Source organism: Salarias fasciatus (assembly GCF_902148845.1).
Source record: "Salarias fasciatus chromosome 7 unlocalized genomic scaffold, fSalaFa1.1 super_scaffold_4, whole genome shotgun sequence".
NCBI classification, from domain to species: Eukaryota; Metazoa; Chordata; class Actinopteri; order Blenniiformes; family Blenniidae; genus Salarias; species Salarias fasciatus.
Window position 1 is genome coordinate 38289 of NW_021941229.1, and position 144179 is coordinate 182467.

Genomic DNA, 144179 nt, shown 5'->3' on the forward strand with positions numbered 1-144179 from the left:
CGATATTTTTTTTCTGCTCTGGCAGAGTTAGCGCAGCCTCTCTGTCAGACCTCACCTCACTTCAGTGCTCAGACGCTCGTTAACGCGCTCTGCGCCGCTCCCTCCTCCCTCTGCTCTTCACTGCCATGTCAGAGCAGCTAGAGAGAGAGAGAGAGAGAGAGAGAGAGGGGAAAAGCGATGGTGGAGGATAAAGATGCGCTGTGTGGACTTATTTCACAGCTTCAGACAAAGACACTGCATCATGTGTGCATGAAGGTGATTGGCTGCTGCGGTAACACCACCAATCTGCACAAACTTTTAAAAACAGCGTAAACGGAGCAGAGCCCGACACAGACAAGAGGTCTCTGCCTGAGGTTTCCAACAGAAGCCTCCAGAACATCCAGGGAGTGTTGTAGAGAAGCCAAGTTAAGATCTTGGTATTTCCAGCATAATTTGACGCTGCTTTTCAATTGGTGGTCAACGATGTCATTTTAGCAGTGATTAAACTATTTTCATATATTTAGTCAATTCAAATAAATCCTGATTGTGTTAATGGAACTAAAAAACTATAATATATATCAATGGACCGTCCAACGGACTGTCCTCAACATAGTCCTAGGCTTTACTTCTTATTGTCTCATGCTAGCTGTTGCCAAAGCTGTCCGTCCCTGGGAGAGGGATCCCTCCATACTGTGGTTCTCCCCAAGATTTCTTCTTTTCCCACTGGGTTTTTGGAGTTTTTTCTTGCCGGATGTGAGGGTCGAAGGCGGTGGTTGCTTCGTTCTGTCTCGTTACTGTAAATATTGACATATTACCATTATGCTTATTCACTGTTTTTACTTTTACCGACCAATGTAACATCTTGAAGAGTGTTTCTTTCATCTTTGGAGTGAACGAAACGCTTACAACGCTTTCAACGCATGCGGTGGCAGCAAGTCCGAGCAGCGCTAGTGTTTTTTTGTGTTTTTGTGTTTTTGGTGGTTGTTCTGTTTTGGAATGTGCTGGTACAAGTACTCGAGGGATGAGCTCCTTGAGCTGAGGCGCACATCGAGGGGAATCAAGCATCCGATCTCGCGCGAGATCAAGAAGCCCTTCCGAGGATGCCGAGCCGGCGCTAAGCTAAAAGCTAAAAGGTGGAGGTACAAGCCCTTTGTGCCATCTATTATAATGGGTAACGTAAACTCTATGCCCAACAAGCGCGATGAGCTGGAAGCCCTGATGAAGTGCGGGAGTGCTTACCGGGAAGCTTCGTTATGTCTGCTCACGGAGACCTGGATGAATGAGACCCTGCCGGACTCCGCTGTTAGCATCCCCGGCTTCACACTCGTTCGAGCGGACAGAGCGGCGGAATCCTGCGGGAAAGCGAGGGGTGGTGGACTTGCCGCGCTGGTCAACAACAAGTGGTGCCATCCCGGTCACATCACGGTGAAAGATAAAATCTGTACCCGTGATGTTGAGCTCCTGGCGGTCGGATTAAGATCATATTATCTCCCGAGGGAGATTCACCTGGTCGCCGCCATTATTGTTTACATCCCGCCGCGTGCGGACGCGACGTCAGTGTGTGACGTCATCCAGGAGGCGGTGTCCAGGATCCAGTCCTCACATCCAGAGGCGCTCATCATTATTTCAGGGGACTTCAACCATGTTGATGTGAGCCCTCATTTAGGCGGCTTCACTCAATATGTGCAGTGTCCAACCAGACATAACAACACTCTGGACCTGTGTTATGTGAATGTAAGATCTGCTTACTCTGTCGTGCCTCTGCCTCCCCTTGGAAAGTCCGACCACAATCTCATACACCTCAGACCATCATACAAACCATCTGTGATGAGACTGCCTACGGTCAGGAGGTCTTTTAGGCAGTGGACCCCTGAGACAACAGCCAGGCTGAGGGACTGTTTTGAATCCACAGATTGGAATCTGCTTGTGGGTTCAGACATGGACAATGACATCAATGAGAGCGTGGTCTGTGTCACAGACTACATAAATTTCTGCACGGATGTAGTAGTGCCCCTGAGAACCGTGCGCTGCTTCCCAAACAACAAGCCGTGGATCAGAAGTGACACAAAACATCTGCTGAACTGTAAAAAGGAGGCTTTTAAGTCTGGTGACCGGCAGAGAATGAGGACTGCTCAACATAACCTGAGGAGGGCCATGAGACGGGCCAGGAGGGAGTACAAAGCAGGACTCGAGAGGAAGCTGCAGGATAAGAGCTCCCGAGAGGTCTGGAAGGGCATGAGAACCATTACTGGTTTCAAGGAGAAGGGATGTGTAGCTCCTGGTGATGTGGACATGGCGGACGAGTTCAACCGTTTTTACAACCGGTTTGACTCTGTACAAACGCACGCACACACTAACGGATGTCCACCCGGCGGCCACTCCACCTCTGCGGCTGTGACCTGCTCCTCCTCACCACCCAGCGGCTGCTCCACCTCTGCTGCTGTGACCTGCTCCTCCTCACCATCCAGCGGCTGCTCCACCTCTGCTGCTGTGACCTGCTCCTCCTCACCATCCAGCGGCTGCTCCACCTCTGCTGCTGTGACCTGCTCCTCCTCACCATCCAGCGGCTGCTCCACCTCTGCTGCTGTGACCTGCTCCACCTCACCATCCAGCGGCTGCTCCACCTCTGCGGCTGTGACCTGCTCCTCTTCTCCACCCGGGAGCGGCTCCACCTCTGCTGCTGTGACCTGCTCCTCCTCACCACCCAGCGGCTGCTCCACCTCTGCTGACGCGCCGGCCTTCACTGTGGAGGAGGTGCGTGTGGAGCTGAGGAGGCTCCATGGACAGAAAGCTGCAGGGCCTGATGGGATATCACCACGGCTGCTGAAGGAGTGTGCGTCAGAGCTGGCTGTGCCTCTCCAAACCATCTTCAATCGGAGTCTTCAGACTGGACGTGTCCCTGCGTTGTGGAAGACCTCATGCCTTGTCCCAGTGCCCAAGGTGGCAAGGCCTGCAGGGATGAAGGACTACAGACCAGTGGCCCTAACATCCGTGGTAATGAAGACTTTTGAGAGGCTGCTGCTCCGTCTGCTCAAACCTCAAGTGGAGGGGGGGCTGGACCCCCTTCAGTTCGCCTATCAGGACAGCATGGGAGTGGACGATGCGGTCTTGTTTATGGTCCATCAGGCGCTCTCCTTTCTGGAGGGAGCTGGAGGCTATGTGAGGTTGATGTTTTTCGACTTTACAAGCGCCTTTGACACCATCCAGCCTCAGCTACTGAAGGGGAAGCTTGAGAGGATGGGAGTGGATCCTCTCTTTGTTCGCTGGATCCACAACTACCTGACTCTGAGGTCACAATATGTCCGGCTCGGGGGGTGTGTATCTGGGACCCTGATGAGCAACACTGGTGCACCGCAGGGGACTGTACTATCCCCCTTTCTCTTCACACTGTACACTGCTGACTTTGCTCACAGATCTGCTGCGTGTCATGTGCAGAAGTATTCAGATGACACTGCGATTGTGGAATGTGTGAAGGGTAGGGATGAAAAGGAGTCCAGGGAGCTCATCGCGGGATTCACCACCTGGAGCAGGGACAATGGTCTTATTCTGAACTCCTCTAAGACGAAGGAGTTGATCATTGACTTTGGCAGGAAGCCTCTCATCAACCTGTCATCATCAACGGAGAGAGTATTGAGGTTGTTCACACCTACAGATACTTGGGTGTGCACCTTGACCACAAACTGGACTGGTCGGAGCAGGCTCGGGCCCTGTATAAGAAAGGACAGAGCAGGCTGTTTTTCCTGAGGAGACTTAAATCCTTTGACGTGTGTGGTGACATGCTGTACATTTTCTACCAGTCTGTTGTGGCAAGTGCTGTTTTCTTTGGGGTTGTCTGTTGGGGCGGCAGTATGACAAAAAGAGACAGCAATCGGCTGGACAGACTGATCAGGAGGTGTGGGTCTGTGATGGGGAGGAAGGTGGACTCTGTTGGAGCAGTCCTGGAGAGGAGGATGGGGGCTCTAATGCAGAGTATCTTGAGGAACTCCAAACATCCACTGCACGACACAGTTGCAGCTCAAAAAAGTGAGCGGAGTAACAGGCTCCTGTCATTGCGCCGCAGAACTGAGCGCTTCAAGAGGTCGTTCATCCCCTCAGCAATCAGGCTGTATAACAGATGTGCCTGAGCCAAACCAAGTACAATCCGAGCACTTGTATTTATTGTACTGTTATTTATTTGCATGTGTATGATCTGTGTGCTGCTGGACACTGGAATTTCTCCCTTGGGAGATTAATAAAGTTTTTATCTATCTATCTATCTATCTATCTTGAAGCCCTCTGAGGCAACTGTTGTTGTGATACTGGGCTATACAAAAATAAATTGATTGATTGATTGATTGATCAAAGGTGGTGGTGAATGACAGCCAGCTATAGAGATATCTAAAACATGGAGATATTTGTAACTACAATTCTGCCTAGGCGAAATGTAATTAAAGATATCTTGAATGACAGTTTTGACTAGACGAAATGACGTTGCAGATATCCATAATGTCGTGCAATTTCTCCTCCCACTTTCAGGCGGAAAGCGGTGAAATGCTGATTTGAACCAAATGTGTAGCGTGGCACGAGGCGAAGTTGCACTCCACTACACGTTTAACTTGAATTTCTTTTATTTTGGTTCTGTAAAGAGCAAAAATATGTATTTTAACACCACAGTTGATACATTCAGGGCTTCCGTGTGGGTTCCCGTTTTCGGAGTGTAGACGCGTGAGACTATCCCTATACCCGAACACACCGTGTAGCGAACGCGCCATCGACTGGTCAGAGTTAGACACTGCTTTATATAACAACAGTTCTTAATCCACTAACGGCTCTAAATACCACAAATGCGACTCACAGAGAAACCTCGGTTTCCCACGGCCGGTACATTTGTGTAAATGAGCGTTCGTAGCTCATCTAAGCAGGCTATAAGCGCATTTTTTGTGTCCGGTGACAGCAAATGTTCAATTTGTTCTGCATTACTTTGACAGCTTTGGACAGCACGACGCTCTCTCTCCCTGCAGACGCCCTGACTGAGGGCTCGTTCTACTCTGTGGCATTTTTGTACAACATTGTTTAATACTGCCGCCATGGAAAAGCTTCATTTGCATAAGCTTCCTGTTTTTTCTGACGGGGTTGGGAAGTTACGCATTTCTGGATATCTAAAATAGAGCAACGTCATTCCGACACATCATAGTGACGTTTAAAATATCTTTAACTTACATTTCGCCTAGTGGAAACTGAATTACGGATATCTGTAATTGTCATTTAGGATATGTGATGCGTTTCATGACATTTCAGTGACGTCATTAGAGATATCTAAATCTCAGTTTCGACTAGACGAAACTGAGATTTAGATCAGTCCTTTCGGATAGTCAAAACTACATTGTAGATATCTTTAATGAAAATTCCGGATATCCAAAATTCATTACGCCTAGTCAGAATGGAGTTGTGGATATCCGCAGTCTTAGTTCTGGATAGTGCAATCTAGGCATTAAATGTTAAAACAGCTTGCCATAGGCACACAGGGTGTGGTCTCACAGCGGTTTCAGGTGGACTGAACAGATTATCCGGTACAAGTCATCGCCCGTGCATGACTAGAATAGTCCAGACTGACAATAGTGAACTTTTGTGCTGTTGTGGGATGCGGGCAGACCACGATGTGCATCATGTTTTTTTTTTTCTTTTTCGGATACCCGCTGTTTTCACGCACCAAGGAGAGCAGACTCGACAAGTCTTACAAAGAAAACGGCTGGCTGGCTAACGAGGATTTCAAGAGCTGATGTGCAGGAATCAAGCATAAAGAACATGAGAGTCTGTGATCTCCCGTTTGTATCGGGTAAGATCAGCGTTATTACTTGATGATTTTATGCAGCATTTGGTCAGAATTGCTTTTGTGGGAACCCTGTGCTCTGCACTGTGGCGCAACCGAACTTATATTAGACTGCTGTCTAAAATTATAGCATACGTTTCGTTGCTGGAGTTAGAATTGACTATTACTGAGGGTTAGTGCTGCTTTTAGAAACAATTTCAAATCAGAGCAACTGATACTTGAGAGCAGCCACACCAGGGGGCCTCAAGTAAATGTGCCCCAAATAACAAAACAACTTCCAATGTATAATATACATTGTTTGGTATTGTAAGGATAGAGTTCAGCATTTCTTAATCTTCAAGGTTTAGAGTAATTCTGTGAGCATGTGTGGATGTGTATAGAATACTATAGCCTTGATTTATCTCACCATGGAGAAATTTACCATTACAGAGGCTCAAAGAACACACAGGGGAAAAACAGTCAGGAAATGTGTAAATAAGGAATAAGAAAAAATAATGGTGCAAATCTTAATAAGAATATTAATAGGATAATATAATAATAATATAGATCTAAAAAGAGGAAAGACCTAACTTTAAATACAACATAAATCTAAAATATAACAGGAGCTATAATACATATACTGATATGTACAGGATGTTTTAGTGCAACAGAATGTGTGTTTGATGAAGTGACTATGATTTATTATGGGAGTTAAAAAGTGACCATGATTGCAAGACGGTATGTCCAGGGTTATTGCTCATATTCTATACGGTAGAGTATATATGTAAATTGTAGTTAATGTAATGATCTGTTTGTGACACAGATATTTTTTTAAATGTCTTTTTTTAATCTTCCCACTCCAGGACATCCATCAGACCTGTTTCCCCCAGACACAACTGACTGGTTGCCATTAGTGGATCTGGGCCACAACCAGGTCCCAGCACCACCTCCAGGAGCCCAGACCCGTGATGAACGTGCTGGAAGCTGCAACACGAGGAGGAAAGATTTACAAGCTGCTGAGACTTTAGTGGCTTTCCAGAACATGTCATGAAGTGACTGTGACCAGTGGATGTGAACCAGTGGAGGAGCAGACCGACATGCTGCAGCCAGAAGAGGACGAAGACAAACTTGTGCACCTGTGCTGCACTGACAAACATCAGTGACACCGTTGTGCCTTTTGACTGAACTGTAAATGTTTCTGTGCAGTATTAAAGAACAGCTGGATTCTTTTTAATGAAAACTTAGGACTTCATTAGGACTTTGCTTTTTACGTTTTGTCATAACATGTTTCTCGTGACTTGTATTTGAACTGCCAAATAAATATATGCCCTTCCGTTTAGTTGGTTACCAATTGAATGATAAACAAAGAAACAATTCCGCTCGAGAACAGCTTTATTTGTTATCAGCATGCCTGCAGATCCACGGGTAATTAAGAGGTAAGAACCTATTACATTAGACACATATATTGTAGGTTCCTGAATAATGAAGCCCAAGCTTAACGCTCCTATCTCCTCCTGAAATCCACACATGAAATACAAAAACCTCCACAGAATCCTCTCGATTCACTTAAACTGTTAAACTTCAAAGTCATGTGACAAAAACATCATGTCTAGAGAAAAAAATAAAATAGCAAAGGTAATATCCAGAGATATAAAGGAAAAGAGAAAGAGAGGTAAAAAAAAAACCTGGCTCCACTCCACTTGCCCAGCTGTCTGATGCAGGACAGCCACACCCAAAACGAAACTTTTTTTTTAACAGGCAATTAAATATGCAAACTTCCAGAAAACCTCAGTTTACTCCATAACATCCAACAAACCTCATCCATATGGATTTTTAACCTTAACTTATTTATACACATATTTTCAAAAGTAATTAACCACAACATGAACTGTACCTAATCATCTGTGAATATTTTAACCTGGAATTACAGGTTAAATGCTTATTTGTGTTTGAGTCAAGTCAAGTCAAAGTTTATTTATATAGCACATTTACGAGCGGCATAGCCGTGCCAAAGTGCTTCACACAAGTGCAGAGAATAAAAGCAATCAAAAAACGGTGAAAAGACATTAAAACACATCTGAAACTCGAACACCAAGGAAAGACCTCGCTGAAGGCCAAGGCAAAGAGGAGGGTCTTCAACAGTGATTTAAAAATTCCCACAGACTCGGCTGCGCGGATATGGGGGGGAAGGGAGTTCCACAGCCTCGGGGCAGGAACAGAAAAGGCTCTGTCCCCCCTGGCTTTTAACCTGGTCCTGGGAATGAAGAGGAGGCATTGGTCAGCCGACCGTAACGCTCTGGAAGAGTTGAGGGGGCGGAGAAGATCGGTCAGGTAGGGTGGGGCAAGGTGGTGAAGAGATTTAAAGACTGTTAAAAGAATTTTGAAATCAATGCGGTAGCGGATGGGGAGCCAGTGGAGTGAAGCGAGAACCGGGGTGATATGAGCGTGTTTTTTGGTGGAGGTGAGGAGTCGGGCGGCGGAGTTCTGGACGAGCTGCAGGCGGTGGAGTTGGGCTTTATCAATACCGGTTCAATCAATCAATCAATCAATTTATTTTTGTATAGCCCAGTATCACAACAACAGTTGCCTCAGAGGGCTTCAAGATGTTACATTACATACGGTTGAGATGTGAAGTGATTATTTAAATAATCACTTAACATCTAAAACACAAATAAGCATTTAAATATGAAATGGCAATTTTCAAATTGATAAACTCAAACTGTATTTAAGCTCCTACATATGTTGGTGTGGATTTTGTCACAATCACTTCAGAAAATGTAAAAAGTTTCAGCAAGCTGAGTAGACATCAAAACACACCTCCAGCATTTATATAAAAACAAACAAGAAAAGGCCAGATAACTTCAAAATAACACATACAGATCAATTACTACCACAACTTGAGTCACATGTCACATCAGACTTCAGTAACAACTAGCAGGTGTAAAGCCACTGAGGAGCTGTAATGTCATGAGCTGCTTTTAACGACAATTTTTCCTGCTACTTCTGCATTCTGGACAGAACCCAGAACCCCGCACACCCTTTGGGGCTTCCTTGATGTTCACACAGCCTAAATGGAACTGCTGCATTTTGCAGTTTTCGTTGTCACAGCGTACAGACGGTTCAGCGAGTAGACCAGGTAATTAACAATGTGGAAGTAGCTGATAGCAGCCCATTTATCCTCGTTCCGGGTAAATTCCGTGCTTGCGATCAAGTATGGGTCAATAGTCAATCCCCTTGCACTTTTCGCGATACAGAATCCTGGTTGTTTTTGCTCAAAAGTCCCCAGTAATTCGCCACCGTCTCATGTGTTTATAACTCCAGCTGTGTCCGAAATCACTCACTCATTCCCTATTCCCTACTCACTACATAGGGAATAGTATGTAGTGGACTATATAGTGGACTATATAGTGAACAGTTTAGGACACTACTTCGCCGTACAGTTAATTACGTCATTAGTGTCACACAATTCTAACGTGCCACGACTGCAGTGCATTATGGGATGTATTGCTTCCTCTAGTGACCATCGGCTGTCCACTAGATTTCACGGTGAGTTGTGGGATACATTGAGTGCACTATGTAGTAGGGGTGTAACGGTACACAAAAGCCACGGTACGGTACGTACCTCGGTGTAAGGGTCACGGTTCGGTACGTTTTTCGGTACAGTGGGGAAAAAGTAAAAAAAGCTCACAAATGCACCAGAACATTTTTCCCAAGCTTTCCCACGCGACACATTATTGGCCCAGTTTATATGGTGTTTTTTCAATCCGATTGTAAACAATAGTATTAAACGCCAGTGTATTCATGTACAGCATACAAAACATCCACGATGAATCCCCGTTTACAAGGACCCTGTGACATGCCCACAAAGTCTCACGAGGAACTTGCAGGTCTTCCTCTCTGCAGCAGCAGTCCTCAGCGCTAAGCAGAGAGTTTTTATCTGCTGATATCTGTTCAAATAATGTCCCAAAATCTCCATGATATGCTGCTGAAGGAGCGGCTGCTCCCCTGACCGCAGCACCGCAGTGCGGAGCAGCACGTCTCGGTGTGAGCTCTGCGCCGCATGCCGATGTTTCGAATTAACTGGTGCCCATGTTAACTTGTGACCAATAATGACTGAAATATCTAGTCGTTCTGACGAACGTCGGTTATCGACAGTTACAGTGAGTGTATACGTTTAAAGTCTTTTGTGAGTCTTACTTTAACAACTGCTGTAATCAGCATGTGTTTACACAGACCTCCGCTGTCATTCGTTAACACGGGAACCAGTTAATCCATAACACCAGCCGGCGATCGCTCGTATTCTGCTATGGAGCTCTTTATACAACTAGCTGCTGCGTGATTTGGTTCCATCTCGCCTCTCTAATGTTTTTTATGTCGGGGTTTTGTATTAAAAAAGTGTTTTTCCACCACCGTGGCGTTCTCTGCTGGTTTTTTGACTGTGCTGCTTCCTGTTTACTGGCACGTCACACGTCACTCCGTATGAGGGAACGCACGAGGAACAAATACTCTCCCGTTTAATCCGCTCCGCCACACGCTGCAGCTCTCATTCCGCTTGGACTTTCTTCTTTGTTTGTTCATGTTTGGACCTACTTGTTCTACTTCTTCTTCTTCTGTGATAATGGTGGTTGCCGGCAGCTTTTAGGCTCATTACCGCCATCTAAGGTTGGAATTTTTTTTTTTTTACTCACCGGTGTATTCGTCGTGTGATTGTGTGTGCCGAACCGTGACCCCCGTACCGTCACACCGTTACACTCCTACTATGTAGGGAACATCGATGCTCACTAGGCTTTCGGACACCCCTACAAAATGGCGTATTCCCTATATAGTGCACTATATAGGGAATAGGGGGTGATTTCGGACACAGCCTCCGTGTATGCCCTCCAACATGGCGCCCGAAACTGTTGCCCAGCAACCGATGACATCATTAGGAACACCCTATTGGCTGAAGTACGCTGTCAGTCAAAGTCCACAGGGGGAGAGGTGGAATTTTCAGTGAAACCGAGCGTTTTCTCTTCTGGGTTTCAGAATTTGGCCCCATAAAATCTTTTATTTCACACAAAATGACTTTTCCTTAGCGCCAAAAATAAACTATTACTATGTTAATGCCTTTACTAGAGTTTGGACTAGCTAAAAATGCATGATACAGCCCCCTGGTCAATAGGGGGCGCTGGGGCACTGCCCTCATCAGTCTATAGTCAGTCTGTACAATCAGTATACACAATTTTCAGAAAATATAAAACTTTGAGTGTATAATTTCTATGTATAATATACGTGTAAAATATTGTATTTTACATGCATAGGTTGAGAAAACGTAACGGAGCAACACAAAAACAGAATCCACAGATCCTGTGGATGTCCAAGAACGCATGATCATTAACCACATTGCTAAAAAGCACAAATGGTAACAAAACAAAAAATGATAAAATAACCAGCTCTCACCTTTAGTAGAGCTGGAGTCTCCTCTTTTTTTGTATTTTCTGTTGTTTTTTAAGCACATAATATACTGAAAACTTTATTTTTTTTTAATGAAATACTGTACTTTGACTGAGGGGGCGGGGGAGTCTGTGTGAGGGGGCAACGCAAACTGACCCCGGCTCTCCCTTGACGCCGGGGCCGGGGTCAGTTTGCAAAAGTCCAACTTTATTATTAAATACACATACCATGTTTTTCGCACTATAAAGCACACCCTCAATTAACGTTTTTTTTTTTTTTTTTTTTTTACTTTTTTCATATATAGGATTCATCAGACAACCCAGTCTCAAGGCAATTCATGCTCTGAGTCAGGTAAATTAATTTATTGAATCCTGTCCAGGAGCAGCGCTTTGCACAGTTTTTTGTGTCCCACGCCTCTCTTTTTAAACTAATACATTTCAATGAGAGTCGCCTGGCCACGCCCCCCTCACATTAAACGATGCATATACTATTGCTTCTTTTATTCAGACGCTCAGATAATAGCTACCTTTACTATTATTGCCCTGTTCACACTGGAGGTAACTTTAAAGATGTGTGCAGCCACACTGCTGAACAGGAACATTCTAGAAACATCGCGATAGTGTCCAGTCCAGTATAAAAGGGGAGAAAAAAACTATCCACGTTCTGTATGAGCGGAATACATATTGGTGATCTAGGTGGTTCCATTCTCAGTGGACATGTGTTCAATAGTGAGTAAAGTGTCATATCAAAGCCAGTTTGAGGACGCTTCTCTGCACGGACATGCAGCGCAGCGCGGCCGCTCCCAGTGCCGCGGCGGGCGCAGTCCAACAGTTTATGGGCGGCCCATATTATGGGCGGCCGATGTGATCAAAAATACGGCGTCAGAGACGGCGTTCAAAGCGGTGTAAATATGGGCAGACGCCGTACGGCGAACGCCGTCACGTGACCAGGCGGCGTCAAACCAGACGCCTGCATTATAATTTTATTCTAATGTTCTCCACCCCTGAAGCTTGGTCAGCCAGTACAATTTATTTATTTTTACCCAATCAGTGGAAACCTGGGGAGACTGAAGCAGCTGCAGGACGAGCGCGATCTCTGGCTGTGGCTCCAGGACAGGAAGGAATATGGACTTCACAACCACAACGTAATACTTGTGTTTCATTATGCTTATGCTGTTTTGTTCATTTCTGATCAACATTGTTCGTTTATCATCATTATTCTTTAACAATCAATTTAATTTGCCGAAAAACATGTATTTTGTCTTTTTTCTCACTACATTTTGGATGTGCATTTGGATCATATAATGTGTGCTTCTTTAAGTGATACAGTAAAAATATTAATGGAATATAAAAGTACTATAATTTAAAAAAAAAAGTTATTACTTTTTTAAATTACAGTGCACAAAATGTAATCGTTTGGATTACAAAGTCGATCTTCCAGTCCCAGTTGCTATTACTGTTGACGCCCACTAGATGGCAGCAAACAACATTTAACCACAGAGGTGTCTGCTCATCGCTGTGGTTCAATGTTTCATTGCTTGATCTTATTCATGTCTTGGGATTCGATGTAATTGTAAAGTACGTTGGAGCACCTTACTTATGAATTGTGCTCTATTAAATAAACCACCTGCTTCCATCTCTGTCTCTCTGTCATGCACAGAGGTCAAGTGCACTTTTTGTCTTGGTTGAGCTGATCTATAATTGTTTTTATGCCTTTTCTGTAAAGAACTTACAAACTTCAGCAGTCAGAAAGGTCAGATTTTTGGTGCTCATGTAAATATAACACGTGCTTGATAATTCAATGAACAACTCATCTCACAAGCTATAATTTCCAAATAAAAAAAACGGGAAATGGAAAATCAGATTCAAGAATGCATTTTATTATTGAAAATATAGATTTATTTCAAAAATAAATTGAACTGTTGTAAGTTGTCATCACATTACAAACAGTACGTGGCAAGTAGAAGGTTCTAGATCTAATACGAAATAGGAAAAAAAAAAAAAAAAAACATTCAACTAAAATACATCCCTTCACAAGGCCCTCAGTCTTTCACAAACTGGGTGGCCTTGTTACCAGCCACATTTCCCTGACAGCAATTGTTCCCCAACAGGTGCCAGGCACGTGCACAACAGTTCATGCCTCCACAAACTAGCGTTAATATGTTTGTTCAGTGTACAAAAACGTTCAGTAAAAGAATGCATGCATAGAATTTTGAAATCATCTGGAGGCCCATAAAAAACACCTGGCTGGCTGGATTATTATTACCTCCGCCAAGGAGGTTATGTAATCACGTCGGTTTGTTGGTTGGTTTGTTAGCAACATTACGGAAAAAGTTATGGACGGATTGCAATGAAACTTTGTGGAAAGGTGGGTCTTGGGCTAACTTAGAATCCATTAAATTTTGGTGTTTGGTGATGATCCGGATCACTGTTTGGATCCAGGAATTTTTTTATTGTTGTTGGTGACTGATTTGAGCTGTGGCGGTGGTCTGCGCTCTCTGAGTGCCAAACTAGTTGCCTATTTTCATCAGGGCAAAGACTCAAGGAAGGACAGCAGATTACGAAGCACAGTAACACCATGCTGCCTTCTGAACCCACTGAGGGGGTTAAACTGAGCTCTCACCTGTGCCATCACTACATCATCTACCAGATAATGAACATCAGGCACATGGACTCTGTCCTGCCAATCCAACACCTGGGCCACATCCTCCCTCTCATCGTCGTCGTTCCCACCTGCAGCAGCACCTGCATCAACATCTGCTTGGGATTCAGGTCGACTCGGAGCAACGACTGGATCCACGGTGCCCACAGGACCACTTCCTCCAAAAAGTTCCTGCATAGCAGTAGAAGGCCTCCTGTGTTGTTCAAGACAACCACGAACAAACATCTGCAGTGGACTCAAGTATCTCTCAGTCCGTAATCCATGGTTGTTCCACCGATCAGCAAAGTCCAGCAGATCTCGGTCGATTCTTGGCAGATGGTAGTGAAGAGCCCAAATGTTCATGTCACTGTCCGGATCAATCAGGCCTTCCTGTTCCAGAGAGCGGAACAAGGTGTAGTAGACGTTGGTAAGTCCGTGCCAAAGATCACCCCAGAGTCTTTCTATCCGCTGATTGTGAACACTTCGGCCTTGTATCGCACTGCCTCTGTTTGCACCTCTGAAAATGTTCATAATCAAGGCCACTGCCTGGTTCTCGCCTCCTCGGTCGGTCCTGACCCTTGATGGAACTCCATACCGGGAAACAGCATTAATGAAGCAGTCCAGAACAGTGGTGCTTCGGTTGTTTGAGGAAGCCTGAAGGAAGACAACAAGTCGACTGTATCCATCTATTGCCCCATGGATGACAATCCTCCACCTGTAAAACAAATTACATTTAAATTTAGTATCACAGATGTAATTTAATAAAGTAAATATTTTCATTATTTTTGCATATTTAAAGGCACACCATGTAAAATTTTGGAGTACAATTTTTCCTTAAATAAAACAACTTTCCAATGTCAAAACAGAAAATTTAATTTCTGCAGTAAGATATCAAAGTACGCATTTGGGGAAGGAGACTGCCTATTTATAGCTCATATTTGGCTGTCCTGTGCCATGATCTCCATGGAAACGAGTATGCGATGTACCCACTCCCAGTAAAGTTCCAGTCAGGTCTGAGGATAAGGCGTTCAAATGTTCATGTTATTGAGATGTGTTTAGTCATTTAATAATTACAGCTAGTACCATGTTTGTAACATTTTGTTCTGCCTCTGAGTTTTATGAGTGTTTATATGTTAAAGTGGGGTTTTCCTCTGGCGCTCACAACCCCCATTCACACTCACAGGATAAGATAAGCAGAACTGTGTTATTGTAATTCTTTAGTTGGGATCGCCCCAGCTGCAAAGAAAAACTTTGTTCACCACTGTTCTTGGCGCTTTCGCTTGGGGAGACCAGTGCGTGCTGTTACCTTGATGTGATCTGCATTTATTTCATTAAATATGTGGAAAAGATTTCAGACTCAATGGTATTTTTTCATTTTAGTATGATGATATTACAAAAGCATAACGTTAATGTTTTACATATTTTTCATATATAATGAATGATGACTGTTGTGACTATCATATTTATTAGTTGAAAGGTTATGTGGTGTGCCTTTAAATTTGTCTTTGAAAATTTAATCTTTTTCATTTGGACACCATAAAGTGTAAAAATGCGGATAAATGGATATATGTTTTATTTGCTTATAACTTATTTAAATATCAAACAATTGTAATGATTTTATTCTTATAGAAGGTTTTCTGGTTTCTTATGATGTTGGCTGTGTATTATTTTAGAGAAGTTATGTGTATTTCAATAAATATAAACATTGTTGTATATCCATGTTTCTATTACACTAGTACACATATGTTGAGTGCTACAACATTTCTCAATGGTAATCAATATGAAATAAAAACTGGACTATGAATTTAAACAATAAATAATTTTTAAGTCCATTATTGTGTAAGAAGTCTCTCCTTCCAGACGTCAATTTGAGGTATAAACTTACCACATCAAATGTGTGCTTTGCATGCTCCTTATAAATGTATTAGTGGCAAGTCCAACTTGACATTGTGCAATTTTTCTGTAAATTCCAAAGTACCTTATTAGCTTATGGTTCCCATCCAGGTGCCACAGTGAATTGGGTCCTGCAACTTGGTAGGCACGTCGCTCTGGCCTTCTGCACATGGCTCATAGTGCCGCACCAGCTGGGTTGGTCCGAATCATGCTGTCTCTGACCCTGCGTCGCTGGATACGAAGCCCCCTGGCTCGCAAAGCTGCCCTGATGAAATTTGGACCCACTTGGTCATTGCCAGCAACCACTTCCTGCACCAACTCATCCAGGTCATGGTCGGTCATGTCCGTGAATCTGGATCTTGTCATGTTCAATTGTCTGAAGGATAATACAAAATTCCACATGAACAGACTTGTTAGACATATCTGGAAAAAACCCCACCGATCACAAATGTCATACTCCTTAGATAGCATGCCATGCTCCCACGTAGGGCCAAGTATCGATTCAAATTTCAAGATTCGATTCCGATTCTCAGAATCTACAATCAATCGTCTTTGTTTGATTAGATTCAATACGATTTGTCTTATTAAAAAAACAATAAGCATTTATACCAGAGAAGTGTCACGCTGCCCTTACTAATATGCCTGACAGAGCTAGAAAGTTCACACAAACATGCATCTTCCTGTGTTTGATTGATGAAAACACTGTCAACACTACTCACATGAGATATTTTGTCACACAAGAAGACATGACTAAAAGATGTATTGAAAGAATCACTTCCAGGTTTTATTCATCGATTTTCGAGCTGTTCAGGGGATCGAATCACCGATTGTTTTAAACCCAGCCCTACTCCCAGGATACAACCTTGATTTTCCAATTTTAATAATTTTATCATGCCAATTTACCTTAAACGTCTCACCACTGTCGGCACAGAGACATTCAAAATCTCAGCCATGGAATGCACTGTGAAGCCACATCTCCTTAAAAAGGAGAGCTGTTCTGGACTGATGACATAGTGTGGTCGACCTCTTCCATCACTTGGAGCCTGTGGTGCTTGGTAGCTCTGACCACCTGGAAAGAAATTTATAACACTTAATTTACATTATAGTGATGTGAATTATGAAAGTGGAGGTTCGTACATTTTAACAAACACACATGCCATGTACAGTGTTGGGCAAGTAACTCTGGAAAAGTTTGACTACAGCTTCACAGCTGACCAAGGAGCCTCAGTCCTGCATCAGTTTCAATTAATCAATTAGTCTCAATTAATAAATTTAAGCAAAATTCCCAGAAATAGTGATGTTTTTGGTCATGAAAAAGTAACTATAGTCCAGCTATGTAAACAACTATAATGAAATTATTCAATTTTCAAAAGTAAAGTGTTACATAACTTATTTACCAACAAGTAATATGATTACAAGTAGGACATTGACTACTAAGCCATTACTGCCCAACACTGCCCCATCCAGCAAGTTCATTGCAAGGTCTCTATCAATGAGGGACACCCACCTTGCTGTCTTGGCGGATGTGCCATCCTGACCTCATCAATGTATTCACTCAAGTCTCTGAGAATAGCGTCTGCATTTGTTGGTGTCAACATTCTCCCTCTGGCCCACATCAGGCTTCTCTGCACAGTTTCCAATCTGAAACACAAAAAAAATTATAACTATGAACACAGGTAATGCATCTTCACCGGTTGACCTTTTCTGAAACAGCCCGGTTTCCATGTTTCCCACCAAGATTTCACTGTTTAAAGGCAGGAAGTTAGGACAAATCCAGGCTATTGCCGAGCACGGTGCGCCGCCATTTTGCTTTTGTTACTGGCGCATGGTCAGACTTGACCTAGTTCCAAGCAACGATCACTTTTAAAGTATACAGTTCTTAAGGCTTGTGGTATCTTCCTCAGTACTCGTTTCATTACACTTTCAAACACAAAGCAAATGTTTTTATCTGTGCACGATCTTACAGCATATACAGGTTCCTATAGCTTTTTAGCCACTGGCTAACTTTTGGTGCTCTAGATAAATAGTTTTCAATTAGCTTACCGAGTAAGTATCTGCTGGACTGCTTCTGGAGAAGGTTCGTACATGAGAAGTCGGCGTGTACAATCATTTACCACGAATTGGCAACGATTGATAAGCGCTTGCAGAGTAGCTTGTAGCGGCATCTTGAACAACAAAAAAAGTGTGTCCTCTGACGTCATTTAAGGGGCGGTGTTATGATTCCTTTTTATTAAAAATATTAATGTGAATGGAATGTAAAATTATTAATACAAAGAACAAAATAAATCATATAAATAAAACATCAACATTTTATTGTGCGATAATATTATTATGGACAAACAGATGATTGGTTACGCTACACGTGTCAGATTGCATTGCATCTCATAGGTCAATTTTTGGCGCAAAATAAAGCCCGCTTTTTATTGAATATCCACCCTCTTTTTGGTAATTTCTTCATTTCCAATGGCGGGATTGGACAGATTTACACGGAGGATTACATCGCTGCGAGATAGGATAAACAGTCGTTTTCAGGAAATTCTACAGCAGAATACAGAAGACACTGTTGTAGAAGGGTAAGTTATATGTTCTTGTTTTAAAATGTCATCTGTCTTTCTTTATAAAGCAATATTTCCATGTCTGCGCTGGGAAAAGTAATCATTGACAAATAAACTTTCTATTAATCTTTAATGTTTTTATCTTATCTTACAAAAATGAAGAAAATTGCAAGTCCAAATGATGGTACTGGTTATTAATATAAAAACAATTTGGTCGTGCTCCCCTTCGATTACTCCTCGAACCTTACAGATTATTTCTTGGATCCCAAATAGAGTGCAGAAATAAAGCTTCATCACCAGACCTTGCCATCCTCACTCCCAGGCTCTTGGTCAGTCAGTCACCAGTTTCTGTGGGCTCCTCCAGTTATGATTAAAGATGATCAAAAGCTGCATAAACCATTTTACAAGCAAGGTTATATGCATTCATAGTACTTTTTCATATGAGTATCATATGTAAGGAAGCAAGTACTCAAATAAAACGTAAGAATTACCACAATAGATAAAGCTATCATCAGCTTCCTAAGCTGTATTTAATAATATAATGTCATAATAATATAATAAAGTAACTCTTTGAACAGAAGAGTGCAGCATTAAGCTTTTCTAGTGTACAGCCTTCCTACAGGTCAGTTTAACAGTAGCTTTCCTATACAGTATTTCACCATATTCTCATCATCATCGTCCCACCGGCATACATCAGCCCTGTTATTGCTGTTTTCCTTATCGTTACTGTTATTATTATTTAATTTTGTTTTGATTAGTTGATAATGTAATCTATTAACCTAGGCTTCTTTTCAGTTTAACTCGGCTTTTAACTTGTTTTAGTCTGGTATAGAAATTACCTTGTTTTCTGATGTATATATAGGTGATTCTTTAAAAATGTTGGGGTTTATGGAAGAGGGTTTTTCTGAAGGCAAGATCTGATCTACCATCTATTGTATTAATTATTTGTATCTACATCATTATATTAACATTTTAATGTACTTTTTTATTCTGATTGGAGGCTCAACATGTTTCGGACTGGAGGTGGTGGACCAATCCCGAGGCAGAGGGCCACTCCCAGAGAAAGACAGGTCACTTACAGAGTTGCTGTTTTGAGTAATCCCCACCTTACTCGTTTGACAACACCTGCAGGTATGTCAAGTTTATCAAATGTTATTAAAAATCAACAGTATACATTTTGGATCACATTTAAGGTCTTTTTCTCCATCACAGATGCAACTCCGAGTCAAAGCATGACATTCCAACTGAACATGTCTTCTGAAGCCTTCAAACAGGCTATAAAGACAAATGTATCTGGATGTCCAGAAAACTTCGACCTTTGTCGGGTCAATGGTGCCCGTGAAATCATCCCCATTAGTGAGAGTTCCCCGGCCGAGCTGCATTCCAGCAGGATTCTGAACAGGAGTGCCTTATATTTACTGCCAAAGGTTTGTATCCTGTCCATTTAGTGTCTCTTTTGTAACTTTTCCTGTTCCGCTGTCTGTGTTGGCAAGCTTGATGCAAACTGCCACACTTGTGTTTTCTGATTATCGCCGGCACCCAAATATCGGTTGATCTCTACTCTGTACATAAGGTCCTCCACAATACTTTCAAAGTAACTGATACTTTTTTTTTAAGAGCACCTCTCCAAACTCCCAGCCTCCTCCACTACTACCACAGACCAGCCAGCTCGCTGTCGCCCAACCCCAAACTGCACCTCCGCCAAACGGATCTCCTACAACTGGATCTCCTCCACCTGCTCCACCTGCTCCAGAAGAACGAGCTCCATCTTCCACCACTCAGCTCGCTCAGCCACAGCCTCCAATTGACAATCAGCTTTCCAGGTAAGTATTTCTGAATTGGGTGCTGTAAACAAGACATATGGAAAGTTAATATGCAATATTCTGTTCAACCTTTAGGTCATCTGATGTAGCTGATTGCCTGGAAGCATTACGGAACCAGATTCGTTGGGAGGCGCCCTCAGCAAACCAAATCAATGCAATTCGTGGGGAGGAGTTTGATTGTTCCCTTCGGGCCTTTAGAAGGGCAGCATTCGACCCCACTTCAAAAATTGATGTGGTGTTTGTTGACACTGACGGGAATGGCGAGGGTGCAGTGGATGCTGGGGGGCCCACCAGAGAATTTTCCCGCCTCCTAATTGCTGCAATGGAGAATTGCAGTATATTTGAAGGGCCAGAAGGCTGTAAATCACTGGCGCTGGATGTTGTTTGTAAGTACATATTCAGATATAACAAATTTTGGTTTATACTACTTTTTCTTAAATTGTATATCTCAATGCAGCCCTACACAGAAATGCTTACCGGCAGGCTGGCCGCATGGTGGCTGTGTGCCTTCTTCAAGGCGGGGTGTCACCCCATTTCTTTTCCAAGCGGCTGTACCAGCAAGTAGCTGGGGTGCCAGAGGATCCGGGGGCCATTGGAGAGGTGTGGGATTTCACCCTTCGTGGGAAGTTGGAGCAAGTAAGTTCTTTTATTTTTAATTCATTTTCATTATTTGTAGATATTGTTTGATTTTAATATATTTGATTAGTCCAAGGACAAGAAGTCAATGTGTTGTATGATTGTGACTTTTTAGATTGGACAAGCAGACACTCTGGAGGGGCTACGGCAAGCCATCGCTGAAGCTGCTGATGAGTTGGCTCCAATGGGATGTCTGAAAAACGTCACTGCAGTAGAGGACAAAAATGAGCTTGTGCAGGCTGTGGTAGACTTCTACTGCAGTGGACGTCTGCAGGCTGCTCTTCAGCAGTGAGTATGCAGTTTCTGCTAAACAAAATATGTTCCTTCCAGAGGTGGGTAGTACTTAGTTACATTTAGCTAAGTACATGTACTGAAGTAATTACTTTATGTTTCCCCCAATAACATTAAACATCCTCGACATCAGTGTTTCTCAACCGTTTTGGACCGGGACCCCAGCACAACAATTGCTCATGAACCCCATAGGGGTCCCAGCCCCTGGGTTGACAAACACTGCTCAACATGACACTGTGTCAGCTCAGAGGGGTAACCATAGCAACAGGCTCCTTTCAATGTGAGACAGACTGAACAGTTCAAAAACTCATCCATCCCCTCAGCTATTAGGCTGTACAGCAGCTGTTTGAACTGAACTGAGCGACCTGTGTGCTTTATTACTATAGTCAGTAACTATGTATTATATCTATCTCTCTATCTACTCTGTTTTTTCTATCAATCTATATCTATTCTATCTACTTTATTCTGTCTATTCTATTAATCTGTTATATCAATCTATTCTATCTACTCTATCTATTCTATCAATCTATATCTGTCTGTCTATCTATCCATCTTCTCTGTCTATCTTCTCTGTCTGTCTATCTATTCTATATCTGTCGATCTTTCTATCAATTGGAGAGAATAGGGAGGCACTGAAGAGGAACAGAGTGGTGTTGCTTTGCTCCTGAACTTCACTGTAATATTAAACTTCATTATAATAAAGCAAATGTACTTTTGACAAAAATTAGTTACTAGTTGGACAGTAAGGGCCAATCCCAATTCTACCCCTTACCCCTACCCCTTAGCCCTTAGCCCTACCCCTATCACTCTCCTACCCCTTTTAGAATAGGGCTGAGGGGAAGGGCTATCTTTGCAGCACTATGAATTGGGATACCCCTCGGCCCTTTAAGCCCCGCCGTGCTCCTATAACAACAAAAAATTATGGATATTAGAAATGATAGAAATTACATTAGAAATTACTTTTATTTTTTAATAATGGTATTATTATTTACCTTATATTTCTTTTTGAGGTTCTCCCACTTTTTTGAAGCTTGCTGGGCTGTAACTTCCCCTTCCAAGCCATTTTCTTTTATGAATTTCCTAAAGTAATACAGATATATTTATATAAACACATTTTATTACTGACATATTATAGCTTAGACGAATAATATAATTTACTCCCAATGTGTTTTGGCGCTGTATTTTGATTTCAAAAACTTTTCTTCCTTTTTAACCTCTAAACCAGGGGTCCTCAAATACAAATCTTGAAGGTCCACATTTGCTTTTTATATACAAGCATGGGTCCAGACTTCAGCGCCCTGTGGGAGAGGGGGGGGGGGGGGGGGGGGGGGGGGGGGGCGATACCGAGGACTGCCGAGCAGTGCGGTGCGACGGAGCGTGCTGGATTACACCACGCGCAGAGCGGCGCGGTGCAGAACGGTGCTCACACGGAACATGGAGCGTTTAAAGAAAGATTTTTTTTCTTTTCCATACATTTGCCCTGGGTCCGCAGCGAGGTGTGCCGCGGTCCGGTCGTGGACCGCGGTCCGCTAATTGAGGAACCCGGCTCTAAACTGAATCAGCAGTCGGGTTTCATCGGGGGTCCCTGTGTCTAACATATTACGTTAAAAACATGATAAAGGATGACGTTAATTCAGTGATTAGTGCTCTAAAGAAGTTACAAATTCACGATTGGAAACAGAGCTGCGCAGCGCTAAAACGTTAATCCATGACTGGGACACTGTCACGCGAGTTTATCTATAAATTCAGTGAAGCAAATACACTTTTTATAGCTTTTTAAATAGTATACAGAAAGCAATCTTACATTTGTGCGACTCCGTGGTGGGTGCCATGTTGTTTTTTTCTGGCCAATGTGAAACTCCGCCTACCCCTATAGAGAATAGGGAGCATCGATGCAGACTTCGCTGAAAGGGGTGAAATAGCCCTTCCCCTTACCCCTACCCCTATTCAAAAAGGAGAATTGGGATAGCCCTTAAGCCTCGTGAACGCGCATATCATAGGGGTAGGGGTAAGGGGTAGGGGTAAGGGGTAGAATTGGGATTGGCCCTAAGTAAACTTTAAAGGTTGTATAGAGGATTTTCCACAGAGGGAGAAATCCAGTGACTGTTAGTCCTTTTTGAAATGCTGCGCATGCGTGACCCACACCCCCTCCTCCTCTCACTCTCCGGACTTTTTCATACAAGTCTTGTTTTAAGATTAAACATACATTTTCGCCAAATGGCAGCACGTTGTAGCTATGATTAAGAAATATTGTCTCAAGTCTACAGGTGAAAAGGTGTTGATTGCGGCAGCAGAGCTTAGCATGGGGGGAGTGGGGTGGAGCGCATGGGGGAGTGTTGTGCCGACAACAGGAGGGGGGGGTACGTAAAGTGCGTAGGAGCATGACAGTTACGCTAAAAATGTAGAGAGGTTGATTGACACGTTAGAGAACCAATGGATAACGAGGCTACCTCGTTATTGATTGGCTAAAGTAATGTTGATTTTACAACCTCCAGAGTTGATTAATTTTTATTTTATTTTTTGTGATCATGATAAAAACAAGGCTGCTACAGCTTAGTAACACCATTTTTTAGCTTTAATTCATTTTTGTTAGTAATAAAGATCTTCTATACAACCTTTAAAGTGGCACAAGCTTCAAGTGAAAGAAGAAATAAAATAACGTTGCACCTACTTCAGTAAATACATTTCTTTGCTTGACCTACCTCTGGTTCCTACCTTAGGGTTTTTTTTTGTTTGTTTTTTTTCTCCAAATGTGTTATGTCAGTGAAATGTCTTTTATTTTCCAGGTTTCGGGAGGGTCTGTCAACACTGGGCCTTCTGGAGGAGGTCATGCTGAACCCTGAGGGTTTTCAGAAAATCTTCCTCCAAGATGAAACACCACTTACGGCTCAATGCTGACCACCCTGTTTACGCCCGTCCTGAGCCCTCCTGGCTCAAATAGGCGAAGGGCAGAAACCAGAGCGGTGGCCTTCTGGCGAGACTGGCTGCTGGAGGTTGAAGGTAGGTACAGGTAAATTTCCTTCCATTTTTACATATTTTGTAAGTGTAAATTGATATTTTTCCCCATCTATGCACAGGAGGAGAAGCTCCAGTATCACTCGCTGATGTCCTCATTTTTGCAACGGGACTGAAGAAAATCCCAGCTGTGGGGTTCATCCCGCAGCCTGAGCTGCATTTTCTCCCGAACGACACCTCATCACACCTCCCGAAGGCCAACACCTGCAGCTTGACAATCCAAATTCCACTTGGCCTTAATTTTGAGGACTTCAAGGAACAAATGAACTTCGGGATTGGAGGAGCAGAGCAGTTTGGGGAGGCATGAACCGCAGTGTGTTTCACATACTTTTTTTGTTTCTCTTTTGGTTTTTTTTGGTTGTTTTATTTTTTTTTTTGGTTAATTTGGGGTTTTGGTGTGCCTGAGTAGGTGGTTTTTGAGCACTCAGACAACCTGATGGAAAAAGTAAATAACTTTTGAGTGCATGGCTCGATGTCATTTATTTACCATATCAGCTCTTTCACATTATATATTTTTCTGTTTTCATAAATAAGAGACTTAAGTTCAGTAAGCAGAGACATGGAAAAGATTCAGCCAAAAAGGCAAAAGCACTTGTACATTGGCAAGATAGAAACATTGAATTGAAAGTCCTTTATTTGTCCCACAGGGGGAAATTTTAGAGTTACAGCAGCACAACATAGAAAAGAATTGTGAATAATTACAAAGCCCAACCATACATAGAAAAGTTAAATATAGTTTGAATATAAATTTTGGATCGACATAATTAAATAACAGATATAAACAGACCGAAATAATTAAATATTAAACATAATTAAATACTAATTTAAGACAAATGTAAATAAGTACCATATAAGAATTAAATATAATTTACATATAGATCTGAGACATAAATAAATAACATACATTAGCAGATACAAATGAGATATAATTAAGATATGTTTAACACAGACACATGCATACTATGAGAATAAAAGATATAATTAAAATATACATAAGAGACACATGTACAATATATTAGAAAAATGTAAGAAAAAAATATATACACAGGAGTTTCAAACACTAAATGGGTGATGGATGATTGCACATGATAAACATTAAGGTGCAGATTATCTTGACATACATGAGAGTGTGTGTTTTGTCTAGTTGGAGCAGCGCTGGTTGCTGGTTGTAGAGTCTGATGGCAGCAGGGAAGAAGGACCTGCGGTAACCCACCTTCACACACCTGGGGTGACGCAGTCTGTCACTCACACAGCTCTCCAGGGCCCTCTGGGTGTCCTGCGTGGGGTGGGAAACCCTGTCCAGTAGGGATCTCCCACCACCCCCACTGGGTCCAGGGGACACCCCAGGACAGAGCCGACCTTCTTGATCACCCGATCAAGCTTCCTCCTGTCAGCAGCTGAGATGCTGCTGGCCCAGCAGACCACTCCATAGAAAATGCCTGAGGCCACCACAAAGAAAGTCTTCAGGAGTGGCCCTTGCACCCCAAAAGACCTCAGCCTCCTGAGCAGATAGAGTCTGCTCTGGCTCTTCTTGTAGACAGCCTTGCTGTGGTGTGACCAGTCCAGCTAATTGCTGAGGTGAGACTCCACTCGGTCAATGTCCCTGCCCTGGATGTTCACCAGTGTTGGGGATTTGTGAAGGCGCCTGCGGAAATCCACCACCAACTCTTTGGTCTTTCCAGAGTTGATTTGGAGGGAGTTCTGCTGACACCAGTCCACAAAGTTCTGGATCAGTCCTCTGTACTCCTGATCATCATCATTTGAGATGACGCCAATGATAGCAGAGTCATCAGAGAACTTCCACAGGTGACAGCTGGCTGAGTTGTACATGAAATCTATCATGTACAGGGTGAACAGGAAAGGAGCCAAACTGTTCCCTGTGGGGCTCCTGTGCTGCAGAACACCATGTCAGACTCACAGTCCCGGGGCCTCACAAACTGTGGTCTGTTTGTGAGATAGTCCAGGATCCAGCCCAAGAGGTGGTGATCCACCCCTGTAACCTCCAGCTTGTCCCTCAGGAGAGCCGGCTGGATCGTGCTGAAAAGGCTGGAGAAATCAACGAACATGATCCTCACAGTGCTTCAGGCTGCTACAGGTGGGACAGAGCTGTCAGGAAAAATCAGGAGGGAAAAATGTCAGGTTCAAAGACACTTAAAACACTAAATAATCCAAACAGTGAACACACGGAGACGAGAGTTAGGTTTTGGCTGCTTCTGCAGAAGGGGGGGGCGCAATGTTCGCTCACACCACGCTGTGGCAACTCACAAACTGCCTCCCGACCCCCTTCTGGTGTCTTCAGCTTTTATTGGGTTGGAAGAGCAAGCATAGACATGGGTGAGCGTGGGCGTATCCGCCCGTTGACATTTCTTAATATGGTAAAGGTAAAAACATTTCAGCGACACTCGAGAGTCTGGGCTGTCGGGTCCACATCCTCCTGAAGTAAGGTTCACTTCTGTTCACACCTTGAGGACAGGCTCTGCTTCTTCTGCAAACAGGACCTACCAAACGTATTTCTGCAAAACAGGTGTCTAGACAACATATTTTGAGAACTGAGTATGGCGAGACTTTCCACGCGCTGTGCAAGCTTTCTGCACAGTTACAAAACACATTTGCATGATTCAATTATGCAAGCAAGTTAAACAATACTTTACAAAAAATCAGCACTGCTTTGCATTAAGTTATGATAAAATAAAATTAACTTGTTCATCTGATTACAAATGTATCTGTTAATCTAACAAATGCTTTAATTTTGAATGAGCTTACAATGATAACTTTATATAAAGTAAACAACTCCCCAAGTTCACTTTTTCATTATCTTGCCTTTTTTGTGGTTGAGTGAACTTATTCATTATTGATTTGCCTACACACACACACACACTATGCATTCTACTGCTGTCCTTTCTACTGAAACTTTAAAATGTTTCCTTACAACAGTGCCCCGTTTTTTTTTTATTTGGAAATTATAGCTTGTGAGATGAGTTGTTAATTGAATTATCAAGCACGTGTTATATTTACATGAGCACCAAAAATCTGACCTTTCTGACTGCTGAAGTTTGTAAGTTCTTTACAGAAAAGGCATAAAAACAATTATAGATCAGCTCAACCAAGACAAAAAGTGCACTTGACCTCTGTGCATGACAGAGAGACAGAGATGGAAGCAGGTGGTTTATTTAATAGAGCACAATTCATAAGTAAGGTGCTCCAACGTACTTTACAATTACATCGAATCCCAAGACATGAATAAGATCAAGCAATGAAACATTGAACCACAGCGATGAGCAGACACCTCTGTGGTTAAATGTTGTTTGCTGCCATCTAGTGGGCGTCAACAGTAATAGCAACTGGGACTGGAAGATCGACTTTGTAATCCAAACGATTACATTTTGTGCACTGTAATTTAAAAAAGTAATAACTTTTTTTTTTTAATTATAGTACTTTTATATTCCATTAATATTTTTACTGTATCACTTAAAGAAGCACACATTATATGATCCAAATGCACATCCAAAATGTAGTGAGAAAAAAGACAAAATACATGTTTTCGGCAAATTAAATTGATTGTTAAAGAATAATGATGATAAACGAACAATGTTGATCAGAAATGAACAAAACAGCATAAGCATAATGCAACACAAGTATTACGTTGTGGTTGTGAAGTCCATATTCCTTCCTGTCCTGGAGCCACAGCCAGAGATCGCGCTCGTCCTGCAGCTGCTTCAGTCTCCCCAGGTTTCCACTGATTGGGTAAAAATAAATAAATTGTACTGGCTGACCAAACTTCAGGGGTGGAGAACATTAGAATAAAATTATAATGCAGCCGCCCATAATAGTTCGGACTGACAACCGGGTGGTTTTTATTACCGTATTTTCCACAAAAAAGGCGCACTGTTGGTTTTTGAGAAAATTTGAGGCTTTTAGGTGCCTTATAGTGCGGAACATACGGTATATGAAAAAAATTTAAATGCTCTCTGGGGGCTGGATCAAATGTGGAGGCGGGCCGCGGGCCGTAGTTTGGGGACCAATGCTGTAAAGTCTCTACAAGTGCAGGGTAAGAATAAATGAGTGCAATAAGTGACGGCTGCAATAAGTTTCATTTGTTCATTCTCCCAGACTGAAGGAACAGATATTTTATATGATCTGTTGAGGCATCTGCTTTATAGGATATCTTTGTTGCTAGATTTTTTTTTAATTTACAAAGATACAAACTAGTAACTGGTAATTTTCCTGATTTTTCAGTCAAAGCTCCATGTTTAATCATTTCTGAAGGCAGCTTTGTTTACAAAAACTTTGTTATCTGTCATATTTATTGGTTGTGTTTGGTTTTCATTCATTGTTAATGAGACTGAGAATCCATTCTGTTAATTATTTTTATTTAGTGGTTTAAATTGTCTTCCATTTCTTGGATACAATGTTATTTAGAAGTGAAAGTTTATTGATTTTGATAAGATGTTCTTGCATTATTATGGCATATTATATTAGTTGAAAATGGTCTCAAAATAACGTTGCTATTTAGTTCAATATTATCACTTATTGCAATAATTTCTGAGACAATAAACTGCACAGAAAATTTTGATATTACTGTATGTGTAAATAAGCTAATTACAAGGCAACTGGATTTCCCCAAGGGGACAAAGTTATTTTTTTCTGTCTATCTGGTTCTATAATCAATGTGTAATTGTTGCAAAGACCAATACAGTGAACAATGTGCCTGTGGATATGGCAGGTACATACATATGATTATATACATACTCAGTTTTTCTTTCCTCCTAACTCTGTAACTGCATGGACATTAAAGTGGCTAGGTTTGCAGCATCAACTTGCCTCCAAGGTAATTTGCCCCCCCCCCCCCCCCCCCCCCCCCCCCCCCACCCCCCCCCCCCCCCCCCCCCCCCCCCCCCCCCCCCCCCCCCCCCCAAAAAAAAAAAAAAAAAAAAAAAAAAAAAAGAAAGAAAGAAAGAATTTGTCACCAGCCGCCACTGACAGGCATGCAGCCCTTCACTCTTCAGGACTCGATGTGAAAATAACCTCGACCTACGGAGGGCAGCATTATGCAACGGCTTCCCTGCGTCCAGCCTGCCGGATCCCTAGTAGAAGAAGAAGCTGTGTCAGCTGTGAATGCACGGCCTCGTCTGAAGTCGGCTGCTCTGCAATCGCTGTTTTCAATGATTTGTGAGCCGACTGGTGACAAAATGCACGGCTAATCTGTGGACATGTCTGTACATTATATGTACCCGGAAGTCTGGATTGTTCTGCTGCTTATGTTTAGCTGTAGGCTGTCAACCTTTTAGTCGGGCGCGCTTGTTAGCCGCGTTAGCTCGGTTAGCTCCGTTAGCTGTCAGTTCGTTGTTTTTTTTTTCTCTCTGTCTTGAAAAAGCGTCACTTTCTTTCAAATCACATGAGTGTGTCTTTGGTCGTCATCCGTCTGGAATTAGCCGAGCAGTCTCCCTCTCCTCAGGATTTTCAATACTCCGCTAGTGAGTTATTTGTCTTTTATAATTACCTGACAAAAGTTGGCCGGGGGGCTAAATGCTAACTAGTAAACTGTCTTTCCTGATTAATTTTATTCCTTTGTTTCATAATGATCTAGAAAATGACAGGATTGATCGTGACGATCAGCGTTTATGGATTTAACTGTCCTTAAAAGTGTGTAATCAGCAGAAATAGGTTAATATTTAAGGGTTTTTATAATTGTTTGAACTTGGTAAAAAATGTTATGAAACATACTCATACCAAATAGAACTTATAGAACATTAGCATTGTATGTAAAATCCTCAGTTCAAAGGTAAAATTTGGAGTTTGGAATCAGGCTTCTCCTGATTTAATAAGTATCCTACAACAATTAAGCACAAAACCTTAAAACTGGCTTGTTTCAAGTTAAACTGCAAAAAAAAAAAAAAAAAAAAAAAGAAGTACTAATTCAGGGTGAAAAATACAATTCTGAGTTTTGAATCAGAATTTGGAGAAAAATTTGAATTCAGTGGAAAAAATACATGTAAACAAATCTGAATTTAAACATAGAATTACAAGAAATATACTTAAATTTCTTAATGTAGAGTTCAGTTTGTATATAAATAATCAGAATTCAGGTTTACTTGAGTTTTATATTAATTTTGTTCGTTGTAGCACTCATGCTGAAATTTAAACTGGAATGAGGGAGCCAACCATAAATCCATTTCAGACAGGAAGTCGTCGGATGAAACATAAATATCTGCAGTTTTGAGTTGAAGTTATTTGTGGTTATCATTTTAAAGGATCGGTTTGATTATTAAGAGTGTGTCCTTACAGTTTCTTATATGTGTGCAGTTGAAGGCATGTCCGAGGAGGAGCTGCAGGACAAAGCTTTGGGTTTAGCCAAACATGCACTGAGTGGAAAGTCAGAGCTGGAGAGAGTAGCCGTGCTGCACCAGCACATCGGCAGCAGAGCCATGGGGGATATGGTGATTGAGACGTTTGAACCCAGTCCAGGTAAGAAACATCTGCACAGGGAAGTGTCTCCTGATAGAATGGAAGGCTCCAGAATCAAGTGATATATTCAACTTGCAGTGCCTGGAAACATCCAACTCATTATAGTTCAGTTAGTCTTTGTACATGTTAGAGCTTGAAGCTGCTGACTGTCTCCTGCAGATAAAGGAGGAGGTGAGGAGCAGAGCAAAGCAGGAGCTGAGGCTTCTCGGGGAACGACAGGTTCTCTTCAGGAGGTGACAGCTTCTCAGGACAAAGAAGGCGCTCCGGGCACCGTTCCAGACTCTCCATCCAAACAGCTACCCGATCAGATCTCCTTCTTCAGTGGAAACCCGTCCGTGGAGATCATCCATGGCATCATGCACCTCTATAAGACCAAGTGAGGGGGGGGGTTCTTATGTTCTTGTGGTTTTTCTTTTGTCTGCTCTATAAACCATCTCTGAGGTTCAACTGAGATAATGAGGCTCTCTGTCAGTAAAATTAGTCTCTGTTAAAGGATAAGTACCGTTTTAGGAGGGGCGTTACAATGTCCCGTCTGCTAACAGTATACAGATGTCCGCCGCTCGATTTTGGATCTAAATTTCTCCCGAAGCACTGTTCAGATCAGAAAATCCTTCTGAGTGAGGATATTGTTCTACTTCATTCTATAAACAACGTGAAAGCTGTTTAAACCGAACTTATCCTTTAACACATCAACGCAAGTGAAAACACAAAACATCAGTTCTGTTTTGGGGTCCAGTTGCATGACTGCGGTGCTTGGCGCCACTGAAAACGCACATTTTTGGAAATTGCTTCTAAGGTGGAACAGCTGGAAAAAATACAAATTTTCTGAAACTCTGCTGCTGATCACTGCAGCTGTAGTGAAAAGTTCCTCTACATGTACTCAGTAGCATGTTTTGTGTGTGTTTGCGCGCGCTTGTTTCATTACAAAAACAAGCAACAGCACCAGCTTGTGGCCCAACATGCTGAACTACATTGTTTTCAGTGTTTCTGCTGATGGGCATCATTTCTCAAATGTTGCTTTGTAAGCATGAAACTTTTCTGAAATGAAAACACACTTTCTTGAACGTTGTGTAGACAAACCTGAGTGAGACTCTGTTGTCTCCCAGTAAAATGACGTCTCTAACTGAAGACGTGCGGCGCAGTGCAATGGTCTGCATCCTCACCGTCCCAGCCACCATGACCAGCCACGACCTGATGAAACTGATGGCGCCATTCAACGATGTGATGGAGCACATGAAGATCATCAGGGACTCCACGCCCAACCAGTACATGGTTCTGATCAAGTTCTGCACGCAGGTTGGTCTTCCAGGAACCCAACAAAAGAAAAAGACCTTTTGATTTGAACTTTTTTTAAGCTTTTTAATCAAATCAAGATGCAGTTTCAGTCTTACATATTATCCTACTTTTCAGTTTCAATTCCTATTAATTAATTTATAAGCTTACTATTTTTTATTTACTTAGTTAAAGTTAGCTCTTTTTAAAATTATATTAGATAATTATTATACATGTTTTTCTTGATCGTTTTCCTTTTTTGTGACTTGTCAGTTTTATTTTACAGTTATTTTTTTCTCATTTTGGTTTTTCAAATTGGTCATTTTTAAAAATATTTTATATTGCATATGTTTTTATCTTTGATTTTATTAATATAATCATTGACTTCGAAGTTATTCATATATAGTTTGGAAGTTTTTTTAAGCTATAGAATATAATTTGTTTTTCATAGCACGGAGCAGTATTAGTATTTTTCTTATCAAAAATATTTACTATTGGTGTTATTGCTATTATTCAAGGCATTTTATATTTATCTCAATTAAATATATTTTCTTTTTTTGTTTTTTGTTTTTTTTCTGGCTCCTTATCCATCTTCAATAATATTTTAGTTTTCTGTAATTTTTTATTTTTTGGATGTGGTCAAAGAAGTATTTATAAAAAGGTAATTTAAAGCTTCACGCATCATTGGTCTTGACCGAGCTGACCCGCTGGCCCGCGACTGACAATATCCTCTAGGGGTGTAACGATAACCGATTTTGGATCGGTTATCTTTTTGTAACATAAAAGATCCGAGTGGATCGGACCACGGAGCCGAGATCGGTTCAGATGCATTAAGAACGGTCCGATGGCCCGGATTTATGCCCGCGCATCAGTTTTTTAAATTCCAGTACATGTTGTGCCCAGTATGTATACATAAACGCTGCCTCCGGCGCAAAACGGCGTCTCACGTCGCCGCCATGTTACTGCTTTATCTCTGATCTGAAAAGAGCCTGATTGTGACTGTGGAACCTGAACGCCTCACAGCTGAGCGACCGTCACCTGCTGCATCCGAGAGCAACACGATGGTCACTGAACAACAAGATGTAGATAAAACAACAACAGAACAGTAAACAGCCACGCTAAACCCAAAAGTTAAACCTACCAGAACAATGTTTCCCTCCTTCTCTCCAAGCCGCCGCTACGCCGCTCACATACTTCCTCTCAGAACTGAACTGTCCGTCAACAACACCTTTACCGTTCTGTCTCGAGTTTAAATCTTCTTTCCACCGTCTCAGAAGCTGAGATGCGTCCCGTCGACTGATGTTGAAGCATGAAGGAATCGTTCAAATCCAGCTAGTTCGTCGGTGGCTAACAGTTAAGCTAACCTCTGACTGCAACGTTTCGCAGCAGGACGCTTTTACGAAGTGTCCCTGAACGCAGCACGGCGCTGCACAGCCCCGCAGGTCGTTCACTGAATCGGAGGGTTTCAGGTGTTTCACAGGTGATGAAGGCGGTTCAGGAGGAGCTGGTCCTGACAGGGTCATCGATGGCGTTACTGCCTCTGTGAAGCAGCTGCCTCCCATTCTTAAAATCATCTGGTCGGCCAGATATGATTGTTCGCGGGCCACTTTTTATTTATTTATATTTATCATTATTTTATTTATTTATATTTATATGTTGTTTTTATTTATTTATATAAATTATGTTTATTTTATTTTGTAATAATTTATTTTTTTTTATGTATTTTTTTATACCTTAGTTTTTTTCATTGGGGTTGTATTTTAAGTACAGGCAGAGTTTGAAGTTGTTGAAATTACTGTCGTTGAAGTCTGTTTTGGTTTACTCTGAATACAAAAAAATAAACAAAAGCTGTTTTGAAGTTTAATTTCTGTTTTTCTCTCTTAGTTACAGAGTGCCTGACAGTTACATTAAATTGTCAATTTGTATCGGATCGAATTGGGTCGACTCGAATCGCTAAATATTTTTTATGAATCACCCTTGAATCGAATCGTAGCCTGTGAATCGAGATCGAATCGAACCGTTTTGTGGGTCAAAGATTCACACCTCTAATATCCTCATACCTTGCTAACAGCTAAAATGAGGTTTAAAAGCTTTTAAAAGTCACTGACTCTCAATTTGACAGCTGAGCTGAATTATGCAATCACGAGGCAGACATGCAGCTTGAGTGTGAGGGAGCAGGAAAAAACATGTCTCTTTGAGAGAAAACAGCTCCCTGATCCATTCATTTTGGCAAAATATAAGAAAAACTATCATTTCTGATGGGAAAAAATGGTCTTTCAGTCTGTGTGGTTTTCAAAGCAGTCAGACTGATAGTTTAGACCGTAGAGCACTCAGCTTTTGGAGAAACTCCACATTTTCTCTCGTCAGACTCCATTATAATTAACAACAAGAATTTTTATAAGACAGCAGAGGCCACACCTTTTCTCTAATCAAATTATCCCTACATACGTTACATGTTGTTCAGAAGGACCTTCTGATGCGTCACATGTGCTCAGTTTGTTGATATGAGTCACAGCTTAGCCACACTCACTGCTTGTTTGAGGTGCTGGGAAAAAGGCAATTTTTTTTTTCCATTGTGAGTTTTTTTCCCCATTATAGTGGATGGGGGCAGGAGTATGACAGGATTTTGGACTTCGAACTTTAGTGCCTAATGCAATCCACACCGTGTAGCTTATTACAAAGTTGTTCTATATTTTTATTCAACAGGTTCTCCTCTGTCTTTTTGTGGTAGTTTCAAATCTCTACGATAGACACACATGTTTTCACATGGACTGAACTTGAGCGAAAACCTTATTTTGAAAGGCAAATTGCCGGTTTCCTGTTCGTTATAGGCGAAAAAGTTCCCGGGGAATGTTTGTTGGTCTCGATAATACATTGGTGTCATCTCTCTCCGACATTCCTAAGAGGCATGGTGCCTGTTTTTGTCTGTTTTTGCAGACATAGGTGGTGCTAGAGAGCACATTTGGGCAGCATAAGGGTTTATTTTTACATTTTATGAAATATTTCTCCAGTCTTGATGTGTGTGCCACACTCGGTGAGCTTCTTAGCATGTTCATGGGGTCAAATTTGCATTTAAACGTGCATTTTGCACATCAAAGTCCTGATTTAAAATAACAATAGGAACCTTGCACACTGCTGAGACCCAGACCCCAGTGCTTCAAATTAGTTCTGCAGTCCATATAAAAAATGAGTGTTTTTTTTCCCCCATCCCCCACCTTCCTTTTGTAGAGCGTCAAGCAGTTGGCCACTGCACTCCTTGTTTGGCAACCTTGGGAACTCACATAACCAGGAACCAGGAAGTAGATTTAGTTGAGCCCCGCCTCATGAAGTTGTTCCTCATTACCTCTCAGTTTGGAGGGAGAAAAATTTGCTGATGGAGAAGAAGACGGATTGTTTAAAGGTGCCAAATGGGAAAGCTTTTAATTATTTTTGCAGTAAATTTCTTATTGCAACCTTTAAAGATCAATTCTTTACTGAGTTTGACTTGTTTTTCTTTGTTTTGTTTTTTTTTTAGCTGCTCTCTAAATAAAATTCAGCTTTGTTTCTCTGGTGTCTTTCTCTTCTGATGAGCCTGAACTGGTTTGTGTTGGTTTCCAGGCGGACGCTGACAGTTTCTACACGGCGTGTAACGGCCGTCAGTTCAACTCCATCGAGGAGGCGGTGTGCCAGCTGGTGTACGTGGAGCGAGCTGAGGTCATCAGGTCCCAGGAGGTAATGAGGAGGAGGAGGAGGAGGAGGATCAAATGAGCCCCTCCCCCCTCCTCACATCACTTCCTTTCTCCTGCAGGGAGCCAGCCTGCCAGTCATGGAGCTGACAGAACTTCCCAAGTGCACGGTCTGTCTTGAGCGGATGGACGAATCGGTCAACGGGATCCTCACCACGCTTTGTAACCACAGCTTCCACAGTCAGTGTCTGCAGCGCTGGGAGGATGCCTCGTGAGTCAGTCCACACCTCTCTAGTTTCATCCGATGTAATTTACGCTGCATTCTACTGTCCTGACAACAATGTCATCACACAGTTGCTCTTTAGTCCTCGTTTACATGATGATTCAAGTGTAAGCACATCCTTTTTATGATTTTGTTGCAGAAAAGTTTTGTGTTTTGAAAATGACATTCCTTCAAATGAAATGGTGGAACAGAAAATGACGCAGTTTCCATGCAGTGCCATGAGATGGCGCTGTTTTTTTTTTTGTTATTGTTTTTTTTTTTTTATTAAACCAGACGTGCAGCAGAGAACACTAAAAATGAACCTTGCATGCACAGTGACAGAGTTTGAGAAAAGCTGTGATTTTCTGTTTCTTTGGATTCGGAACATTTTCAGTGAGTTTTTCTCAGTGGTTCTGAGCTCTGTTCTCTTGTGGACAGGCCTCCAAAATACTACGAAAGGTCTGTGTGTTCGCTTTAAACCGTCACGTAAAAGGAACCTCAAGGGAACCTTTTTTTTCACAAAATACCAAAAGTTTTGGTATTAAAACTTTATAAATACCAAAAGGTTACAAAAACAGCTTAAAAGGAGGATTTAAAAAACAATTATATTGAAAGTTGGTGTGACCTTGGAAAAAGAAGCAGTAGTTCTCACTCACTGTATTTTTAACAATTTTAAAGGACCTATATCATGCAAAATCCAATTTTTTTAGGGTTTTCAGCATGCCCCAAAGTTGAATTCCCTTTCAAACCACCCCCAAAATGTTATTTCCTTTCATCCACGCATGTCTGAGTAATCTCTTTCAGTCTGCTGCTCTCTACAGCAGCCCCTCCCTTCGGGTAGAAAGCAGCTCGTTTGAAACTCTTCAAACCTAAGTACATCACAAAGTTGAACTCCTCCCACCACTCTTCTCCCACCCCACCCACGCACAGACAACACGCCACTCTCCTCTGACCAGCAGCAGCTGATTCACATTTTCCACTGAGGAGACCCCCCCCCCCCCCGCAGGCCCTCGGCAATCAGTGTTGCCGCCTTTTGTAACTCAGATTACGGATATAAACTTTAACCATCGTCTGAAAGCAACAATCAAGCAGGAGCAAGAGTCTGAAGGGTCTGCGCTTGGTGAGTTTCTAACAGAAAAAGACGTTTCCGCGTGTCCTTTGCGTGTAGAGAAGCCAAAGCTAAAGAGCTAAAGCTAACCCTTAGAGACGCGAACATAGCTCTGATTGGTTGAAGTACGCTGTCAGTCAAAGTCCACAGGGGGAGAGGCAGGATTTTCAGTGAAACTGAGCGTTTTCTCTCCCGGGTTTCAGAATTAACCTCCAAAAATCCTTTATTTCACACAAAATGACTTTTCCTTAGCGCCAAAAATAAACTATTACCATGTTAATGCCAATAATGGGGTTTGGACGAGCTAAAAAAGCAGGATACAGATCCTTTAAAGATAGAAATTCTAGATGTTGTTAATGATGAAGGATTTTTTTAGTTTCTTAAACAATCACACATGAAAACACAACAGTGGAGGATGAGGTGGGTTCATTTCCCAGCATGCACTGTAATTTCTAACCATAAGTCTAAAAGAACAATTATGTGATGGGTAAAACTAAGTCATATTTAGTTGAAATTTTCAGAACTGTGCGTTTAACGGTCTGTAAGTTTAACACAGAAATGTGTCAGTTTTACATTATATATTGCTACTAGCTGAATCCAAACTGGATCACATCTGTAATGTTAAAGGGGCTGTATCCTGCTTTTTTAGCTCGTCCAAACCCTAGAAATGCCATTAACATGGTAATAGTTTATTTTTGGCGCTAAGGAAAAGTCATTTTGTGTGAAATAAAGGATTTTCTGGGGCTAATTCTGAAACCCGGAAGAGAAAACGCTCAGTTTCACTGAAAATCCCGCCTCTCCCCCTGTGGACTTTGACTGACAGCTACTTCAACCAATCAGCACTTCAAAACAAATACGCTAGCTAGCTTTAGCTCTTTAGCTCAAGCTTCTCTACACGCAAAAACGTCTTTTCCTGTGAGAAACTCACCAAGCGCAGACCCTCCAGACCCTCCAGACCCTCCAGACCCTCCAGACCCTCCAGACCCTCCAGACCCTTCAGACCCTTCAGACCCTCCAGACCCTCCAGACCCTTCAGACCCTTCAGACTCTTGCTCTTGCTTGACTGTTGCTTTCAGACGATGGTCAAAGTTTATCCTCGAAATCGGAGTTACAAAAAGCAGCAACGCTGATTGCTGAGGGCCTGTGGGGGGGGGGGCTCAGGGGAGCCGTCTTCACAGTGTGACGTGAACGTGGGAAAACAGTGTTTTCACGGGTGCGGGAGGGGCTGCCTCTCTGAGCAGCACAAACACTCGGAAAGCTTAAACAAACGCTTTGGGGGTGTTTTCGGTGAGTACATGACTATATAACAAGATTAAAACACAAAAAGTGAATTTTGCATGATACAGCCCCTTTAAAGAAAACTACAAGAAAGCAGAGAAACAGAGGTTCGTTCACTTTGTTCTACAGTACGTCCGTTTAATTGCAGACAAGATTCTTCAGCCCATCACATATTTCTTATTCTTTTATTTCAGCAGTTTCGCTGATAGAAAATCCGATTCCTGAAAGAGTTGTGCAGTTTCTCTCTGTGTCCTGGTGTTACTCTAGGCTTACGGTTGTGTGTTGCTGTGACACCTGACTTCATTTTATTTCCAGCTGTCCAGTTTGCCGCTACTGCCAAACCCCGGAGCCGGTGGAGGAGAACAAATGCTTTGAGTGCGGCGTGCAGGAGGTAACCGAAGGCTACTTCTCTTCATATTTTTCATCTTTTCTCCTGAACCTTCCCGTCAAGTGTTTTTCTCCTTGGTGGTCCATCTGCAGAACCTGTGGATCTGTCTGATCTGCGGACACATCGGCTGTGGTCGCTATGTCAGCCGCCACGCCTACAAGCACTTTGAGGAAACTCAGCATACATACGCCATGCAGCTCACCAACCACCGTGTCTGGGACTATGCAGGAGGTATGTGGAGACTGCTGGGTTTCTCCTGGATCACACTCTGTGTTATGGGCTCCAGATGGAATGAAGGGAGTCAAGAGGAAAAAGTCATCTGTAAGACAAAACCTAACAGCTGCTCCATAGCTAGATTGATCAACGACAAAAGTTGTTTAGTTGTCCCAATTTGTGTAGGGACACTGGAGAGACTGCGTCTTGTTCATCTTCCTGTTTGCATGTCAACATTTTCAAGTGAGAACAGAAAACCTTTGCAGCATTTTGGGGTCTGTTTACTCAACGACAATGCTTGGAACAGGTGAAAATGCTCAGACACTGTCTCTGCTGTAGTAGACAGTCCTTCTGCACGCGCTCAGTAGTTGTATCAGTGTTTTCCTGCAAAGTGTCATGACACTTATGACCTGATGAGTCCGGGTTGGTCCTGAACAGTCCAGGTAGGCCCTGAACAGTCCGGGTTGGTCCTGAACAGTCCGGGCTGGTCCTGAACAGTCCGGGTTGGTCCTGAACAGTCCGGGCTGGTCCTGAACAGTCCGGGTTGGTCCTGAACAGTCAGGGTTGGTCCTGAACAGTCCGGGTTGGTCCTGATGAATCGGGGTTGGTCCTGAACAGTTCGGGCTGGTCCTGAACAGTCCGGGTTGGTCCTGAACAGTCCGGGTTGGTCCTGATGAATCGGGGTTGGTCCTGAACAGTTCGGGCTGGTCCTGAACAGTCCGGGTTGGTCCTGAACAGTCCAGGTAGGCCCTGAACAGTCCGGGTTGGTCCTGAACAGTCCGGGCTGGTCCTGAACAGTCCGGGTTGGTCCTGAACAGTCCGGGCTGGTCCTGAACAGTCCGGGTTGGTCCTGAACAGTCAGGGTTGGTCCTGAACAGTCCGGGTTGGTCCTGATGAATCGGGGTTGGTCCTGAACAGTTCGGGCTGGTCCTGAACAGTCCGGGCTGGTCCTGAACAGTCCAGGTTGGTCCTGAACAGTCGGGGTTGGTCCTGATGAGTCCAGGTTGGTCCTGAACAGTCGGGGTTGGTCCTGAACAGTCGGGGTTGGTCCTGATGAGTCCAGGTTGGTCCTGATGAGTCCGGGTTTGTCCTGAACAGTAGGGCTGGTCCTGAACAGTCCGGGTTGGTCCTGAACAGTCCGGGTTGGTCCTGAACAGTTCGGGCTGGTCCTGAACAGTCGGGGTTGGTCCTGATGAGTCCAGGTTGGTCCTGATGAGTCCAGGTTGGTCCTGATGAGTCCGGGTTGGTCCTGAACAGTTGGGGTTGGTCCTGCGGAGTCCAGGTTGGTCCTGAACAGTCCGGGTTGGTCCTGAACAGTTCGGGCTGGTCCTGAACAGTCGGGGTTGGTCCTGATGAGTCCGGGTTGGTCCTGAACAGTTGGGGTTGGTCCTGCGGAGTCCAGGTTGGTCCTGATGAGTCCAGGTTGGTCCTGAACTGTCCGGGTTGGTCCTGATGAGTCCAGGTTCGTCCTGAACAGTCCGGGTTGGTCCTGATGAGTCCAGGTTGGTCCTGAACAGTCCGGGTTGGTCCTGATGAGTCCAGGTTGGTCCTGATGAGTCCGGGTTGGTCCTGAACAGTTCGGGCTGGTCCTGAACAGTCGGGGTTGCTCCTGATGAGTCCGGGTTGGTCCTGAACAGTTCGGGCTGGTCCTGAACAGTCGGGGTTGGTCCTGATGAGTCCAGATTGGTCCTGAGCAGTTCGGGCTGGTCCTGAACAGTCAGGGTTGGTCCTGATGAGTCCGGGTTTGTCCTGAACAGTAGGGCTGGTCCTGAACAGTCCGGGTTGGTCCTGAACAGTTCGGGCTGGTCCTGAACAGTCGGGGTTGGTCCTGATGAGTCCAGGTTGGTCCTGAACAGTCCGGGTTGGTCCTGATGAGTCCAGGTTGGTCCTGAACCGTCCGGGTTGGTCCTGATGAGTCCAGGTTGGTCCTGATGAGTCCGGGTTGGTCCTGAACAGTTCGGGCTGGTCCTGAACAGTCGGGGTTGGTCCTGATGAGTCCAGGTTGGTCCTGAGCAGTTCGGGCTGGTCCTGAACAGTCGGGGTTGGTCCTGATAAGTCCAGGTTGGTCCTGAACAGTTCGGGCTGGTCCTGAACAGCCAGGGTTGGTCCTGATGAGTCCAGGTTGGTCCTGAACAGTCCGGGTTGGTCCTGATGAGTCCAGGTTGGTCCTGAACAGTTCGGGCTGGTCCTGAACAGTCAGGGTTGGTCCTGATGAGTCCAGGTTGGTCCTGAACAGTCCGGGTTGGTCCTGATGAGTCCAGGTTGGTCCTGAACAGTTCGGGCTGGTCCTGAACAGTCAGGGTTGGTCCTGATGAGTCCAGGTTGGTCCTGAACAGTCCGGGTTGGTGTCCAGCCTCTCTGTTGTGTGTCCACTCAGCAGGCAGCATGTTTGAATGTAGGCAACTTGTGAACGGCTACGCGGCCGGTAATGACGACGCAGGTATGAGACGTCATTACCCGACGGTAAACATCGTCTGTCACTCTCTGTCAGTTGCTCCTCAGCAGCTCTGCTCAGCCCAAAGTGATGCCCAGAGTCTTGGTTCTGTGTATTCCAGCTTGGAGAACGTTCTCCTCCTGAGCAGCTTCGTCCGAAATGCTCCTCTCCTGTTCTGGAGAGGAGCGACTGAACATCATCAGGAGACCAGCGCTGTGTGGCGCCAGCAGAAAAAAAAGAGTTAAAATGACCAGTGTGTGTAAAGCAACACCGCTAATGAACCGTTAAACATGGCGGTTTGTCCAGAGTGACAGTCGTCACTGCCAATCAGCAGAGGGCATTGTTGTAACTCCTCCCTGTGGAACCTGTACCGGAGCGCCTGGAACCTCAACAGAGGAGAAACCAGAAGTGGTCCAGGTTGAGCACGGGTCTTTGGGTTCTGTCCACAACTTTAGTCAGTGGAAACACACAACAGCCCGACCCGTACCGTGAAGGCACCGTGGAAACGAGGCTTAAACCTGCAGCAGTAGAAGTCAGAAAGTGGTACAGGGCAACCTAAAAAAGAAGTTTTTTGATCTAGGACTTGCAAGTTGTTGAGAGACTGTATTTGTTTACAGGTGACTATTGGATTGGATTATTGGACTATTGACTCAACTTTTTAAAAGTTGATGATTTGACTCGGAAGTCCTCGTCCTGTTTCTGCAGATAATTATGTCCACCGACTCGTGGCCAGTAAGACTGACGGGAAAATGGTGCAGTATGAATGTGAAGGAGACACGTGCCAAGCAGAGAAGATTGACGCTCTCCAGCTGGAGGTGTGTGTTTCTCTTTTGTGTCTGTTAACTCTGTTGTTGTGTTGTGATGACCTGTAACTTTCTGTGCGTTTGTGCAGTACTCGTACCTGCTGACCAGCCAGCTCGAGTCTCAGAGGATTTACTGGGAGAATAAGATTGTTCACCTGGAGAAGGAGACTGCTGAGGAGGTACAGAGGATCCAGAAGTGACGCTCCTGAATCACTGATTTTACCCACCGATGGTCTGAACCGTCATTTTTTTATGTTTCAGATAAACAACATGAAGGCCAAATTTAAGGAGACGCTGGAGCGCTGTGATAACCTGGAGCGACGCTTAGGGGAGATAACCAAAGACAAGCAGGCTGTCGAGAAGAAGTAGGTCACCTCTGAAGTTGTTTTGTGCAAATAGAGAGCAGAGGCTCATTTCAAGTTTTTGGACAAGCAGCATTCTAGAGAACTTTGAGCTTTGGTTACAAAATTCAACCTGATAGAGAGACAGATGTCAAATATCAAAAACAGTTGAGGACGCCGGGGGTCCCGGCCGGGGTGTTCCTCTGCCCTCTTCTGGACCGGCATGTGGGCGTCTGCCTGGGGGAGGGGATCGGATCTGGGCTCTGGGATGGCCACCGGTTATCTGGGCCCTGCGGGCCTCTCTGGTCTGCTTGTGGTCTTCTCAGGGGTCAGAGGTCATATGTGCACGATCACTATCACTATCACATTTGCATAATCACGATAATCTTTAATCACTCTTCACATTCTGCCTGTGGACTCAGTTACCTTGTTTTCCTGTGGTGGGTTAGACTAATTAATGGGGATCTGTAGGAGGCCTCCAATGATGCTCTAGTGTTAATTTCATACTTGAATCTTCAGTTTGCACGCCCCAATTCCCCACCAGTTATATTCTTCAACAAAAAGTCCGTAATATGCCTTCTGTCATATCTTTATGTAGGTGCAGCAGCTCATTGTCTGGAGTTCAAGAAAAAAAAGATTGTCTATCCTTGCACTCTCTTCCTTCTCTTCACCCTCTTTTGTTGTTGTTAGCTTGTCTATTCACTTGTTTATTTCTTCACTTTCTGTTTCTTTCACTTTCTGTCCCCCTGTCAGGTCTAGCAATATCATGTGTCAACACTCAAAATAAGTAAAATAAGTAAATAAATAAAAAAAGCATGTTAACAAGAGGAGCTTCACACTTATAAGCTCCTCTTGGAAAACCAAATCTGTCAGGCATATAAGAACAGCCAGACTCCCATTGTGCTGCTTCCATGCTGGACAGGAGAGGTAAAAAAAAACAAAAAAAAAACAGTTGAGGACAACCTCCAACAACCAGTAGTTTGACCGCTTTCTATAAACTATGAACTAAAATCATGGACATCAGGTCCAGCCTTTTACTTCAACAGGTTTTATCAGTGAACACAGCTGATCCGTTGTCCATGCCTGAGGACACACTGGACAGTCTGGACCTGGCTGATGAAGGACTCTTGGTCGAGTTTTCTCCCAAGTAAAATCAACAACCTGCCTTCTAGATCCCATCCCCACACCACTGTTTAAATCACTTTATGGATTCCTTGAGGAACAGATTTTAAATATCATGAACAGCTCTCTTCAGACGGGCGTCTTCCCCACTGCCTGTAAAACGGCGGTGGTGAAGCCCCTTCTGAAGAAGAGCAATTTAGACCCCGATGTTCTTAATAACTACAGACCAGTATCCAACTGACCGTTTTTAAGTAAAGTTTTAGAAAGACTGGTTTTTAACCAAGTCAATGACTTTTTAATGATTAATAACATTTGAGAAAGACATCAGTCTGGTTTTAGAGTGAACCACAGTACCGAGACGGCCCTTTAAAGATTTTAAATTATATCAGGTGGAACTTAGGCTACGTTCACACTGCAGGCTGAAGTGACCTAAATCCGATTTTTTTGCCCCTATGCGACCTGTATCGGATCTTTTCATGACAGTCTGAACGACACAGATCCGATTCTTTCAAATGCGACCCAGGCCACTTGGATATGTGGTCCTAAATCCGATATGTATCTAATCTTTTGCCATGCGACTTCAGTCTGAACGGCCAGGTCGCATTTATCTGACCTACACGTCACGATGTGGGGCGCCGAAGACATGTGTCTTACCGTGAGTGTTAAAAAAAGGCGCTCGCAGACGTACATTAAGGGAGTTCTTGTCATTCGAAAATTATTATTGAACTCCGCATCATTAAAGTCTCTCATCACCGTCCCACCACCTCTGGCTACGTTTCTCTGGACGGATGTTGCTGCCGCTGCCCCACAAAACGCCATGGCCAAAAACTTGGCTCTCTTCCTTCTCATTCGCTAAATTCTGCAGCGTCAGGACAATGGAGAGAAAAAATAATAATATCCACATGCTCTCTCTCTCGCTCTCTCACACTCACACACACACACACACACACACACACACACACACACACACACAGAAGGAGCTCGGCGTGGCTGATTAAAAGCGCTGCGCTCAAATGATTGCTCAATGTTGAATTGTAAGACTGCCTGTTTGATCAGTTCTTCAATAAATCATCGACGCTTGAAAAGCTACAGATTCTGTATGTTAATTGTGGGTTCCGCAAACACTGAAGCACTGCTGCGAGACGTCGTTCTGTCCCCTTCTGCACATGCGGGACACTTTTGAGTTTTATTCCATTCAGACGGGAGATCACATACAAGTCGCATTTTAATGTAAATGTGAACGAACTCGCAAAAAAATCGGATTTAAAAAAAAAATCCTAATTGAGCATTAAGCCCTGCAGTGTGAACCTTAGATAATAAAAGCTCACAGTGTTGGTTCTACTGGACCTGAGTGCCACCTTCGACACAGTAGACCATCACATTTTAATTAGGGATGAGCCGAATACTCGTTTTAAACGAGTACTCGTTACGGATAATGCATTTTTTCCGAATCCGAGTACAGCCCGAGCATTGTCTGTCATTATTCGTACTCGTGCTGATGGAAAATCCTCATTGGTCTTTCATTCTGCTCTGTGCTCCACCGAGACGACAGGATCCTTGTGAGAGAAGCCAATTGGAGCTGATAAATTAAAAATGAGGTATTTTATTTCTTTATAGTGTGCATTGTGCCTGAGGAAAACCTTAGAAGGTCGAAACGTCGGGCAATTGTGCATGCTTGGGGGTTTTTCTTCGGGGGTTTTTAAGTTTCGTTTTCCCGCACGTTTTTTTTTCTTCCCTTTTTTCCTCTTCTTTTTCATAATAATTTGGGCTTGTGCTCCACTGGGAGGCTGTGATCTGTGGGAGAGAGATGATAACTGGACCGAGGTCCACGTCACGTCCACGAAGCTCAGCAGGGGCTAATGAGAGGTTTCCCTGGACGCCGGGGGATTCCGGTGGGGATCATGGGGGGAGGCATTCATACAATTAAAATATTAATGTTCTGACTCAATAAAAAAAATACTTGTTCTGTAAATAGTCCCTTTACTGTTGTGACCAAAAATATTCAAATTTTATTTCTGAGGCTTTTGTGTGAATAAATAATCATTTATATAACTTTAAAAATATTCATGCTCTGACTAAAATTAAAAAAAAAACAAAAATCTGTACATTGTATCATTGAGACTGTTTTGTAAATAGTTTTCAAATGAAGAATCAATATAGCAACTTCTGAGCAATCCATATCAATTTAAGACTTAAAATAGTGCACCAATTTCTGCCCCAGCCTGTTTCCAGTTAAACCACGCCCACTTCCGGTTTAGACCACGCCCCCTCCGAGTACAGATACGGATACAGATCATTTGGATGGGTAAACAGATACAAATAGTAGTGTACTCGCTCATCCCTAATTTTAATAAATAGATTGAGTCACCTGGTGGATCTCTACTGTCCTTAACTGGTTTGGTTCTTTTCTCACAGATCGATGTTTTTATGTAAGTATGGATACTTGTTCCTCAGGAACCCATGAAATTAGGTGTGGGGTTCCCCAAGGTTCAGTTTTAGGTCCCATACTTTTTAATCTCTACATGCTTCCACTTGGGGACGTCATCAGGAGACACGGCATCAGTTTCCATAGTTACGCTGACGACACTCAGCTGTACATCAGTTTCCATGGTTACGCTGACGACACTCAGCTGTACATCAGTTTCCATAGTTACGCTGACGACCTTCATGCAACAAGTACCAAACATAACTTACTGCTGCACTGTGTTTTTGTTTCAACTTGTAGTGGTCCCAGCGTCCCAAAACGCTTACTATTATTATTATGGTAGAAAGCATTCCCCCCTTGCCCCGTGTGGCAGATAACCCCGCTATTTACTCGCCAAACAGAAAGTTCATCTGCCGTTGGTGGCTGTTAATTTCGGACGTTGGTGGTAATTCTAACTTTTTTGCGCTATTCCCCTATCAGCTGATGATTTCGTGGAGCACCCAACCTTACCATCTAAAATAACTTTTGTAGCTAACACAAAATAAACACAGGACATTGAAAAGTTCTAACTTACTGCTTGCAAAACAGTGCCGTGCAAAGCTCCAGCTTTACAACTGGCGGTACACGGCGCGTGCAGCTCGAGGAGAAAATAGAGAGAAGCGGAGCAGCCGCGGTCCACGGTGCCTCCTGTATGAACCGTCAGAGAGGTTAACAGGGGCGCCGATCTGACAGTCGGCGCACGGCGCTTCCCACTTCCGCGTCGGAAGCCGCGCGTCCTGTGTGAACCAGGCGTTCATCCCCCCTGCCGGCGGGCCTGCCCAACTATGTGAGAGACTGCCCTATCTCTCAATGATAAAGAATCCTTGAAAAAATTCCTGGATCCAGACAGTGATCCGGATCATCACCAAAACTTAATGGATTCTAAGTTAGCCCAAGACCCACCTTTCCACAAAGTTTCATTGCAATCCGCCCTTTACTTTTTCTGTAATGTTGCTAACAGACCAACCAACAAACCAACAAATCGACATGATTACATAACCTCCTGGCGGAGGTAATGAACAATGCATATGCTTCATTTTCTATAAATAATTTGCAACGAAATAGAAGATAACCAGCTTGGAGCATTGGAAAGGGCGAATCACAATTCTCTGCTTAATCCTCCATCTTACTCCTCATTCCTCAAAATGCGCGCTCCCATGAAGTTAAGTGGTGTCCCATTCCTAAACAAGTTGAGGAAAAGAGCGAGACTAAGGGGCGTCATCTCCCTTAATTTTGAGATTCTAGGAGACCTACCTTGGAGGTAAGGATAACCCACAATGCTTTTTAATAGTTCGTTTTGCTGTTATTTTATTAATAAAAAATTTTGTATATTACTTTGGGAGTAATTGTATTAAGTTTCTATCACAGATAATATTTACAAAGGCTGTTAGAAAGAAATCAAGAAAATTCATTTGAATGCATTTATTAACAAGGTCACACATGCAAAATGTCAAACATTTCTAATGCAGGGCGCATTACTTACAGTTATAAAGGGCGTTGTTATTGATCATTGACCAAAATTATTACTGCTGCTCTTCCACTTCCAACTTTCTTCTACCCTCTTGCGCAGTGCTGCCCCCTGTGGTCCAAGGATGTAACTGTCTTTAAGGGTTGTCCCATTTCCAAGTGACATTACATTCTTGAACACTTGTTTTTAGGAGGCACTTAAAGTTAGGGTAGACAATGTTGCCCAAAAGCACTTTTAGTCATACTGAGTGAAATGCTCCTGCCCCCTCGGACAAGTCAATACATTATGTGGACGGAAAAAGGTGTGGAAAAATCTGACAACTGTAGCGGCCAAAGGACAGTAAAAACTTTGACCAATCGTAAGGCGCGGACCGCTCTTCAGGAACCAATCAAATCCCTTCGCCGTTCTACCAGCCCCCTGCGCGTACATTTCAATGGCGTGCACTGGCCCTGGTTCAGAGCGCGTTGCCAAGGCGCTCTCGGCGCTCGCGGCTCACGTGAAAAATAGAAGGAAGGGAGCGGCGCGCTGCGCTCCTATGCGCATTGTGTGCGGCAGTCAGAAAGGTTCATAACATTGGAGGCGATCACAAACTCTGTGCGAGTGGCGCTCCCACGCCCAGTGCGTTCGCTGCCAATCAATGGGGTGGGAGCTGGGCGGAGCCTTGGGAGATGCTACATTCGTGCTGCATGCTAGTTTTCCAAGATCGTCGACCCTAGCTTTAATTTGAGATTGAGGATCAAGGTTGAGGAGTGAGGATTAAGCAGAGAATTGGGATTGGGCCTTTGAGTAGCTATCGGGCCGCTCTCTGCTGCAGGCGAAATTCATCAGCTGATCTAGCTGGCACCAAGCCAGCGTGCATAGCCTCCATGATTGAACACATGTGCACACACCCATCTGAGGTCAACAGAAGAGAGGGGGAGGAAGAAAAAATGGTGCAATCCTGCCCCAATGTAGCGGCCATGGTGGACAATGTCATTTGCTAAATACATTGGGGGAAAAAAAAAAAAACTTTAAGGTGGTGCAATCATACTTCACTATTGAGCCACCCTGTCTCACCACACGAGCTTCACCGCGACAGCCGTAGGGTACAACTAAAGGCCAGTACACGCAACATGATTTTTTCAATCTTCTCTGATTCTCTGACCGTGCATTCTCTGTCCCCAGCTGGGGGCAGGAAGATATGTCTTCTCATTTGTAAGAGAATTTTGACTGTAGTATGTGCTACAGCACCAGTCCTCCTGGTAGCGACTGTGTGTATTACACGTGTCCGGTAAAAATGGCGGAGGGACAGAAAATATTAAACTCGATGTTGAGATTTAAAATTTTTTTATATCGATTGAAAAAATTAAATCAAATTAATTTGATATGTCGCCCAGCTCTAGCTTCAGTGATGCAAAACTAACTTTTGTAATAAAATTAAATCTGTAAAAACTTGTATCAAAATAACAGGTCTCTTAGACTCTTTTTAAAAAATAAATAATATTAAAGGGGACATATTATGCTTTTTTCACTTTGTGAAGGGTTTCTTAAGTAGTATGTGTTGCCGTAGCCTCATTATGACGTTCAAATTTGAAAATTGTTCCCTCCCTGTCTTGCTACAACACATTTTGTGAAAATGCGTGCAGAAACGGTCGAGTTTGAGTTGGGTCCGCTTATCCTGAAATAAGTAGATTTAACTTCTCCCCCTGACTGTGCTCCCACCATGTATGTGTGCGTGAGAGTGGGCGTGGCCAGACACGTTCATGTGCTACCAGGAAGCAGGCTCAGAAACAGCCTGTTCTGAGGAGGGCTCCTCAGAGCCACTTTTTAGACCACTGAAACGCCAAACAAAGGATTAATTTGGGGCGAACACACTTAAATACTATGTTTTTAGACTTCTGAGACTGATATGACGGGACTGAAAAATAGCATAAGATGGGAGCTTTAAATAATGTTCTAATTATGAACACTTCTGTTAGAAAATCTAGCTTCAACAACATATCTCTTAAAAGAGACATATGCTATTTTTCAGATGTGTTTTCCCCACGTACAGTTTGCTCCTGATGCTTTTTCTGCCTGATGATAAAAATGTGCTGTAAAACTTTGTTTCATCTCTTCTGGACAAAACACAATAGTGTAAGCTGATATATTTGCTGAACTCTGAATTTTTGTCATACAATGGTGCTTGGAGCCACCAACACAATAAATTTTTGAACATGCTCCATCTCCATGGAAACAGCAGGAAAAAACTCTTTTTTTCTGAATCTCTTTTTTAAATTCAGCCCTATGTAACGCCAAATACAACACAGTCATTTCTAAACATTTTAACACAGAAAACCCAACAGTTCCACATGAGCAAGCCAAAGTGAGTGTGGAAAAGAAAAACTCCATTTTAAAAGGAAGAAACCTGCAGAACCGGGCTCAGAGGACGAGACTTTCTGCTCTTGGGTTGGAGTGAGGGGATAGAAGAGAAATCTGAAAATCTGAAGAAATACCAAGAGCTGAAAGAGCAGCTGCAGAAGGTGTGGGCTGTGAAGGTGGAACAGTGGTGCCAGTAGTGATGGGGGCACTAGGGGCAGGAACCCCCAAGCTGGATGCATGGCGCCAGAAAATACCAGGAACAACATCTGAGATCTCTATCCAGAAGAGTGCAGTTCTAGAACAGCTAAGATTCTGCAGAACCCTCCAGCTCCCAGGACTCTGGTAGATCCTGCAGAACCCTCCAGCTCCCAGGACTCTGGTAAATCCTTCAGAACCCTCCAGCTCCCAGGCCTCTGGTAGATCCTGCAGAACCCTCCAGCTCCCAGGCCTCTGGTAGATCCTGCAGAACCCTCCAGCTCCCAGGACTCTGGTAGATCCTGCAGAACCCTCCAGCTCCCAGGACTCTGGTAGACCCTGCAGAACCCTCCAGCTCCCAGACCTCTGGTAGATCCTGCAGAACCCTCCAGCTCCCAGGACTCTGGTAGATCCTGCAGAACCCTCCAGCTCCCAGGACTCTGGTAGACCCTGCAGAACCCTCCAGCTCCCAGGACTCTGGTAGACCCTGCAGAACCCTCCAGCTCCCAGGACTCTGGTAGATCCTGCAGAACCCTCCAGCTCCCAGGACTCTGGTAGATCCTGCAGAACCCTGGACCACAGCTAGAAGGAGATACTACCCATTTAAGGGCCAGACCAGTTTTCTTTTTTTCTTTTTTCTTATTTTTTTAATACCTGCACATACATACATACATACACAATAAGTACAAACCAAAGAGTAAAAGATTGAAGATGTGAGAAATGTGCTGAATAAGAATAATATAAAAATGCTTGGATAATAAATATGGGTGCTATCTAGAGAAAAAGAAACTATACAGCAGACGGTTGTGAGTTTCCTCTATCAGCCAGCCAGGTGTGATTTATTGTACAGTATAACAAAATCCTGTGGCAGGAATGATTTCCTGTATCTGTCCTTGTGACAGTGGAGCTTGAACACTGTTGGAGAAGGAGCTCCGCTGTCTGTCCAATGTGTGGTGGAGAGGGTGGTTGGGGTTTGTTCAGTGTCCTCCTCTCCACCACAGCCTCCACAGTGCTCAGTCTGCAGCCAATCGCAGAGCCAGCCTTCCTGATCAGTTTGTGGAGTCTGTTGGAATCGCTGGTTCCAATGCTGCTCCCCCAGCAAACCACAATGAAGAAGAGGAGAACGAGAGGACAGACTGATTAATTCTCTGAATTGGTTGGACCTTTCTGTCCAGGTGCACTCAGCTGAGCTCCCGGGTGGTGAAACTAAATCAGGAGCTGAAGGAGGAGCAGGAGATGAATCGCTGCCTCCGGGCCAACCAGGCTCAGCTGCAGGCCCAGCTGAGCAACGAGGAGGACAAACGCAAAGAGAGCGGTGAGCCGACTAGCATCAGCACAGCTGGCATGCACACTAAAGAGTTGATCGGGCCTTTTAGTCCAAGTAACATCCCAGAAGGTTTCCAGAATGACACTCCAGGTTTTATTAAGTCACTAGAAAATGTTATATCTACCCCTTCACTGGTTACATGCTTTATTCCATGTTTTCTTTTCGTTGTTGTCATTGTTTTTCCATCATCTTATGTTATGGTTTTTGTTCAGATAAGTCATCATTGATCACAAGTTTTGTCTAATTTAAATCCCAACATCACATGGGAAGAGCAAGCGCAGATTGTGGCAGTGGCAACTGGCTGTGGCAGTTCAGGCAGCAACTCCAGCTGCTGCCGCTGTTTTGGGCAGTTGCCACAGACCTGCAGGTTTTCAGATCTGCCACGATGAGGACCACAGATTTTAAACACCTACCCTGGATTTTAGTAACCTGTCATGGCTACTAGCGCAGTTAGTCGTTTTAATCCTAAAAATACACCGATTTATGCAGTGCGAGAGTATAAAAGAATGAAGCACAATCAGAGCAATAAGTGTTCGTGTATGTGTCTGTGTTTACTTTCCTTTGTTCTGTCAGTCTCTGCAGTACAGTTGTGAGTGAAATCTCAAAATGAAAGCTCACAGAAATTAACACACTTTGAAGCTTTTTCAGTTTTGCTAGTGCTATATTTAGTGCTTAGTGCTCCCTTATCATTATTATTATTATTATTCTTTATTACAAAGTCTTTATAGTTACATCACTTAATATTTGTCATTCCAAACAACCCTATAGCAGCCCAACATCACATTGATTCTGTGGCAGCTTGTGGTACTTTTCTAAAAAAGCTGTAATAACCGTAACAGGTTATTAAATTCCGGGGCAAGTCTGTAAAACTTGGGGTAGTTGCTGTAGCGGTCATTCATTGAATGCTGGGCATTCATAAGGCTCACTTCAGTGATAAGACAGTCATTTCACCACAAAAACTTAAAGAATTTAACACAATCAGCGCACAAAGCAGATGTACGCACACTTATAACTCTGATTGTACTACATTCTTTTATACTCGGTCACTGGTTAAATCAGTTTATTTTTAGGATTAACTTTAAACATGAACAATGGAGAACAAAGAAATTAATATGAACAGACTACCAAGTTGTATTGTTGTTACAGTAACTGTCAACTTTTAAACGACCTATACTAGAGACACTATATTAGGGATGTAACAATTGATCGACTTCATCAATGTATCGATTTATATTCCTATGATCCAACTACATCGATCTGTGCTCAATAAGTTGACCTTCTAGACGAGATATTTCGATCTCACATCGTTTAAAAGCCAATCAATCGATTGTATCAATATTAGAATGTACTGTATTGGTTAAGCACAGGGTATACCACGTATAATTGTCTTTTTCCACCACTTTTTAAAGATAAAAAGACGTTACATGTTACGCGGTTCAGTCTCCCTATCAGTGACGTCATTGCAACACGCCAGGAGATATCAAAACAAAGCATGGCGGATGGCAGAGGAGAAACAGGCAAAGGAGAAATTATAAAACCACTTTTGTGGTGCAGTGTGTGGAAACACTTTGGCTTTTGTAAAGAAGGAGATGTTCTCAATAAGTCGCTCGCTGTTTGTAGGATATGCAAAGGTCAGGTAAAATACAACGGCAGCATGACAAACCTCTCCAACCACCTACTCAAGCGCCAAGGGATCTCACACAGTGCCCACTATCCAGGCACCTCTTCCAGCATTCCCGCTTCGGCAGCAGCACAAGGTAACCTGGGCTCTGCTGAAGCTTCAGGCCTCGCCAGCATGTTTAATCAGAGGCTCAGCCAAAACTCAGCTCGGGCGAAAAACATCACCACAACAATTGCCAGATTCATCTGCAAAGACATATGACCCTACAGCGTGGTTGAAAATCCAGGGTTCCGTGAAATGATTCAAACTTTGGAGCCATGGTACCAGATACCAAGCCGACCACACTTGCTTTTTTATGTTCACACCTTTTTCCCTTACAAGAAACAACAGGAATGAAGGAAACTTCACCTGCCCGATCCAGTATCCAGATATTTATTTCACAGTCATACTGGTTGAATTTTTTTTCTTAATAAATTACTGAATTATTTTCAATTAATTGAATTGTTTTAGATCGTACCGTTTGTTGTTTGGTTATTTTAGTTTTTGTCCCAAGCGCCAATCTCCACTTTCAAAACATGAAGATAATCCGCAAGTCCAAAAAAGCCGCACTTCTGGGGACATTCCAGCAGGGGGCAATGATGCTCGTTTCAAAAAGATTCCCGGTCTCATTGAAACCCATTCAAAAATGCTGATTTTCAGAGTGCAAATAAACATATAAAGCACCTGGTTTCAGAACATGTTCTGGGCTCTGTCTCTAGTTTCTATAACCTGCTGCTTCACCAGACTCTGATTTTCACATAAATCATCAGTTGGTTTTATATTACGAGTTAAAGTGTTACATAATCGCCCTATCACAGCTCCTCTGTGCACGTGATGCGGTCACGTGACAGCCTGGACCAATCACATTTAGATACAGTTTCAAATGTTCAATATGGACACGTCCTGCTGAAATCTTCAGAACGGCATTTGGGAACGCTATGGGTGACATCACGAAAGGTCTAACAATTGTATTTAAAAGCTATGTTTTGTCCTCCTGCAGGAGAGCACAAAGATTCAACGATAGCTGACCTGCAGGAGCAGCTGCGAGATGTCATGTTCTATCTGGAGACACAGCAGCAGATCCAGCACCTACCCCCAGAGGCTCGCAGTGAGATCCAGGAGGGACACATCAACATCCCGCCCGGGGTCTCGGACGGGGCCCCGGAGGGGGCCAGCTCCTTTGCCGCCAGGGGCCGCCGGGGCCGTGGCAGGAAGAGGAAGTAGAGCAGGGAGCGGAGTAGATGGAGACTGAAGCAACTGCTCCTCTTGCCACTGTCACTTACCCCACACTCTGTTTCTGCTCTTCAATGGAATTGATTTCAACAGAAACACTTGAGCTGGGGCACTCTTCAAAGCTCTGGTTCCTATGGTCTTTCTCCTCCAATCAGAGCCGAGCTGAACGAGACGGCCACACTAACATTAAATACCGTATTTCAACTTCTTTTTATTCTGTTTGTTTTTGTTTTGTCTGATTGCACAAAAATTAGTTCAATAAAACAGAAAAAGTCCAGATTTGGAAAAATAATCTGAATTGTTTTCAATAAAGTGTCTTTTTAAAAAGACTGAAAAATCTGATCCAGTTCTACAGACTTATTTCAAAAGTTGTATGTCTTTCACAAAAAAAAAACCAAAATGCCTTATGACCTATCTATAAAAGATTTAAAGGGGCTGTATCATACAAAATTCACTTTTCGTATGTTTTAACCTTGTTATATAGTTATGTACTCACCAAAAACACCCCAAAGCGTTTTTTTCCTTCGTGCCTGTGTGTTTGAGCTTTCCTCATGTTTCTGCTTCTCAGAGAGGCAGCCCCTCCCGCACCCGTGATAACTCTCTGTTTCCCACGTTCACGTCACACGGTGAAGATGGCTCCCCTGAGCCCCCCCCCCCCCGACAGGCCCTCGGCAATCAGCGTTGCTGCTTTTTGTACCTCCGATTTTGAGGATAAACTTTGACCATCGTCTGAAAGCAACAGTCAAGCAAGAGCAAGAGTCTGAAGGGTCTGAAGGGTCTGAAGGGTCTGAAGGGTCTGTGCTTGGTGAGTTTCTCACAGGAAAAGACGTTTTTGCGTGTGGAGAAGCTAGAGCTAAAGAGCTAAAGCTAGCTAGCGTATTTGTTTTGAAGTGCTGATTGGTTGAAGTAGCTGTCAGTCAAAGTCCACAGGGGGAGAGGCGGGATTTCAGTGAAACAGAGCGTTTTCTCTTCCGGGTTTCAGAATTAGCCCCAGAAAATCTTTTATTTCACAAAAAATTACTTTTCCTTAGCAGCCCAAATAAACTATTACCATGTTAATGCCAATCCTAGGGTTTGGACTAGCTAAAAAAGCAGGATACAGCCCCTTTAATAAGGTCAAATCAGGAAGAAAAAAAATATTTTCTCTCTCCACTTGGCCCAAATAACCTGAATTTAGTCATATATTAACTGTTTTTATTCTTTTTAGTACTTTGTCTTTATGAAAAAGCATTGATATATATATATATATATATATATATATATATATATATATATATATATATATATATATATATATATATATATCATTTTTTTATAATATCGTTTTTATTTTTTATAGTATTTTTTACTATTCCTTTAAACTATAAAAAATAATTACCTCAACAAAAATCAAACATTTCTCCAAACCTTGTGAATGTCGAAATAATTGCTTTTTGAGACCAAGGCCGATCTTGACGACTATAACATGAAGTAACTAGTCTTAACTGAAAGGTGCCTTAAGGAGTTTGCACGTTTTATGTGAAACAGCGCCCCCTGCAGGCCTTGGGCGTAATGCAGCTTAAGTGAAAAACTTGTCCCTGTGGCTCCCGTGCACGGAAGAGGGGGACTGCGTCGTCGCTCGTTTAGAAGCGCTCAAGTAAGATTTAAGTTTCTTTTCCCTGGTGGAGTCTGTGTGGAGCTGTGGCAGTGCTAGAAGCCAGTCTGTTCTTACTTTCTGGAAGATCCTACTCAGCTGTTGCTCACTAAGCATCTGGCGGAGTCAGGGGTGAAAGTAAGATAAGATTCTTGCAGGAACTGTGCAACTCAAAAAAATGTTTGTTTGTGCGCAAAGCCTGCGAGCATCGTACAAGACAGATATTGATAAATCCTGCTCTTTTTTGACATCCTTGAAAGCATAATGCCTTTTTAATTGTTTGAATGTTGTTTAGAATGTTTAAATATAATACATATTGTTATGGCAGCAGTGACCTCTTCACAATGGAGGCAATCGACAAGGACTGCTGCTCTTTAGCTCATTCAAAGCTTTTATAGTTGTAACAACTACTGGGAACATGTCACTCACACCAAACAATGAAGGCACAGAGGCCACATCACTCTCACACCGACCCTTCTCACTGTTGGTCCAACATAAAGTAAATGAAACTTAACAAGAAAAACACCGGAAAAACGGCATCAACACATAGAAAAACAATAACTTAACACACCTACAACAAAACGAAGTACATTTTAACACATTTTAACACAAAATACATCTTGAAACGGCCCGAACAATCCCCTCCCATGATGCCTTGCGGCACCAAACAGTATGGCGGCCCCCAGTGGCGCCTGTCGCCGCAACAATATATATAATATATATAAATGTTGTTTTTAGTTAAATGGTTTTTTAATTTTTCTTTGCATTTTTGACCTGTCCTGGTTGTCTCTTGAGACGGGGATGGGGGAGTGTCCTTACATCACCTAGGCAACCAGCCATCCAATGAAAAGAACGCAATGAGTTTACCTCACTTCCACGTGTGCTTGTTTGCGGAAGGAGTGATGCTGCTCGCATGACAGAGAGATGGAGAATATTTTACGACGCGTGAACCCTCACAATTTATTACTTGTGGATTATGTTTTGTTTATTTTGCAAAAATGACGACCCTGTTGTCTGCAAAAAACACACAACAGTGGACATTGGATTAACGTTACGCTACAGCGAGAGACTGCCGCTACAAGCTGCAACCTGTCACGGTAAGCGAGTGCTCCAGTGCTCGTCAGGCGCATTAACCTTGTTCAACACGTCACAGAAGATGTAGTCTGGAGATGAGTTTTATGTATTCATCAATTTTACACTTATTTCGGTAAAATTTGCTTGAAAAAAGAAAGGGCTCGCTTTATATGCATGAGTGAAAGTTGCTTTTCAGAGGCGTTCCGGGGCGTTCCGGTAGAAGAGGCCAGTATATTTCTTACCGGCACGGCGTTCCGGTGCGTTCCGGCTTACTTTCACCTATGGGCGGAGTAATGGCAGACAAAGCGAAACTCAAGGAGCCGCATTACATCATTCCTTTCAAATTCTCCCCAAAAAAACTCTGGAGCCGGACCGGCACTGTGACTTTCAAGTGACAGTTTAGCCTGTTAGAGGTACTGGTAATGAATATGTCAGGGCACATTGTACCCATCATTGATTGATTGATTGATTGATTTTATTTGTTTCATTCTTTTTTAAAAGAAAGAAATGAAAAGGAACAGAAAGAAGTGAGACTTATGTCTGCCCCTATCAACATAAAATAAATGACAATTTGTCAAGATTTGTTAACATATCACAAAAAAAAGCAAAATTCAATACAACCATTTCACTTAATCAAAATATAAATACGAAAATTTCACAAATAATTGCAGATCAAATACAACCATTTCCCAAGTGTAAATACAAAAGAAAAAAAAAAAAAAAACCTTAATGAAATATTTTCAAAAGAAACAATCATTCTAAGTTTAACCATTCTTTAAAACAGAGTCGTACCCTCCCAATAATTGTGCTTTTAAACATTTCTTGAAGATGTGAATGGACTGAGACCTCTTAATTTCACTGTCAAGTTTATTCCATAAACTGATTCCTTTTGTTGTGATGCATCTTTCTTTCAATTTGGTTCTTGATTCCGGTCGTTTGAAAACTTCAGTGCCTCTTAATCTATATTGACTGTCTCGCTTTGCAAATCTATTCTGTAAATTAAATGGTAATTTTTTCCGGTGAGCTTTATACATTGTTTTAAGAAGGTTGAGTTCTACCAATTCTTTCATTTTTAAGGATTTCAATTTTATAAATATTGGGTTAGTGTGGTCTCTGTAACCACTTCCATTCACCACACGAATCGCTCGTTTCTGTAAGAGGAAGAGTGGTTCAGTGTAGGTCTTACAAGCATTTTAAGCATCATTAAAAATGTGTAACATATTTATGGTGGAAAATAAGTATTTTTAAGGCTGTAAAACTCCTTAATGCACCTTTAAAGTAACTTAGTCACTCTTTTACTCTGGCTTGACTTTTTTTTGTGGGGGAGGTATTCTTTTTCTCTGACTTTGACTGTATTTGCAGGGGGGACATCATCTTGCTCTGACTTTGACGATGTGTTGGTGGTTATGGTGTGGGTAATTATCCTCTTGCTCTAACTGAAGCTGGTGTGTGTGTGTTTGTTTGTTTGCGTGTGTGTGTGTGTGTGTGCGTGTGGCGGAGGTTTGTGATGTTCTGGTGGGGTTATTAACTTGCTCTGACTCGTTTTGGCAGTGCATTATCGGTGACGGATGCGCTGGGGGGGTTAATGTTTTTTATGGGGTAGTCATCTTCGCCTTGGTTTGAGTGACTCTTTGTTCGCCGTCCAGCTGCCACTGCGCATGCTCCGTAGCATGTCTCCTTCACTGTGCCCTGTCCCCGTCTGAGCGTCTGCTAAGCTAACGCTAGCTGTCGCGTCTCCTAGCAGCATCACTTCAGAGACACTCCGGGCTCTGCACGCTTCTCTCTCCAGCAACAAACTCATCCCCTGTGCAGGTAAGAAGTGACAAAACCTGCAGGAGAATCCCGTATACTCCTCGCAGAGTCCTGTAATGAATGCGCTATTAATGCTACAACCGCTCCAAGGTTAGCTCTGCGCCCAGCTAATGGTGCAGGTTGTGTAATGATGTTCAACCAGGCAGGGCACACTTTCACCCCGATGAGGGGCTCCGTGTCGGGTTCCGAGGGGCCGTAACCTGGCCAGGCCTGCACACCGGGGGCTCAGTACAGCTCCATGACCACCTCTTTACTGGTCTCCTTTATCCTAGTGCAGCTCCAACCCCTTCACACCTCTGCTGTCGGTCTGCTCAGTGCTCACCTTTGTTTTTGCTCCCATTCCTGCGCAAAGTGGCCTTCTCTGCGGCATTTCTGACTCTGCTCACCATAGTTTCATGAATTTCAGTTCAGGCCCTCCTTTTGTCCACCATGCAGCTGCCCCCTGTGGCTTCTTGCCGTGTCTGGCGGGTTGTTGGCCTTCCTGCAGCCTCCCAGGGAACACTTTGTTCCTTTTTGCTGGACTTCAGTAGGAAACAGAGAAAACCCCTCTCCTTTTTTGATATTTATGCCTCATTAGTCACCAGCAGTTTATGAGTGCAGACAGTGTGAAAGCATGTCATAGAGGGGTATAGTTTGTATCAATAAATTAAGTGAATAATCACAGAAACCTCTTCTTTTTCTTGCATCAATAGCTGATTTTTCACAATTCCAGCACTTTTTGTGGTGTGAAAAAAACCTGCACAAATCATTTACACAGCGCATTGAGTAAAACCATAGGTTTCACTGCATAACCATAGAAATGTCTTATGTTTGTGAAATTTATAGCAGATTTTTCACAATTTCAACACTTTATTTTAGTTATGTTTTATTGCAATTTTTCAATTTACCGTATTGGCCCGAATATAAGACGACTCTGACTATAAGACGACCCCTATTTTTCAAATATAATTTTGTGAAAATAAAAATATGTGTAAGACAATAAGGTTACTCATAAAAGAACTTTTTGTTGTACAATTATTCTAACCTCAAAAACTCACAGCAGAGATAACATTTCATTTGATTTAAGATAAATTACTGCAGTATTAAACAAAAAATATATTCTCTTTCTCAAAATAAGCAACATCAAATTAAGTACCTCAAAGGTTTAATAACTGGATTAATGATGTAAATAACTTTCAAAGTCGAAGTCTCCCTATGCACGAGTGCGTTAGGTGGCGCCTATTTCCGTTTCATAACCCCAGGCCACACAGCTACTGTGAGTAGTGAAAGCTACAGTGGGGTAGGGCTGTCACGATTAGGAATGTTAGGAGACAATTAATTGTCAGGAAAAAAAATCGTGATTGACGAATATATGGAGGGGATGAGTGCATTCACTCGCAGAGGGGGGGGGGGGTTGTTGTTGTGCGTGTGTGTGTGTGTGGAATCTAGTTGCGGGCCTGCCTGGACGGTTTGTCGGGCCGTATTCAGCCCGCGGGCTGCCAGTTGATGATCGCTGTAGTATTAGCTAATTAGCATGTTAACGCTTTTGACCGGCACTGTTTTACGGCAAAATTGACACATCACTTCCTCCACGTCACTGCGCTCCCTTAGTTGGGCTGAAAACTGAAATGCATCCACAGCAGTGCCCTGGTACGTGCCTTCGGAACCAGGACCTCCTCACCCTCCATGTTATTAGCCTAGCCTCGCTAACCATCCAGCCGAGACGACAGGGAAACGGCAGGGTGAGTGGCTGTAGGGCTGGGTTAAACGATTATTTTTGCAATCGATTAATCTAGGAAATAGTTCGTCGATGCATCGATTAATCTAAAGATTCATCTTTAAATCCGTTGCGGAGCTCCTCTCCGCCTTCGTGGTTATGCGGCGGTCCCCGCGCGCTCCGCGGCCGCGTCTGCGCCCAGTCGCAGAGATCCGGAGCTCTCCCATCAGCCTCCGTGGGGCAGCTCCACTCGGCCCCTGGAAGCCGCGGCCTGCTTCACGTGCCTCCGTGGAGCAAGCTGCGGTGTGGCAGCTCCGGATCTCCGCTCCCGGGCGGAGACGGGCTCCGTGCCGGCCGCGGAGCCCGCGGGGACCCGCCGCATAACCACGGAGGCGCGTGAAGCAGGCCTCGGCTGCTGGAGCTGTCCCGTCGCCGCCGTGGAGCAGCTCCGGGCCGTTTACCCAATCGCTCCCAACTCGGCCCCTGGAAGTCAGGCCCAAAGGCGCCGTGACAGGGAGAGGAGCTCAAACGTTCCCATCCGAGCTAATTGTGGCTAAGTTAGCGAAAACTGTCAGCTGACTTGCCTGAAGACGGTAGACGAGCTGACTTTTTAACACTGGCGATGGATGAAAAAATATAGCCGGAAAGAGCGATTTTGCAGAGATTATGTCCTGCACTGAAGCTCCCCTGCCGTGGCCCCCGCTAAGTGCGGCTAAATCGGTTGGATCTAAATAATTGCTGCTACTCGATGCCGCCGCCATTTTTTTTTTATTCTGAAACAACGCATCGACGTGCAGTTTTTGCGTCGACGTATTTTTTGCGTCAACGTAATCGATGACGTCGACGCGTTGTCCCAGCCCTAAGTGGCTGCGACGCTGCATGCACCTGCTGCTGCTGCTGCGGCTGGCGCCGCTCCACCATGACGTCAGATTCTGAGTTTTATGCAACTTTGTGGATAAAATAAATAATTCACGGTAATCGCGAATATGAAAAATATTCGCGAATATGTAAAAAAATCGCGATTAACTATTATTGTAATAATTGTGTTAGACCTCTGGTAGCTCTGTGTGTTCGACCCCCTACCCCGTTCTATATATGCCGAGCACCTGACTAGAAGGCAGTAGGTACCATTTTTAGGTCGTGGGTTCGCATCCCGGCCGGGTCATATCAAAGACCTTAAAAATAATACCTACTGCCTTCTAGCCAGGTGCTCGGCATATATAGAAATAACTTTAGAACCATCAAGTTCTGTTTAACTTCATGAACATTAATAATTCAGGCCTCCGTGAACGTTGGATTCAGTCTGGCATGTAGAGAACAGTTCTTCAGAAAGAAAGCAGCAGATTTCAGCTGCTCTGAGCTTTTATTACTTTCTCCTGAAGGCTGTAAAACTGAAACAAACCAGATAAACATAGACGTGAACAAATACACAAGATGCTTCACAACATACATCACTGTCTAAAAACAAAAGTCAGTATTTAAAATCAAAGCCGCTAGCTCAATGCTAACTATTAATGGAAACGCCACTCACATGCTAACGGAATTAGCATCTGCGTTGAAACTTCAAAACAAACTGACAAACTCACAAGTATCAGTTTCACCTCCATTCTGAACATCAACTAAGTATATTCGAGTACTTACAGGCAGATATTTTCGATGCACTGTTTAAAATGAACCGTAGAAAAGCAAACAGCAGCCACACTGCTCAGTCTTCTTCTCACACTGCTGTAGGCTGACACTCTGTCCAGCTCACTAGCTCCCCCTAACGTCCCGGCTGAGCTAGGGCTGAAACGATTCATGGAATAATTCGATTATGAAAAGCTTCGAATTAAATTCTTTTGCTTCGAGGATTCATTTATTAATTGTGTACAGTGAAACTACCGTGAAACCGCTAGTGTGTAGCGCCCGGAAGTAAAGCGCAGCATGTTTCTGCACGAGAGTGTAAGCCGCACGGACATGTCGGAACAAGCAGATGGAGCACAGCGCAATGAAACAACGTGAGAATTGGAGCTGCGTTCACACCGCCAAGTGCTTTCCACGATTTTGTGCAAAATACAATTGGAAACAAATGGGAATGCGCGTTCCAGCCGCGACGAGACGAGACGCGGACGCGGTGCGTTGTCGCGATGCGTCAGACGCGTTTCCATAGGCGCGTCAGGGCGTTGAAGAACAGAATGAAGAAAATGCTGGCGAAACGGAGGAAGCACAACAAAGAAAACGCCAGAAAATGTCAAAAGTTTAAACTTTAAACGAAAAAAACAGAAAAGCTCGGTGCAAAGTCTGCACTGCCAAGCGGAGCTGGTGTACAGCACCACGTCAAAAAAAAAAAAATGACTGTATTCTGAAATTGTTGTTTTACACTCCTTTGAATGCACTTTAAAATTTTTGGGCAGCTGTAAGTTTATAAAGGTGAATGTGCTGTTTTGGACTCAGCCTGAGTATTATTACTTTTGTTTTTTGCACAAGACAGATGGCAAATTAGTATCAGTAGGAATTGTTTGATAATACTGAATATTGCCTGCTGTACTTGAAATGTTCTTTAATAATCAGCTTTCATGTGCATTTTTTTATAATGAAGGTAAGGCCTCAGCCCTCTCAGGTATTTTATTTATTTTTTATTTAAATAATTTGTGAATTTAAAGTGCAATGTTCATCCTAGCAATGAGTGTTCCTGTGCAGTTTAATAAATGTTACTGCAAGCATTAATAGTAGTTCATTTTTTTGTCCGTGGTGAGTTTTATGCTTGCCAAAATAAAAAGAAATGTTAAAATTAAAGCCGCAAGCGGCATTGGTCGGGACCGAGCCTCCTTGCCGGCCCGCGACTGAGACGTCAACTCGCTGACATGGGAGTTGTTAGCATCTCCCATCCACTAACATGGAGCTGTTAGCATCTGTCATCCACTAACATGGGGTTGTTAGCATGTCCCATTCAGTGACATGGAGCTGTTAGCATCTGTCATCCACTAACATGGAGTTGTTTGCATGACCCATCAACTAACACGTAGTTGTTAGCTTCTGTCATCCACTAACATGGAGCTGTTAGCGTCTCACATCCACTAACATGTAGCTGTTAGCATCTGTCATCCACTAACATGGAGTTGTTAGCATGTCCCATCCACTAACATGTAGCAGTTAGCATCAGTCATCCACTAGCATGGAGTTGTTAGCATGTCCCATCCACTAACTTGTAGCTGTTAGCATCTGTCATCCCCTGACATGGAGCTGTTAGCATCTGTCATCCTCTAACATGGAGTTGTTAGCATGTCCCATCTACTAACATGTAGCTGTTAGCTTCTCCCATCCACTAACATGTAGCTGGGAGCATCTGTCATCCACTAACAAGGAGTTATTAGCATGTCCCATCCACTAACATGGAGCTGTTAGCATGTCCCATCCACTAACATGGAGCTGTTAGCATCTCCCATCCACTAACATGGAGCTGTTAGCATGTCCCATCCACTAACATGGCGCTGTTAGCATGTCCCATCCACTAACATAGAGCTGTTAGCATGTCCCATCCACTACCATGGAGTTGTTAGCATGTCCCATCCACTAACATGGAGCTGTTGGCATCTGTCATCCACTGACATGGAGCTGTTAGCATCTGTCATCCACTAACATGGAGCTGTTGGCATCTGTCATCCACTAACATGGAGTTGTTAGCATCTGTCACCAACTAACATACAGTTGTTGGCATCTCCCATCCACTAACATGGAGCTGTTAGCTTCTCCCGCCTGCTTTTGACAGTCACTGAATAAAGGCACTGAGTGTCAGAGTTTGATTGACAGCTGCTGTCAGCTGTGTAACTGCACCGTATGCCCATATATGGTCATGTCCGTTAGAGTGGAGAGAGGAGAAAATTATAGTTTCTGTTTGGGAAACAACTGCTCTTTGCTCCTTTCCTGTTTGGCAAAACTGAACAAAAAATATCACGTTTGACAGGAAAATTAGTTGTCTTTCAGTTGGTGAGGTTTTCAGAGCAGTCAGACTTTTAGTTTGGACCGTACAGGCCTCAGTTTGTGAGAAGCGCGAGATTTTTCCCCATCCGGCTCCATTATAACTAAGAGCAAAAAAAATGCAGAGCGCACACCTTTTCATACCTGTGAAAACGTACATATAACATGAAATTATCCCCACTTATGTAACATCATCTTGTTCGGGAGAACCTGGTGAGACTTTATGTGTGCTCGGTTTGTTGATAAGAGTCACGGTTTAGCCGCAATCTCCACTTGTTCGAGGTGCTGAAAAAGGCGATTTTTCGTCTTGTTTTCCCATTATAACGGATGAGGGCAGGAGCAAGGCAGGATTTCAGACTTCCAAATTTGAACGCTAATAAAATCCACACCGTAAGACATTTGGCAAAGTTGTTCACAACTTTTGTAGAGAAATGTGTCCTCTTTCACGTCACGTGACTCTTATGTCTGTACGACAGACGGTCTTGGAGGAGATAATTTTTTCGTGAGCAGTGATTTTGAGCAAAATTTTACTTTGAAAGGGAAATAGCGAACTTCCTGTTGGATTTAGGTCAGGGGTGTCAGCGTGTGAAATTTAGATCTCAATGAGACGAACGTGTCAACGTTGGTTTGATCTCTCTACGACATTCCTGCCGGCCGTGGCGACAATTTAACTGTTTCTAGGTGGCGCTAGAGAGCAGATGGGGTTAATTTTTCTATTTTATAAAATTTTTCGCCGGTCATGATGTGCGTGCCAAATTTGGTGAGTTTTCGTGCATGTTTAGGGGGTCAAATTTGGGGTCAAACAGGGGGGGGGGGGGGCACGTAATAATATCTAAGAAACGAACGAAAAACAATAGAGACCATGCCCGGAGGGGCTCGGTCCCTAATAATCAATAGCTGCAGCCCCAGGCTGAGCCACTGCATGCAAGCAGAGGCAGTACAGGTCACGGGACTTTGGCTCCATCTAGTCCTCCATTATAGCACCACCCCATTTTTGAGAATACCATTTTTGGAAAAAAAATATCGTCTTATATTCGGGCCAATACGGTACTTGAGTTTTATGTCACTGTTTAATGCAGTAATAAACCAAATAGTTTTGAAAAAAATGTACATATGTGCGTGTATGTATATATGTACGTATATACTTACACACACAGTCTGAAATGTTTTTGTTATATTCAGTATCTGCAGTCACGTGACCGAGGAGCTGGCAACCGGAGGACCGCCGCCATATTGCAGTGAAAACAACCAGTGATACGCGGTTTCATTCCATACAGTAGTGTGCATTCGTGTTCCTTAACGTTGAAAATGTGGACTGATAAGGAGAGGAGGGATGTTGCTGTGTTGTCAGATGAAGTGGACAATCTTGACGTAACACACAAAGACCGGTACCGGGAGGAACTACGGATTTCAGGCTGCAGCAGGACCCGGACTTAATGCCAGCCGCCTGTTCCAGCCATGCACGGCTGAGACTCAAGAACCCTGCGACCTGGAGTACGCGGACATTTAGTGCGGTGATCTGCTAGCTCACATGTCAGAGTTAAACTCCAGCCAGAATGGACTTGTTCATCACGGAAGTCATTTAACCGGTTCAGCCCGACGGACCCGGTACCGGATCCAGCAGCCGTCTGCTCCACTTCGAGTGTAAAAAGTGACTAAAATGCTGTGAGGATGATTTCTTTCAATTGTGTCTCAAACAAAAAGCCTTAATCTCACTAACTGAACGCTGCAGCTGCACTTTGACGCCCGAGTGTTTGTTTTATAACAACCTTAAAATACAGATGCAACAATTCGACACGCCCCCCCTCACCCGCACACAAAACGCTACACAAAGTAAGATCCGTTTGCTCCACTGCAACATATTGGATATCATATGAAACTGGAAAATCTACACTTTTGATTTGAAAATACATTACCAAGGATCATATACTCCCTTAGAAGCGGTAGAACAGAACAAGAGAAGAGATCCGTCGGGGGAAGCAGATCCGGAGAATGTAACAATCCGAGCTATGGTATAGCCAAGTAGCATTAGCTGGTGCAGGTCGCTAGGCTGTGGTCACGGTTTTAGTTGAATTGAGTTATAGTATGGCCTCCAAAAGTAGCGAGAAGGAACCCAAAGGCTCTTATATATGAGTTAAGGCTGACATTTTAGGACTTTTAACCAAGTTGTGCTTTAAATATTGATTATTATGTTGTTGCTCGGCGGAGCCCCAGGAAACACGGCTTCACTCCATGGTGTCCCCGCCCCCTCTCTGACTGTATTTTGCAGGCTCTCCCCCCCCCCATGTTAACACATATTTAGACTATTGGCCATATTGCCATTACCCTTGAACTATTTTTTTTTCTTTTTTTCTCTTTTTTTTGTGGGGTCTGTCACTTGGGTTATTATTTTTGTTCTTTAATTTTTCTTTATTTGTGATCGTATTGGCTTTTCTTTTTCAACTATATTAGTTATATGTCTATATGTTTGCCAAAAAAAATTAGATAAAAAGAGTCGGGGGGGGGGGGAGAAAATCTACACTTTAAGACGACAGCAGGCAGAATCTTCTCTGAGCCGACCGCCTCCCGTCAGCGGCAAAACAAACCAGAACCCAGCTTCACATTTCACAGCAGCAGCTCAGATCATGTTTCTCACACACTTCTTCACTAAATCTCAAAGCTGTTCAACCAAACACAACGTATTTTATGTCCTTACTGTTCTGTGGTCATTTTCCATCTATTCACACTCTCCATGGCCAAAATTAGCGGCATAATCCTCTATAATAGTGAAAGAGCGTCATACGCCTGAATGTTTGTTTTCACTCCAACATGGCGGCGACTACCAGACGTGCATTGCGAGGCTGGGTGTGTGACGTCAGCTGCAAATACTCTATAGGAGATGTGGGCCTGATGTCACATGCTGTGATCACGTGGTCAGTGGAACCCTCTGATAGGCGAAAACAAGCGCCAACCTCGCCTCATAAAACATGAAGATAATGCGGAACTGCATAAAAGCTGAAATTCCAGCAGGGGGTGATGACGGTTTCAAAAAGAGCCCAGGTCTCATTGGAACCGATTAAAAATGCTGATTTTCAGAGTGCAAATAAAAAAAAAAATATGAAGCTCCCGAGTTGAGAACATGTTCTGGTCTTTTTCACTAGTTGCTACAACCCTGTCGCTTCACCAGACTCTGATTTTCACATCAATGATCTGTGAATTTTATATTTCGAGTTAAAGTTTTGCATAAATCGCCCTATCACATGTTCACATGTTGTTGGCTTTGTTGTTGTCAGCCATTCCTTTTGCCTACCAGAGCGCAGTTTCACTTGACTGGTGACGGCATGTTTGTAAACAGCCGACATCTCCTATGTTCATATTCCTTTTTCTCTTAATTGAATGTTTAGTTTTTATTTATCAGAACATTCAATCCACATTGTAAATCTGTGTGAATCACTGAATTTAACAATGACATTATCTTTATCTTCAGATTACCTTTGTTTCCCAGCAGGATGGCCGTCCCTCCTTCATACTCCGACCTCGGCAAATCTGCCAAGGATATATTCAGCAAAGGCTATGGTGAGTGTCCTGGTAATCTTAGATCTCAAAGCAGATTGGACCTTTGCTACACAGAACTAAGGGTCCTTTCACACTATTATTGTTTAATCTGTATCAGAGTTCACTTCAGGGACTTTCTGGGGAAGTTCACTTCTTTTGGGCATGTGTGAATGCTCCCTTGAACTCTGAGCCAGATCAAACAAGTGAACACTGGTCCCCTTGAATGCTATAAATTAAAAGAAGTTCGAGACGTGACTTGCAAGCTGACTTTCTAGCAGCTGTAACAAAAGGACGTGACGTGGAGTGCAGTGCATTTTGGTTAGCAAAAGTAACGGAGCCTACGGCAGGAATCAGAAGAAGTAGATGCACAAAGAAAGAGTCGGGATATGTCTGGTGGGTGGACACGTACTGGTGAGGAAGTGCATGTGCTGATTGCTATCTGGTCATACCATCAGATATCGTGGTTTCTTGTGGCTAGCCACTAGCCGGCTGCTGGGGCGGGACTTCCGTTTTCGGTCTGGGCCAGTGAATGAGATGTGCTTCTTCTTCGTCAGGCTTTACTTCCTCTCTGGTCAGTGTTTGTTTCGGATTACAGCACCTCCAAAAGAGCAGCTGTTGTAATTCTGCAATGTTGTCCAGACATCACCGGAGAAAAAAGAGGAGGACAAAGGTGGTCGAGGAGGTACGACGTCAGGATGAGACACCTGACGTCGTACCTCCAATATTTTGTCATATTCATTAAGCTAATATTTGAATTACAGAAGAAAAGGTCATTTCTAATAAGTCTGGTTGTCTTAACCTTGAATGTGGGAAGAACTAGTTTCTGAAATCTAAAACATTTCAATTAATAACTCAGTTGGTATTAGGACATCGGAGATCAATCAACTCTATTAACTCCGGTGTTTCATCTGTTAATCTCTGACAGGCTTTGGTGTCGTGAAGCTGGACCTCAAAACCAAATCACAGAGTGGAGTGGTGAGAAGACGTTTTTCTTCCTTTACCATATTTTCAGTACTAAATGTTTGAGGAACAAATTCACAGAAGGTTCTGGAACAGCAGCTGATGGACCTGAATGATCAATGGGACAGTTACATGTGGACATGGAGAATCATTTTCTCACATATGTTTTTTAACTGTTCACGACCCTTTGTTTTTTTGTTTTTTTGTTTTTTGTTTTGTTTCGTTTTGTTTTTTTAACAGATGGGACTTATAGTTCAGAAAATACAAAAGAAAGCTCAACTACCATATTTTCTGGACTACAACGTTCACTGTATTTAATGAATTGGTTGGTCTTGTAGAAAAATGCTAAAATGTACATCAGAAAGCAGAGCACAGCAGAAAGACTCCAGTGAGAGAAACAGACGGAGACCAGTGGTGAGCTAAATTCACAAGGGGTTCTAGAACAGCAGATCAAGACCAACATTATTAACACTGCAGTTACATCTCGGTATGGAGAAATTTGTTTTACTTGTTTGTTTGCTTTTCATGACACTTTTTCTTTTTTTACAGATGGGACTTACAGTCCAGAAAATTAATTCATGGTAATTAATGTTTATTGATACACAGACATGGGGGGTTATGGAAAAGTTCAATTCCATAATTCCATTCCAAAAGATAAACTTAAATAGATTATAGTTTAAGAGATTAAGATTAAGGCCCACAGTGTAAACAGTTTTTACAGAACTTGGGCTTCCAACTCAAAAAACCCAAGAACACAACAATTCAAACAGTTAATAATAATAAAGTCTCACACAAAGTCTCCTAACCCAGCAACCTGCCCGACACCCTCCGAAGGGGAGGAGTTGGGGGGGGCAAGTATGTTATGTGTTGTAATATTATTTTTTGCACCTTTAAGAAGCACATTATATATACATTATATATAAAATAAACCAGTAATTCAACCTTGAATTGTCTTTCTCGTAATAAATATAACTACGAAATTTGTTAAGCACATTCATACACTATAAAGAAATTAAATTTGTGCAAAATTGGTGCCAGAGCCTTCACTTATATACAGTAATATACAATAAATAATTCAGTGCAAGCACAGATGAAACAAACCAACAGTGGTACTGTAGCACAAAGGGAATGTTCAGACAGTTATTTGAGCTGCATTGTTTCGACTAATGCAACAATACAGAATCCAGTTTACAGCAGTAGCAATGGGATATGGCGAATGTCACTGGATGATGCGGAGAGAGCAAGGGGCAGGCAACAGTTTAGCAACTTCACTGCCTGAGGATCCAGACTATGGGCCGGTCTGGTGGTTCTGGCTCTCCTGGGCCTTCTACCTGAAGGCAGCAAGTGGAGCAGGTGATGTGCCGGGTGGTGGTGATCACACATGATGTGTACTCTCCTCGGGTTGTGGTGGTGTTGATGGTACTAATCTCTAGAGAAGTAGTCCCAATGACCATTTCCTGCTGTTTTTACCAGCCACTGTAGTGCCTGTTGATCAGCCTTTGTGCAGCTGGAAAACCACACCAAAAATCCATGTTAGGACACGACTGATGGCACAGTTGGAGAAGTTCACCATCAGCTGCTTTGGGATTTGGGCACCCCTCAACTTCTGTAGGTAGTACAGATGTACAGATGTTGCTGTGCTTTCCCCAAAACTGAGGAGGTGTTGAAGCTCCAGGACAGGTCCTCCGATATGGTCTCTCCCAGATATTTTGAGTTTGACGCTCCACCGCCTGACTTTGAAAGAAGAGTAGAGAGTGGTTTTCTTGCACATTTCTGCGAACAATGGGCTCTGTGCACAGCTCCATTACTTCCTGAAGTTCAGACAACACCTTTATTTCCTGTGTTTCTTGATGGGATGAACTGATTAATCCAGGTGTGTGTGGCCTCAGTAAATGGTTAGACACACCTGGATTTATCAGTTCATCCTATCATGAAACACAGGAAATAAAGGTGCTGCCTGAACTTCAGGAAGGAATGGAGCTGTGCGTGTAGCCCATAGTTTCTTTGGTTTTCTTGATGTTTAAAATGTGTTACCTTTTGGGACCACTAAATGTACAGACAAACCTCAATTACTGCTATATTTGACTGAGGGAGCACAAAAAAATGATGTGATCTATAGTTTGTAGAACGGTAACTGCCCTCCTTAAAGTCCATCTTGAACTGTTTTCCTCCTGAACCTTCCTGCTCAGACTTATTGACGCTTGTTTATGACACTAACTGACATTCCTGCAGACCCACATCAGCTGTTTGTCAGCCTCTCTCTCTCTTGCGCTCTCTTCCTCCGTCTCTCTCTCTTTCTCTTCCTCCCTCTCTCTTTCTCTTTCTCCCTCTCTGCCCCCCCCATGTCTGTCTGTATCCACGCCCCCTGGGACTGCTCGCTCTCTAATATAGATGGTAAGAACGGCGTCCTGCTCAGCGTGTCACGTCATTTGTCACGCCATCGTGCGCATGCTCGCACATCATCTTTTTGTTTTCATCACTGTTTCATTTTCTCTTTGTCTTTGTGATGATTGCTGTCTTGGTTATCTTTTTTTTTTTGGGGGGGGGGTTGACCAGATAACTGCCACCAATAACAATCAGCCAAAACATTATGACCACTGACAGATGAAAGTATGAAAGTTTAATCCTGAAAGCTGGTCCTCCCTCCACGTGCATGTCTCTGACGAGCAGCTCTTTCCTCAGTATTTGACCATGTGTTTTTGAAGTCTTTTGAACATGCTGGATTTATTTTTGGATGTATTGTACAAACATTGCACTTGAATTATTAGCATTTTTCAAACCTTTATCTGGAAATAACTTACTCGTTTTCAACTGGTTTCAGATATGTCCTGAAATAGTTTTACATGAATTTGCACCTTCTTCTTACTGGTGTTTTTTTAAGTTTACAGAGTGGACCTGTTTAAGGTATATCCATATTGTCCTGAGAATTATGGGACGTGCAGAACAATTGGATTTTTCTCTTGAAAACCTCCAGGACCTCATCCAGAAGAGAGACTGGTTGTGAAGTTGTTGGACTTTCAGTCCGACGATCCATTGTTGAAGCCTCACATTATTCCCTGTGGACAGGCCTCAAGTTCCCCCAGCAGTCCAACCTTTAACTGGTTCTTTTCCCTTTTTACAATGGTGTATCCTCTTTTCTTTCACATTGCAGCTTTTTTCTTTCACATTGCAGCTCTTTTTCGCCCTTCTTAATTTTTCTACACTTGCAGGACTCAGAAAGTTGCTCAGAAAGTAGCACCAGCACAGTATCAGTGGTCATAGTATTCTGGTGGTTTTTGGTGTAACTTGGTCTCACTTCTGGAGGTGTCTGCTGCAGTCTTCTGACTTCCACATGTCTTCAGGAGTTCAACACATCTGGCTCCAGTAACACGGACACAGGAAAGGCCTCAGGCAGCCTGGAGACCAAGTACAATATGAAAGACCTGGGCCTGAGTGTCAACCAGAAGTGGAACACAGACAACACACTGGCTACTGAGGTCACTGTGGAGGACCAGGTCTGCGCCACCCATTGTCGCAATCCGTTTGCTTACAAGACTCCCAGGATTCTAACTGTCTGATTTTTCCTGCAGCTGGCTCAGGGACTGAAGGTCGCTTTGGACACATCTTTTGTACCAAACACAGGGTAAGACATCTTTATTTAACTGTGACATAAGTAATGAAAAATAAAATTTAAAAAACCATAAACGTACACATCTGTCCACAATATGGAGATGCTGCGTTTGTTGACATTGTATTGATAAATGATGTATTGGTCAGTGATGTGTTTTTGAGACACTGGCCCTCATTTACCACATGAACGTACAGCAGAACACTGGGCATACGACCATATCTATGTTAGGATCAACATTTATCAATCTGGACATGAGCGTATTCATACGGTAAGATCAAATCTCACCACAGCTCTGACATCATGCAGCCATTTCGAGTCAGTGTGTATTTGCGTTGCAAAAGCAAAACCTGGCGGAGAGGGAGTCTCTGTCTGGACCTGGTGGTGGTGGTGGTGGTGGGGGGGGGGGGGGGGGGGGGGGGTTGCTATTTACCCCCAATAAGGTGTGGAACATTATTGCAAAACATTGCATTGGTCAGTGAGTCTCTTTTATGTGCTGGAGCCACAAGAGGACCTGAAGAACCAGGGACCAGCAGAGGCTCCCCTGGAGGCTGGGCTGAGAAGACAGAACCTGAAGAACCAGGGACCAGCAGAGCCTGGATTCTGTGACTGGCTGTTGACTGCCTCTGTGATCTTTTTCCAGACAGTGTGTTTCTGGCTCCTTTAGCTCCAGTTTTTATTCTTCCAAAGAGCTCATCCTTATTAACCTCATATGTGAGTGGATCAAGTTCCAGCTCGAATAATGTTCTTTTTTTTGTTTTTTTGCCAAGGTTTCTCCTCTGCATGCTTGACCTCAGTGGGCGGGGCTTCTGAACCATGAATATTGAATGAAATCGACATTTTAATGATGATCGATTTCAGCTGCAGATTTATAAAGACCCAATCACTTACGTTGAGATCAGTTAAATACGAAAGTTTCATAAATCTTATGTGTGTCCTGTCGTACAGTCAGGTCAGTGCTCATTTCTACGGAGCCCCTAAAGGGACACAAATTTTTTTTTTGTTTTTTTTTAAAGGGAGTTTATCGTGCTCCCTTAAAACTTTTAAGAGAGCACATAAACAACTTTACATGCACACGTAAAACTTTCAAGAGAGCACATAAAGTTACTTACATGCACACATAAAATTTTTACGCGCAAGCGTAATGTTGTTTACATGAGCACGTAACATTTTTAAGGGAGCATGTAAAACTCCGCTCCCGTCCATGTACAGCCCAGATTTTGAGACCACGTTGTGTGTACACCTGTCACACGCATGCGCCAGAGCGCCACTGCAAACATCTCCACCTTGATGATGGCTGGTCTTGATTCAGCGACACCGGCAGCGGATGGCATGGTTCATGGTTAAGAAGCCCCGCAATTTTGGCTAAAAAAGAAACTTTTCTGAGCTGGATATCGATCCTCTCAGGTCTGAGGTGGAGGTAAATAAGGAGGAGCTCTGTGGAAGACTAAAAACTGGAATTAAAAGTAGATACAAAAATGCTGTCTGGATGAAGATCATGGCTGCAGTGAACAGCGTCGCTGTGGACGAACCGACACCGGCTGGACAGAATATAGGTCCGTTACCCTGATATTACAAGTAATGAGGCTGACTTACTTAAACAGCTCATATTTTTATTGTTTCATTAAATTATGTCTCATAGGCAGACAATATTACAAATAATGAGGCTGACTCACTTACACAGCTCATATTTTTATTGTTTTGTTTAATTATGTCTCATAGCCAGACACCAGCTGCACCGTGGCCAGTGCAACCTCCTTTTCTGTGCTGCACCGCAAACCCACACTGACTCAAACTTGTGTACACGACCTGTTGTGAGATTTCATCTTTCCATACAATCACGATCATATTAATAAATAGAACATAATAGAATAGACTTTATTTACCTTACCATGGAGAGATGAACAGTTATAGAGGTTTGTAGAACACATGTGGCCATGGGGGTGCAAAAAAGCGATGGAATGTGCAAATAAAGAATAAAAATAGGTAAGAATGTGAATCTTAATAAGAATAATAGCAGAAATCTCAAAAAACATCTAACTTTATGTATAACAAATCTTAAAATATAACAGGAGCTATAATATATTAAAATATGCACAAATTCCGATCTCGACTTTCATATGGCGGTTCACCCTTTTGCTGCTGTGTGAGCGTTTCTTAAATGAGGGCCTGGGTGTCTTTCATAGATGGAGCTACAGCCTGATGGCTTCACAGACTCACTTTTCAAAGTTAGCTTCGGTCCTTGTTTGTTTGCTGTAGCGCTCTGGCGCATGCGTATACCGCAGACCTGCCAACCTGTACGCATTTTGCGTAGCAGGTACGCAATTTGACATTAAAATACGCTGGTACGCTCCGCCTCATTAAACTACGCAAAAAGCTGCAGACGTATGTGAGCGCTGTTATAAATGCGGACCGTGGACGTTCTCATGTCTGACAACACGATGCAGCAGCAGGGCTCTGAAGTGTCACGCATTTCGGTGTGTTGTCACGCAGTCACGGCACACATTGTATTTGTCACGTTGAAAAAAATACCGGTAAATTAGGCTGGTGCGCCGCAGCTATGGTACCGGGAGGAAACACATGTGCTCCCCTCGTAGTGCTGCGACGTTCAATGAACGAGTCGTTCGTTTGAACGGCTCTTTCAAGTGAACGACGAGAGCCGATTCTCAGCTGTCTGAGAGCCGTTCCTTTGTGCAAACTGTCCACGCTTCCTTCACGTGTCTCCTGAGTGTCTCCTGAGTCCAGCTGTCTCCGCTGCCTTCATGTGAATGACGGAGTTTCAGTTTTCCGCCGCTTGCTTCAGTCACCTGAATGCAGCAGCTAACTAGCGGAGGAGGAGTGTTGCGAAACCCGAGAGGAGCCGGTGTTTTGGAAGAACTGATTCCCTATTAACTGGCGACTGGGTTTCTTTCACGTCCCTTGTTGCTGATAGATGTTAAAAACCAGACAAAAAGCCGTGTCCGACCTTTTATGAGTCTGATTTCAACATCTGCTGCTACTAGCAGCAGCAGCAGGAAGTGCTAAAGGAAGTCAGTCACCAGTTAGCAAGGAAACCAGTTAATTTGAAACACCGTATTGACGGCTTTATAAAGGTTTTAGTAATGGAACACACGCACGCATGCGCACACACAGCATAAAATGCTCAGTTAAAGGACACGTAGCAGCATTTTGAAGCTGTTTTCTGGGGACTACGTGCACGGTCAGCCGCAATGTAATGTGTATCAGAAAAACATCTGTTAAATAGTTGTCATTAGTTGTCAAATTAAAGAACCAAATGAAAACTTAAAATTTAAAACTGACAGTGCCCCCCCCCCCCCCCGGTCGACAACTGTCCCGGCAAGTGGTACTCCAAAAATTTTGCCAAGGTTGGCAGGAGGTCTGATACCGGTGCGACCGGCATATGTGCATCGCGGTCTCAAAATTTGGGCTGTGCTCGGACGTCCGCGGAGGGATCCGTTACGGACAGGGGCGGAGTTTTACGTGCTCCTTTGAAAGTTTTATGTGCTCACATAAACAACTTTAAGCGCGCACGTAAGTAACTTTACTGCTCCCTTAAAAGTTTTACATATGCACGTAAAGTTGCTTATGTGGTCCCTTAAAAATTTTAAGGCAGCACATAAAACTCCTTTTAAAGCAGTCCTATGCAAGATTTGCTTTAGCACTACGCTGTGAAATATTAATGCAAAATTACCAAATTGAGTTGTTTATGTGAAGATTGCTAAGACGGAACTACTTACTCAACATGGCGTCTGGGCGTAGTGATTTCAAAAGAAAAAGTAGTTCCCAGTATTTGCTTCAGTGTCGTAACGCTACAATATTATTTGTAGGTGTTCCACAGCGTAGTGAATGTGTGGATTATAACGTGTCCACCAAAGTGTTTTGGGATTGTTGGATTGTGTATTTGATGAGTTTGACGAGGGGGAACAAAAATACCATCCACTTCCATTGTGTCCGTCCCGAAAACCTTCCCCGACTCACCTCTGAATAAACAACAGCTCGCCCTCACAAAAACAGTAAGTATGCTGTTTGAAATGACTAATGAATTGCACTAAATGGGCCAATTTGCCAAAATGTTGAATGTCAGACTCAGAAAAAAAAAGCAAAAAAAAAACTTGTGCATCAAAACCAATTCTGCTGGTCTTATCTGCAACGCTCTGCGGGGAACTCCACTATTTCCTGCTCTCCGTTTTCACATGAAGTGAGAGTGCTGCAAGGGTAGGCCAGAGGGTCAAGCTTATGAGTCTCAGAGCACAGCCCCCATTGGCGTTTTTGAAACTTTTTTATTTTAACTTTTATTCTCTGCGTCTTTCAATTTTACTCTTTTTTTATTCCGAGAAATTTCGTGCCAAAAAATTCCATTACACCCCAAATAAACAGTGAATTAAATCTGATTCTGTTCAGTGTAATGCTTTATAAAATTTTGTCTTGTGAAAATTCCAAATTATTCTGAGGACTTGGAGAACAAAGTGTAATGTGGTAAGTAAATAGAAGCCTTTAATGTGAGTTTGTAGGAGTTCGGGTTCATTGTTCATTTCAGTAAAAATAACTAAAAACATCACACTTGAGCTTTAATCTCACTCAACTCTTTGTATTTATTTCAGAAAGAAGAGTGGGAAACTGAAGACTGGCTACAAGCGGGACTTTGTGAACCTGGGCTGTGACGTGGACTTCGAGGGTCCCATCATTCACGCTGCTGCCGTGCTGGGCTACGAAGGCTGGATGGCCGGCTACCAGATGGCCTTCGACACAGCCAAATCCAAACTGACCCAGAACAACTTTGCTTTGGGGTACAAAGCGGGCGACTTCCAGCTGCACACCAACGTGTGAGTCACTTTCACCCCTCGACATGGTGTTTAGAACGCCCTTTTAGTGAGCAGGTGTACAGAAAACAGATATAGAATCAGTTACATAATTAAGAATACAATGTGAATAGCTTTCAGTACATGCCTGCAGATTAAAAGTTTTTCTATATTTTGTCTTTCAGTAACGACGGCACCGAGTTCGGTGGCTCAATCTACCAGAAGGTGAACGATGAGCTGGAGACAGCGGTCACTTTGGCGTGGACGGCCGGCAGCAACAACACTCGCTTCGGCATTGCCACCAAATACAAGCTGGACAAGGACGCCTCTCTGTCGGTGAGTCGGCTCCCCACACCTACCCTGAGCCTCGTGTCACCCCCCACCAAGCCCCCCCGTCAGTCCCCCCACTGACTCTGAGCCCCCGTTACTCCCCCACTGAGCCCCTTGTTACTCCCCCTTACTCCCCCACTGAGCCCCCGTTACTCCCCCACTGAGCCCCCTGTTACTCCCCCTTACTCCCCCACTGAGCCCCCGTTACTCCCCCACTGAGCCCCCTGTTACTCCCCCTTACTCCCCCACTGAGCCCCCGTTACTCCCCCACTGAGCCCCCGTTACTCCCCCACTGAGCCCCCTGTTACTCCCCCTTACTCCCCCACTGAGCCCCCTGTTACTCCCCCTTACTCCCCCACTGAGCCCCCGTTACTCCCCCACTGAGCCCCCTGTTACTCCCCTTACTCCCCCACTGAGCCCCCGTTACTCCCCCACTGAGCCCCCGTTACTCCCCCACTGAGCCCCCTGTTACTCCCCCTTACTCCCCCACTGAGCCCCCGTTACTCCCCCACTGAGCCCCCTGTTACTCCCCTTACTCCCCCACTGAGCCCCCGTTACTCCCCCTTACTCCCCACTGAGCCCCCGTTACTCCCCCTTACTCCCCCACTGAGCCCCCGTTACTCCCCCACTGAGCCCCCTGTTACTCCCCCTTACTCCCCCACTGAGCCCCCTGTTACTCCCCCTTACTCCCCCACTGAGCCCCCGTTACTCCCCCACTGAGCCCCCTGTTACTCCCCCTTACTCCCCCACTGAGCCCCCGTTACTCCCCCACTGAGCCCCCGTTACTCCCCCACTGAGCCCCCTGTTACTCCCCCTTACTCCCCCACTGAGCCCCCGTTACTCCCCCACTGAGCCCCCTGTTACTCCCCCTTACTCCCCCACTGAGCCCCCCGTTACTCCCCCTTACTCCCCCACTGAGCCCCCGTTACTCCCCCTTACTCCCCCACTGAGCCCCCTGTTACTCCCCCTTACTCCCCCACTGAGCCCCCGTTACTCCCCCACTGAGCCCCCTGTTACTCCCCCTTACTCCCCCACTGAGCCCCCGTTACTCCCCCTTACTCCCCCACTGAGCCCCCTGTTACTCCCCCACTGAGCCCCCTGTTACTCCCCCTTACTCCCCCACTGAGCCCCCTGTTACTCCCCCACTGAGCCCCCGTTACTCCCCCACTGAGCCCCCTGTTACTCCCCCACTGAGCCCCCGTTACTCCCCACTGAGCCCCCCTTACTCCCCCACTGAGCCCCCTGTTACTCCCCCACTGAGCCCCCCTTACTCCCCCACTGAGCCCCCTGTTACTCCCCCACTGAGCCCCCTGTTACTCCCCCACTGAGCCCCCGTTACTCCCCCACTGAGCCCCCCTTACTCCCCCACTGAGCCCCCTGTTACTCCCCCACTGAGCCCCCTGTTACTCCCCCCACTGAGCCCCCTCTTTACTCCCCCACTGAGCCCCCGTTACTCCCCCACTGAGCCCCCTTACTCCCCCACTGAGCCCCCGTTACTCCCCCACTGAGCCCCCCTTACTCCCCCACTGAGCCCCCTGTTACTCCCCCACTGAGCCCCCGTTACTCCCCCACTGAGCCCCCTGTTACTCCCCCACTGAGCCCCCTGTTACTCCCCCACTGAGCCCCCGTTACTCCCCCCACTGAGCCCCCTGTTACTCCCCCTTACTCCCCCAATGAGCCCCCTGTTACTCCCCCACTGAGCCCCCGTTACTCCCCCACTGAGCCCCCTGTTACTCCCCCACTGAGCCCCCTGTTACTCCCCCACTGAGCCCCCGTTACTCCCCCACTGAGCCCCCCTTACTCCCCCACTGAGCCCCCTGTTACTCCCCCACTGAGCCCCCCGTTACTCCCCCACTGAGCCCCCGTTACTCCCCCACTGAGCCCCCCGTTACTCCCCCACTGAGCCCCCCGTTATTCCTCCCCTGAATCCCCCTCAGTCCCCCCACTGAGGATGTGTTCACACCAAAGCATTTGGTTTGACATAACTGACGTGGTGGAGCCGGGAGCGACAGTGTGACACGTTTTTCACGTTGGAGCGACCTACGTGTGGGTCCAGCCGGGGCCGCCTCGAGGAGGAGGTCCGAGGTCGGCACCGGCTCAATCGACATGCGGTGAGAACACGGTCGCTCCCCGGGTCCAGCCAGCTTTCCTCGTTTGCCGCACTTTTGTCCGTGTGAGGCTTCCGTAACGCATGACACGGACTGTTATTCTGAGCACATCCAGCATGGCGGAGAGGAGAGTCTGTCTTCCTTCTGAAAGTCGGCGATTTGTATGGTCTGCAGAAAAATCATGTACAACAGAACAACCGTTCTTCTGGCTGCGTTCTGTCTACAGAACGGACTCACCGCAGCACCGTCTGCGGTGAATCTGCAGTCCGCTGGAGGAGGTTGCCAGATCTGTTGATCTCGCACCATAAACCCGTTTAACTCAATAGAAAGCAGCCCAAACCACCATCTCGGTTGAAAATGCACGTTAAAACCGTATTTGTATAATTAAAAAAACACTTCATAAACACAATCATTTCATCAACCTGTCAGACGTGTTCAAAAAAGAAGCTTGATTTGGCAGAAACCCGCCCAATCTGGCAACACAGAGCCGCTCCGGTCAGAGAGCTGTTTTGAGCCATTTTTGAGTTGTTTGACTTTCCTGCAGTGACGAAGAAAAAAAAACGTTCATTCTTCTGAAGCGTATAATGACTACATGACGTTGTTTGTTATGTATTCTACCAGACGAAGTAGAAAAATAGAATATTAAGGCAAAAACACGACACAGATTTTATTTTGAAATCACTTATTTTGGAACAAGTATCGCATTTCCTTCCGGCGCCCGACTTGCTTCTGTCTGGTTTGACGCCCCTTCGGTTCGACGCCAGCGAGAACACGATTCAGTTATTTATGAGGAGGCTGATTTACAAATTCACACTTCCAAAAAGGGGTCCTGGCTCGACCCAACTCGGAGTGAACACAGCCTGAGTCTCCCGTCAGTCCCCTCCCCACCCACCCCGCCACCCACCCGCCAAGCCTCTTCTTTGGCTAATTGGATGTCAAATCGTGTTTGTCTCCTTCAGGCCAAAGTGAACAATGCCAGTCTGATTGGAGTTGGCTACACCCAGAGTCTCCGGCCAGGTAAACACACACGCACGCACACACACACACACACACACACACACACACACACACACACACACACACACACACACACACACACACACACACACACACACACACACACACACACACCTGCGACCCCCACACTTCCTGCACGACACTTCCTGAATTTGGTGGCATTTGGCCTGAGACAATAATCAATAAATCAGTGATAAATAAAAATGAGCTCAATGTTTTTTCAGCCTTGACACATTGCCATGCCTTGCCTCGAAACAGGCTTCATAACAAGAGGATTCACTCTGTCGGTCTCAGCACCTGGACACATTGGTTTCATAGCAGAATGAAGGGAGTGAACCTTCTTGTCAGTCATGTAGGATCTTTGTTTCTTTGTGGAGGGAGGCATGGCTGCTGGCATAAAAAGCACAGCGCAGCAAGTGAGCCTTGTGAGGAGTAATACCAGGCACCATAGTAAAAATTAGAAAAAATCCATTGTCAGGCGTAATATAAGCCCTGGTGTGGGAATATTCCGGCTTCACAGCAAATGACTAAGGTGAGCCCATCAAGACAGATGAACCAGGTTGCTGTATTTGTGCAAAAATTGTAGCAACAGAAATCGAGTTGGGAAGACCACATGACCTACACACAATGCATGATGAACAGTGGGGTCTGGTAAATGTAAACAATCTCATCGAGCGCTATCACCGGCGAGCTGACTACGACATAATTACAGCGTACTACTCAATTCAGCGATTAAAAAAGGAAAACAGGATGTCTGGATGGTAGAAAAAATATGTACAAAGTGAGAGAGTGAGCACTGCAGGACCCTACTGAGGAAAAAAAATGTAAGAAAAGGCAAAGAAAAGGAACGAGGAAAAAGTACAAAGTGTGAATGGAGCGGACCCATACGAGCACGCCGACTGGATAGAGGACGTCAGCGTTCTGCCGAACTGTCAGCACACACACATCTAAACTCTTAAGCTGAGTGACTCCTTTGACAAGATCGTTGACCAACTGTTCAGTTTTCCTCTGAATGCTCTCTGCACTGCAACAGGATGGCATTGACATTTATTCAAGGATTCTCTAGCCTGAGTGCACCTTCCTCATTGTACAGATGTAAATTATCCCATGACTCGCTCTGGCATATTTACACTACTACTGAAAAGACGTGTTGATTCATATGTGTTGTCCCCGATAAGTCAACAGGGGTAGACATTAAGGGAGATTTACTACTGGCCCCCCGGGCCAGTGGATTTTGATGTTCACTGGCCTTGACACGCACGCTACGCGTGCATCCTCTATACAGGCAACCTGACATGACACTGTTGTAACCATGGTAACTGAACAACTAGAATTTGTCATGTATCAGTAATGAAAACTCATTTGCTTCCATCAATGCCATTTTTTTAGTACTGCTACAGTAGAACAGTATGTGCACTCAGAGGTACCGCCCACTTGACTTAAACCAATTTTAAAACAATACTTTTTATAGTTGGTGCTCAGTGTGAATGGCACTATGAACATGTAAATAAAATACATCTATGATATTCTAATATCACAGGTAATCTTGATCCATTCTCCTGCGGCTTATACAGAGGACAGGACAGGCTGATAGAGACTGAAGTGCATGATAACAAACTGTTCTGCTCAGATGCTGAAAGCGCCGATCTAAAAGATCACTGCGTCACAAACGCCACGCGCTGTGTGCATGCAAATCTGCACTATCATATGACAGACTCCATTTTCCCCATAGTACCTGAACAATGTTATCATACACTTCTAATCATGCACGTTAACCAGGGTGCGAACTATGGGGGAGCCAGGGAGGTCTCAGCCCCCCTTGATGAGACAGGAGCCCCCCTGAAAACATGATTTGTGATTTTTTTTTTTTTTTTTTTTTTTTTTCCTTTCGGGAGGGGGGGCTGTTAGCCTCGTAAACCAGCCCCGCCCACTCCACATCCACATTTGGATGTAGTAGCTGGGATGGGTCTGGGGACAAGCCAATACAAACTCCGTGCAGGGGTCGTTGGTTACTCCTTTGACTGACAGCACACTTCAGCCAATCTTAAGCCAATATTTTTCAAAAGATATTTATAGTTTTGTTGGTGAGAACAAAGAGTTTGACTTTCTGGTGAACTGCATTCTCATCCTCGGCAAATTATTTTTTCACAAATGTAAATTTACAAGGATACAGCCAAGATTTTTGTATTTTTCATAGAGTTTCTGTCATTTACAAATGCCCTTAAAGTGGATCTATTATGCATTTTTCAGTCACGTCATATAGGTCACAGACACCTAAAAACATAGTGTATAAGTTTGTTTGCCCCAAATTCGTCCTATGTTTGGAGATTGAGGGTCTAAAAAGTGGCTCTGAGGAGCCTTCTTCAGAACAGCCTGTTTTTGACAGCCTATTTTCCGTGATGAACTTGAACGCATCTGGCCACGCCACCTCATAAATTCACTGTCGTTAAGAAAGCACCTTACAGGAAGTTACACCGGAAGTTTCAAAATAAAACACGATGCACGACCTCACGGACGTAAACTTTTTCCTATATGTTGTTATTCCGCCGCCTCGGGAGGAGAGAATCAGCTGAACAGGGTCCAGACAGCAGCGAACGCGGAAATTACTGTTTTTATATAGAATGAAAAATACAAAAGTAACTATTGGATAAAGAAAAGCTCTCATTTGAGATCAAAACATAAACCATGTACTCATCCTTGCTGGAAGTCTATAAATTACAGATCAATGTGGCTGGACGAGCAGAGCGACCTTACAGAAGCGAAATGAGGTGTGTTTTTTATTTTCTGTTTATATCGTGTTGTTGGTGTGATATCGAGAGCAGAGAGCCTCTCAGAGGAGCAGCCCTCTTCACCGGACGGCGCTGCCGGTGTGTGTTGACTTTGCGCCCGGTGCGCAGTGCGCCTCCGCTGGGCTCCGGAGCTTCGCAGCGTCCCGGCGAGGAGAGGAGCGGCCCAGCGGCCGGGCGAGCCGTGCGTCTCCCGGCCCGAACGCACCGGACGCGGTAGCGCCGCGCACGGCGCTTCTGATCGCCTCCCATGTTAACCTATCTGACCGGCCACACCGAACGCGCAGTGGAGCGCCGCGCGCGCCGCGGCTCGCGCTCTGCAGCGCCCGCTCCGCTTCGTTCTATTTTTCACGCGAGCCGCGAGCGCCGGGAGCGCCATATGTCAAGCTGGATCAAGCAGATCGGACCAGACAGGAAGTCGGAAACAGAAGAAGCAAGAGAATCCGGTCAATTCTCAAAATATAACAAATTAAATGACGATTAGTTACGGGCGGTGTTGCTTGTCCGTCTATAATTTGTCACTTGGGTCTAATCACAAGACAGATGGACACACAAACAGACATACGCATGTACGCACCCAAACACACACACACACACACACACACACACACACACACACACACACACACACACACACAGCGACAGACATTCACGTGATGCAGAAAAAAAGAGGACAGGAGGAGAAAAAGTCTCTCCACAGGTCACCAAAACACACATCCATACTGGCAGAGCGAGACGGAGGGAACAGGGAACAAACGTGAAAACCGAGAGCAGACGGAGCGAGCCGAGTGCAGCCGATGTGTGACCAGCGCGGAGAGCGCAGGCAGCAGATACGCCTCCAGTGCGAACAGCCTCCGCTACGCTTCCGCGTCCAGTGCGTTCCCGGCGTAACGGCCCGAACGCACTAGGACGCGGTAGCGCCGCGCATGGCGCTTCTGATCGCCTCCCATGTTAACCTATCTGACCGGCCGCACACAACGCGCAGGGGAGCGCCGCGCGCTCTGCAGCGCCCGCTCCGCTTCGTTCTATTTTTCACGCGAGCCGCGAGCGCCATATGTCAAGCTGGATCAAGCAGATCGGACCAGACAGGAAGTCGGAAACAGAAGAAGCAAGAGAATCCGGTCAATTTTCAAAATAAAATACATTAAATGACGATTAGTTATGGACGGTGTTGCTCGTCCATCTATAATTTGTCACTTGGGTCTCATCACAAGAGAGATGGACACACACACAGACATACGCACGTACGCACCCAATCAAACACACACACACACACAGCGACAGAGATTCACGTGATGCAGAAAGAAAGAGGACAGGAGGAGAAAAAGTCTCTCCACAGGTCACCAAAACACACATCCATACTGGCAGAGCAAGACAGAGGAAAACCGAGAGCTGACGGATCCAGCCGAGTGCAGTCGATGTGTGACCAGCGCGGAGAGCGCAGGCAGCAGATACGCCTCCAGTGCGAACAGCCAAGCGCCGGCGCCTCCGCTACGCTTCCGTGTCCATTGCGTTCCTGCTGTAAGTTAGCAAAAACTGTCAGCTCGTCAGCTGACCCACCTGAAGACGGTAGATGAGCGGACTTTATGAAAACACTGGCGATGGATGAGAAAATACAGCTGAAATGAGCGACCTATCCGGGGGCCGGCCAAAGGCAGGATTCTCTTCCGGGGGGGGGGAGTGGCGTTCCTCTTCATGACGTCGAGAAGAGGAAGATTTCAGAACCGCCTGTTTGAGTGTATATTTTCTTAAAAGTGGAGTGCACAATTGAGGGAGGTGACTGAATGTTTCACTTCTGGGGGATCATACAGAGGCTCTGGGAGGCAATATGACTGTAAAGACTCCTTTTTAAAGTGAATTTTGCATAATATGACTCCTTTAAATTGATGAGGAATAATTGTGCATGGAAGTTTAACTTAATCAAAATTTACGATTTACAAAAAAAACCCTAATTTTGCTTTATTTTCAACCATTTGATTTGTTTAGTTTTCTTTCTTTCTTATCCTTTTGAATAATTTTCTTCAACTTTATGTGAATGTTAAAAATAGCATGTAATGGTTTGTATATACAGTAACCTGTTATTTTGAACCTTTAAATTAAAAAAAGGAGCGCTCGAGCGATGAGTGTCTGGTTTTCTGTTGGGGGGTTTCTTGGTAAAAGAAATGCTTGGTTTTGATTCACTTTTATGTTTCTGGTCTGTTAATCACACTACTATTAGGTGTTTATCCGCCGTGACTCGCTTTGGAAAAGACAGGCGAGTCGTTACAGACTGACCATATGAAAAGACACAGAAGTGGAGAAGCTCTTGGTGTGTTAGAGGGAACTTTCTACTATGACGATTGATTGATTGATTGATTGATTGATTGATTGATTGACTGACTCAGGGCTCGACATTATAAATGGCCTGGTGGCCCGGGAGCACTTTTAAAACCGTCCGGGCCAGTAGATTGTGCAAAATAATGCCTTGAAAATAAAGAAATAAATCATTTCACATTAATTCCCAACGGTACTGTGACATAAACATAGCGTTACGTGATTCCAATCAAAGACGAGGTATTATTCCTTCTGTGCGCAGCAGCGCTGTGCCCTGAAAGCAGCTGCTGTCACACAGCAGAGCCGCTCGCTCCCGCGGTACGAGAACGCTCGCCACACGCTCGCTTCGCGTTCACAGTCAGCGGTGCATTGCAGGAGGAGAAGAGCAGAAGACGACGACACAAGTTCCACCTTATAACGATAAAAAAAATGTTTCTTAAACCCCCAGGTCGCTAACCTGACACGCCAGATGGACAGTTTCATGTCCGCCACGGAAATATTTCACAAGTCCATCTGGGTAGCCGCTCTTCCGATTTGATTTCAGAGGCGGGACCTTCAAAACAATCCGTAGCTGGCGATTGGAACCAAAGAAGAAGAAGATTGGACGACTGTTCTGATTGACACGCGACACACTCACCACAGACCAATCCGCATCCAGCCACGGTGTGACGTAGCTTACTTGCTGCTGAGAAGCAGTAGACATCAGGTGCGTTCGACATGAGAAAGCCAGAGGCAGACCTTTAAGACTTTTGAGCCGCCCCGCCCAGATGTGGCCCGGCGTCACTGATACGTAGGACCTACGTAGGGCATCGAAAACTCGCGAGACCCAAACGAGATCGGTCACAGAGGAGCCGCGTGAGCTGCTGGAGAGCAACTCACCGCGGCTACCTGGCCCACCTCTCTGGTTCATACAGGCAGGGGATTGGACCCCAGCCCACTCGTCATCAGTTTGATGACAACACGCTTTATTTGCATAAATAAACACCCAGTCCCGGCTCCAGTCCAGTGTAGAGGGGCGGGGGGGGGGGCGGCGGCGGCGGCGGTGGCGGCTACAAATGTGGGGGGGGGGGTTGCGCAAAGGTGGCGAAAAAGTATCGGAGCAACACAAAAACAGAATCCACAGATCAGAGGCCTGTTCTACCATGTCCAACAAAGTATGATCATTAATCACACTGCTAAAAAGCACAAATGGTAATAAAACAAATGATAAAGTAACCAGCCCTCACCTTTAGTAGAGCTGGAGTCTCCTCTTTTTTTTTTTTTGGAATTTTGAATAGCACAACACTTCATATTGATTTGACCAAGCCAGTGGAGTTTGCTGTTGTTTTTTAAAGCATATAATAGACTGAAAACTTTATTTATTAATTTTTTGGACTGAGGGGGCGAGGCAGTCTGCCCCCCCTTGACGCCTGGTCCGCAGCAGCAGCACGCTTCACATAACAGAAGCCAAAACGTAACTTAAAATTATTTTGTTTTTTTAAATTGTATTTATTTCAGTTAACTGAATATGAATTAACACAATGTGACACACAAAAGAAATTATGAATTCTTTTGTTTTTAATAAGAAAAACAAAATTACCCCTCTGACAGCCAGGGGGGGCAAGGAGGCACTGGCGGGGGGGCATTGCCACCCCGGACGCCGGGCCTGTAAACACCCCCCACGGTGGGAGTCATGAGAAACACAAACATGGAGAACATAGGGTTGTCCGAGTTGGAGGCAGACTTATAACTCCGCCCCACGGCTGCGCCGTCTACTTCGTCTAGCTCCGTCTACCTCTGGCTTTGCCATCGTGAACGCACCTATCGTTTCCTGACAACAAGGCTTGAAGTGATGCTCTGTGCTCCTCTTTCAAAGAAGAAATTGAGTCGCTTTCTTATAAAACTGCAGATATTGCCGTGTCCACGGAGATCGCTCCGCATGCCGCCATTGTTTTCAAACTTTTTCGAGCTTCCCGCTGTCGTCACGTCTTCTCGTCACTTCCACTCCTCCCGCAGCTCCCGCCTCTTTCCCCTGATTGAGCCGGTGAAGTTTTATCAGAGTGAAACCATTGGTCTATGGAGCGCTACAAGATGGGATCCGCAGGATTTAGGAACTGAATCAGGCAGGCCCATCTGCTATGCAAGGTTACCAGGTCGCGGCCAAAAAAGCCAGAAAGAAAAAGAGAGAGAAAAAAAAAAAAGAAAGTCAGAGGAGGAGGAGGAGAGAGAGTTACAGAAAGGTTAACGTCAGTGCGAACTATACGGTGGCTGTCGGTGGGTGGGGTGGGGGCTCAATTATTTGGGGGGGGGGGGGGTGCATCGGTGTGCTCGTCTGCTTTCAGTGACATTTAAGGCATAGCGCCCCCACGCTTCAATGGTGAGGACCAGTACTGCATGCAGGCCGGCATCTTTATTAAAGTGAAATAGTGATGCGCAAATCATACATTAAAATTGGCCTAATTCTGCATATTATCCATGATTACGATCATACAAAAATTACAATAATAACAAGGGATGTGTGGGGTATCCATGACAACCAGGCGGAAGTTGGCATAAAACCAAAACAGCAGCCTTTCTAACGGTGAACACTACAGTGACAGTCACGCATTTCGGTCTTTTGTCATGCCTCATGCCACACATTATATTTTTCACGCTGAAAAAAATGTTCTTCGGTCTTTTTTCATTTTTAACACCCCTACACGAATGAGAACAACAACAACAACAACATGGCCCCGCTATACGGTCGTAATTACCTCATGGCGCGCGTCACTGCAATCAGAGGTGGTTTTTCTTCTGCTTCTTCATTTTAAGGCTGAAATGACTATATTTTGGCCGTAGTTTGTTGTAGAAAGTAACGCCAGGAACGCACTGGACGCGGAAGCGCCGCGAACGTCTCCGCGCCGGTGCTTGGCTGTTCGTATTGGAGGCGTGTCTGCTGCCTGCGCTCTCCGCGCTGGTCACACATCGACTGCACTCGGCTGGATCCGTCTGCTCTCGGTTTTCACATTTTTACCCTCCGTCTCGCTCTGCCAGTATGGATGTGTGTTTTGGTGACCTGTGGAGAGACTTTCTCCTCCCGTCCTCTTTTTTTTCTGCATCACGTGAATCTCTGTCGCTATGTGTGTGTGTGTGTTTTTGTTTGTTTGATTGGGTGTGTATGTGCGTATGTCTGTTTGTATGTGTGTCCCCGTCTCTCTTGTGATTGGACCCAAATGACAAATTATAGACGGACGAGCAACTCCATCCGTAACTAATCGTCATTTAATTTATTTTATTTTGAAAATTGACCAGATTCTCTTGCCTTTTATGTTTCCGACTTCCTGTCTGGTCCGATCGGCTTGTTCCAGCTTGACAAATGGCGCTCTCGGCGCTCGCGGCTCACGTGAAAAATAGAACTAAGTGGAGCAGGCGCAGCCCTCCCCTGCGCGTTGTGTGCGGCCAGTCAGATAGGTTAACATGGGAGGCCATCAGAAACTCCGTCCGTGGCGCTTCCGCATTCGGTGCGTTCCCCACTCGCTGCAGCACTCCACTGTCTACTCCCCCCTCCCTCCGTCTTGTAAACAGTCACACTGCCCCCCACTGTCTCCTAAGGACAGCATGTAGAGCGGCCTTTAAGCAGGAAAACTAAAGTTTGCATGTAAAAAAGTAACAATTATTTTAATTCAACTTGACCTTCTAGTGGGGGCGGGGCACCCCCCTCATATAATGGTAGGGGAAACACTGGCTCCTGCAGAAGACGGTGGAACTCATCGAGCTCAGACCGCCTCCGGAGGGCAGCATGCAGCCAGAAGCGACGCTGGCGCCTCGCCTGCAGCCGGAGCTGACTTCCCAATGCCAAATACAGAGCAGCCATGGTGGCAGGCGGAGCATCTCAATCTCAATCTTTATTTGTAAAAGCACTTTCCATATTCACAAAAACAACGCAAAGTGCTGAACAATAAAAACACTCATGAAAACAACAAAGAGCAAAAACCACACCATCGATCAGTATGCAGAGAGAGAGAGAGAGCGAGAGAGAGCCGGGTGCACACAGAACTGTGGGACAAACAGACGATGAAGAGCCTTTGTCCCAACAGTCAACACTTACTGAGGCGTTTGGTCTACAAGTAAATCCAAAGACAGCAGCGCAAAATTCTGTGTTCGCTACATCGTTAAAGAAATGCTGTACTTGTATGTTGAAAAGCCGGCTTTCCAGACATGCTGCTAACCCAGCAGAGGGAAAGACGGCACGTTGAAGGAAATCTCTAACATTGCATTTTACTCCTTCACTATATTTGTATGTTTTTTTGTTTTGTTTTATTTAAACAGAGATAGGGTCTTTTTTTTTTTTGTTGGTTTTAATTTGTATTCAAGTACAGTTTTTCATAACAGGGACTGAGAGTCCCATTTTATTTTTGATTCTTGTTTTTGGTTTATGCAAGCTATTTAGATTCTTCACATTTCAATTCCAATGGTAAAAATAAGAAGTGAAAGTTTATTTCATTTGAAAGGGTATATTTACATTATCTATTATCATTAAATTTGTGGTTAATTTGATGTTAAAAAATGTTGATAGTCATATTGTGTGTAGGCAATAATATTAAACAGCAAAATGGTGGTGTGTTCGGAGAAGAGTTTGAAAATGTGTTTGGAGGCGTGCTTGGTGATGTGATTGAAGATGTTTGGGTTCGTTGTAGCTGGAGGTGTTGTTTGGTGTCATGATTGGAGAAGGTGTGCTTGGTGACGCTGTGATTACAGGTGTTGTTTGGCGCTGTGCCTGGAGATGTGGTGTTTGGTGTCATGATTGAAGATGTTGAGGCTGGTGATGTTTGTTGATGTGATTGCAGATGCTGTGTTTGGTGACTTGTGCGGAGAGGTTGTGTTTGGTGACATCGTATCTTGTGTTCCCCCCGCAGGCATCAAGGTCACTTTGTCCGCCCTCATCGATGGAAAGAACTTCAATGCCGGCGGACACAAAGTAGGGATGGGCTTCGAGCTGGAGGCGTAAAGGGAAAACCATGAAGGAATCCACATCAGCACTTGAATCTCCTCCCCCTTCACCACCACTTTGATGTACCCCCTCCCCCTCTTCACAAACCTTGCCCCCTACAGAAGCATTTTTGACAGTGAAAACTCTAGGAGGAGGCTTGAACCTCTAAATCGACTGCTTTTCGGTGCAAATACGTGGAGAATTTCCCCAATTCTAGTAATCAGAGTAACATATTTCCCCTTAGGTCCCGGTTGAAATAGTTGTAGATTGTGTAGCTTGCCTTGGTTTGTTCCTTACGAAGCATGTGAGAATGAAAAGGTGGATGCAGAGCTTGCAGCTAAGCTGATCAGCTACAACATTATGTCAATCTAATTGAGCATTTGTGGGATGTTCTTGATTCACCACTCCAAACCAAAGAGAGTCTAGCTTACATCTTCCAGGATTTAAAGGCTCTTCTGTTCTCATCCGGATACCACAGAAACACCTTCAGAGTTGTAGAGTCAGATGGGGACCTGGACATTTTCAGGCAGATGGTTGTAATGTTTTGGCTGATCAGGAAGATTTGCTTGGTCAAAAAAAGGTGCAGAGTCTTTGTGTTTTATTATTTTTATATTGGTTTGAAAACTTTTTGTTGGAGTTTCTGCAGTCAGTGGACTGAATGTGAACTGTAGGGTTCATGTAAACTCAAGACTTGAAGGATGAATAATCTCAGTTTTAGAGGAAATTTTGAGTGTAGACACTCTGACATCCTAGGTGACCTCTTGTCGCGGCAGGTGAAACCGACGTAGTGGACTCTTCCTGTCACTCCTGTAGTTAGTTTGCATTTCTACAACGTGGCTTTCATCTGCGTGCACTTCATTGTGAAAACAAGACGTCTGCTCTCTCTCCTCTGGAAAGTAATCCTCACGTCACATCTTTACATCATTCTGTAAACGAGCAGCTGTTGGTCCAGTCGCAGGTTTCTGGTTCTCTTTGTTGTTACTTTTTCTTTCCATTTAATTGTGTTGTCAAACTTACGAGGCTCGTATTTTTTTCTTTGTCATGTAGACCTATCATGTTACCTATTTTTTTCCAGTGTCAGCTATGGAAATTATAATAATAAATAAATGAGAAAAACTGAAACATTGTCAAAAATGAAGCTTCTTCCCTTAGAAATGTTGTAATGCATTGAATTAGTTAAGTCAGTCCTGTAAAAATAGTAGTAGTTGAAAATCACCCATAAAATAATTACCTGGGTTAAAGTATCTCATGAAATGTACTTAAGAGGGTAAACTTGACGATACACTTTGAAGAAAACTAAATTGAAAAAATACGACTGGACAGAATTTTTTTTTTTTTTTTTTTTTAACAGAAAACAATACAGGTGCATTTTGAAATGTTTTATAATTTGCATCCATGCATGGCCTTAGCATGATCTTATGGAAGCTCATTTCCACCACATAAAAAAACAAACACTCAAAATTATGACATAGTAAGTCATAATCATGACCTTAAGTTGTGAGATACTTTTGCACAAGTTTCGTTTTGTTTCGTTTATTGAGAGCCCCATTAGCTCCTGACCGAGCTCAGGAGCTATTCTACCTGGGGTCTCTTTCAAATCATTCACATCATTACATCTATGCATAAATTTTGAACATGCATACACACACAATTACCGTATTGGCCCGAATATAAGACGATGTTTTTTTCCCAGAAACTGCATCCTCAAAAGTGGGGTGGTGTTATAATCGCGGACTTACGGTAGATGGTCAATACCCATCCGCGCCGCTAGATGGAGCCAAAGTATCACTGAGCAGAGAGCGAGTGGAGCGATGAAATGAGATCAAATGATCTGATGAAAAATGGCGGATCATCTGGAACAAAGGGGCTGAACGCTGGACAATTGAGCAAACAACAGAGGAGAAGTTATGATACCAACTTTAAACTGATGGTGATCAACGCAGCAGAGTCATCAAACTACTGCCAAGCCGCCAGGAGGTCTGGTGGAGCAGAGCCTCGTTCTTATTGGAGAGCACAGAAAAAACACTCCAGATGCTAACGCTATGAGAAAGCTTTCCGTGGTCCTGAGAGACGCTTCAGAGAGACTGATAGAAGGGAGAGAGAATACGTCTCTGAAAGACGGACAGACGGAATGTCCACCACCAGAGCCTGATTCAGCTGAAGGACCTGGACAGTTATTTACATCATTTATGCAGTTTGGACCCCTTGAGGTTCTTATTTGTTGCTTATTGTTTCTTATTTTGAGAAAGAGAATATATTTTTTATTCAATACTGTAGTAATATTTTTCATTTTATATCTCGTGAAATGTTATCTCAGTTGTGAGTTTTTGAGTTTATAATAATTGTATAATAAAAAGTTGTTTTATGAGTGACCTTATTCAGTTATTTTTTTTTCACAAAATGATCTTTGAAAAATAGGGGTCGTGTTATAATCGGAGTCGTCTTATATTCGGGCCAATACGGTATACATACATGTACACACACATAGACACAGACACCCATACGTACATATATGAAGAGTTCATTTGCAGAAACTGCAAATGAACTCCCATATGTAAAATAAAATATATGAGTGGAAGCTCAATGTCATCTCATTAAAGCTAGGGTTGGCGATCTTGGACAACTAGCGTTAGCATCTAGCATCTCCCCAAGGCTCCGCCTAGCTAGCTCCGCCCAGCTCCCACCCCATGGGAGGAGCTCCCGTTGGCAGCGCTTCCGCGTCCAGTGCGTTCCTGGCGTAACCTGTCCTCAGTGCTTCGTTTCTTCGTTTTTCTTTATTTGCACTATGGCAAGTATGGCGCACTCACCGGTAAGTAAAGCCCCAAACATTCGTCTCCGCCGTTCTGCAACGACGCTCCGTCCTTCTACGCGCGCACTGAACCAGGGTCAGTGCACGCCATTGACATGCACGCGTACGGGGCAGGTCGAACGGCGAAGGGATTTGATTGGTTTAAAAAAAGGTGTCCCCTCAAGACTATTGGTTGCTGTTTGTCCCGTTTTACTCCTGCTGTAGATAGCGGATATTTTCCAAACTACTTTAAAAACACGCCATGAATTGCTTCCTATCGGGTCATAAAGATCATTTTAACCAGTATTTAAAAAAATGTATCTCATTCAAATCGCCAACCCGAGCTTTAAATAACATTAAAGAAATAGAGACATAACAACAATACTATCTAAATAAAAGGAAAAATATTCATTGTTGTGTAAACAAAAGGAGTTTTAACTTTTTTTGAAAACATCTCTTATTGGTCTCTGTTAACAAAAATCGAGGTAATAAATTCCATGCGCCCATGGCTCGATAAAGTACAGTTCTCTGCTTTTGATTTGTTCTACATGCCGGTAATACACACCTTGAGTCATTTACCTGACGAGTACCATAACCATGATAATCTGAAAAAAATGACACTTTTCTGTAAATAATTTCTGGTATTCTTGTTACAGTGATATTTCTTATGAATGTTAATAGAAAATACTTTAGTCTACATTTAACCCTTAACCAAGCCAAGTTCTCATGCATTTCTATTACATTTGTTCCATATGGGCAACCCAACACAATTCTTGCTGCCTTGTTTTGTGCAATTTGTAACTTATGTGAATTATTTTCACTAGTGTTTGACCAAACAACTGATGCATAATCTAAATAGGAAGGTCAAGGTCAAGGTTTATTTCTATAGCACATTTAAAATACAGAAAACTCTGCCCAAAGTGCTGCACATGTTGATAACACCATTAAAAAAAAACAATAGAAAAATACAAAAGTTTAAAAACAATAACTTACAAAAATGTCCAACTCAGCTTGTGTTGAACGCCAGAGCAAATAAATGTGGAAAGCACTAAGGATTGAACTAGTTGCTTGGTCAACCACTGAGGAATATACTTTCTACAGTGTTTAATAGTGCCCATACTTCTCCCCATTCTCTGAAGTACATAATTAACTTGGCTGTTCCATGATAAATTAGAATCAACTATTACCCCTAGTAATTTTGCTTCTTCAACCTGTTCAATTAAAGCATTTCCATGAATTAAGTGCAACAAAGGTGTCATTTTTAAGCTATGTTTTGAACCAATCACCATACATTGTTTTTTCAGCATTAATGAATAATTTATTAGCTTGTATCCACTGTGTGACCGAAGCTAATTCTTCATTTAATATGTGTAATATCATCTGCATACCATGGTTGCTTGTTTTAACACCAGTGGAAAATCATTTGTAAAAATAGAAAACAAAAGGGGTCCCAGGCAACTTCCCTGGGGCACTCCACAATCCATTTGTCCAAGCTCAGAGTAACTACCATTAAAATAAACTTTATATTCTCTATTATTAAGATAACTTTCTATCCACTTTAGTGCTGATAACTCAAATCCAAAGAAATTTAACTTATTTAATAAAATGGTGTGATCCAAAACATCAAAAGCTGCACTCAAATCTAAAAATATTGTACCAACCAACATTTTATTATCTATTTCCTCTAACCAATGATCTGTAATCTGAGCAAGTGCAGTAGTTGTGGAGTGACCCATTTTGTATGCATGTTGATAAATTGTATTCAGTCCATTCTCTGAAAAATAGTTTTGTATCTGATCATATACAACTTTTTCCATAACTTTGCTTAAAGCAGGTAACAAACTTATTGGCCTGCTATTTTGCGCTGAAAGTGGTTCCTTATTATTCTTAATCAGGGGAATAATTTTTGCTATCTTCCACTCTGATGGAAAAACACCTTCCTTTAAACTTGTATTGATTATGTGAGAGACAGGTAAAGAAATTAAATCTGCCACCAACTTCAATAATTTAATATCTATATTGTCTACTCCACAGGGTTTATCTCTACTTAACTGAAATATTTTTTAATATGATCTTCTGTTATTTCAACAAATTTAAAGGTACAACTTTTAGTCTGCATGATATAATTTCTTATTAGCCTGTACGAAATATTTTCATCCTGTCTGAGCACCATGGCTTTTTGTAATTTCTGAATTTTATTTTTGAAAGACTGTTTCAAATAATTAGCAACTTCCTTTGGTTTAGTGAGATAAATTCCATCTTTCTCCAAAAAGGTTGGACTTGACTTTGAGTTCCTTCCCATAAGTTCATTTAATGTACCCCATAATTTCACTCCATCGGATTTAGCTTCTTTAACCTTATTATGATAATATATGCGTTTTTTTATTTTTATTTAATTTGGTAACAAAATTTCGTAATTTTTGATAATTATTCCACTTGTCCATGTCATTTGTTTTAGTTGCCTCCATTTTGGCTTTATCCCTTTGCTTCATATAATCTTTAAATTCTTGATCCAGCCATGGAGCTGAGACATTTCTCACAGCCTGTTTCCTCATAGGAGCATGTTTATCCATTACCTGAGTTATTAAGTTGTTAAAGACCACCACGGCCTTACATGGATCCTGTTCTTGCGTAACCTCTGACCAATCTATGCTCCTCACAGCTGCTACAAAATTATCTTCATTAAATTGTTTAAAAGTCCTTCTATAAATAAAGCGTTGTCCTGGTTTAGGTACCTTTGTTTTCCTTAAAACTGCAACTAAATTATGATCACTACAACCTACAGGAATAGAAACCGCCTTAGAGCAGAGCTCCTTTACATTCGTAAAAATTAAATCAATAAGAGTTGCAGAGTATGTGCCATCAGATTTCAAATTTACTCTTGTAAATTCACTAACGAGTTGTGACAAATTACAAATACTAGCGAATGACATTAACTTATTTCTTAACACACAACTGCTGTTTGTCCAATCTATATTAAAATCCACTAAAAAATAAAGCTCAATTCCAATGTCACATACTCTCTCAGGCATTTCACAAATTAGGTCAAGGTACATTATAGCCGTATTCAGTGGTCTGTAACAACATCCCACAACAACAGGCCTCAAATGAGGTAACTGTAGCTCTAACCAGAGAGCTTCAACTCCTGTGATGTTCAAATCTGTTCTCACCTTAACTGGGATATTGTTTTGAACATAACAAGCAACACCTCCACCATGTAGATTTCTATCCAATCTATAGATATGACAACCATCTATACAGAATTATTTATTGTTGGATCTAAGTGTGTTTCTGATATTGTGAATACCTGTAAATTATAACCTTGTAAAATGTCTTGAATATCATTTACTTTATTTCTTAGACTGCACACATTCAAATGGGCTATTTTAAAACTCCCTTTTTGGAGTAAAATGTTTTCCTTACCCATCAGATATTTGCTCTATATGTAAATCTTTACACTGAGTTTCCATAAGTAACACATACAACTGACAAACGACATTCACACCTTGTACACACTCACACTTCCACGCGTACTCACACACACGTTCACCCTCTCACTCTCTCCCTTGTACACACTCACACTTCCACACATACAAAATGTCCAGAAGTCCAGAGCTTCCCAGATCATCCCAACTCCACTTCGTTTCTGGCTCCCTTAGACCTAAGTCCAACATAAATTTGTCCATCTTGTCTGTCCACCGTACATTAGAGTTCATAATCCAAAGTGCAGATATACATCCCGATAATGCCTTAATGTAAAGTTCCTGGAATAGTCCTGAAGAAGAATAGAGACCGCATTATGTCCCAATCCAAAATAGCTGTCTCTCTCTGTCCCCTCTTCCCTCTGTGTGTTATCCTACAATCCATAGCGTGGTACGTTATGTCTGTTTTGCAGAGGACACATTTGGTCTCCCCAACTGCTCGGGCACTCAGAATGAGTAGAGAGTTTAATATCATCATTTGTACTGATCGAGGTCTTGACGTTCCCTTACCATTATGACTCTCATCTGCTCTGGAGTGGTCCCGTTGAGCTGAATGAAAACTTTGCAGTTTCTCGTCCATGTGCCTCTGATCTTGTGGTTTTTCTTCAGGATCCGAGCTTCTCGTGCAATTTCTGATGTTTTTTTGGTTAAATGCTCATTCAGGTAGACCTCGGATCCTCGCAGTTTCTTTCCTTGTTGAAGCAGCTCAATTTTGTGTTTCCTGCTCACAAGGCGCATGATGATAGCAGGTTTAGTTTTATCCCTTCGGGGGAGCGTATGGCACGCCGAGATGTTGTTGCGTCCAGATGTATGTCCTTTTCCTTGAAGAACTGCAGTACCTGTCCCTCCAGCGAGAGAGATCACCCGGCTCCGCGTCCTCGCCGACGTTACGACCCGTCACCGCGGCTCTGGCGTAAGAGCGGGGTTTGATGTTTAACCCGGTGATTATTACATCCTCCTTCCTTGTGTACTGTTCTAGATCTTCAATTCTTCTTTCCAGATCAGTAATGGTTTTGTCCTGCTCTCTGATAATGTGCTTTAACTCTTTCACTTCCGCGACAAGATCTGTGAGCTTGGTCAGCTGTTCGGTGACTCTGGCCATCTCCGCGGTCATCGCGCTAAGCGACTTACGGATTTCCTCGATGTCGGTCTCCATCTGTGCGCTCTTTTTCGGGGGCATCGCCAACAGTTTGATCTTTAATTTTCCTCGTTTGGTTTAGCAGAAATCTTTAGTTTAGTTGCGCTCGATCTGCCGACAACTCACAGGGCGCAGCCATCTTGTCTGATCACGTGCGCGTGCAAGTTGTGTCAGCAGTGGTGGAGATGAGAGTAAAGGTCAGACCTGCAGACAGAGAGGAGCTGGTCTGAGGTTCTCAGGTGGAGGAGACAAGTCAAAAGTAGCAGGTCTTTGTTGGTGTGACCTCTCCATTTTAGATGAACACAGAAATGGATTGTCAGTACATTGAGGACTCCTTTAACGTGGCTTCTCAACAAATGAAACACTCAGTGTGCTTGCTGTTTCACATGGGCTATTACATGGGATTTTTCTCCATTGCTTTGGCTCATTTCTTCAAACAGAAATTGCATTCTCAAAACAACATGGACAAATCTCCAAACTACTCTAACTGCTCACAACAGAACGGCATTCTCTTTCATCGCACTGGAAACGTCTCAGTCCATGGCTCAGTGTCTCAGAGCCTCTTTGCAGATGATGAAGCACAGTGATCACAGATTTAGCACAATTTCCAAGTGAATAGATCATGATGATTCCCAGATCCCCAAAACACAGCATCATTTCAATATATCAATCACCACCTAATCTCCAGTCTGACCAGCTGTCAACATCAGTCCAGAACACACTGCAGACCACCGGGACCGGACATGGACTAGAGGGTGAGGAGCCCAACCAGGGTGGTGAGGAGGGGGACCAGTGATGAAGTGAGCTGAGAAACTCCAGCTTCATTTCAGCACTGTGGGCTTTTTTTTTCTCTTTTTTTTTTTTTGCTTTCTTTGTGTTTATTTTCCAGTAAGCTGACTGATGGATGAAGTTACTTTGTGAGTGGATTAAAACAAGAACAGTTTCCTTGGAAGTATGAGAGCGATGTGTGAGTCAGAACCTGAAGCTTCTTCTGACTGTAAAATGCTTTTTGTCTTCATTTTATTTTGCAATATGGATTCTGTTTGCTAAACAACCCGAAGAAGAAAAAAAAAAAACAATGAAAGGAACCACTGTGACTGAAGGACTGCACTCAGACAAAAGGGAGATGAGGAATCTTTCAGTGGTCCTCTGCCTTAATGACAAAGCTTTCTGAGGACACTGACCATTAGTTTGAGAAGGAAAAGTAGTTTTTCCTCCTGAGTGAACTGTTCTGAAGAGAACTGATCTCTGACAGCAGAACCACCAGGTTCTGCTGAACCGTCCAGGTTGTTTTTGACAAGAGAACCAAGAGAAGTGAGAACATCTGGTCTGCCCGGAGAAATGAGCCAAAGCTGTTGAGAAGGATCTTTGTATTCTGGAGGCTCAGACTGTTTATATGGGAAAGAAATGAAGCTCTGAAACCTGAGAGGACCGTCCTGGAGAGAGATGGACTTTTGCTATTGAACTCTGGTGTTGAGCTGAACTGTAAGACTGTTTTGCCAAATGATCTTGGAGTTTTGAAAATGTAATTTTGGTTTCAAGAAATGAGCCAAACCAATGGAGAAAAACTGTAAGCAAACACGCCCTGGAATGGATTTTAAGCAAGAAGCAGCTCTGGGTTGTAAAGAATAAAACCAATATGACTGACATGGCAACTTGAGCTGTATCTGAAAACCTGTGGTCACTATCAACAGCTGTTAGGCAGTTCACAAGTGACAGATCTTGATTAAAACATGTTGTACCTGGTCTCCACAGTAGGTGGTGCATACAGACAAGTCATGCATCAGATGGAGTGTTACTATCAGCACAGCAAACCCAGTGAAAGGGGGTACATACAGAGAATGTCGGAACCCCACATCGAAACTGAGTAAGAAGCAACTACAACAAATTACTGTCACGGTTGGAGATTGATGGGGCGCAGTGTGCCTCATCCACGGTGCAAATATGCTACGTCAAGGAGGAGTCGGGACGCCGGTCAGTATGGGGGTGATTACAGCATCACCCCGTAATGATGAGATTGGGTACCGAGCCCTGATCGAAGAAAAGCTCAAGGGGAGAGCAGCTGACCTGAAAGAGAAGATCATGAGGTCTTGGGAGAACATAACTACCTCCTGTTTGCCAAGGCTAAAGAACAAAGTAGCAGAAAGACCTCTACTGGACGAAGTAAACAAAGCACTGCTAAGTATCCCTACCCACAACATTACCGGGACTATTTGATGAATTGTAAAATTATTATTGTAAAATTATGGTTCTTGTAAAATTCTTTATAAACAAAAATCATTACAGAGTACTTTTGAATTCATTATTGTATTTTGCGCATAATGTGATTAATTGCAAAAAAAAAAATGTGATTAATTGCGAATAAGGAATTTAATCATTACCCAGAACACACACACACACACACACACACACACACACACACACATATAGTATGAAGCCGGGATAAAGTAGGCACACAACTTCAAATATCAAAATGTGGGTCTTTTAATTATTCCTCAACTTTGTTTGCAGCTCCCCCCAAAAAATAGAACAAGAATGCAGTACAAAGATCACAGTTACAATACGGCAGTGGCCACTTTCCAGAAGAAAAAGAAGAAATAAAACATTTACACACACAGTCACATTTCACATTGTGCCAGTAGCCACTACACAACATGTGAGCTGCGCTAACGCAGCTAACAAAGCTAATTCACGTTACACTCGAACATGGATTCATCAAACTGCCACCGGACACTGTCAATCACATACATTATAAATGTACAAAAGTCTCAGAACATGAACAATTTCTTACCGATGTCATGGAATGTGACTTTAAACCTCATGAACGTCCACAAAAATCATCTCGCCATCGAGCAGCAAAGTGAATCACGCCAGAAATTTCCCAGCATTCCCTGCTGTTTTCACACTCAAAATGGTTAACCCACACCCCCTGCTGTCCACAGGCGGGAACTACATGTACATAGATCTTTCAACAGTGTATTCCTTTTTTTCACCTGGTTACATTCTCCCCTGCTTAATGGTCAGCGTCCTCGGTGACGGTATAACTGTTTTTTACCTCATTAAGTGCTTCTCTGAAAAACACAGTCCTCAAACTTGCAAGGATATGAGACACCATAGCTGGGCTGAGAGACAGATTCTAAAACTGATCTGGGCTCATGATGTGGGTTTGGATGAGAACCTGCAGTTACTCTTCCCATCCTGCGAGGAGGAGGTATGGGAGTATGGTTTTGCTGCTCCAAGTGAAGTTTTTGTCGCAGAAGAGGTTTTGGGACATGGGAGTCTGCACACTGGGCTCTTTGACACAGCTGAACTCCAGCTCAACAGACACTACTTTGTCCGACTGGAGCACAGGAACCTCAACTTCTCTCTGTTCAAATGCAGAGGCCTCCGATTCCCACTCACAGTCCCTGGAAGGAGAACTCTCATTGTTCATGTCAGGATTTAATCCAAAAGAAACCTCCTCCACCATAACTCCTTCATCCAAGTCCCCATCAATCCCCCTGAACTCTGTCTCTAGTACAATAACCACCTCAGATTCAAGCACTGGTTCTGGTGCATCTCTGGGACCCAGGATTGGTGGATTCACACATGGTCGGATATCTACCCTCTTCACCCTCTTCACAGGTCCTCCCTCTGCAGGCTGTACTGAGTAAGTGGTTCCGAGAATGCCAACAACCTAATACACAGTTGCACCCCAGGCATCTTGTATTTTGTTGCGACCCAGAGGCCTATGTCTCAGATATACATACTGGCCTACTCCCACTTCTGGACAATAAACTTTGTCACTTTGCAGATGTATGCACTCTGATGCTTTCTGCTCTGCATATGCCTTAGCTCTAGCATGTGCTTCTTTCAGCCTCTGCTGATGAACTGCAAGCCAGTCAAGTTTTCTGTCTACAGGCAGCTCCTTTGCAAGGAGTGCATCCACTGGAAGATGTGGTTCAACGCTATAAAGAAGATAATGTGGAGAGTAGCCTGTTGTCGCATGTGGAGTCACATTATAAGCATACACAACCTCTGGTAGATGTTCAGGCCAACGCTTTTTCTTATCATTTGGCAGTGTACGCAAAAACTCATGTAATGTCCGGTTAAAACGTTCGCACTGAGCGTTGCCAGTAGGGTGATGAGGGGTTGTGCGCGTTTTCTTCACCCCGTACAATTTACAGAGCTCTGCAATAACCTCACTTTCAAAATTGCAGCCCTGATCTGAATGCAAAGGCTCAGGTACTCCATATTTCATGAACCATTCTTTTAACAGAACTTTTGCTGTTGTCTCAGCTTTTTGGTCAAGAGTAGGAAACGCTTGGATGAACACATCTGTGATCACCAAAACATTTTCTCTGCTATCTGTGGCTGGCTCCAGCACTGTGAAATCCACTGCCACAACCTCTAGAGGTCATGATGCGAGAAATGATTTCATCGGCGGGTGAATCTTGGGATGTGGCATTTTGGTTAAGATACAGCTCTGACAGTTTTTTACCCACTGTTCAACATCTTGGTACATTCCTGCCCAAAATGCTCTCTGTTTCAGCAAATGTAGAGTTCTCTCTATGCCCTGATGACCCATAGAGTCATGCACACTCTCAAGTATTTGCTTCTTCAAACAGTCAGGAACAAGAAACTGAAAACAGTCACCATGATGTACATCCTCAACCACGCGGTACAACAATCCATCTCTCTCTCTGATGTGTTTCCCATTGGTTTTGCCTACAAAGGCTCATTTGAAAAGTGCAAGAACTACTGCATTACGAATAAAAAATAAGAATTAAAAAAATCTTGTGATGTGTCACTCCCTAAATATATATTAAACATTAAAAATCTACATTTCAAATATCTAGCGATCTGTCTAGCATCTATATGTTGTTTGTCCAAGGGGACTTGCCGTAGGAAGCGGTGACATCATCGGCAGGCGCGGCCCTCGGACAGATTTGGCAGCCCGGACACATCTGGTGCCTACACCGGCTCACACTCTTTTTCTAACAACATGCAGAGAGAGCCTGCAGCCTGCAGCCCTTCTTCCTCTGTGGTGTCTGTGTAAAATAAGGTTGAACATGCGAACAGCGCACCTAGTGGCATGAAGTGCAAATGCAGTCATGGCGTCGTTTGTGCACCGCGGTTAGAATGGGAATAGGCGAACTAGGCGGCCGCCTAGGGCGCAGTGTACAGCGGAGGGCGCCGTGGCCGGACAAGGGGCGCCCCGACGCTCCGTGTTCTGTGTGAGCACTGCTCTGCGCCGCTCCAACGCTGCATGTGAGTACCACGCCGCTCCTGTGTCCACGGCTCCATAGTCTGGCGGCCATTCAACCCACTGGGTTAAGAACAGGATCTAAACACAAGTTGAAATCACCCCCTGCTTATACAGTGTTGTCCAGCAGCAACTTAAAAAAAAAAAAAAAAAAAAAAAAATATATATATATATATATATATATGCCTTGGATGAAGGTTTCATCATCATCGGAAGGTGCATATAAATGGTGGAGTGGCCATTTTTCTGAGAATATTCTACAATTAACAAAGATATAAAGATATACAACTATTGGCCTCTGTAGGGGTCAATAGTTGTATCAGTATCTTTAAACAGGGGTGTTAGCCACGCCTCTGGGTATTGAATTGAAATAATCTGTCCTACCCATTCCTGTTTTAACTTTTGATGTTCTTGTGTGTTGAGATGAGTTTCTTTTCTTTTCTATGTCTAACTTTTTTAAATATGTTAAACCTCTTTTTCTTTTAGCTGGCCCATTGAGACCCTTAACAGGCATCCATTTTCTAAGCTGCTTGTCCTTTTCAGGGTCGCGGGGGACTGGAGCCAATCCCAGCTGTTGTGGGCGAGGTTGGGGGGAAGCCAGAGAACCCAGAGGGAACCCACACACACTCAGACATGGGGAGAACATGCCAACTCCACACAGAAAGGCCCCGAGTCACGGCCGGTATTTGAACCCAGCACATTCTTGCTGTGAGGCAAGACCACTAAATACTGTGCCTTTTTTAAACAAACTTTTTCATTCAACACCCTTTTTGAAGAAATAAACCAATCAGTTAAATAATCAGAAACTCCTGAAAACGTCCTCATGTATTCGTCACGTGAAGCTGGAGGATGATGTGGCAGGTGTGAGCTGGAGGGGGCAGGTGAAGGGACGTGAAGGCGGAGGAGGGTGGATGCATCTCCACGCCCCGCAGACTTGTCCATCACTCGCTCAGCGGTGGTCCAGAGACGGCAGGATGTCTCCGTCTCCTCCACAACGGCTCCTGGAGGTACTGCACCTTCAGCCTTGGCTTTGAGCTTTTCAAAGCCCACCATCTCTTTGGCGTACATACGGAGCATCAGGTTGTTGACCCGGGTGATCGCTGCCCGACCCTCCATACAGCCCAAGAGGATGAAGTGCAGCTTGTCCTCGTTGAAGGCCTAGTGTCCATTCTTAAGAACAGGCACTGTTAACATTAAAGCTACAAATCTTCAATATCCCATTTACGTGGCCCTCACCTTGGTTGTAATCTTGAGAGCTAAGAGAAGAGGTCATGATTGTGCAAAAAAGATGAATGAAGCGTTTTTGGTTATTCAACACTGTAAAATATCTGGGCTATTGAGCACCGACCTTGCTCATGTCTGGAACAGGAGATCTGAAGAAGCTTGCAGACACTTTCCTCACCACTAATAGGTGTGTGAAGGAGGAATTTAAAGCTGCATGAACAGACCACACCTGAGGTTGGAGAAGAGATTTAAGTGAACTGAACACTTTATTGACTTAAAATCTCTTCACAGGATTCAAGCTGTCCTCGCCATCACATGTCAGTGAATGCACCACTTTTATTTCTGTCTCCAAACCGTCCAATTCAAGTTTTTAATTTTTACTTGATTATCATCTACTTGTCCTTTTCTTCATGAGGTTGTAGAAGTGTTTCACAGCATGTTGACCTTCGCCACCACTTGCTTGCAGCCTGTCTTGGAATATTCGTGTCCCCCCACCGTGGGGTAGTATTCGACCTCCCCTGCTAGGCGCTCAATGTTGATGTGATCCGGGTAGAAGCCTTCCCGGGTCATCTCGTCCAAGAAGCACTCCATCACGTGACCTTTCTCCAGGAGGCCCAGGGGCAAGATGGCCGCCTCCCTCCACAGTGGGTGCAGCTCCTCCAACATGCTGCGTAGCAGCGGCGTCAGCTCTTTGACGAGGCCAGTATGGCGTCCAGATGCCGTCATCGCCATGGAGACGCTGGAGGAGTTGTGCAGCATGTGTTTGGTGATGTGGGCATGGCCCAGGTTGCTGAGGAACAGGTAGATGGCATTCAGGTGCTCATTGGAGTGGCGAGCTGCCAGTAGCTGCCGCAGCACATCCAGGATTTCCGCATGCATGTGCTCAGCCTCGTCGAAGATGAACAGCGGGATCTTCTCCTCCTCCTCGGCCTGTTCCGCCATCGTGGAGATGACGATGGAGAGGTCGCGGGCACAGCGCAGGGCGTCGGCCTCCAGAGGGCAGTGATGTAGGACATAGTACTGGAGCACCAGCGCCTCCCCCACCACTGAGCGGAAGTGTCCGGCCAGCAGTCGGCCCAGGTGGCTCTTCCCCACACCGCTGGGGCCGTGCAGCGACACCACCAGGGGCTTGTTGTGGACATAGGTGGAAAGGTAGTCCTTCAGCTGGGACAGGAGTTCCTCTACCGCCCCCTGCTGCCCAAACACCTCCCGCCTCAGTGTCCTCTCCAGCCCTTCCAGGTCGTATTGGAGAACGTGGTCGTCCAGGTTCTCGATGGCGTTGTATACCTGTCATTGGTACACAGATGCATGCTCTTAGTGAGAATACAAATAAACTCTAATTTATACATAACAATTTTTTTATTTGCAATTGTTGGGGTTTATGTTTGGTTTTAAGTAGTAAATAACTACTAATAAATAATAGACTAGCAAAGGTCATTTACTTTGAGTAAGTTTGCAAAAATGCAATTGAAGCAACTGATCACTTACTAATTAATAATTGCAGATCACTAGCAGTAAATTACTAAACAATATATTTCTGGCATAATAGATTACTTCAGTAAGACATGAAAGTACTTGATGCACAGTTCAGTTGGGATAAATTGTCTTTTTTCACAGGTAATAGATAACTTGAAGATAATCATCACAATTATTGATTCATGAAGGTGTTATCAATAATTATTATAAATAATAAATTATCCAAAAATGAAATGTGTGACCTGTGGGAGTTTGGAATCATTAACGTAAATAAATTTAACGTAATAAATGTGTTCTTTGTTAATGAAGAATTCTGGGGCACCACCCCAGACCTGGGAACTAATGACCAAAGGTCGGCCTGAAAAAAAAAAAGAAAGCTTCAGTGAAGCTTGTTATTCTTCACTAAAATGTATCACATAAACATATATACAGCCAGGAAATCACACAAAATCAGTTGAGTTCAGTTTATTAACCAAAATGTCTGCTCTTAAATTGTTTCATTAGAAAACCAGAAGATCGAAGAAACAACAGACAATAAAAACAACAGAGGAACAGAACAGCAGGTGTGTATGGGTGGAAGAGGGAGTCAGATGAAGAGAGAGAGAGATAGACGGGCGTGGTGGGGTGTGGGTGTGTTGGTGGGGGGGGGGGCATTCTTAGACCATTCATCTGGGAAAACTGCCTGGAAGAATCTTTGCTGGCTAGGTTTGATTACCGTTTGACTTCCGGCCATGACATCAAACTCTGGTCAGTGTATGACCGTGCGAGGGATACAGTCCGGTCGGCACCAATCCAGGTCGGCCCTGGCCAACTCGGCACCGCCTCCGGGATACAGTCAAGTCGGCATCAAGCCAAGTCGGCCTCGCGGGGGGGGGCTCTCAAGTGGCCGAGTTGGTCGGTGCCGACTTACCTGCTTACCAACTCAGCCAAAAACCTCTTTTTTTTTTTTTTTTAAATCACGATGGCTGTGGCGCGACGGCCTCTTTTTTTTTTGTTGTTTTTAATCACGATACCGGCTGCGGGGCGACGATTTGCACAGTTATAATTATAATGCAGGCGACTGGTTTGATCAAACGCCATCTGGTCACATGACCAGACAGCCGCTCGCACTGCACACTCGTGGCCAAGCTACTCGGTTCAATCAGAAAGTCAAACATGAAGCTCCAGGTCCATTCTCCACCTCTGACCTGTCAGTCACCATCATCACACAGTTTGTCCTCCAGTCCCCCACCTGCTACGTGAGGAGAAGTGGTGCATGAAAAAAACTGTGCAAATCGTCGCGCCGCAGCCGGCATCGTGATTAAAAAAAACAAAAGAGGCCGTCGTGCCACAGCCATCGTGATTTAAAATAAAAAAAAGAGGCTTTTGGCCGAGTTGGTAAGCAGCTTATAGTCAAGTCGGCACTGACCAACTCGGCCACTTGAGAGCCCCCCCCCCCCCCAAAGCGAGGCCGACTTGGCTTGATGCCGACTTGACTGTATCCCGGGGGCGGTGCCAAGTTGGCCAGGGCCGACTTGGATTGGTGCCGACCTGACTGTAATCCACCGTGGGAGGGTACAGCTCGGATGTCAAGACCATAGATATCTTATAGAGCACCTCGTCACGCTGCTGGCCAATGAAGTCGGTCGTCTGCAGAGGTCGGCCATCTTTGTACAGGAATCTGGCTCGCTCATTACATTGTGTTGATGAGACATGAACTGTTTAACAAGCTATAACTTGCTCAAATTTTAACCGATTTTCAAACAGTTTGGTTTGTAAGTAGGGCTGTCCTCAAATATTCAACAATTCGACGATTCGTTCAAAGGGGACTGATTCAACTGGCAATCATACAGTCGAAACATCACAAAATGTGGTTATGAAACGAGGACCATTCCATTCCAGCTGTATGGGGGTGCTGAATCAAATCAAAATCAAATCAAATTTTATTTGTATAGCCCTTTACACATGACTGATTTCACATAGAATTGCTTGTTTTTTTCCAAATAAACATGATATAAATCCTATTTGATATACATGTTAGCCTATCAAATACACTGTGGATAAATGTACTTGTACTTTTATTCAATATTCTATTTATTTAGTGTTTGTGAATGAACCACCATGGTGAGTGGCACAATCCGATTTTGCGCAGAGCTCCGTCACAGAGCAGCATCTCGGTGGTGATTTGGCTGAACTTTAAAAGGCTCACAATGTCGAAAAAAAAAAAAAAAATTCAGACCAAGTCAAAAATGATCCAAAAAAAGTCAAATGCAAGTTGTGTCCTTTCATATCACTTCACAACATGGCTTTCCACCTTAAACGGGTAAGTAGCCAGATAATTGAGCTAATAAAAGACGGTTCTGTTACTCAATTCTCATTTTTAATGCTGACTTTTATTTCGTTTAATTGTAATATTTTAGGTTAATTATTATATCATTATTTTTATTTATCTAAAAGGCTAATTCTATTTAATTTAGTGTTTGTTTTTGCATGGATGTTCAATCAATCAATCAAATTTTATTTCTAAAGCGCCTTCCAACTGCCAAACGGAGCACAAGGCGCTTAACAGAGTAAAACAAAATAAATAAGTAAAAACACTTTAAGAAACAAAGTACTAAAAGGGGCTAAACATCACACGCTAAACGAAAAAGGTGCGTTTTCAGATGACATTTAAAAACATTAAGTGCAGTGATAGACTTTAAATGCAGAGGAAGAGAGTTCCAGAGCTTCGGGCCAAGAACAGCAAAAGAGCGGTCACCAAACTTTCTATATCTCGCCCTGGGGACAATCAAGGAGGTGTGGCATGACGAGCGTAGAGTCCTGGCAGGTTGATAAATTTGCAACAGCTCTGAGATGTAACCATTAGTAGCCATAAACGCCAACACCAGAATCTTGTATTGTTGTTGATGTTGCGCTGCGAAACGGACCGACACAGTGCAATTAAGCCTATTTCATTTAATTTGAGCAGATAATGTGAGAAATTGTTTAGCCAAAAAATTTGAGCTTATCTGCAGAGCTTATATAACAATAAATGACATGCTTTAGCCCGTTTCTTAGAAGTGGGTTTGGTTCTGGTCATTTGAACTTCATTTGTTTGATGTTTAGAGTTACGGCACTTTGTTCCAGTCTGTGTTTCGGTGTGTAGGAAAAAAATAAGTGTTGTTTTACCTGCCTGCGCTGTTTTGTTTTTTTTAATATATATATATATATATATATATATATATATATATATACACACATATATATACACATACATACATATATATACACACACACACACACACACACACACACACACATATATATATATATATATGTATGTATGTATGTATATATTAGTGCAATCAGGGCCGGCTGTAGGCATAGGCGCCCCGACGCTCCGTGTGCCGTGTGAGCGCCGCTCTGCACTGTGCTGCGCTGCTGCGACGCCCCGTGTAGCCACGCTCCGCAGCCCCCCCGCTCCGCCAAACAAGATGATAGATTCGACTATCAGTCGACGATTGGCAGGATCGGACGAATCAGATTCGACTATGGAAATTCTTAGTCGGGGACACCTTTATTTGTAATAAACATCAAATCTCTGTTAATGACATGACAGATGTTTGATGAGCATGGCATGCCCTAAATATAAATATATATCATATCCTGAATATTCATAATATTCTTCATATTAGGCTCCACGTTCAAATCCTGACACAGATATATTTATAGCACTTATGAATAATTTAGACAAACCATATATGTCCATATTTTTAGTTTTGTATGAAAATATTGTAAGACGTGGCAGGGCTGCAGTGGAGGCTGAAGATAAACTATTTACCCACCTGAAACTTCAGAAATACTTAAATCTCGTGAACCTCATTGTATATATTATATTTGTTAATATATAACATTAAACAGTAACCTTCCACATTATTAAATCCGTCTAGGGACGGGAGTTGTAAATTAGCTTTGGCTATAAACTCTTATGCACCACATCAACAGCAAACATTGTTTTGCAACTATGTCTGTCTGCAATTGTCCCTATCAAATAAATAAATAAATAAAAATATTGTGAATGTATAAAGTCCCCCCACAGATTATTTAAACATGAAATAGTGCACCAGAAAACACACTGTTAAAAAATATTGAATTAGGCATTGCAAAAATTTATAAAAGGAGCTCAGAAAGTTTAGAGTCAAATCATGGGACAATACGAGGGTGTACCCAAAAAAAACCGGAATTTGATTATAACTTTTTATTTATGACATTTCAAAATAAAACACCACCGTCGCCTTCAAAATAATCCCCATCTGCATTCATGCAGCGCTCCAGCCGTGTCTCCCGCTTCACCAATGCGTCGTCAGACCCGCGCGTAAAAGTGCCATTTTTTGCCGGCTGCGATTTTTCTGTCACCTCCTCCACATCTGCAAACCGCTGTCCCTTCAGCTCTTTCTTCAGCTTGGGGAACAAGAAAAAGTCACTCGAGGCTACATCTGGCGAATAAGGCGGATGGGAGAGGAGATTCATCTTATTCTTCACCAGAAACTGCGTGACGCGCAGCGCCGTGTCCGCTGGCGCACTGTCGTGGTGGATCAACCGGGCTCCACTCCGCCACTCCGCGGGCCGCTTCCTCCTCACGGAGCCGTCTGAGGACTTCCATGTAGTAGTCCTGGTTTACAGTCTGACCTGGAGGGACAAACTTGCTGTGGACGATACCCTGGACAGCGGAAAAGCAGCTCAGCATTGTTTTTACGGCTGAGCGCACCTGACGCGCCGACATCTGGCCCTTTTTAAACCACCCGAACCACTCATGGACCTGATTCTTCGCCAGAGCACCATCCTTGTAGGCTTGCTGCAACAAGCTGAGTGTTTCTGCTGCTGTTTTTTCCCAGCAGAAAGCAGAATTTAATGTTTACGCGCTGCTCTGGCTTCCCCGTCAATGTCGCCATTTTGGAAAAAATCGCAGACCTCCTCTGCACTCTGTTACTATAAATAGCTCCTGACAGGCGTCAGTGTAACTCTCGGAGCTCAAATTTCTCACAGATGTGCATGAGGCTTACCTGCAGCACATCTGACGGCCAGAAGTCGGAACTCATTATTATTATTGTTTTCTGACCAAATTCCGTTTTTTTTTTGGGTACCCCCTCGTATAATTAAGTGAAAGAATAAAAGGCAACTGAGTGAATCTCTTGATCAATCAATTTTTATATAACTCAGAGTCACAACAGCAATTACCTTATAGTGCTTTAAGATGTTCCATTGAAATATTTCAGTGAAATAAGAGTATAAACATCTGCACAGATCACCAACCTTACATTGCGTTCTACAGAAACTCTACAGCTTTCCCGTACTAAGATGGCCGCCCTCTGCGGACGTCGTGGACTCTGCCGTAAGGCATCTAGTGTTCTATAAGATATCTATGGTCAAGACCGTCTCCTGTGACCTGAGGGACCTGAGGGTCATGGACCCCTGCTGGGGCGTGTGGGGGTCTGTGTTTTATGGCTCTTTGCTAGAGCAGCATCTGGTCTCCAGGAGGTCGACATGAAGATTTAATGTGGTCCACCATCAAATATAATCCCAACACAATAGAGTACAATAAACCTGAAGCACAACTTCTATTTCATTTATTTACGGACTCTGGTCAGTCAGCTGCCTGGTGCTTTTAGATATCACTGCAACCTTTGATACCGTGGACCACGAGATTTTATCGCAGTCATAGTGATGAAAGCCTGGATTAAAGTTTCAGCAGCAGAGAAGGAGAGTGATGGGCGGAGTCCAGCTCTGTTTCTGAGGTGGAGGAATGCAGTCCGGGTTCTGTGTTTGATGTGGGGGTGGAATGACAGAGCGGGTCCAGGAGAACACCGAGGTTGCGGATCAGCAGGGATGGAGTGAGTGTGGAGTTCTCAAAGTTTAAGGTGAAATGTTGTGCGGATTTGGTGATGTTGTGAGGACCGATGATGATGATGTCTGTTTTGTCACTGTTTAGTTTGAGAAAGTTGTCATTCATCCATGTTTTGATGTCTGTGAGGCGCTGGGTGAGGGGGGGGGGGGGGGGGGGGGGGGGATGTTGGGGTGTATGGATGTGGTGGAGATGTAGAGTTGTATGTCGTCAGCGTAGCAGTGAATGAGGATGAAGTGTTATTACTGGGCTTAAACAATATGTCGCCTGCTGCACCAGAGGAAAGAAAACACTGGCTTTATTTTTTGCAAACATCAAGGACGCTTACATCTCCTCACCACTGCCTCCTCTGGGGAAAGGAGATCACAACATGGTTCATCTCCAGTCTGTGTACATTCCAGGCTCTAAGGCTGCAGGAGACCATGACCTGATGGGTCAATGATCTCATTTCTTCAACAGGTTTGATCAGGCTCCTGTCCCTCCAACAACGCAAACAACCCAGCTGCAGCCTGCATTGTCTGCACCGCCTGGTTACTGCCCCCCCCTCCTCCATCAACACCTCTCCTGTCTCTACCTCCAGCACACAAGGACTCCCTACTGCTCCCCCTAACAAAGGTCCAGCTCTCCCACCAAGTACCCACCCCCTCACCCCCACCTCCAGCCTTTCCCTCACACCCTCCCAGGTGAGGAATGAGCTCAGGAAGATGAAGACAAAAAGCAGCAGATCTGGATGGTATCAGCTCCAGGCTTCTCTCAACAGCTCTCAACAGCTGTTGAAGACGTCCTGCGTGGTACCAGTGCCCAAAACATCTCACCCCAAGGACTTCAAGAGCTACAGGCCAGTGGCGCCGACGTCTCATCTGATGAAGACTCTGGAGAGGGTGGTCCTTCATCCGATGAAGACTCTGGGAGAGGCTGGTCCTCGCTCATCTCCGCCCTATAGCGAGCTCATCAATGGACCCGCTGCAGTTGGCCTACCAGCCTGGCATCGGGGTGGAGGATGCTGTCGTCTTCCTCCTGGACAGAGCTCTGTCCCACCTGGAGCAGCTTGACAGCACTGCAAGGATCATGTTCTTTGATTTCTCCAGCGCTTTCAACAGGATCCAGCCGGCTCTCCTGAGGGACCAGCTGAAGGTCAGAGGGGATCACCACCTCTGGGGCTCGACCCCGGACTACCTCACAAACTGATCTGTTTGTTAGGTCGTCACTTTGTGAGGGCACAGGCCTGTAAGTCTGCCGAATCAGGGGCCGGCCCCCAGCTTTGAACCGGATTTTGCGTTCACACCAGCCGCGGCCCAGGCCCAAAAACCGGAGCTTTCGAGACACCACTTCTGTGCTGGGCCAGATCACCCAGATCAGGGTCCGGCCACGTATTGACCACGTCAGGCCCTGGGGGCCGGGGTTATGTCTCCTCTGGCAAAACACTTTTTTTTTTTTTTTTTTTTTAAAAATCAGAAAGCGATGGTGGAGCAGGGTTGAATTTAGTTTAATTTAGCCAAGAAACGGATTTGAAGAATAAGCGGTGGTCTGAGAAGGAGACCAGGGCCTCCTGGTGCTGTGGTTTGCAGCAGTAGTTCAGGTGAACCTTGGTGGGTCAGGAGGTGAAGCAGCTCCTGATGACTCCGTATCCTGGAGCTGTCAGCCTGCTGTGAACATGAAGCTAGAAATGATCCAAACTCTGAGATGCCTTCTGGTCCCGTCCTGCAGCCGACCGGTCCCGTCCTGCAGCCGACCGGTCCCGTCCTGCAGCTGACCGGTCCCGGTCCCGTCCTGCAGCCGACCGGTCCCGTCCTGCAGGACGTCTGAATTGGCGTCTTCCCAGACCAGACCACACCCGACCTGGTAAGATTTGTTTACAGTACCATCTCATGACCACACAGTACAGCATTTGTCCATATGCTTATGGATGTAGAGAATATTTATTAAAAGCTGTTCTTGTTTCTGTGCTTTTCAGCAAAACGAAGCGCGGTTCTGACGGCGGTCCGGCGGAGCATTCAGACCTGCAGCATACCTGGAGCAGCCAGCAGGAGCTCACATCGGTGATACTGGAAAACAACATGAACAGACTGGAGTGCTTCCCTTTGGATAAAAATTATTTATCTTTGGTGTTTTTCTGGTGTTGCGTGAATAAAAGCAGCTGTAATAACAGATGCATGTTTTGTGTCATATTTGTGTTACCATCGCACCATGCAGGTAAAAATAAACTACAGCAGCGCAGTAATGTAATCACATTATATTACACATTAGGCCCTGGGTACTCTGTCCAGTAGGACAGGGTCTCCCACCCATGCAGGACACCCTGAGGCCCTGGAGAGCTCTGTGAGGGACAGGCTGCGTCCCCCCAGGTGTGTGAAGGAGCATTACCACAGGTCCCTCCTCCCTGCTGCCATCAGACTCTATAACCAGCATTGCTCCACCTCGACCAAACACACACCACACACACTCCAAAATGTCAAGACAATCATCACCTTAATTTATCATGTTGATGATCCATCATCCATTCAGCTCTGTGACACTCCTTTTGTGTTTGTCACATTTTTTTGTTATATTGTATCTATCTGTTATTTATTTAATTATATCTTGCATTTGTATGTAAATTATATTTAATTTATATCTGTTATTTAATTATATCTGTCCAAAATTTATATTTTAATTATATTTAATTTTTCTGTGTATGGTTGGGCTTTGTAAATTTTCACATTTCTATCCTATTTATATTTCTTTTCTCTGTGCTGCTGGAACACTGCAGTTTCCCCCTGTGGGGCAAATAAAGGACTTTAAATTTCAAATTCAAAAGGTCATGATAGAACCCCTTTAATCAAATTTTTACCTGGATAAATGTTGAGGAGACCTACCCTGAAAAATCGACTTTTCTGGTCATAATGAACATGCTGTTATGCCAAGTCTGGGGTAATGTGATTACAGAGTTGCCAATGTTGGGAGACACATGGTCACGTGAAGTTGAGTTGTTTTGGATTTCTGTGTTTGGCAGGCTCAGAAAAACATAACAGGACTCCGTTAACCCAACTGACGGTTTGCATCATTTTAAAAAATTTACCTAAATGAAGGTTTACTAATGAAGGTTTTAAAGCCTTAACTGGATGAAGGTTTACCTGTACGAAGACGATGGCAAGCAGCAGGTAGAGACAGTACTGCGCCCGGCTGTGCTCCTGCCTTGGCGACCTCCTGCACCTTCCTCTATTGGGGAACAGCACTCGCTTCCTCCTCCTCCTCCTCTTCCTTTGGGGTCCAGATGATAGGGCCAGCTGGGCGTTGGAGCCGAGCCCATCAAAGGTGAAGATTTTGGGGCTGGTACGTATTGGGGCCCCCGCTAGAGAGCCCGCCCCTCCCAGCACCGAGGCCAGTTCCTGGCGGCGCTTCTTCATGGCCTGGTACTTCTGCTTGATGCGGATGACGGCACGCAGTGACGATGAGAAGCTGGACAGGCTGAGGGGCTGGTTTGGGGAGGGGCCGTCATTCCGTCGTGGCTCCTGAGGCTCCTCCTCCAGCTCACCCTCCGTCTGTGAGGTGGAACTGCTGCTGTCCTGGTCACTCATCTGCACACACAAAAATGTGAACAGGTTAAAACCCCAGGTTTCTGCTGCACCAAAAGGCTGCAGGCGAAACTCCAGAGAAGTAAAATTTTAGTTTTTCTACCTTCCATTTAGCTGCTAAAAGGAAGTTGGAGGAGCAGTGGTTAGTCACCTCACAAGAAATTCAAATGGGCAACATAGCACACTTTGCAGTTGACATGCCCGCGCCTCAGCCACCATGGAGCGGGTCTGCTTTGCTGTTTTCCTCTCCCCTTCTGTCTGCAGCCGAGCAGGCGGTGGTGTTGGCAGTTCAATCAGCTAATTGGAGCCACCTGTTCGGAGTGTGGCCTCATCTGTTCCATCTGCTCCTCTGTCTATTTAAGCTGGCTGCACTCTCCGATGCTGGCCCGTTGAACTCCCTCACCTGGACCACCTCTGTCAGTCCCTTGCCTGCCACCGGCTCACCTGGCTACCCTGGAACTCGGTTTCCCATCACTCAGCTTCCGCACCGTATCTCTGCCTCTCGGCTGCCGGAGAAGCAGCACCTGTCCCCCCGCCTGGCTGTAAGAGTCAGTGACCCGGCCCTCAGACCCAGATCTCAGACTTGATTTACTTGCCATCTGTTCAATAAACCTGATAAAGCCCTACAACCCATGTCTGGTACCCATCTGCACCTGAGCTTCTGTCTCACACGCCATAACAGCAGTCATGCTTTTTATCATGTTTTGTCAGTTTTTGGGATTTTCATTTTCATAGTGATTTTGCATGTTTATCTTGATGTTTTTCAATGAATATTTTATCAGGGTTTTTTTTCGACAGTTATTTTGTGTTTTCATCACATTTTTGTGTCTGTAAACAGTGTTGGTTGAGACCTGCTTTCCCCTCCTGAGGCGCCGGGCGGTTTTTGCCTCCACAACCACTCGGGCTGCAGTTCTCTTGGTCTGCCAGTACCTGTCAGCTGCTTCTGGAGTCCCACGAGCCAACAAGAATCGATAGGACTCCTTCTTCAGCTAGACGGCCGCCCTTACTTCCGGTCTCCACCACCGGGTTCGGGGGTTGCCGCCATGGTCCACTTAGACTAAATGTCCTCCGCATCCCTCGGGACATGAGAGAAGCTCTTCAGGAGGTGGGAGTTGAAAACCCTGCTGACAGAGGGTTCCACCAGATGTTCCCAGCAGACCCTCACAACCCGGTTTCCTCCTCCGCCAGCCAATCCAACTCACCACCAGGTGGAGATCGGTCCACAGCTCTGCTCCTCTCTTCACCCGAGTGTCCAAAACACGAGGTCAGAGGTCAGATGACACGACAACAAAGTCGATCATCGACCTCCGACCTAGGGTGTCCTGGTGCCAAGTGCACTTATGGACCCCCCTGTGCTCCAATATGGTGTTCGAGCACAGGGGTGTGGCTGTGGCTGTGACTGTGACTAGCACAGAAGTCCAATAACAGAACACCACTCAGGTTCAGATCGGGGAGGCCGTGCGATCCAATCACCCCCGTCCAGGTCTCACTGTCGCTGCCCACGTGGGCGTTGAAGTCCCCCAGTAGAACCATGGAGTCCCCAGTCGGAGCACTGTCCAGCACCCCTCCCAGGGACTCCAAGAAGGCCGGGTACTCTGCACTGCTGTTCGGCCCGTAAGCCGAGACAACAGTGAGGCACCTGTCCCCGACCTGGAGGACCAGGGACCAGACCCTCTGGTTCACTGGGGAGAACTCCAACACCTGGCTCTGAGCTGTGGGGCTATCAGCAAACCCACTCCAGCCCGCCGCCTCTCACCACGGGCAACGCCAGAGAAGTGGAGAGTCCAGCCCTTCTCCAGAGGTTGGGTTCCAGAGCCCAGGCTATGTGTGGAGGTGAGCCCGACTATATCTAGCCGGTACCTCTCAACCTCCCTCACAAGCTCGGGCTCCTTCCCCCCCAACAAGGTGACAGTCCCTTTGTCCTGAGCCCAGCCAGGCCCCGCAGGCAAAGGCTTGGCCACCAGGTGCTCGCTTGCGAGCCCAAACCCCAGGCCTGGCTCCAGGGTGGGGCCCCAGCTGCGCCATACCGGGTGACGTCACAGTCTTTGATTTAATCTGTCTCATAGGGGTTATTGACCTGCTCTTAATCTGGCCCGTCACCCAGGACCTGTTTGCCATAGAAGAGCCTACCAGCCGCCGACAACAGAGCTCCTGAGATCACTCGGGCACTCAAACTCCTCCACCACTCTAAGGTGGCAGGTCAGAGGGGAGGCTGCTGATCCAACCCTCCAGTATTCACAGTGGTGGGCCGTCAGGGCCTGCAAAGCCTTCTCTGCTGGCCTAAAAATTATCTGAATTACAGACTGATGTAAATTATATTTTGTCCATAAATAATTAATAAATGATTCCAGACGGTATGTTCCAGTTCCTTTCATAGTTTTCCCGTGGTTGCGCTGCTTCCAGACATGTTTTTTTCATATTAAATCATTTAACCAATCAGATTTCAGGCATCATCTGTTGCTAGGGTCAAAGAAATCTGCCCGAGGCCTTCGCTATCCGTTCCTGATGGCGCAGTGAAGTAAAGTGAAGCGTCAATCAGACAGCTGCTTCAACCAATCAGATTTCGAGTTGGCGACTCAGCGCCTTCTAGCTAGCTACACTAACAACAGCAGATCCAGGCCCTCTGATTTACATTCACCAAGAGATACATTAGGTGGCGCTATGCACCTAAGTTGTTGGTCGCCTACCTCAATTATTCCAAAGAAGAAGAAGAAGACCTGAAGAGAAATAAAACTTATGCCAGAAATCCCACAGGGCAGCTGGACTTTCAGCCCTGGCTTTATGGAACTGAAACGCTGGATAATCTATATGACAGAGCAGTTGAACTCTTTTTGAGGAAGGAAAGGAGGATGGATTTTGTTTTCAAATAATCGGGATTTTGGTGAGTAAAATGTTCCTCTTTTCCTAAATAATATTGCTGTTTTATTAAGTTGATGCTCATTGTATGTGCACAGATGTAGTAGGAGACTTGTGCACTTCAGCAAAGGCATTTATTCTGGCTGCACAAGTATCTATCTGCTGTGCAACAACTCTTTATGTGCATATCTGCATAACAAGATTTTTTTTTGTAGACAAAATAGTTATTGAGAGGTGGATTGGTTCAGGCGGATCTGTTCTGAAGGCCTTAGTGTGAAATGCACGGTCCGCCACTGAGTATTCACCATCTCTCTCAGTATATTGTAAGACCTACGCTGCAGTACATGTTCTACAATCTGTGCTATTGACACGATATGCCAATGAGCATGCTCGAATAACCACATATGCAACTGTGTTCAAAGAACAAACAGAACAAGGAGTTCAAATACTTGGGATCAGGACATAAAAGAAAATTCAGTTTGAGAGAGTTTTCTTTATTTCAGACCTCTCCAAAGCGAACTGTAAAACAAACAGCTACCCCCTTGTTAGTTGAGGAGCCAAGGACAACTGATCATAAAACAACTAAACAGGCCAGAGAAACTGCATCACACACACACAGCCTCATGAGCTGATGATGTGAGGTATATTGTTTAATATTGTTTAATAGAAAAATTATATACTAATGTGTTTTTGTTTTTCTCTTTGTTTAGTTAGGAAATTCCTGCAGGTACCCCATCGTTCTGATCCAGAATTCCGATCCTGTGACACACACACACACACACACACACACACACACACACACACACACACACACACACACACACACACACACACACACACACACAGTCTTGTATTTCTATCCTCGTGGGGACCGTCCATTGACTCCCATTCATGTCTAGCCCCTAACCCTGACCCTTACCCTAACCCTAACCCACACCACAACAAAGCCTAACCCTAAAGAAATGTTTTTGCACTTTTACTTTTTTCAGTAACAACAACATGGTCAAGAAAACACTGTTTCTCCTACTTAGGACCGGAAAAAGGTCCCCACAAGGCACGTCGTTCCACGTTTTGCTATCCTTGTGGGGACATTTGGCCCCGACAAGGATAGAAATACAAGAACGCACACACACACACACACACACACACACACACACACACACACACACACACACACACACACAACAAGAGGTGAGAATTGTTTTTCTGAGCCTGTGAGGACATGTGTGGTGATTCTCTGTTCTTTTGTTCCTGCTGAGACTTTTTTCATACAGGAAGGAGGGTGAAAATGTGGCTGTGAAAGCAGTGGACACATGAATGGAGAGAGCTGCTCCGGAGGCTGGATGCGTGGTGGTTGGCAGGTGAAGGTTGTGGAGGCGGTAGGGTTTGATCACGAACGTGAGAACTTCCGATGTGCTGACCACGCGCCGCGATGTTACAGCGACATGAAGCATCATGACTGATCGCCAAGATCTGGCCATGAACACACACACTCACAGTCACTGGCACCAACACACAGACGGAGGAAAAGAACTCCCACTGGGACCAAAGAACAGGACTCTCATCGGGATCACAGAACAGAACTCCCACCAGGACCACAGGACTCTCATCAGGAGCACAGGACTATCGCGGTATTTTTGTAGCAAAGCTATTTGTCAATGCGTATTTAGAGTTGTGTGTCTGAAAGCAGGATGCAGTCAGCCTGAATGGTTCTGTCAGCCTGAGCTCAGGGAACCAATACCCTCTCTCATTACAGCTATGGTAGAAGTTTAGCAAAAGTCACGTGTTAAAAAAAACAGCCAATTGTGAACTACTGGACTCGTATCTAGTGAGTTGTCTGTGTTTTCAGAACTTGAAGCTGAATATGAACAATTCTCAACTTTGAATGTCTTTGTGCGCATTTACAACTCTGTGAACATACCGACAACTCTTATCACATGTACAAATTGTAATGCAGAGTAGCAGGTTTTTTACACATTTAAAAACCTAATTAGAAAAGTTGTCTAACTTTTGAAGATCGTGGCTCACATTGGCAAACTCTTTTACACATTGATAACTGGAGACGGCCTGGGGCATAGGCAGTATTGGCAAATGCTAAGGGCGCTGTCCATGCGTCATCAACACAAATGGGAAAGAAAAAAGGTCTAACTTTCACTATTTTTATAAGTAGTTGTACTAAAAAGCAAAGACTATTAAATGATAACAGTAGTTTACAACATTATTTACTGAGTCGCTGCCACCTCCTTGTCCCTCCCTGATTCACTCCATGATCGTTTCTGGACGTCCCCCCATCAAAATATCAACAGATGTCAAAACAACCAGAACTGTCTGGGGAAGAAAAAACAAGAAAACGAGGAGAAATGAGAGAACAACAAGGGTAAAGTTACATGAAATTATTTGTCTGTTGCAGAACGTGATAGCAACCTGTTTAAGCTGCTAATCACAAATCAATAAATAGTGAGCAAGATACTGTTTTCATGCCAGTCAATAATGCGGAGGGGCTTGTTGTTATAGAAAATATAGATTATGTAGATAACTACTGGTCCTCCCACCTTACATTCCTCAGGGAAATTTACATTGGATAATTTCAGCAGGTGGTTACCTGCTGAAATTAGCAGGTGGTTACCTTTCATCCTTTTTATTTTAAACATAAAATTCCTGTCTGCTTAGCTAACGTTGGCCCTGCTGTCACTTTTCCACCCATATCTGATAGTTGTGAGTCTAGTTGTTAAGGCTCATCATTAATTAATCAATCAACTAATCATCTCATCATTTTATTTTATTCTTTGAATCATGTGTTTTTATTATTAGAAACTCAGATACACACACTCTTTTCAGACACACTGTTGATTCTAAATCCCTCCTGGACCATCGGCCACATCTGCTGCTGCTGCCTCCAGCTCAACACAATCCACCAGTGATGCAGCCAAATCAAGGCTCCTCCTGGTGCCTCCGCCTCAGCTACACCTTCATGAGAGGAATCTGGCAGAAATTTACTTACATCATGATGTGCGAAGACCTGATGCTGGTTTCTACTTAACTTCAGCTCTTTTCATTGTGTCTTCCTCTCACTTGTTACCTTAGCAGTTTTTCACTATCTTCATTCTTTCAGGTGACTAAAAAATAAATAAATAAGAAATTACATCTTGCACCTTTAAGAGTGAGTTGGTTGGTGTTTCTAATCTGCAGGGTTCTTGGACGTGGTCATGTTGATTTGAGCAAGCTCAGAGGGAGAGGGTCTGGTGTCACTCTTCAGCTCCACAGGAAAGGAGGAACTATCATTTCCACCCAGAGGAGGTCGAGTCGAGAGCAAACAGCTTCCCGTACAAATTAACACCATCATGCCATCCTGTTCAACCTTGAGTCAAGACTTTTTCTCTTCCCACTTCTGTTTCCAGTGAAAACTGAGCACTTTCTTATTGGTCTGTACTCATTCCTGCAGAAGGTAAAGAAGTCGAGTGTCCAAGCCCCTTTTAGTTCATCACTAAAGAATTCAGAGGAACTCTGGAGGAGAAAAGAATAAAAACTATATCGGCTTCTTATCTGCCTCTTTCATGTCTTTTCGCATGCACAGACCTGAAACTCCAGGTTGCATTCCACACATTTTAAACATGCTGAGCACCTCTGGGACCTTTTTTTTCCCCTTAGTTTTTTCTTTGTAGGACTTCATTTTGTGAGTAATGCAAACAAACGGAGTCTGAGAAAACCTAGAGAAACATGCCTGCAAGTAGGTGTGAATATCTTAAAAGAACATCATTTTAAGAAGATGATTTTTGATGCGCAACAACTAAAAAAAACGACTGCTAGGCCTGCACCGCACAAAGGAGGGAATACAAGTGAAAGCATGCAGCAAGAGAAACTTAAACTAAGGGTTCTTACCTCAAAATGTGGCTGAAAGCTCTAAGAAGAGGGAGCGTATGCTGCAGGTCCAGTCCACAGCTGGGTGGATTGAAAAAGCTCGACTCAGGAAGAGCCCTATCTGCCTCTCGACTTCTCAGTTCTGCGAGCTTGGGCTGGCTCCTCCTCTCTCTTCCTCTTTTTATTCTGCTTCTTTCCTGTCACTGCTGTGTTTTCTCTCCTCAGGGGATTTGATATGTTACACCACCACCGACTTTGTTCAGCCGTTCTCAGCAGATCCATTTCTCCTTCTCCCCCTTTTGGTCATCAGGTTATTGCTGGAAACATGGAGGAAACAACTGTGATTAAGAGTTTTTGTTCAATATAACGACACACGTTACAATTCACTGTACTTTGTCTTCATCAAGTAGTCAAAAAGCAGCATGTAGCGTTCATGTAGTTTCTCTTTTGTGCATAAATAGTTATTGTAAGTCCTTTTTTTTTTAAGGAAGCAAAAAACTGGATGTCCCATTAACCATGGAGAAGTCAACCCGCGGCAGTGTAGCGCCAACTCCCGGTGAGGAGGGTTCACTACACTTAGGATTTTCTTGCCTTGAGTATCGGCGGCTGGTATCGGTAGCCTTCAGAAGTACTCATACTTTGAAATAAGGCCAGTGTCGGCCGATACCTGGTATCGGTACTCGCACATCCCTACTAAACATATCTGTTGTTCAAGCAGAAGTCCACAATCCATTAATCCAAAAATTCAAAAACAAGCCAAGGAGGAGTTTGCCAAGGACTCAGGCACAAAAACCAAGAAAAGACAGATCTGGAACAGAAACAGACACAGTAGAAACACCACAAAAACACCAGACAAAACATGAACCATTACAGACAAAACAGGTACACCAGGTCACCAGAGACCCACACCACACCAATCCACAGCTGAGATGTTGTGTACCTTGAAATGGAAATACAGTAACTTGGACATTATGTCAGTATTTGTCCAACCTACAATCAGTGAGATATTCCGAGTTGAATATCTAGCTAATTTGGGTAGATTCTCGTAAAGTGTTGTCACAATGTCGCAGAAACAACTGTTGAAAATGAAGGTGTTCTTGACTTTTCTTGCTTTACATTGCTTTCTTCGGTGGTCGGCCAGTTTGTGAAAGTTTCCTCAATCTATATCTGGGGCATGATATATTGAGAAGGTTGTAATCTGTAACGGTAGTTCCTCTCTCTGTCGCACCTCACATTGTAAAACATTAACTTCATTGTTCAAACTGCTGTGTTGCACGCGCAGTGTCACTGACTATTAATAGAAAGTCCAGATTAGGTGGAACTCATTGGCATGCCACTGAATTTGCTTCCTTCCTGCATGCTGAGTGAAACAGAGGTCTGAACTAATACCTGAACTTCAGTTTTTAAACACAACACTCATAAAATGCACCCTGTATACTGGGGTGTCAGAGAAACGTGTGAGCTGATGCGAATCTGTGCAGCTGTCAGGAAGAAGTTTTCTTCTTCCTCCAGTAACAGCAGCGTCATCCTGATCCTGTAAACAGTTTATCTTCACCCAGCTGCTGAGAGTAAACTGCTTAATGTTTCGGTGGAGGCAAGAGTCTCGTGATGGAATCATTTTCAGTGGCGGCTGGTGAAAAATACTGTTGGTGGTGCTGTGCTATATCAAGTCATATTCAACAACTGAACTGAAAGGGCGGGATATCAGTGCTCTGTGAAATAATTATTTATTCCCAATATGTTCCCTATAAATGACTTAACTTAAAACAAAGGTTTACATTCCCACATACAGCTGCACACATGAAACAGTGCATTAGCAGCAAATCGACAACACAAGTCTTATGTTTTAAGTATATTTCTTATTAGTTTTTTTTGGGGGGTGGTGGGGGGGGGGTTTGAGCCACTGGTTCTGGTCTGGTTCTACAGAAAGTTCAGTCCTCAAGTCAGCTGTGGAGGTTTGAACCATAATCACTTGGTAATAATGGCTCATTCATGAGTTCGTGGGAAAATGACCAATTTTCAAGGAGAAAAAAACTTTCTAACCCACTCGATGAATTGTGCGAACAACAATCACAGACAAAAATTCTCACTTTTGTTTCTGGAAAAGTAACAGGAGTTACTCAGACTCTAACTAACTTCAGCAAAATGAAATGGAAATAATACTTTGCAGAAAACTTCAAGGACATATTAAAGAAGAGTTTCACAGCAGAAATGCTTCACATTTAAGTTTGTGAAGAATATTTGTGCTGTTAATGTTCAGCTAAATGAGCCACGGCTTATTTAATTCCACAGAAAAATATACAAATCAACATATTTTCTGCTCTTAGGAGACATTCATACGGAGCCCCAGACATGACATGGTAAAAATAAAATTAATTTGTGGCCACAAAATAATAAATCGTGCACACAAATTACTAATTTGTGGCCACGAAATGATAAATCCTTCACATGAAATACTAATTCGTGGCCATGAAATAGGTATATTCATATACTGAACAGTCCAGTAAAGTTGGCAGCATATTGACAGATACGGACATTCGGTCTCAATAACTCTTTAAAGCTCCCATATTCTGCTATTTTTCAGTCACATCATATAGATCTCAGAAGCCCAAAAACATAGTATTTAAGTTTGTTCGCCCCAAATTCATTCTATGTTCGGAGTTTCAGCGGTCTAAAAAGTGGCTCTGAGGAGCCTCCTCCGAACAGGCTTTATCTGAGCCTGCTTTCCAGTATGCACTTGAACGTATCTGGCCACGCCCACTCTCTCACACACACACACATGGCGGGGACACAGAGTTAAATCATTTGCTGACGTCATGTAGGGGAAAACTCCAAACGAGTGTTTGAGCACACATTTGCTGAAAGGTGGAGCAAGCGAGAATAGACTTTTCTCATTTTGGGGGGTTTGTGGACACATATTACTGTTACAAAGCCATTGCAAAGTGAATTTTGCATAATATGGGAGCTTTAACAAAACATCAGTAACATACAAAGGAGCCTCCATCCCATCGTTGTGAGGTGGACGACATGCTACAAGCTCATATTTATTAAAAGTATCGGTCTATCAAGCAGCAGAAACAACAGTGACTTCTCTGAGCTGGGTAGTGCTGCGGGGATCAGAGACCATCTGCAATTCACAAGACGCTGCAACAGTGAAGACTAGAGAGAAAGATAAGATAGAGCAGGGGTCGGCAATTAGATTTGGCATCGGGCCACTTTCTTTTTGGGCACTTGAATTGCGGGCCGTGCGTCCATCCGCAGACTGGAGAGCGCGGGGGGGGGGGTGGGTAGATTGGCGGTAGCGGTGGCATACATCCGCAGATCGGGTGGTGAGGGGATAACGGCGGCGGCGGCCAACGCATGCATCCGCAGACCGGGAGGGGGGGGTGTCTTGTGGCAACGACGGAGGCATGCACCCGGTCTGCGGAGGGAGAACCGTCAGTTCGGGGTGCGTGCCGCGTGACGCTCCAGGGCCTGGGCCGGGGTAATGCGTGCGTGCGTTTGTTTGTTTTTGTTTTTGTGTGCGTGCGTGTGTGCGTGCCCATGTTGGAATCCTCTCGCGGGCCGGATTGGATGGTTTGGTGGGCCACATTTGGCCCGTGAGATATAGACCACTGAGATATAGATTGAATCCAGATCCCAATTAATGTCAAATCAATTACAAGGAATGTTTATCTGCACTGATCATACAGTGATTTGATATAAATATAAAATAAATTATAAATTATATGCAGAAATGTAATCACACATTTTGAGTGCGTCACAGCAGCACCATAAAAAGCACATCCAAACGTGTGTGCGTTCCGGGAATGGTGTGCTGTGACTTTTCTCAGTGTTTCAGCAAATGAATTCAGAGAAAATTGTCAATAAGTGGGAATTTTTTCCCGATGTAAGCGGATAAGGACTGACTGAAGAAAATCATCCCTTGTGCCTCGCCATACTTTCATATAGAAATGTGATTAAAACATCAAAACATTGCGATATTTGTCCTCTATCCAGATGTGAAAACCTCACTTTAATGTCTTCTACCGAATTTAAACTGTGAGCTTTAAAGTTTGGAATTTCGGCCATTTTTTGGAGTGTAATATGGGAGAGTGGCAGTTAGAGTGACAGAGGCTCTCCATTCACGCTGGGCTCCGGTCCGGCTCCGGTACAGAATTACCGCAGCACTGTCACTACACTGCCTCCAGTGCCTCTGCGTCTGCTGAAGGAGGCTGCCAGATCTGTTGCGCTTTCAGCCCAAGCATAATGTTAAAACCGTCCAACAGAAAGCAGCCCAAACCTCCATCTGCACGTTAAAACCGTAAAAACTTTATTTGCATCATAAAAAAACACATCACAAGCACATAACCATTTCATCAACCCACCCGACATGTTCGAAAGAAGCCTGATTTGGCAGAAAGCCGCCCAATCTGGCAACGCAGAGCCGCTCCGGTCATAGAGCTATTTCTTGTGCAATTTTGGCGTTGTTTGACTTTCCTGCAGTGACGAAGTAGAAAATAGTTCATTCTTCTAATGCGTATAATGACTACATCGCGTTGTTTGTTGTGTATTCTAGCAGAATTAAAAAAAAAACTAATGTTAAGACAAAAACACGAAACAGGTTTTATTTAGAAATCTCTTATTTTGGAAGATGTATCTACTTTCCTTCGCGCAACCGACTTGCTTATGTTGAGATTGGTAGGGTAGGGCTCCGGCATCGGGAAAAATAGGATACTTGTGGAAAGTTTCTGGACTGTGGACGGGCTCCGTAGCGCTGCCAGAGCCAGACGGCAGCCGCACCGTGGCCGCTGTGAACCGCAGCACTGGTTTTAATGACTTAGTTGCGGTGTCCGGACCGGAGCCGCACCGCATCCAGTGTGAGCCTAGTGTAAAACAAAAAGAAAAACACTTCTCTTGTCCCCATGGCCACATTTCTGCCTTAATCTGAGTGCAGCTGGTCTCCATGGCAACACAGACACCTGCTGGGTGCAGCTGGTCTCCATGGGAACACACACTCGCAGACTCTGTCATGGCTGCTCTCAGCTCAGAGCTCATAGTGAATATGGAGGAGTTATACAAACACACACACTCAAACAGAGAGACTGCACTCAGCAGCAGCTGGAAGCACAAGGTAAAAGTTCCTCTGGAACTTTGTAGTTTCATATACAAGCATAAAAATCTGAAATATTTGTGTGGAAAAATGATTGAACAAGTAACTATTTAAAGGGGAAAAGTCCAGCTTGACAACAGAAAGTGTTTTTTAATATGCTCACAGTAAATGAATTAAATATGTGCTTAACACACAACGCTCTCCCTCTCTCTCTCTCTCTCTCACACACACACACACACACACACAGAAACACAGAGAGAGAGAGAGAGAGAGAGAGAGAGAGAGAGAGAGAGAGAGAGAGAGAGAGAGAGAGAGAGAGAGAGGGAACTTCAGTATGTGTCAAAGAAATACATGATTTTCAACATACCGTATTGGCCCGAATATAAGACAATGTTTTTTTCCAGAAATTGCATCCTCAAAAGTGGGGTCGTGTTATAATCGCGGACTTACGGTAGATGGTCAATACGCATCCGCGCCGCTAGATGGAGCCAAAGTATCACTGAGCAGAGAGCGAGTGGAGCGATGAAATGAGATCAGATGATCTGATGAAAAATGGCGGATCATCTGGAACAAAGGGGCTGAACGCTGGACAACTGAGCAAACAACAGAGGAGAAGTTATGATACCAACTTTAAACTGATGGTGATCAACGCAGCAGAGTCATCAAACTACTGCCAAGCCGCCAGGAGGTCTGGTGGAGCAGAGCCTCGTTCTTATTGGAGAGCACAGAAAAAACACTCCAGATGCTAACGCTATGAGAAAAGCTTTCCGTGGTCCTGAGAGACGCTTCAGAGAGACTGATAGAAGGGAGAGTGAATACGTCTCTGAAAGACGGACAGACGGAATGTCCACCACCAGAGCCTGATTCAGCTGAAGGACCTGGACAGTTATTTACATCATTTATGAGGGTCTAAGGCGGTGGTTGCTTCGTTTTGTCTCGTTACTGTGAATTTGACATATTAATATTATGCTTATTCACTGTTTTTATTTTTACCAATCAATGTGTAATCTTGAAGCCCTCTGAGGCAGCTGTTGTTGTGATACTGGGCTATACAAAAGAAAATGATTGATTGATTTATGCAGTTGTGACCCCTTGAGGTTCTTATTTGTTGCTTATTGTTTCTTATTTTGAGAAAGAGAATATATTTTTTATTCAATACTGTAGTAATATTTTTTTCATTTTATATCTCTTGAAATGTTATCTCAGTTGTGAGTTTTTGAGTTTATAATAATTGTGTAATAAAAAGTTGTTTTATGAGTGACCTTACTGTCTTCAGCATTTTTTTTTCTCACAAAACGATCTTTGAAAATAGGGGTCGTGTTATAATCAGAGTCGTCTTATATTCGGGCCAATACGGTAAATGTCATAAATGTTGCCAAAATATTCCCAAAGGTCAGAACTTTAGCAGGAGGTCTGTGCTGCCCTCTGGTGGCTATTTCAGGTACAACGACAACCAAGTGTATTTTTAAAATGGAGAATATCATTAACAGTAATCTTCTGTCATTCACCCCAGAGGTTTCAAGCATTTTATAAGTCTTGGTCAAGCTTTGGTTTTGACTCGGTTTCGGACCTAACCATGATTATGTCAAATAAAGCATGCCACTTTGTTTTTACTGCAAACTAAGTTTGTTCAGAATAGGACAAGACTAAAAGAAGTCCATATTAAAAGTTTGTATTTCACCTCTAATGTCTTATCTTGTGTGTGTGTGCGTGTGTGTGTGTGTGTGTGTGTGTGTTGTCGCTTCAGGAACTCTCCAGTCCTCCTTAAATCTTCCCTCCATGAACATGGCGGGCGGGGGGTGGGGGTGTTCCGTCCTGCCCCGCCCTGAACCAACACTATCAGCTCACACACACACACACACACACACACACACACACACACACACACACACACACACACACACACACACACACACACACGTGTGCGTCTGTGTGCTTCACTGTCAAAAGTACACGCATTATCTGGTTGAGATCGTAGAGTCCAATGGTCAGCAGCGGGCGGCTGTCGGCAGCTCCGCTCCCCGAGCCGTCACGCACACTGAGCCGCCGCACGGCACCGCACCGCACCGCACCGCACCGCTCCGCCGCTGAAGTTAGGCCGGGGGACCTGCAGGCATGTCCGGGAACAGCACATTCGTGAGCCCCTTCTACTCACCGCGGTGTTTGGCCGCCGCCGCCCCGGCGGGCAGAGCCCAGCTCACCCACCCCGGGAAGGCCATCCTGGCAGGTAGGACAACTTTCCACAACTTCCTCCAACTTCCAGACCTCCGGTCTGCGTGCACGACAGGGCCGCGTCCAGCCTGCACCGGGCCCGGGCCGGGCGCTGCTGTTGCTGCAGGGTCCCTGGCTTCATGGCAGGGTGCAGAAAATTACATTTTCCACAACAAATTCCTGTAACTGCAAGTAGCTCATTACAAATTCACACATTACTGTGAGTAAGGAGTGTTTTACCCATCTTTTTAAAAATGTAAGTCATACTGAATAATGCCAATTTAATGTAGGAATTATTCATCTTGCATTATAAATACATTATTGTAACAAAGTACAATTTTCATGAGTAACTTTTTCAGGTGAGTATATGTATTCCTATCTAAGTACCCTTTAAATGTAATGTACTTAATTAATTTTAGTAGTGCAGTAATAGAGTACACTACAGTACCATATTTTTGGGGCCATAAGGCACACCAAATTATAATGCGCAGCATCAATGAATGTGTCAGTATTAGCCCTGCATTCATAGATCAGACACACCGGGTATTATAAGGCACACCAGGTAATAATGTAATGTCCAGCGGTCCGGTTAAAGGAAGACAAGTTGGATGTCTTGATGTTTATTGAGGTATTGACTGTGACTGTAACCACACCAACACTACAGCAAAATGACAGTGTGCGTTCACGCCAGACGCGTTGCCAGCGTCACGGCGTTGCTTTTACATTCAAAGTCTCCGGTGGACGAGCTTCAACGGGCCTAACGCGCGTCAGGCGCTTTTCGAGCGTGGCTTTCCGAGTGTTTCGAGCGTTGGCGACGTGCGTCACGCATTGCAGGCGTCAATGCCTGAAGTTGGGAAAATTGAACATTGGAAGCGTCAGCGCGCGTCATCCAATCACAGACGAGCGCTCTGAGCGCTGATGCGGGCCAGAAGCTCGTCAAACTGGGCCCGGGAGAGGCGGAAGTACCGCTGAAAGCGAACCTCATCCTCACGCTGGCCCCGCGATCTGGGTCCGGCCCCGGAGGGTGTGAGAAACTCTGCGCTCGCCGGCGGGCCCGCCGCTGGGGTGGCGCACCGCACCTGGGGGCCCGGGGGTCCGCCGCCGGACCTCCGGGACCGACTCGGTGCGACGCCCGGGGCGGCCCGCTCCGTAGGACCGCTGGGTGAGACCGCGCGTCTCGGTCCTGCTGCGGGTCGCCGGTCGGAGAGGCGGGGGGCGGCCGGCGGTGTGATCCGCGTCGCCCGCCGCCAAAGCCCGACCGGGCCCGGAGGCCGGGCCGCCGGGTCGGGGGAACAGCCCATCACGGCCACGGCGCCGGGCGCGGTGCTGGGCGGGGGGCCCCGGGGCGGGTCCAGGGTTCCTGTGTGCTCTGCTTCACTCCTGCTTCTCCGACTCCTCCTGCTGGAGCCGCTCACCGCGGCTGGCTCACATATCGCCGAATTTGTCCGAACAAAATCATAAACAGTTGGTATTCGGACAAACAAACGACACACTCGGGCTCTAAACCACCACTTTGTCGCCTAAATTTAAAAAAAAATCTCGATAAAGTTATACATTTGAAGAGTTTAGAGCTAAAGTGAAATCAGCTTTAGCAGATCGATTTCGGCACCGATTCCGCCACTGTCAACATGAAGACAGGACACAAGCTCCTCCCACTCCCGCCAGTGAGCTGACGCGCGTCGCCAGCGTTGCAAACGTTATGTGCAATTTGAACACGCGTTGAATTCCACACTTTACACGCATCAACTTTGAGGCGTCAGTGACGCCCGTGACGCTTGCAACGCGTCCGGTGTGAACGCACCATGACCCCTAAATTCCACTGCATGCGCTCCGCTCCGCTCCGCTCGCCGCAGCAAATACTTTACTATCTTAATGACTGTAGCTGATTCCACAGCCTGCGCCCCGCTCCGCTCCGTCAGTCCACAATAGAGCCGAGGTCTGTTTCTCTCTCCGGTCCGGTCCGTCCAGGTCTCCGGACGCATAAATGTCCACAGTTCAGATGCACCAAACAGGAAAGAGAACTCCAACAACCTCCAGCTGTATACAAAATAAAATCATTTTTTTTTTATTAAAAACTTTAAACTGTTTAAAGATGTTTTATTTGTCCTCACATTAATTTTCAGATATATCACGAATAGACATACCATACTGATTCAAATGTACACTTTAAAAAGCGGGCAAACAAAAACTAAAACACACTATCAAGTTTTATATGACAAACTTCTGTTTTGTCTGTAATCAAGCTGTAGTTGAACGTTTCTGAATGTTTACACAGCTGCATGTACGGCCCATTTGCAGGCTATTGTCCATAAATTTAGTGTTTTCTACAAAATACATATTCAGGACCATGTATGCATTTTATTCTGAATGGCCTGAATGTCAACATCCTGTCGCACGAAATTCAGAGTGTTGAAGCACAACAACCAGGATGAAGAGACGCTGATTTTGGAAGTGGAGAATCATAACATTTTATATGACCCCAGTCATCCTTTCTACAGGATGTACAGAGAAAGACGCCAGACTGCTCAGCTTCTGGAGGTCGATGCTAAATAGCGCAGCGCTGCTCTGCTTCTCCGGCCGGCGGAACAGAGACGCAGCGGAGCAGAGCGGAGCGGAGGGTTCTGACAAAACGGAGCGGAGCTGAGCGGAACGCAGCACAAACGGACGCAGTGGAATTTAGGGGTAACCTGAAGAAAAAACAGCCGAGAGGCTGCTCTCTTTCCACTTCTCTGACACACACGCCCCAGCAGTGCACTCAGGGAACCTGAAAGCATAACATATCAATCACACAACAGAAGTTAGGCTACTTTCATACCAGGAAAGTCCGAGACTCGGCTCTCCTGTGTAGGTGTGGGCCGAGAATTTTCGCACTTTTTTTTGGTTCGGCTTGGATAAGTCCTGGTCAAAAGTGACTCCCAGGTTCCTCTCAGTGGCCACGTTTCCATGGGCCCTGTATAATTGGATTTTAAGGCGAAGCGGATTGGAAATGGGCCATATAAACGCCCGAGTGGATCCGCTTCTCTCGGAGTGGATTGTATTTCGGATCCGATTGTACGAGGTGGTGTACACCGATCGACAGTCCGCTCCATGTCTCATGTATACGGTCCTAGATAGCAGAGCAGATTAAACAGGGGTTTGTTTGTTCTGCGCATACGTTCCTTTGTACGTAGTGACGTGTGACGTGAGCAGTCAGCGGGAAGCAGGAAAGTCAAAAACAAGCAGAAGAACTCGACGGTGGTTGAAAAAAACTTTTTAAATAAAAACCTCAAGAGAACAAACACTGACGGGGCGAGATGGCCACAAATCACGCAACAGCGAGTTGTTCCAAGAGCTCCGTAGCAGACTACTAAAGGACTGCCCGGCCAGGGTTCTGGATCAACTGGTTCCCATGTTAACAAGTGACGGATTTCTGTGTAAACACATTCTGGTAACAGCAGATGTTAAAATAAGACTCAAAAAATGCTCTAAACTTATACATTTACTGTAACTGTAGATAATCAGCGTTCTCTAGAACCACTACAAGTTTCAGTCAGTTTTCAACATCTGTTGGTCACAAGTTCACAGGGACACCAGTTAACTCGAAACATTGGCAGGTGGCGCGGAGCCCTGGTGCTAACCGCCAGGAGGTGGCGCTGGGCGGGGCGGGACTCCAGCCGTGGGAGCACTCACTCTTTGAGCAGCGTATCATGGAGATGTTGGAACTTTATTTGAGCAGATGTCCAGCAGATAAAAACACTTTGCCAGGTGCTGAGCACTGCTGCTGCAGAGCGAAAGACCTGACAGTTCCGTGAGAGACTTTGTGCGCATGTCACAGAACGCTGCTAATCCGCTGCACCCAGGGCCCTGGTGAACCAGGATTGATCGTGGATCGCTTTGTATGCCGTCCATGTATACACATGCGTTTAACGCGATTGTTTTCAATCGGATTGAACAAACACCATGTAAACTGCGCCATGTTACTGGAGGTGAAAGTAACATCATCCAGAGTCACTATTTGTCTAGAAAATTTTTCTCTCAGGTTTTTTGGCCAAATATATTAACTTCTGTTTTATCTGAGGAGAAAATTATGACTCATCCAGGTTTTTATGTCTTTAAAACAAACTTTTAGTTTGACAAGTTGATCAGTGTCATCTGGTTTCAGGGATAGGTATCATCTGTATAACAGTGGAAGTTAATGGAGTGTTTCCTGACGTCAGGCTTGGAAGCAAGATGTCTGCGAAGAAGCGTCTGTTTGGGCTGCTCACCTGCTTCTGTGCCGACTGGGTTGTTTTTGGTCGTTTTCGTTGTCATAGCAACTTTGACGGACAGCGATTGTGTCTGTGCTGTGAGGACTTATGATCGCAGCTCTCTCCTTAGAATTAAGGATTCTATGGAATGCCTCTTTAGTGACTGCAAGCAGGCGTTCCCTCCACCGTTTGTTTGCCCCCCACCTCGCAGGATTACCTGTTGCCTCTTCGTCGCCGTCCAGGTAATCGTAAGAGGAGGAAAAGAGGCTGCCGAGCCGGTGTCCAGGTCCGGGTTAAGCGTGTAATGAAGCACGCTGCTGGTGGAGGTCTTCACCGAGGCTACAGGCGGCTGCGCCCCATTCCTCTCCTGCGGGACACGACCGACGCCGCAGACGTCCTTCCACTTCTTGCAGCCTCTCTGCATGGCCGTGCTCCTTTCCTGCAGCGCTGAACGCGCTCCATGGTCGTCGGTTTTTCGCCGATTCCCAGTGTTTACATCCCCGGAGCAGCGTGGGTCCTGCCGCCGGTCCAGCTGGTCGTCACGTGACCGTGGGAGATGCCTGCAGCCAATCCCGCTGCACGCAGCTGGCTGCACGGACTCGCCATCCCTCTCATCGTGCAGGATCGGATTATTTAATTCACGCTCGATAGCAAACAAAGCCTTCTCCCTTAATGAGCTTTTCATCAGGGAAACACCCCAAATAATTTGCCTTGCTGAAACGTGGCAGGAGGATGAGTTCATTCTTTAAATGAACTGTGTCCTGAGGCTGTCTGGCTCTGGGAGGCCCCGCCCCTGCCGCCGTGGAGGAGGTCTGGCCGTGGTGCACCGGGACACTGAGCACTTCTCATCCTTTGAAGCACTTATGATCAAAGTTGGCACCTCAGACATGTTTTATTGTATTTTAATCTATCGCCCTCCGGGCCCTGCTGGGGGCTTTTTAAGGGATTTCTCTGACTTTTTATCATCTATAATCCGCCTGGTAAGAGTGGTGCTTATGGGTGATTTCAACTTACACATTGATGATAACACATGCAGCCCAGCAACTGAACTTTTATCCATGACTGAGGCTCTTAACTTCAGACAACATGTGTCAGGCCCCACCCACACCAAACGTCACACTCTGGACCTCGTTTTTTCTTTGGGTCTGCATGTTGACAATGTCTGTGTAGAAGATGTGCATCTGAGTGACCATCACTGTGTCTTCTTTGAACCAAGCGCCCCACCTGAGTCCAGGTGTGTTCCATCTCAGTCAGAGAGGAGGATTACCACAGAGGCAACAGCCACGCATTTCTGTGATAGGTTCGACCCTTCTCTCTTTAATGACTGCACTGACATTGATGATTTTATGCACTGTTTTAACAGTCACTGTGGGTCTATTCTGGGTCAAGTAGCACCACTTAAAACTAATAATGTGTGCCGCAAACAGTCCAGTCCCTGGATCAATGATGCAATTTTGAGTCTAAGGAGAACATGTCGCCAAACTGAATGTTTGTGGAAATCTACGAAACTGGAGGTCCACAGGCTTCATTTAAGGGACCTCATAGCTTCCTTAAGATGTTAGAGGAGGCTCAGGCGACCTATTTTCATCAGCTCATTTCCTCCCAGGGTTTCCGCTATAAAAAAATGGCAGCAGACAACGTGACCGGCAGGTTTTCAATTTACCGGACAAGCGTTTGATTTCCCAGTCAAATATTATTTTAATTTATTGAGCTTAAAAGCTTCTGCGAGGCTCGGCTCACCTTCAAGTTGTCCAGAACTCCGCTGCATGGCTCCTGACCCGCAGTCGTAGGAGAGCCCATATAAGTCCAATTCTTAAGGACCTACACCTATCCTGTTTCATTCAGGATACATTTTAAAATCTTGGTATTGACGTTTCGGGCTCTACACGAGCAGGCACCGGATTACATCAGGGGCCTGATCCAGCCCTATGTTTCCACTCGCTGCTTGAGGTCCTCTAACCAAATCTGCTAATGGTTCCCCGCACATGTTTTAAAACTCGTGGGGATAGATCATTTAAAGGGGATATTGATCGGCCGGTTTTGCTCATTCGTATTTAATTTCTAGCCCCCCCTCATATTTAAAGCCACTTTACATCATTAAATGTTTCACATGCTGTTTCAAGTATGTAACTTTGCTGACACCTCAAGTACAGCTGAAGTGCCTTAAAGGTCTAATACAGGATTTTCTCGAAAAGACGAAGCCAATCATCTGTTACTCACTTTCTGAACAACGCCATGCTCCAGACCATCGCCCGGCTCTCCTGCTTCTCCCAGGAAACGCGGAAGCGTGCGAGCGCGACCTCCTCTTCTCCGGCGTGCACGGCTCTGTTTACAGTTTCTGCGATCGGCCTCGCTCATACATAAAGCTTGTTTTCCAAAACAGTTCCAGTTTCATTATGTCAGACTCGCCATCGGTCAGTACTAGCTCAGAAGCTCACGGCTACAGAAACACTCAGAAGCTTGTTGGGCGCCAGCACGTAGAACCGCCTTATGAAAGCAGCTCGTCAGAATGATTGACAAACAGACCCACCAGTTATTTAGGTGATCCACCCGGAACTCAAAGCAAATAGAAAATCCTGTATTACACCTGTAGTCATTGCTGCATAAATCATTAGGCTCAGGTCTCACATGTTGCTCAGAGTGAACTTCTGCTTTCTGGAGTCAATAAGTTACAGGAGACTGAAGTTCGCTGTAAGCCAATCATTACCGATTGGGTCACAACGTCTTTGTTCTCCTCAAACATCGTAGTTTTAACAGGTCAGATCCGTGGGGTCTCTGCCCTCGGAGGATCTGGGGCCTCGAAGGCTGGAGCAGGGCTGCACACAGCTGAACAGGGATCCAGACTTCACGGTCTCTCCTTTCAGCAGCCAAATCAATTCAGACAATAAATTAGAATCCTGAGATTGATTCCAGCAACCTGTGACCCTTAACAGGATGAGTGGTTCAGAAAATGAATGAATGACTGAAAATGTATTAAAGCTAACATGAATTCGCATTAAAGAAAAATGAATAGTTGTAACTTTCTGAAATTTGGAGTTATCTCTGAAGTAAATATAATGAAATTTCATTGTTGGAAATTTGATGAAGTTTAATGAAATTAAAATAAACTGATTTTTTTTCTAAACCAACAGCTTATTTTCAGCTAAATTATTCATTAGCATAAACTGAATTAAATAGAAAAAAGTTAAAGTAAGAAATAATCCAAATTATACGTGCACATAGTACAAAGTGAGCAGGTTGGAAAATAAGGAATGTTTTAATTTTCTAACAACTCTTAAATCATTGAATAAATCAATCAATTGATAAGTAAAAAAAAAAAAATCAGATAAAATGTGAATAAAATATAAACAAATCAATAATTGTAAACATGTGAAAATTTTACAATTTTTTTCTTCCTTTTTTACTTTTCAGCGATCTTTTTTCTGGACAAATTAATTTAGTTTGAAATGAACTGGAATATGTTATTGGGACTTCAAAGTTACTAAATGTTTGGACCAAGATAGGTCACAGTGAGCAGATGTAACAGAAGAAAGTTTGTTTTTGGTTTTTTTTATAACTTTTCAGCAAATAAACTAATGGCTAGTTCATGAAGTGTTGATTATATTCATTTATTATTTTTTTTATGGATGAATTTAAAACTCTACGGACAGTAGAAATAGTCAAATAATTGACAATTGTGTGGAAGATGTTTATTTTCTTCTGAGAACTCCCAAACAGTTTTTTTGCCTTAACCCCTTAAGCTCAGACCGGTCAATTTCTCCCGATGCATTTATCAATTATCCAGACGCATTTTGCATATTCCACAGACGTACTATGTACCGTTAGAAAGCTGATATTCTCATGAATCCGCTGGTATAAACCACTTTCAGATGTGATTACCACAGCGGGTAATATCAACACATTTGTCCAACATACAGCAAATTAAGTAAACAGCGCAACTCACCTTTGGAGGCTCATAACTGATCACAGACGATCCATAATCCAGATAATCCAGCAAAAACTGCCACAGTACAAACGTATGCATCCAGGCAAAGCTAGAAAGTATAGCCTTTTGTCCAAAACATGTCTTGAAATAAGCAAATAATCCAGAATTAGACGCGCCACCGCGCGCGCACGCGGCGCGTCTCTCCGAGTGCGCGTCCGATAATAATCCATTTTTTTATCAGATAAAAACATCCAGACGTCTCTCCCTCGTGCTGAGGATATCCAATATGGCGACTGATCTGTTTCCGTTGCTTATTCGTCATATTTCAACCAATCAAGTGACTCATCCCGCCCTCCGATGGCTAACCAGCCAACCGCTGCCGAAACTGATGGAGCCACGTCATCGGTCGTCATCACTCGTATCATCAACGTATTCTGAGCCAATCACGTCGGTGGAAACGTTTGACTGACAGGGCTGGTAGCCAATGAGCTTGCTGAATGGCTGGCTGGCCCGCGAGCGGGGTTTTGTGACTTCTCAGACATCTGCTGAGGGATGCACCTGCTGTCTATCCCTGCTCCTCTCAGTCTGAGGGCCTTATCCCACACTGAAGCCTATCTGAAGTGATTTTTTGAGTACTTTATGAGTTTTTGGAGTGAAAATAATGTAAAAACGGGCCAAAAACCAACATATACCATTGTACAGAGGGCATCCAGAGGGTATACAGAGGATGTCCAAAATTGACCCAGCCGGAGCATAGCAGTACAAATACATGTGTGAAACACTCATTTCTTGTGTTACTGCTGTGACATTTTGACCTGAACTATGTAAGACCCCAGGCTTTAGCAAAATTGTGTTTTCAAGCTCCCACAGTGCTGCCACACTTATTTCCAGGTGTTTTATGAGGGAAAAAATTCAGGCGAGAATGAAATTCATCCTAATTCAGTGTGCTGCAACATAAATAAATCTGTGGCAGTCGCACCTAGAGTAATTCTGACTGCACTGGGTGAAAATACAGGTTGTCAGCTTTCAAATGAGACCCCAACCATGCATGTACTCCAAACAGTTCAAGAACAGCATTCAGTTTACTTTGGGTACGTCTTTAGTTGAACTTTTAGGCGAAAATGGCCCCGAGCTTAAATTAAAGCTCGTGTCTGGAGTTTTGAAAGAGAGAGGTTTTTTTTTTTTAACCCAATGTCTCAAGGCTCCGCCCTCCCTCTGCTTTCATGAGCGACCAAGCCACGCCCCTTTAATTGTGCACGCTATTATCCGTCGGGTGAAAATAAGAGCCTCTGAGTCCTACAGCATCCTCCATGTTGAGCTGTTTCCGGTGGATGTTCAGCAGACGGTGGATATATCTGCTGCGGAGCTAACTCTCCTCTGCTGGGCGAGCGGCCGTGCTCTCTGACTGCAGGCGCTTTTTCGGATAACATGGGGTCTATGAGACAAAGGCGGCGCTCATAAATACATTTTTATATTGCTTTATGCTAATATTATACTATAGTATCGAACCAGACTGACACATTGAAGCTCTGTTGAACATACATTGTTGTGTACATACGTTGGAAGCGAACGGAAACTCTGGACACCAGCTTTAATTAAAGAAAATGTAATTAAATGTATTCATATGAAATTCACCTAATTGAAAGCAATATGTCTTCTGCTGTAAATAAATGAATGTCCAGGATGAAACAGACCAAAGTTCAAACTTTTTCACAATCATTAAAAATTCTCCTGGTGTTCAGCTCTGTGGTGGATCCAGCTGACTCTCAGTCATTTTGAGCGCCTCCTTTTTCTTTTCAGTTTTTGTAACATGTTTGCACTCCTCTGCAGCTCTGGATGTTGCACCCCCCCCCCCCCCCCCCCCCCCCCCCCTTGCCATTGCAGCCTGAGGCCCTGTGCATACAGTGCACGTTCAGAGGACCCAGGTCGTGACACTACACTACTAAGCAGTCTGTCCCGGCATTGCAACATAACTGCCACATGTGCAGGCCAGGAGCTGCAGCTTTGTGGCTCTGATTCCATCTGACATGAAAACGTGTCTCGGGGGATCTGAACACAAGTGACCAGCCCTAAAGACAAGTCTGAACAGGCATCAATACTTATTTATTCACTCAAACCACTTCACGAGGTAGTCTGGCATGCACGTGTGCACGTGTTTGCCAGTGGGACAGTATGTGGTCGAATGTGGTTGGGGACAGCATCGCAGCCGGAAAACATGTCACACGCAGTGGAGCTGGTGGTACATTTCTTCGATACATTTCTTAGATATTCTGACTTAAGGTTGTACGATATGGCCAAAAATTTTATCACGATATAGGTCTTAATTTCGGTCGATAAGATATAATTCAGATATCGATATAAATAAGAGAAAAGCCTCAGAAAAACTGTTAAAAATCATGCACATAATGTACTACCTGTAAAACTACATATTATTTATCCAGGAAGCTCCTCCAGTATAAAAATTTAGAAATAAAAACTACAATATATTAAATGTTTACCTTTAATTTTAGAAATATGAAATCACTGTCAAATAAACGGAAGTTTCACCTTTTTCAATATAAATAGCTTAGCTTTAACTTTATACTTAAAGATGCATTAAGGAGTTTTTCCAACTTTAAAAATACTTATTTTCCACCATAAATATGTTCCACATTTTTAATGATGTGTGCAATGTGCCCTGACATATTCATTACCAGTACCTCTAACAGCGCTAAACTGTCACTTGAAAGTTGCAGTGCCCGGTCGGCACCAGTATTTTTTGGGGGAGAATTTGAAAGGAATGACGTAATGCGCACGGTTAAGGTTCGCAATGGTTAAGTTTCGCTTTGTCTGCCATTACTCCGCCAGATGCTTAGTGAGCAACAACTGAGCAGGATCTTCCAGAAAGTCAGAACAGACTGGCTTCTAGCACTGCCACAGCTCCACACAGACTCCACCAGGGAGAAGAAACTTAAATCTTACTTGAGCGCTTCTAAATGAGCGAGGAAGGAATTCCCCTCTTCCGTGCACGCAAGCCACTGGCACGAGTTTTTCACTAAGCTGCATTACGCCCAAGGCCTGCAGGGGGCGCTGTTTCAAATGAAACGTGCAAACTCCTTAAGGCACCTTTAAGTTTCATTTTGTCCGCCATTACTCCGCCAGAGGCTTAACGAGCAACAACTGAGCAGTATGAGGATGGATCTTCCAGAAAGTAAGAAAGGACCAGCTTCTAGCACTGCCACAGCTCCAGCACAGACCCACCGGGCAGAAGAAACTTAAATTTTACTCGAGCGCTACTAAAAGAGCGAGGAAGGAGTTCCCTCTTCCGTGGACGCAAGCCACAGACACGAGCATTTCATTAAGCCTGCAGGGACCGATGTTTCGCAAACTCCTTAATGCACCTTTAAATACAGTTATGTTATTGTTATAGAGTCAAACAAAGGTGCTTCAACTAGCAAGAAAAATAAAAGTGCTCAGAATTACTGAATAAACAGAAAAAAGAGTGAGCAACAACAAACATAAATATTACTGGGACAGGGAATTGAAATAACTGCCATACACTCAACTTTTCAATATTAATACCTTTAAATTTTAAACTACAACACAGTTTTTCTTATAGATTTAAACAAAGGTGCTCTACCATGAAGAAAAATAAAAGTGCTCAGAATTACTAAGGTCAAAGGTGCATTAAGGAGTTTGCACGTTTTATGCGAAACAGCGCCCCCTGCAGGCCTTGGGCGTAATGCAGCTTAGTGAAAAACTCGTGCCGGTGGCTCGCGTGCACGGAAGAGGGGAACTCCTTCCTCGCTCGTTTAGTAGCGCTCCAGTAAAATGTAAGTGTCTTCTCCCTGGTGGAGTCTGTGTGGAGCTGCAGTGCTAGAAGCCAGTCTGTTCTGACTTTCTGGAAGATCCTGCTCAGTTGTTGCTCACTAAGCATCTGGCGGAGTAATGGCAGACAAATCGAAACTCAAGGAGCCGGAGTGCGCATTACGTCATTCCTTTCAAATTCTCCCCAAAAAACTCTGGAGCCGGACCGGCACTGTGACTTTCAAGTGACAGTTTAGCCTGTTAGAGGTTCTGGTGATGAATATGTCAGGGAACATTGTACACAGCATTAAAAATGTGTAACATATTTATGGTGGAAAATAAGTATTTTTAAGGTTGTAAAACTTCTTAATGCACCTTTATGTACAGAATTACGTAAGGTTGTGGTGATTATGGTGACACTGCAGCGAATCCCTGTACTGTTTTTTTTTTTTTTTTTTTTTTTTGTGGTATTTGTCTTCACTGTTGCAGCGTCTTGTAAATTGTAGACGGGCCCTTAAACACAGTCCCTTAGCACTACCGGCTGCTCATATAAATCAATATTGTTTCTGATACTTGATCGACTGATACTTTAAATAAAAATGAGCTTGTAGCATGTAGTCCACCTCACAACGATGAGATGGAGGCGCCATTTGTATGTTACTGACGTTTTATTAAAGAATAATAACAAATAATAATAATGCATTGGTTTTATATAGCGCTTTTCTGGACACTCAAAGACGCTTTACATTTCATTATTCATTCTCTCCATACTGGGTGGTGGTAAGCTACTGCTGTAGCCACAGCTGTCCTGGGGCAGACTGACGGAAGCGAGGCTGCCAGTCTGCGCCATCGGCCCCTCCCACCACCAACACAGCAAATTTTCCAGTGTTGAATTAACTCTGAAAGCGGACAAAGAGGGAAGGTTAACTTCATCAAAAAAACACCTCCTTTTCATTGATGTATTCTGACACTCCGCTGTGTACAGTTTTTGATAGAACTCTTTCATTATATTACAAATACTTTTGGTTTTGAAATGTCGGGTACCTGTACTATCCTTGAGAGATGATGTTGTGGTAGGACCAGTCTGGCCTCTAGCCAGTCAGGCAAGTAGCCTGCCAGGTTTGTTACCAGATGTAAATAATCGATGCTTGGCAAAAAAAAAAATTACAGATTCTGCTTTTTGAGTCAGCAAATGGTCCAGCGCCGATCGAGCAGCTTCCAGGTTTTTAACAACTTTTGTGGAAAAAGAGGTTTGAAGCTCTCTATCAAGACTTTGGATTTGTTGTTCAAGATCTGTTTTGATAAGGTAGTTTTTCTCTTTGTTACTGTGTAAGAGATTATTGATCCCCTCATAAAAGCTTTTCCAGCTTCCCCTAAGGTGGAAGCTGAAGTGTCAGGTGTATCATTTTTGGAGATGTAAAGTTTTCATTCTGCTTCCACATAAGACATAAAAGATGATTGCCGTTAGCGTAACAGTGGTCCAAAAAGGAAGCCATGCGTCTGTCTCTCTCAGAGGGGAGCATGGGCTTACCACCGGTAGTGAACAGCGCCGTGAGACGCTCCACAGGTTCGCGGCGTGTGCTCTGGTGGCTGGTTCTGAATACAGTCGACAGGTAGTCATCGTGCTGCTCGGATCTCCAGGAACTTGAATAGTCGTGGCAGCTCTGCAGGTCCCCGCCCGCTTCGGCTTAGTCGGTGACAGCGGCGGGAGTAGCTACGAAGTCATCACCGTGGTCGTTAGACGCAGAAGCCGGTGAAACAGCGCCCATAAAGGCGGCCCGGTGCTCGGTCTCTTCTGGCGGGAGAGCGAGGCAGGCCGGGCAGGAAGCCTGCTGGCTCTGATGCTGCCAGTCGAGGCAGGTGAAGCAACGCTCGTAGCGATCTTCCTCGAGCAGCGGTGTGCTGCAGCCACAGCAGTTGAAGGGCCCAACGCCAGAGGGCGAGTCGACTCGGGCGGTCTTGTCCGTCTTGAAGTCCATGATGAAAGGATTGTCTGCTCTTTAGTCTCAGCTGAGAAAGAAGAAGCGAGATTGAGGGATCCGCCCGGCTAACATAGCCATGGAGCGGGGCGGGGCATGTGCCAGCGCCCGGGCATGATTGGCGCGGCAACTCTTTTGATCGGTCTCAGTGTCTGGCTGGCGCCAAAGGAGGTTACCAATAGCGAAGGCCGCAGGTGGGCACGCACACACTCATAGAACTGTGGTTACATCTAGTAACTATTATAACATTGACATAAACTACATAAACAATTTTTGAACCTTGAATGTCCCATCCAAAACTCCCATAATACATTGCAACACCTCTACACTATTTTATACTTAATGCTATTTTACTAGTTGTTGTACTTTGTGTAAAGTGTGTACTTTGCTTAATTAAGGGCCACTTTGTGTTATTTTTAAACAAACTTCTTCAACGAGCAAAAATCATCAGCTGTACTTGCTGTTCTTTTAACTTGTTTAACCCTTGTGGGTAAACAGATACTTTTTGTCCTTTTAGGCAATGTTTTTTGGTTAACTTTTAGCCATACCTTTGACAGTATTACTCAGGAGGGAATGATTTCTTAAGACGTTTTCATGAGAACTTTTAAGATTCTGGGTTAGAATCTTTTTTAGGGGTCAAAGGTTAACTGGAGTCAAATTTACTATCCTTCGAGGTCATCAGGGGATGTAATACACCTCACCCAAAGCTACTGTAAAGAATTCAGTTCTAAAAAAAATTTAAATTTTTATTTTATTTTAAACCTTCAAATGCCATTTTGATGGCATGTCAGTGTTTTTATGGGAGAAAAAAGGC

General features: G+C 44.3%; 4 protein-coding genes across 13 annotated transcripts in view; 3 read left to right on the top strand and 1 right to left on the bottom strand.

Annotated features, from left to right (window-relative positions):
• The first annotated feature begins 29044 nt into the window (after window positions 1–29044).
• Window positions 29045–54398, top strand: brap (BRCA1 associated protein). Of its 2 annotated transcripts, none has more exons than XM_030085383.1 (13): window positions 29045–29527; window positions 30357–30518; window positions 30678–30894; window positions 31625–31814; window positions 35388–35501; window positions 35578–35726; window positions 38419–38494; window positions 38584–38722; window positions 41844–41953; window positions 42031–42120; window positions 42203–42306; window positions 51047–51186; window positions 53859–54398. In XM_030085383.1, the coding sequence occupies exons 1-13, from the start codon at window positions 29449–29451 to the stop codon at window positions 54080–54082; spliced, it is 1794 nt and encodes a 597-aa protein (XP_029941243.1). In that variant the 5' UTR covers window positions 29045–29448; the 3' UTR covers window positions 54083–54398. The 2 variants fall into 2 exon arrangements, with proteins under 2 accessions (XP_029941243.1, XP_029941242.1); XM_030085382.1 differs by having other exon boundaries at window positions 29045–29222.
• A 4057-nt stretch (window positions 54399–58455) lies between these two features.
• On the top strand, window positions 58456–91935 carry LOC115383091 (voltage-dependent anion-selective channel protein 2). 8 transcript variants are annotated; one of them, XM_030085128.1, is made up of 10 exons: window positions 58456–58610; window positions 67730–67818; window positions 68723–68772; window positions 71149–71151; window positions 72099–72251; window positions 72327–72379; window positions 76966–77187; window positions 77349–77499; window positions 80561–80618; window positions 90592–91933. In XM_030085128.1, exons 2-10 carry the CDS (start codon window positions 67752–67754, stop codon window positions 90681–90683), a joined length of 849 nt encoding a protein of 282 aa, XP_029940988.1. In that variant the 5' UTR covers window positions 58456–58610; window positions 67730–67751; the 3' UTR covers window positions 90684–91933. The 8 variants fall into 8 exon arrangements, with proteins under 8 accessions (XP_029940988.1, XP_029940991.1, XP_029940989.1 ...); XM_030085129.1 differs by having other exon boundaries at window positions 58482–58610; window positions 67748–67818; window positions 90592–91934; XM_030085130.1 differs by having other exon boundaries at window positions 58497–58610; window positions 67751–67818; window positions 90592–91934.
• Window positions 91936–103823: 11888 nt separating this feature from the next.
• On the bottom strand, window positions 103824–122325 carry tor4aa (torsin family 4, member Aa). Its single transcript, XM_030085514.1, has 3 exons — window positions 122168–122325; window positions 114992–115435; window positions 103824–105829 (listed from the first exon to the last, which is right to left on the bottom strand). The coding sequence occupies exons 2-3, from the start codon at window positions 115433–115435 to the stop codon at window positions 104972–104974; spliced, it is 1302 nt and encodes a 433-aa protein (XP_029941374.1). The 5' UTR covers window positions 122168–122325; the 3' UTR covers window positions 103824–104971.
• Window positions 122326–129113: 6788 nt separating this feature from the next.
• The window catches only part of slc25a1b (slc25a1 solute carrier family 25 member 1b), a 68764-nt gene continuing 53698 nt past the window's right edge, over window positions 129114–144179 (top strand). For both annotated transcript variants that reach the window (XM_030085375.1, XM_030085376.1), the window contains exon 1: window positions 129114–129465. In XM_030085375.1, coding sequence (XP_029941235.1) covers window positions 129354–129465 — 112 coding nt within the window. In that variant the 5' untranslated portion in view covers window positions 129114–129353. The remainder of the gene's footprint in view (window positions 129466–144179) is intronic.

Excerpts from the sequence above, each read along its gene's own strand:
- brap (XM_030085382.1), top strand. The coding sequence starts at position 29,102 with ATGCAACGGCTTCCCTGCGTCCAGCCTGCCGGATCCCTAGTAGAAGAA. Across the intron at positions 29,223-30,356 it reads ATCGCTGTTTTCAATGATTT|TTGAAGGCATGTCCGAGGAG; the intron begins GTGAGCCGACTG and ends ATATGTGTGCAG. Across the intron at positions 31,815-35,387 it reads TGATCAAGTTCTGCACGCAG|GCGGACGCTGACAGTTTCTA; the intron begins GTTGGTCTTCCA and ends GTTGGTTTCCAG.
- LOC115383091 (XM_030085128.1), top strand. The coding sequence starts at position 67,752 with ATGGCCGTCCCTCCTTCATACTCCGACCTCGGCAAATCTGCCAAGGAT. Across the intron at positions 77,188-77,348 it reads TTCCAGCTGCACACCAACGT|TAACGACGGCACCGAGTTCG; the intron begins GTGAGTCACTTT and ends TTTGTCTTTCAG. Across the intron at positions 80,619-90,591 it reads CACCCAGAGTCTCCGGCCAG|GCATCAAGGTCACTTTGTCC; the intron begins GTAAACACACAC and ends TTCCCCCCGCAG.
- tor4aa (XM_030085514.1), bottom strand. The coding sequence starts at position 115,435 with ATGAGTGACCAGGACAGCAGCAGTTCCACCTCACAGACGGAGGGTGAG. Across the intron at positions 105,830-114,991 it reads TTGCCATCGTCTTCGTACAG|GTATACAACGCCATCGAGAA; the intron begins GTAAACCTTCAT and ends TACCAATGACAG.